The sequence below is a fragment of the Notamacropus eugenii genome, chromosome 1 (assembly GCF_028372415.1).
Source record: "Notamacropus eugenii isolate mMacEug1 chromosome 1, mMacEug1.pri_v2, whole genome shotgun sequence".
NCBI classification, from domain to species: domain Eukaryota; kingdom Metazoa; phylum Chordata; class Mammalia; order Diprotodontia; family Macropodidae; genus Notamacropus; species Notamacropus eugenii.
In genome coordinates, this window is record NC_092872.1 from 385,996,346 (window position 1) to 386,140,524 (window position 144,179).

Genomic DNA, 144,179 nt, shown 5'->3' on the forward strand with positions numbered 1-144,179 from the left:
AATGAATGGGAGAAATCATAAAACAAAACAAAACATAATACAAAAGAAAATGGTCTGCTTCATTCTGTGATCCAATTCCATAGTTTTTTCTTGGGATGTGAAAGGCATTTTGCCTCTAGAGTCCATTGTGAATTTTTTAAGCCCTTGCATTGCAATGAAGTACTAAGTCTACCAGAAAAATTTCTCACACACTGTGGTTGGTGCTGGTACAAAGTTTTCCTGGTTCTGCTCCTTTCACTCATCATTAGTTTATATAAGTCTTTCCAGGCCTCTCTGAAGTCTTCCTGTTCAACATTTCTTGTAGCACAATAGTATTCCATTACATTCATATACCACAATTTATTCAGCCATTCCCCAATTGATGGGCATCCCCTTGATTTCCAGTTTTTGGCCACCACAAAGAGTGCTGCTATAAATATTTTTGTACATGTGGGACCCTTTCCCATTTTATGATCTCTTGGGGATACAGTCCTAGCGGTATTACTGGGTCAAAGGGTATGCACATTTTTGTAGCCCTTTGGGCATAATTCCAAATTTGCTCTCCAGAATGGTTGGATAAGAATTTTGAAGCATTGTTAAGGATTTTTACAAAAAACTGACAGTACCTTAGGAGCAGAGATTATGTTTTAATCTTTGTTGCTGGGGCTTCACCAAAAAACAAGACTGATTTGGGAAGTGAACAGCTACTTAAAAATATGGTATTTGAGAATTTTATCTCTGGGCCACAGCTGGAAAAATAGGAGTGATTGCCTCCTGGTCAGGAATGCAATATACCTAACTAGTGCTGATAAAAACGTCTTTCCCTATCACTGGGTAAGGGATTAGGTGGGAGGGTGGGCAAGTGGGAAGAGAGGAGTGAAGCAGTTAGATTGGAGAGGGGGGGAATGATGTAAAAATAAAAGACATGCTTTTTTTACCCAGACAAAAAGTAAAATAAAATCTAAGTTGATTAATGAGTTTCTTATGTGGGAGAAGAAGTTTTTTTGCCTGGAGTCCTTTAAATATAATTTAAGGAACTTTATGATTAAAAAGAAAAAGAAGGGAGAAAACTGCCTGTATTACCAAACTAGATAGCATAGAGAATACCTACAAGTTGGAAGAAGTAGAAATGTTCCATAATCCCAGAAATAAATTCCAGGAAAGGAGTAGCCAATAACACTCATGACACCAGATGTCTATACACAGATATCAAATAAAGGTAACAAATAAGGTGAACAAATGATCCTAATGACAGGTCAATGTGATCTCATGGATTTCACTGAGATTTAGTGGGATGAGATGAAGGATAGGAAAAAAATTGATGATATAATAAGATGTGTGTCAGGATTGGTTCTGGAAGAGTATACCTTAATCATAGGAAACACACTAGATAAAAGGTGGGAATACAGTAATGTTGCATAGTTTAAAATTAATGTTCTTTAGCCGGGGGACTGGGAATTTTTTTTAATATTTTGAAAATATTTTCAGTTTTTAAATATTGAATTTTATTGAATTTATTGAATTTTTAAATATTGAATTTAAGTATTTAATTTGAATATCTAAATGCTTTGAAATAACTGTTCTTAGATACAATTTTTTTATAATCCTATATATTTTATGTATTTGAAAACGTTATTCTGAGAAGTTTCATAGGCTTCCCCAGATTTCCAAATGGGACCATTACACAAAAAAGGCTAAGAACTCCTGTTTTAAAATACACTCAGGGAGCAAGAAGTTCAGAAGGAGACACAGCCAAGAAGGGCATTGTTGGTGCTACCATGGTAAATTTGATATGTACTTAAAACACATGATACATGGTAGATTCATGACTTCTTAAGCAATCCTATTTTTCTGTCCTTTGTATATGGGAAAAAATAACACTGTCAAGTTCATGATAATATTTTTTTTTTTAAATAAGAAGATAAGTAATGTGAAAAAATCCAGGGACTACAGCTTTGGTTTCATTAGAGCTTTTGGGCAGATACCAATAGAGGCAACAAAAGAAATATATTGTCATCAGAGTATATTGCCTAGATAGAAATAGAAGGTAGAAAAAAGTAAATTCAGGATTTGGCTTAAAAAGCTTGTCCTGGAACAATGGTAGAATAGTAATGCAGGAATTTCAACTATCCTCCTTTTCCTCTGGAGTTCTTGCTCTCCTCCTCAAGGTAAGAAAGTTAATAATTTCTGGACTTCTTATAATGACTTCATTCTTCAAAATATGGAGAAATTAATAATGAAAAGATCTCTTTAGGACTTAGTTTTCATCAAGTTTCCATGTTTGGAAATAGTAGAGGGCTTGGGAGTGTGGAATCACTCCATCTGAGCATCTGTATCACCCAGGTAATATTCATAGCACTGAGGGCAACTCTAAATATGCCAGCATAGTTCTGAATTGCCAAGTATCACAGACTCTCCATATAGAAGGCAGAACAAAAACATTTATTCAGACACCAGAAAGCCAAATCCATCATAGTAGCCAAGAACTCAATACACATTAGCACTGCAGGTGACAAAGCCATTCCACACTCCCCCACTCCTGGGGCCTTTTCACAAGCAAACACTCACAAGCCTAGCTGTGTCTTCCTGCCTGTATCCTCTCTCCTCTGCCCCCAACTGCTCTCACCAATTTCCTCCCAGTTCTTCTTCATCCTTATTGTTCCACCAGTGCAGAAAGTTCCTCACACCCCATGTGACTTAGACTTCTATGTGATTTAAGCATGTCACATGGGCCTATTAATGAATGGGAAAGATCTTCCCATTTAAGTTACCATTGCAAATGGCCCCAAGATCTTTCACATTCATTGCATAGGTTGGTGAGGCAACTGGTATCAACAGAATTGTAACAGTGATAACAGAAAATAAACATATAAAATAATATCTTAGGGTGAGGCTTGAGTACAAGCACCCCATCATTCCCCCCTAAAATGAATGGGGCCTAAAATCTAGTTGTAAGGGGCAAAAGTATCTTCTTATAGCTACTTTCTATTGAAATTGTACATAAAACTGTCCCTGCCCTAAGAGGTCCCATTTGAGAGGTGAGTTCTTTAGCTGGCATCCAGAGCTTGGTGGATACCAGATTCAAGGGTGACACATCACAGCCATGGACAGGGGGTGACACCTGGCCTAAGCAATCAGGTATCTGCAGGTGGAGGGTACTAAGTCCTCAGAAAACAAATCAAGCAAACAAGTTCAACCAACAAAAAGTCAAAAAGAAACAAGGAGACTATAACCAGAAGCAGGGTAGGTGGTCAACCATGCTTCTGAAGTCCATGAACCCACTCTCATAGCCTCATTCATAGTAGAATATATGAGTTAAGGTTACAATTTGATAATCATCTTCTCCTGAACAAATAGCAGTTATGGTATTATCTTTCCCATGTGCTATAATTTCTGCAGCCTTTGGAATATCATCTGGCTTCCATTTTACCCATACTTTAGTTCTCAATTTTATTCTGTCAGTAGAACCCAACCCTTCAATTCTTCTGTTAGTTATGTTGGAAGGAGGGTTCGTTTTCACCAGGGATATTGTTTCACAAGGAATAATAATTACTTGACCTATTCTATCATTTTTACAGAACTGGATGGGTTCTTCACCTAAATTTTGGAATGTCACAATAATTTCTCCTTGATCATTAGAATCTTTTGCTCAAGCCAATACATGCATTCCTCTAGCCACTAATTCTGATTTAAATAATCTCCATCCAAAATTATTTTTAGGGATTTCTCATATATATTCCAGTAGAGATTTTTCTTATTTCTTTTCTATCTAACCAGAAGTCCTCTAAACAATGTAAATTATATCCTGCCATACCAGGTGTCCCTGGATATGGTGCTGGGACATCTGTCCTCACAGTCCAATATACAATATTTGGGATCTTATATATTTGTTGTTTTCTAATTTGCAGTTTTGGGGTCATCATTCTTGCTGGAGGTGTACATCTTCCCAATGGTCTATTATTCAAATTACTTAAAGCAGTGAACAAATTATCTTTTCAATGTTGGTAAGAATTATTAGAACTTAACTTCCTTAACTGTTCTTTCATTAATCTATTCATTCTTTCAATTAACCCAGATGCTCGTGGATATTATAGACTATGATATATCTATTCTATATTGCTCAATAGACATATCTCTTCATTTCATTACCTTTGAAAAGTAAGCCACTGTCATTCTGGATCTTCATTGTGGTTCTATAAAATAGACTTATGATATCTAGGGTTTTACAAGTATTTTTCTGGGTCACATTCTTATAGGAACAAACCACAAGTACACCTGAATAGGTGTCAAAACAAGTACATGTAAATTTGCATCCTTTGTCTTGGGATGGGGTCCAATATAATCTACTTGCCAAATTTGGGCTGATACTTTTCCCTTTGTTGCTAACCAAGGAATATCTCATTCCTTTTCCAATTGACATATATAACATTCCTCTATGACTTAACAATGAATGAGAAATACTAATACCTTGGTCTTGTGTCCACTGGTGTGTGGCCCAGACCAGTAAATGACTGGCTGTTTGATGGACCCATTTTGCTAGTACCAGATCATCAGTTGGTGTTAGAGTAGGGACAATAGGTTGAGTAGCAATCTTTGTTGATCAATCAGCATCTGCACTGTATTCATGTTCTGGCATGGTGAGGGCCATGTGAGCATCTACATAAAAAACTGACAAATTCACAACCAAAGACATGTCCCATGTATCTTCCCATAACTCTTTGCCCCAGACTTGTTTGCCCTGAATTTCCCAATTTTGATTTTTCCACATGGGCATTCATAAAGCTAACCCATTAGCTACCACCCATGAATCAGTGAATATATGACACTGTCCTCCTTGTTCTGTTTTGATAGTTTGATGTACTGCCATAAGTTCAGCATATTTCCTACTTCCACTTATCCCAGTACTTTCCAAAGTCCTCCTAGTACATGAGTTATAGGTTGCCACTTTCCAATGTCTTTTTTGGCCCAAATATTTTGCTCTCCCATCAGTAAACAATGCATGTCTCTTGTTCTTCAGTTAATCCATAATATTCTTCATTCTATTTTACCAAGAACTGTATCAACTGTTGCTTTGGTTCAGGGGGTTCAGGAGGTGTATTATTTCCCTCAGTATCTATGTTTACTATAGATTCATATAAAGCAGAAACTCCACTTTTGCCTATTTTAGATCTATTTAGATCTATTTCCATTTAATTTAATTATTCTAGCCTCCTGTACATGTCCAATTCTGTAAGAAACTGGGGTACTCATTACCCAGGGCATAATCGGGATTATAAGCATTAATGTTACCTCATGGCCTAAAGTCAATTGATCAATCTCTACTAAAGCCCAATCTGCAGCTAACAACTGCTTTTCAAAAGGGGTATATTTAACTCCAGATGAAGAGAGTTTCCTAGACCAAAATCCTAAGGGTATGTTTCAGCTTTGATGTTTTTTCCATAAAATCCATTTTTATTATTCATCCTATACAGTCACTTGTAATTCCACTGGGTTACTTTGCATAGGCCATAAAACTAGAGCCTTTGCTTCTTCAAAAGCTTTACTCCACTCAAGTCCCTAATCAAATTCATATTTTTGCCTAGTAATTTTATATAAGGGTTTCAAAATTTGTCCTAGGTGAGGCATGTAATATTGCCAATATCCAAATAAGCTTATAAATTTGGGGGTCTCTTTCTTATTGGTAAGGATAGGAAAATTCTGAATCTTTTGTCAGGCTTTTAGGAGAATCTCTCTCAGACCCTTATTCCATTGTACATCTCAAAATTTTATAGTTTGACCTGGCTCTTGAATCTCTTTGCAGGGATAATTTCCCACCTTTTGCTTTTCATATGCTCAATTAAAATGGTCAGACTCTTCTACTATTTTTTTCCCTGTATCATAATATTATCTATATAGTGGGTAATCTGTACACCAGGTAGCTCTACTTCATCTAATGTTCAGCCAAAATCCTATGACAAATAGTGGAACTATGAAGATATCCTTGTGGCAAACATATAAAAGTTTATTGTCGGCCCTGTCAAGTGAAAGCAAATTGGTCCCATTGTTTAGAATCTATTGAGAGAGAAAAAAAAAAAACATTGGCTAAATCAATAACTGCATACCAAGTTCCATCATATTTCTATATCCTTTCTATTAAGGTAACGGTATCTAGAACAGCAGCATACAAGGGAGGAGTGATCTTATTCAATTATCTATAATCTACTGTCATCCTTCATGTCCCATTTGATTTTTGTGCTGGCCAGACAGGATTATTCCATCCACTGATTGCAGAGACTAACACTCCTGACTCAATATATTCCTTTATAATATTGGTAATTTCATCTTGCCCACCTGTCACATGATACTGTTTTAAAGTAATTCAGAATGTTCAAGTAAAGTGATTGGGTCCATTTTTATTTTACTCACTAAAACTGTATGAATTCCTATCTTCCTTACTGTAAATTGGTATCTCCCCTCAGGTAAATTTATCATCATCTCTCACTATATCTATTCCAATGATATTTTCAGGAATGGGTACAATTACCATGGCATAGTCTTTGTTATGTAATTGTCCAATTTTCACCTTTAATTTGACTTGTCTGGCTGATAATTCAGCCCTTTCCAGTCCTGTAAAGGTGATAGGGGTTCCATGTTTAAACTTATCATGGTTTCCATATATAAGGGAGGGCTCTGCCCAGTATCTATTAATGCCCTTGTTATAGTATTTGATCCATTTTTCCAATATATTATCAAATTGATATGGGGTCTTGTAATCCCATCTGTGCACTTCTTTAATCTGATCTGGGATTTGGCCAATTTCCTATCCTCCCTAAAGGTGTGACAAACTTAGATACAAGGGTTCAGGAGGATTTATAGAAGCAATTCTTACTTCTCCATTGCATCTAGTATTAAGTCCCTTTTCTTGGTACATTTTATATAGTTCATTAGGTGGAAAACCATCCATGCTTCCAAAATCTACCTCTCCTTTCAATAAAACTGTAAACAATTCTTTTCTTGTCAATCTATTCTGACTTTGAATGTACTAGCTACTTACTCTTCTCTCTTGAGGAAATATATCTTTTCCCCAGTCCCCTAAGTCATTTAACTGTGAAATCTTGTCCCGCATTTCCAAAAGAGAGTTCCCTATTTCCCCAATTATTAGAGTCAAAACTAGGTACTTTTAAATAGAAGGAGTCTTCACTATTATATTTCATTTGGGAAACTGTTAAGGGGATATCATTATATGCATTTGCATTTCTGATCATTACAGCAGTCCACATTACCTCCTCTTTTAACTTTCTTATACAGTCTCCAAGTGAAAGGCAGGGTCTCTCTCCACTAGAACATATAGAATCAGTAGGATACTGCTTACTGTAGCCTTTTGCAACCAAAGCTAACAGATTAGTCATGCTTTTACCTCCTTGCAGACTGTAATCTCTAAAGGCTTGCTGTACAAAAGGATTCTAATACCTATAAATTTCAAGCAATCCACACTATCTGTAGCTACTCCTCTGGCCCCTTCACCACTGATTCTCACTATCCAAGACATTAACAATTCTCCTATCCTTTAGGTGAACAGACTCAAAGTACTTGTGACCTCGAGCTGAGTAAAATCCTTAACTGTCTCCCTAAACACTGTGTTCTCCCCTTGGTTCTCTTGTTTTTGCCTTAATATAGGCATCTGCCTGAGAAGTCTCCCCCTTTAATATTGTTTCATTCCCTTCCCCCACACTCTCCTGGCAATTGTCACTATGGCAACTGGGCTGGGTCTGTACAAAGGTTGTATGCACACTTCTTTTGACAGCCTTCTGCTTCTTCTTAGCTAAACGAACAGCCTTTGCTTCCACCTGAGATCTACCAGTCTGCTCTTTTAAAGGAGAGTCCAAATGCTGAGAATTCCCATGTAAAATAGCTAATTCTTTTTCCATCTGAAATTTTTCCTTCAGCAGCTCATCTCTGCTTTCACACATAATACAGTAACCTGTTAATAAAACCCAACCTCTTCTACACACTCCCACCAATTCTTTTCCTGGTTTTTTTTCAGTATTCCTTGCAAACACCTTTCCAAATCTCTAGGTTTCCCCTCCTGTAACCTCGGTTCCCAATTTTCACAGGTTCCCGTATTTTTAGCCCATTCCCTTGCTGGAGAGGAATAAGGCAAATCCTCCCATCCTGGGATATCTATTTCTTCCTCTAAAGCCTTTCTGCCTCCAAATAGAAATTTTGTACCCTGTGATCTGTTCATGACATTAAATGAATCACAGAACTGTGGGCAACTATGAATATGCCAGCAGAGTTTTGAATTGCAAAGTATCACAGACTCTCCATATAGAAGGCAGAAGAAAAACATTTATTCAGACACCAGAAAGACAAATCCCACCACCAGAAAGCCAAATCCATTAGGGTAACCAAGAAGTCAATACACGTTAGCACTGCAGGGGACAAAACCATTCCCAAGCCTCCCCCACACCTGCTTCACAAAAATAAGCACTCATGAGCCTAAGCTCTGTCTGCCTGCCTGTGTCCTCTCCTCTCTGCCCCCCAACTGTTCTCATCACCTTTCTCCCAGTTCTGCTCCATTCTTCCTGTTCCACCCATTCAGCAAGCTCCTCCTGCCACATGTGACTTAGGCTTCCATGTGATTTAAGCAAGTCACATGGTTTTATTAATGAATGGGAAAGATCCTCTCATTTAAACTACCATTAGAGTATCCATGATGGAGGGAAGGAGAGAAAAGTAGCATATAATCATATATGTATCTTAGATTTGTGGAGGGCAGATCTCCACCAGGCTAGGGAGAGATCAAGAAAGATGTTTTGGACTTAAATTCCATGGAAGAATTCAGCACAAGAAGGATAGAAAGCTGTCAAGAATGAAATTCAGAAGAAAAAAAGAAACAATTACAATAAAGAATAATGATTGAAGCTCCCTCATGAGGCAAACGTGATTGCACAGAGAAATTCCTCAATGAGCTTGGATTTTTAAATGATGTAGCACAGGCCACCATGGCTCTCACTGCCTAGTAGGCCAGGTAGATTAGATTTTCACTTCTTTCCCAGTGTTCTCCAGTACACTTAAAGGGAAAGTGTCAAGGAACTCTGTAAAAGATTCCAGCCCCCATACACGTTCCCTCAAATGGAGAGGGCTTCCTCCTATACCCCATTAACTTTTATGTAAAAATATTTACTTCAAAAGATAAAATCAAAAATACAAATTTATTCCCCTAACATGTGGGGGACATGATTGCCCCCTCTTTGTACCACTTCAGTCTGTGAAGAAGATGGTGACTGGATTCATAGTTTAGCTCAGTTCCCATAAAGCACAGTGCTTGTTTCAAATCCAAAAAGACCACTCAGAGTCAAGTTCTCATCATCCTGGATTTTCAGGGCATCTGTGCTGGGCAGGTAGGTGGCACAGTAGATAGAATGCTAGGCCTGGAGTCAGAAAGACTCATCTTCTTGAGTTCAAATCTGGTCATAGACCCTTACCAACTGTGTGACCCTGAACAAGTCACTTCACCCTGTTTACCTCACTTTCCTCATCTGTAATATGAGCAAGAAAAGGAAATGGCAACCATTCCAGTATCTCAGCCAAGAAAACTCCAAATAAGGGGTCACAAAGAGTCATAATTGAAAAACAACTGCAAAAATGTTGGGCTTACTGATTGTAGGACCTATAATCCTAGCTCCAGAATCACCATGGCTCAGACTTCTGGGTCCTATGAGGATCATCTCCAAAACTTAAAACTGAGGACAAACAACATAGATTAGAAATGAATACCGGGGGGGGGGGGGAGGGGCGGAGCCAAGATGGCGGAGTAGAAAGACATACATATACTAGCTCTTCCCACATAGCCCAGAAAATATCTGTAAAGAAAGACTCTCAACAAATTCTAGAGCAGCAGAAGCCACAGAACAACAGAGTGGAGGAGATTTCCAGCCCAGGGTGACCTGAAAGGCCAATGGGAAATGTCTATTGCACCAGACATGGAGTGGAGCCTAGCCCAGCCTTGGCAGCTTGTCTTGGCTCTGGGAGGAAGACGAGAGCAGGCCTCGGGGGTGGAATCCCCAGTCGCAGTAGCACCGGTTCGCAGATCCCTCAACCCACAGGCCCCAAAGGTCAGTGACAGGGTTTTTTCAGTTGGCTGATAAGGGAGAAGGGCCTTCCCATACTCTAGCCTCAGGCTGTGGCCCCCAGAGGTCCCATCTGGCTCCATCCATTTTTGGAGCGTAAAACCCCTGGGGACACTGAGCAGCTGATTCTTACCTTAGCCCTGTGTAGAGGCCCTGCCCTCACCTAATACTCCTGAGGGATTTGAGCAGCTGATCTTTATCTCACACCAAATGCCAGCCCTGCCCCTGCAGTTTATCTGAATCTCAGCCCCCAGTGCTGGCTTGGCAGAACTGGAGGCAAGGTGGTTGTGAAGACAAAACTCTATTACTCAGATTCTGGGCACAAAAATTTCTGCTTGCTCCCAGACCAGTGTACGCAAAAGAAGAAGAAGCAGAGGAAGAAAGCCCTTCACCTCTCATTGGCTCAGTTCATGGGGCCCATGCTGTGGGTGAACTAAGATCTTCACCCTCTGGACACAGCAGGTAAGAGTAAGTGAAAGAGAGGAAGGGGGAGAGAGAGAAGCAGATAGCTCAGTATCGCTAATTTTAAAGATTCTGGCAGCCAATCAAAGAAGACTGTCTCTATATACATGGTCAGGAGAAAAGGCCTCTAAGTTATGCATTCTGGGCATGTTCCAAAGGTGCTTTCAGGTGCCTACATTCTAGGAGAAATAAAAAATAAGTAACTGAGAATTAGACTTGTACTGCCTGGTCTCAGAGGGAAAAATGAAGTACCATGAATAGAAGTGAAAATGAGAAATATTTGAGTTAAATGTCAAGGGGAAAACTTCCTATCAGAGTTAGTACAAAGCCAAAAAGCCTTCCTCCAGAGGTAGTGAGTTCCCCCTCACTAGTGGTCTTTAAACAAAAGACCACTGACCACTTTTCCAATATCATATTGAGGGGAACCTTATTCAAAGACAGCTAGGTGGTGCAGTAATAGAGCTCTGAATCTGGAGTCAGAAAGACTTGAGTTCAAATTTGACCTCAGGTACTTAGTAGCTGTGTGAACCTGGGCAAGTCATTTAACCTCTCTTTGCCTCAGTTTCCTCACCTGTGCAATGGGGACAAAACTCTCACAGGGTTCTTGTGAGAACCAAATAAGAGAATATGTATAGAACATTCAGCCCAGTACCAGGTGTATAGTAAGTATTTATAAAAATGTTGGCTATTATTATTAGCTATAGGACAGAATCTATGACCTCTGGTTCTACCAGTTCTGATTCTATGAAATATTTTTTTAATTGAACTATATTGAAAGTTTAGATAAATCAATAAGTCCACCTTAAAAGTCTCTTAGGTGACTTGGTTTATACTGTCTCAAAACATTCTTCCGCATCCTCTTCTAAAGAAGAGGAACTTTGAGTGAAAAATTGGCATCAAACTGTCTGAAATAGCAAGCAAGCTTCCTTAAGTACTTACATGAAATCATGCAACTCCAAGGATTTCACTTCCCCTTTTCCTCCTTTCTTGAACTAAAGAATTCTAAAAATATGAATTGAAATAAAGCTACATACCAAAGCAAGGGGGTTGTGTTAAGAGGTTTTTTTTTAACGGTTGAGAAATATCAAGTAAATTAACTGCCCTAAAAGATGAAGTCAAATAAAACTCACTTCCAGTCTCTTCACCAACAGTCTTTGATCATCTGTATAGGTTCCTGAGGTTACACTAGATGAGTTCTTCCCCCAGAATTCTTTTAAAGGGCACTCTATTAGGAAACACACAAATGCATAAAACCAAGAGTCGCTCCTCAGTGGATAAGGAGGCAAAAGATATGAGCAAACAGTTCTAAAAAGAAGAAATTCAAACTATGAAACTTCATATGAAAAGCTGCTCCAAATCACGAATGGTAAGGAAAACTCAAATCAGAAGGTTTTACCTTTTTACATCTAGCAAATTGTCAAAAAGGATAAAGGATGGGAATAAGCAATGTTGGAAAAAATGCTAAAAGAAAAGCACATTAATACACTTATAGTGGGGCTATCCACTCTGGAAAATAACTTGGAATCATGTAAATGAAAGAGACTAAAATGTCCAAAATCTTGGACCCAAGAAGCATTATTTTATACATACATACATACATATATCCCAAGGAGTCCAAAGACAGAAGGAAAGGTCTCATACACATACAATACTAATAGTAACACTTTTCATGGTAGCAAAGGACTAGAGATAAAACATCTGTCCGTCTTTTTTGGTACACGAATGTAATGAAATATTACTGTGCTTTAAGAAATGATGGACATGAATATAAAGAAACATGGAAAGACACAAACTGACTCAGTGAAGATAGGAAAGCTAGAAAAACAATATATACAATGACCATGTCAATGCAAATGGAGAAAAAGACACTCAAAAATGCATGTGAATGTTGCAAAATAATAAAGAACAAGTTCAGCCTCAAAGAACATATGAGAAGCCTTCTCCTGCCCTGACTTCTTTACAGAGGTAGAGAGTCCATGGGTATGGAGCATGGCACATAATATATGATTCCTTGAGGCATTGACTAGTTTTGCAAATTTTTTTTTCTCTTCTTTCTCTTCGTGTTTTTTCTTTTTGAAAAAATATTTGTTATAAGTAATGGCTTAGGAGAGAGGGACATATATAGATACTAGATATATGTCTAGGGGATATAAAAACAAAAAGTATCAACAAAACTATACTTTAAAGCAATAAGATGATGTGAACTGATGCAGAGTGAAGTAAACAGAATCAGGAAAAGACAGATGGGATGATTCCAACAATGGAACAAAATGAAATATTAAAAAGGGAAGTAATGCTAAAAAAATGTAATGACCCAACTTGGCTCCTGGGAAAATATTAGCCAATGCACTTCCCTGTCTTGCTGTCTTGCTTGCAGCGATGAGGAACTCTGCGTGGAGAGTATTTCAATGTCAGACTCCATGGATGTGTTGGTTAGTTTGGCTCAACTGCGTTGTTGTTGTTCTTTCCTCATTCTCCTCTAACCTTTGTGACAAGGGATGGCTTGGGGCAGGGGGAGGCTAGATTTACAAATGAATGTATAAAAACCTAAGATATCAATAATTTTTATCTCCCTCCCTTCACTCAAATGTATCCACAGCACATTTTTAATTTAATTTTTTTGGAGGCAACTGGAGCTGTGACATGCCCAGGGTCGCATCGTCAATAAAGGATATGAAACAAAAAAGGGAAATTCTGAATTTTCTTTAGGTAATGACACTAACTGAATATTTTCTCTTTATTTCCTATTATAATTCATGCAACAACCCTTCTCCTGCCCCTTGCCTTTAGAAGCCATCCCCATGCATAGAATGCATTCCTCCCTTACCTCTACCTCTTAGAATTCTTAATTTACTTCAAGGCTCAGTTTAGAGGCCACATGCTCCATAAAGTCTCCTTCTGCTTATTCACTTAGCAACCAGTACTTCCCTCAGGCCTCCCAAAATTTGGAGGAGTGGGGTTGATACGTGTGCATTGTGCCTCTGATGCAAAATCCTCACATGGAAAGTTCTAGGAAGGCTGGTCCCGGATGAACCATGATATGAAATGGAAATTCCTTGGAGAATTGCATGGGCATTCTGTAATTGGTTCTAGCTGATTGACAATTACATGTTGTCTCTCCCAATAAATATAAGCTCCTTGAGGGCAGGGATCCTTTTTGTTTTTGTCTTTGTATCCCCAACCCTCACTGTAGTGCCTAGCACATAATGGGCATTTACTACTCTATATTTGTTGAGTAATGACTGATTGATTCATGGAAAGAATCTTTTAGTCAGGAAATAAATGAGGTATGGAGCCCAAGATCTCAACTGTCAATGGGCTCCATAGATTTGAATTTATAGTCAGGTAGAGGTGTACTGGAACCAATGTTAAATTTTTGCGTGAACATTTATACCTCAAGAGACTGACCAACGATACAAAGGCCCCATCTGTTTTGGTTGATTTATACAGTCATGGAGAAAATGTTAATAATGCAGATTAAACTTAAAAGCATGAGACAGCTAGGTGGTATAGTGGATAGAGCGCTGGCCCTGGAGTCAGGAGCACCTAGTTCAAATTTGGCCTCAGACACTTATTTTGGGAGGCTTGAGGGAAGTACTGGTAGCTAAGTGACCCTGATGCCTCTTTCTCTGCTGAAGTGAACAACTCTAGCCTGATAGGCTTAAGTTATACCCAAACTCTACAACCAGGTATCAAACTGACATTAATCAGCTTTGCTGGACAGCAAGAATGTCAATGCTGGTGGCCACAAGCTTGGTCTACGACTGGAATTTCAAGCATAAAAGAAATTGTGCAATCACTTAATTTTAAAATATTTTGCAGGATAGTTACTTTCAGAAATTAGTGCAATTACTGTAGTCATGTTGTATGTCTGGGATACAAGTATTGCTATGTATCCATCATGCTAGATCTCCAGGTTAAAGATGATGCAGCTTTAAAGGATTATCCTTTCAGAGATATAGAAGAAACCCAACTCATAAAAAAAGGGTCCTTTCAGCTCCAGGCTTTTGAGAGGATATGTGAGGATTCCCACAACAGTTTTCAGAATTCTCTAAGGACTGAAAGGATGCATTGAGCCACCTTTTTTATCTAGAGATAGGTGATAGTGGAAGGCAATGACACGTAGGTACTTAGTAAATGTGGACTGATTAAATGAATGAAATTTTGACTTCCTGAGAATTCATGGTCCATTGCAGTCTACTTGGCTACATATCTATCCTAAGTGGGTAGAAAGACGCTTATTCCTTGATGGAGTAAAAATTTGTCTGAAGAGGACTTTTTTTTTTAAGTCAAATCCTCATGAATTATTCCATCTTTGATTTACCATTTTGTTGTGGAGCCAGTTTGATGTGATCAAGCCAGTAATGTAGTACTTAATTCCCAGTCTCATTCACTTTGGTTGGGTTACATATAGAGGCTGCTAGGACACAGAAGCATAAGCAAGGAAGAGTCTGTGTGACTGTGCTCACATAGTGACCTCACTTGGAATCAAAACTGAACTTCTGTTGCTAATTTTTTTTAGCAATTAATGGATACATTTTAGAATCTTCCATATTGTGTGGAATTAGAAGCCTTCCCCTCCAAATGCTGTACTTACCACCACTTAAAAATACAACTTGAATATTGAAACCTCAAAAAAAAAATGTATTCTAACTTACCTACAGGTTTCTTACTAACCTTCTGCTAGGTTTCTATACCTGGGACTCAGATATTCTCACATAGTGATATAATATTCTCACCAAACCATTTGGATTGCAGTCTACTTACAGCATAGAGCTTCTCTTTACAATTTCTTCTTAGATCACAGCTTAGTTATAATTGTATTGTGTTCCTTTCACTATCCTTCATTATACTTACATCCATGCATTAAGAGGAGCTCTGGTGAGGGAATATTACAATGTTATGGTTTAACTGTTTAGACTATCCACAAATGAAGTAAACAAGCCACTCTTTCAAAGGAAAACCATTTATTTTTGTTGTATGATCATAATGGGACTCAAATACTCCTTCACAGAATACATTAGAGCACATCATTTTGGAAAATTTTCCAGTCAGGTCTATACCCTTCAGTGAAAGACAAAAGTAGCTCACTTTCAGAGACACTTAACTTTAAAGACAAAGGCCCTTGGGCAGCACAGCCAAGATGGCGGAGTAGAAAGACACACATATGCAGGCTCTCCCCACACAGCCCATAGAGACAAACCCACTGGTAACTCCAAATAATGTCCTGTCTCAAACCAGCTATGGACTTGTGAAATGTCATGAATCTAAATGCCACAATCTACAATTTTCTCTTTTACAAATATTTTTTCAAAAAAGTTTGTTAAATCATGAAACATGTTATTGACTCAAAGAAAAGAATTTTTTTTCCTCTTGGTCCATGGAACAAAAGTAAATTTTAAAGAGGCATTGTTAGAGGTACATATAAGCTAGAGCAGCAAGTCAGCTTCATGTGACCACTGTGGCTGTCATCATCATCACTATCCAACTTGTTGGACATGTAATGTGAACCTACTACTGTGACAGGCTCCATATAAACTTGTGGCCCAAAATAATAAGGATAATGATGATAATACCTTGCATTTGCAGAGTGCTTAATTTTTCAAAGGGTTTTCACAGCTGTTATCCCCACTGATCATCACAATGACACGGAGGTGGTCAGGGTAGTCTTAGCCATTTGAAAACTGAGAATATTGAAGTATATACTAACTTAGGTATGATTATGTATCTAATTAGTGGCATAACTGGGATCTGAGTCCCTCATCCTGTGATCCTTCTGTCAGAACCATTTTTGAATTGGTTACACATTGGCTGTTCTTAGAATCCTAACGTTGGCCCCCTTATTAATGTAGCCGTCATCACCACTGAAATCACTTCCAAAAGTTGCTACAAATTTCCAGTTTAAAATTAGGGCAACCAAGCATTGTAAAACACTATTCAGAATGGAGAGTCATTCTACATTATATTATGAGCATAGGTACTTAGCAAGTAATCTCAGCTTTCAAAATGTTCTAAATACTAGAAAGAAAAAACTGATTCTCATTTGAAACCACTGGTCACAACAGTCATAATAATATCTTCATTGTTTGATTTTTCCTACTGTACAAATTTACCCCAGTGAACCAAAAAGTCTAAGTAACCTTTTGAGGAAGGGGTAGCAAAGTGTCAGTCACTATCACCTGCCCCCAAAAACACACACACACACAACCCTCTGGCCTTTTCCCATTAATTATTACATTTTAAGATCAAATTGGCTAGGGAAACATAGAAAGACATTGTCCATTTAAAGTAGTGATACCTTCAAATAGCAACAGTCTCTATTTCTTTCTAAAAGGCCTTTCCTATTAGACACCTCATTCACTGCAGTTTTTCAAGGTAGTTTTTCCTTCCATGGCTCTGACGTATGTGTCTTCTGTCAGTTTGTGGCAGCAGGGGGCCAAGACAGTTGCAATTTCTCTATCTCAGATTCATGTTCTTAGTTCCAAGCAATATCCACTGCCTATAAATAGAACTTCTTTGCACATGCTGTAGCATAGGCTATGAAAGGCACTCTAGCTTCCTGTAACTATGGAAATGAGCTCTCCAAGTTCCCAGGAAATCAGTTGGCAATAAGCCACATTTGTAAAAGCCAAGAAGGGGAACTGGATCGACCTGTGCTAAAGAAATTGAATTTATGGAGGAGATAAAACCAGCTGCCTCCAAAAGAACTTAAGGAAAAATGTAGCAACTGGAATTTACAAAAACAAAACTACCCATATTTTTTGTTTTATTGGTTGATTGAAAACTGCAGTAATTGTGTGACTCTCCAGAAACCCTAAGTTCTCTATGTTCACACATGACCTAAAATGGCATAGTTTAAGACAACTAATGCCAAATTCAACTCTCATCTTTCTGGCACAATTTGTAGTCTGATAAAGGTGACATTATTTGGCACCAAGTTGGTTGTTTCATCTTCAGAGTCACCATTTATGGTTGCAATTGGTCTGGTCAGGTAGAGATAACACCTAAGAACAGTCCATGAGCTTAAAAGGAGGTGAACATGGAAAAGGTCAGAAGAACTGCCAGTTGAGGATGTTAAGGTCAAACTTTGGAGGGCTGCTGTTTCCCATTGTTTGTTGGTACAACATAGGGATTCTCTTCTTCAATAATGTAGTCATTTTCCTCCTCAACCATGTAGACATTATCTTCAACTGTGTAGACATTGTCCTCTGCACGATTGCCATCTTCAGTGGCAGTCCTTCCAACTTCATTTTTACTACCCGCCAAGAAAGTCAGACTACAGAAACAGAATAGTAAATGATGAGTAGGGATTTGGTGGGACAAGAAGTCATCTAAAGCACAAGCCACCTAAAACCCCAAGTTGAAAATTCCCTTTAAACTCAGAGCACTTAAAGGACACTAAAAGAAACCAGTTGTTAGAAAGCAACCAATGCATTTTTTTTTTTTTGTTCTTCATTATAAGAAATGGATCCCCGGGTAGAGGAAAAGAGAAGAATATATTTGGAAATTAAGATGATATTGCCAAGCAGCTAGCCCCTCAGTGAAAATTCTTTTGACTATGGTAACCCATGAAACAAAGAACTACATAACATTCTGTGTCTGTGTGGCTTCTTCCACATTTTTAGTGATGGTGACAAAAGGGCAGAAAAAAATATGTGAAGGGTCCTAAGAATTTATTGTTAGGCTATGAATTTTAGTTTGATTTTTCGTGCTCTAAATCTGAGATTCTTGGTCAATGATGAATGAGTAAACATACTGTCAGAGGACAGTATACCAATCTTTATATTCTACCTAAAGAGAAAAGCAAAAGTGAAGAAGATGCAGCTAAATATAAGGACTGGTCATAAAAACCCCCTTGAAGAAACAAAGAAAGGAGTTGGCACAGTTGTTATATATTTCAAAAAGCAAAAAGAAACATTTCATGGGATATTTGGTCATTTCATTTTCTAGTCGTGATAAAAAGAACAGACTCAGAAATGAAGGTGATGTAATAAGAAGTGTTATTACATTTTCCAAAAATAACCAATTCAATAGAACATCTATTAAGTACCTAGTGTGGGCATCACCAGGTGGTGCATAAGGTCCTGGGGATAAAAAGGCTATATGAAATCATACCTGCCCTCAAAAAACTTATATGCTATTGGGAGAATGTTCTACCAATAAGAATGTTATGAGTTCATTTTGGGAATAAGGAAGAAATGCAAGATGAACCCAAAAATATGTCCTCAATTCTCCCCCAAATGAATAAAAACAACATTTTAATTACAGAAGCTGAATAGAAACAGAAGCATTGACAGAAATGGAGACTGTACCCCACCCTACCCCCAGCCAAAATTAAGTTAATCTCAAAACAGGAGCAAAAAAAATCTTGATTAACTAGAAGGTACTTAAATTTAGTCTTTTAATTGGAATTTTAATGGCCCTGAAACTTATTTGTATCCACAAGGATGGAGTTTTAGGACACTAAAGCCCTCCAGGTATGAGTAAAATCACCCATATGTACCAATCCAGCACAGAAACCACTCCAAGAAAGCACCATCAAAAATCCACCCAAACAGATCCCTAATCCTCCATTCAGCCAAATGTCTTGAGTTATAGTCACACAGCCAAGCTCATGACTGCTCATTTTGGCTCTATGGAGACCTGGCTCTAGGCCACTCCAATTTGACCAACTATGGAGACCAGAGCATCTAATTCAATTTCTCACCCCATCACCAAGTGGGCTAAGAGATTCAATTATACTCCCTCTAGCAAATAGTAACTGCTTGGTTAATCCTGTGACAGTTCTGACACTGTTCCAGAGAAATGAAGAAGCCAGTGAAAATTAATAAAATAGGGGTGGGTAGGAGAGAAGACATGCAGGGATGAGTTAGACTATTTACTCAGTAAGGAGGGGAGGGGTGCACAGAAAGGAAGAGGAACAAGAAACACGACTAATATCCAATTTTCACTTAAGATAGAATTGTCAAAAATAATTAAGAAGGAAAATGGTCTATTTCACTTCTTCCAGAGGCAACTTTATACTGAGAGATATAAGTATGCAGAACAATGCCTGAGGCTTACCTTAGAGTTGGTGCATTCTTTCTGTTATAGAAATATCCTAAGTAGGAAGACAGTGGGGGAAAAAGGTGTCAAAATCCAAAGAATGGAAAATTGAACATGTCAGCAAAGCATACAAAATAAGAATTCAAGATTAAACCCTCATGATATATATCTTCCTACAATTTCATCAGAAGTCATTTGCATTTTGGACCTGGCTCTGTCACTAATGCCTTGAGTAATCTCTCTAAGCCCCAGTACACACATCTATGAAATGAAAACATTGGATTAGAATGAGGAGTTCTTAACCTGGGGTCTATGAGCTTGCTTTGTTTATGTTGGTTTGTGGATTTGGTTTTAGGTTAATTTTCTATAACTTCATTTCAATGTAACTGACTTCCTTTGTCCTTCTTTGTATTTGTATCTTATTTTCTGAAAAGAATATTCTAAGAAGGGATCGATGGGCTGTAGATTACCAAAGGAGTCTATGGCACCAGAAAGATTCAGAAAGCCTTATATCATTTTTTTCACTTTTTCTATTTTTCTTGCTTTTTGTGTTTTCTTTTGCAAGATTGCTAACATGAAAACGTTTTCATTACTTCACATGTTATGTTGCTGAGTTTGTTCAGTTGTTTCAGTCGTGTCCGACTCTCTGTGCCCCCATTTTGAGACTTTCTTGGCAAAGATATTTGGGTGGTTGACCATTTCCTTCTCCAGACTTCCCATGAATGATGGCTATCATATTACTTGCTTTCTACATGAGTGGGAGAAGGGCTAGAGGAAGGGAGAGAATTTGGAATTCAAAATTTTTAAAAATGAATATTAGAAATCTTTAAAAATGTAATTGGGAAATATTAATTTTTTTTAATTCAAAAGATCATAAGCTTCTTAAGAACAAAAATATGCCTTATCCTCACGGTTCTGTTTGAAAAAGCTGGAATGAGTTGGAACCCCATTGTTAAACTTTCAATATCAGTATTCACAAAATCAGCAAACATTCTAAATAAGTACTTGCTTCATATTTTGCTGACTGTCTAAATGCAAAGTGTCAATAATGCAGAATAAAGGTAAAATGTTTCAATCGGCACTCAAGAGTCTATCAGTTCTCCATCTGGAGGTGGATAATATTTTTCATTATGAATCCTTTGGAATTGTCATGAATCATTGTATTGATCAGAGTGGCTAAGTCTTTCACAGTTGCTTATCATCACAATATTGCTTGTACGGTGTACTTTACTCTTCTGGTTTTGCTACACTTCACTTTGCTTCAGTTCATAGAAGTTTCCCCAGGTTTTTCTCAAGTCATCCCCTTCATCATTTCTTATAGTACAGTAGTATTTCAACACAGTCATATACCATAACTTGTTAAGTCCTTCCCTAATTGTTGAGCATTCCCCCAATTTCCAATTCTTTACTACCACAAATAGAGCTGCTATAAATATTTTTGTACATTTCAGTTCTTTTCCTATTTCTCAAAAAATCTCTAGTAGCAGTATGCCCCTTTGGCATAGTTCCATACTCTTCTCCAGAATAAATGGACTGGTTCATAACTCTCCCAACAGTGCATTAATGTATTTTCCCATATCCACTCGAGTATTTGTCATTTTCCTTTTCTGTCATCTTAGACAATCTGTTAGGTGTGAAGTGGTACTTCAGAGTTGTTTTAATTTGCATTTCTCTAATTATTAGTAACTGAGAGCATTTTTATATGATTATTGATAGTTTTGATTCCTTCTACTGAAAAACTATCTGTTCAAATCATTTAATCATTTAATAATTAGTAATCATTTAATAATTAATGGGAAAATGGCTATTATTTTTATAAATTTGTTTCAGCTCCCTCTATCTTTGAGAAATGAGAACTTTATCGGAGAAATTCCCTGTAATTTTTTCCCCAGTTCCCTGTTTTTCTCCTAATTTTGGTGGTATTGGTTTTGCTTGTTGCAAAAAACTTTTTAATTTAATGTAATCATAATTATCCATTTTACCTCCTATAAACTTCTCTTTCTCTCATTTGGTAATGAACTTTTCCCCTCCCCATATATCTGTCAAGTATTTTTTTCTGTGCCCTCCTAATATGTGTATATCACCCTTTATGTCTAAAGCATGTACTCATTTTGAGTTTATCTCAATATATGGTATGAGATGTTGACCTAAGCCTAGTTTCTACATGATTATTTTCCTGTTTCCTCAGTTTTTGTCAAGTAGTGACCTGAGATCTTTGGGTTTATCAACTACTACATTACCACGCAGACTTGCTTCTATATATTATATATCTAATCTATTCTATTGATCAACCATTCTATTTCCTATCTAGTGTATATTCATCCTTTGTTGCCAAAGAAGACCATGCCATCAGAGAAATAATGACATGACTTGCACTTGACTTCAGTTTTGAGTGAGGTGGGGCTGTGCAGGTCACCAGCCTCACTTCTCCTCCAGAGCTATCTCAATCCAGTGACCACATATTCATCAAGATAACTAGAGATGACCCAGGATGAGGCAATTGGGGTTAAGTGACTTGCCCAAGCTCACACAGCTAATGAGTGTCAAGTGTCTGAGGTGAGATTTGAACTCAGGTCCTCCTGACTCCTGCACTGGTGCTCTATCCCCTGCACCACCTAGCTGTCCCCTCCTATCTAGTACAAAATTGTTTGGTTATTACTATTTTTCTGCATAGTTTCATACCTGGGACTATAGCTAAACCCCCTTCCTTGTATTTTTTTTATTGATTCCCTTGATATTCTTGACCTTTTGTTCTTCCAGATAAATTTTGTTATTTTCTTCTAGTTCTATAAAGTAATTCTTTGGCAATCTGACTGGCATGGCACTGAATAAGTAAATTAATTTAGGTAGTTTTATCATCATTGTTATATTAGACTGACCTACACATAAGCAATTAATATTTTTTCAGTCTTTTAGATCTGTTCTTGTGTGAAAAGTGCTTTGCAATTGTGTTCATATAATTCCTATGTGTATCTTTGCAGGTAAAATCCCAAGTATTTTCTACTCTCTGCAGTTATTTGAAATGGAATTTCTCTTTCTATCTCCTACTTCTGGGTTTTACTGGTAATATATAGAAATGCTGAGTTTATTTTCCATAATATGATAAAGTTAATTGCTTCAGCTATATTTTAATTGACTGTCTAGGCTTCTGAAAGTATAGCTTCATATCATCTGCAAAAGTGATACTTTTGTTTCCTTACAGTTTATACATATTCCTTCAATTTACTATTGCTACAGCTAGCTTATCTAGTACAATACTGAATAATAATAGTGATAATGGAGGTCTTTGCTTTATCCCTAATAATATTTGTAAGGCTTCTAGTTTATCTTCTTTGCAGATGATTCTTGTTTTTAGTTGTAGACAAATATTACTTATCATTTTAACAAAAACTCCATTTATTCCTATTCTAGCATTTTTAATAGGAATGGGCATTGTATTTTGTCAAGTTTATTTCTTCTGCATCTTTTTATATAATCTTGTGGTTTAGGGCATTTTTGTCATTTTCCTCATACTGAACCAGGTATGCATTCCTGGTATAAATCCAACCTGGTCACAGTGCATAACACCTGTGCACTTTTCCTCATTGCTAATGCCACTGGAGCCACAACTCACAGCTGGAGTTGCTTCTGTACTCTCAACTAGCCCCCACCCTGCGATACACAGGTTTCTTTTTCTGTCATCCTAAATTGTGACTTTTTCTTTTCATCCTAAATTGTGCTCAGAATTTTATTTGGCCCTTTTTATGGTCATTTTGTAGAAAAAGTTTTGGGAGAGGTTTAGTAGTTGTGACCTTTCACTCTACCATCCTGATCCTACCCTCACGCAAGAAGTTAATGATAAAATTGAAAACAAATGACAAGTATAAGGTACAGTATTATCACTGTTCTTCAAGTAATTGGGTTGATCTATCCAATTTTCAACAGCAACTCTGACCAGTCTGCAAATTTGATGCCACAACAGTAATTCTATCAGAAGTTTTACACCAGACTTACAAAGGGTCATCTCATGGAAGACACCATGTGGCTTGATATAATCCTTGATATAAACTCAAAATCTTTTCTTCTTCTAATCAGTAGTCCTTTGAGAAATTAAAGGTTTTTCAGAGCACATCATTGTGAAGAATTTGAAAATGACTTACTTTTTAAAACAAAGACAAGTAAAATCAGAATGAGAAGCACCCCAACAAAAACACCGACTCCAATGTATATTCCCTTATTATTATTGGTCACCAACTGGCCATGTAGGAAGACCTGTGAGACACAAAGATATAAAAATAAGGTATTGGTGAAACACCTAGAAAGAAATGCCTAGGATAGTAATTAATTGCTTACTGGAATTATTTAATCTCATGTTTCCAAATCTATAAAACAAATGGGAATAGGGAAGATAAGATTTTTCTCTAAGGTTATTCCAAATCCAAAATTCTAGTTCATAAATTTGAAATTTATAAACCTCATGTCTGCTAAATTATTTCTAAGAAGACATTTGTCAAATTCCAACAAATAGTTATCAAATACATTCTATGGGCAAGGTTGGACACTATGGGTTTAGGGATAATTAACCTAAATTAAGTCTAAATATTCCCAGTCTTCATCTGATATGAATTTGACACCATCCACCATCACTGTGACCTTCCTTTCAACACACTCCAATTTATCAAAGACCTCTTGAAAATGTCACCCCTACATTTGCCAAGGGAGGATCTCAACATCAAGAGTTAAAGTAATGTAAACAAGTGACATTTGCATACAAGGAGACTAGATGGGAATTAGAAACAAAATCAATGTCCTTATTTTTTAATAATGTTTTTGCATGCTAAAGTATTGTTTTTTTCAAGAATTGGACTGACTCACCCTATAACCAAAACTGATTATCACTGCAAAAAATCGCATCAAATTTACCAAAGGTTAGTCCATTTCCTCTCTTGTGATGCCATAGGTATGTGGGATATAGTAAGCAAGCATTTTTTCAAATCTTGCATATTCATTTCTTTAAAGAGCTTACAATCTAGGGTTGCTATTGTTCAGTCATTCAAGTGTGTTCAACTCTTTGTAACCTCATGAATCATAGCATACCAGGTCCTTCTATCTTCCACTATCTCTTCAAGTCTGTCCAAGTTCATGTTCACTGCTTCCATGACACTATCTATCCATCTCCTCCTCTACCATACACTTTTCCTTTGCCTTCAATATTTCCCAATATCAGAGTCTTTTCCAATGAGTCCAGTCTTCTCATTATATGGCCAAAATATCTAAGGTTCAGCTTCAGCACTTGACCTTCCAGGGATTAATTTTTTTAAGTATTAACTGGTTTGATCTCCTCACTATCTCAAAAGTCTTCTCCAGAATCATTTGAAAGTGTCACTTCTGTGGTACTCTCATAGCCATACACTGCTATTGTAAAAATCATAGTTTTGATAATATGAACCTTTGTCAGCAAGTTGATGTCTCTGCTTTTTAGTATGTTTTCCAGATTTACCAGGGCCTTCTTTCCAAGGAGGAAGTATCTTTTAATTTCATGGCTGCGATCTGTCTCATCTCCCTCTATTTGCCAAGAAGTAAAGGGACCAGTTACCAAGATCTTATATGCATAAATAAATAATACTGAGTAGTTGGGGAAAGGGAGAGGATAATAAGCATTGCCTTCTATATGCCAGGGACTATGCTAAATGCTTTACAGTACGTAAGAAAGGTGCAAGCAAAGTATTGTGAAAGTTCAAAAGAGGGAGAGATCACTTCTACCTGTGAGTCAGCTATGATGGGAATCAGGAAAAGCTAACATGGAAGAAATAGTATTTTAACTGCAATTAAAAGGATAGCAAAGATTTCAACTAATGGGAATGTAGTGGGAGCTAAGTAAAAGGGAGATATCCTAGAAACAAAGAATGCCAAGACAAGAACATAGGCATGTATGCCTATGTTCAAAATATTCAAAAGAGGTCTACAAGGCCAGGTTGTCTGGAACATAGGTCACAAGAAGAAAATAGTAGGAGATAAGACTGGAAAGCAGGATCAGATTGTGAAAAGTCTTGGATAAAAAGCTAAGCTACTAATAGTGGAGGAGAAATAAGCCCACACAATGTTGTATGTGCGTGTGCATGTATGTATATGTGTGTGTGTGTGTTTGTATTGCCATTTGTGGCAGTTTTATTATTGAACTGTGAAGGACATTCCATGTTTTCTCTGGAGTGTGCATGGCCCTTTTCTGGAAAATAATACACAATAGCTTTATAAATCATTAATTTCTCAATGCCCAGGGTTTCCACTTAAGTGTGTATCAATTTTGTTTTTCCTAAAATAATTGGTGCATTTTCAAAAAATGAGGGTTTCACACTTGGGGGTTGGGGTTGCCACACAAAGAGGCAAATCTGTTTGCATGTATGACCACAAAGTACTTGATTTCAAGGACTTTGGTAATCTGGAGTTCCATCTGGAAACAGTAAAGAAGTCCATTACGACTCTCCACAGAAAGACAGAGCTGGATGGGATCTCAAGGAGTCTAAATCATTGCTTCCCAGTCAGGGGCTATAGCTTCTCTGCCTATATTCCTACAGCATCCTGGGATTTTTTACTCTTCTTTCTCAATTTCTGACCAAAGAAATGGAGTATAGAACTTATGGTGAGTATCATTAAGAGAAGAGGGGAAGTCTCTTGGCAGAGAGGCAAAGGACAAGTGGTACAGAATAAGACAGATATTTTCAGACACAGCCAACATGGGAATGTCTTTTACGTGATCATAATTGTTTGTTACAAGGGAGGATGCATGAGAGGGTGAGGAGGAATTGTTGGAGAGTGATGTTAATACAAAAAAGAATCCTTAAAAAAAAATAAACAGAAACGAGAAGAAACTTCAGAACAAAACACAAACAAGCAGAATGGTGTTGGAACTACGATGCTGAATTTGAAATACACAAAAAAATACACATAATACACAGACCTCCTGTTCTTTCGTATAGAGGAATGGTGTATTTGTTGATGTTTATCAAGTTTATAATAATTTTAAATATATATTTTTAAGAGAAAGGTCATGACCAATGTGTGCAATTACGTGCGCATACACACTTAAACAGGCATTTGTAGTCACCTGTCAGGCCTTGTGAGGGGCACAGAGTGGTAGAGAGTCAACAAACTGAGAGGTTTCTCCTTTGAGTAAAGTGTATGAGCTTTAATGTAGGGGCTTTATTCACTGCTCTGTGGCTCGTGTTTACCTATTTCTGAGCTCCTGGCTACATCCTGCTAGCTGATACAACTAGATGAGATAATTCTGGGGTCATTAGGACAGAATTCAAATTCTTGTGTGCCTTCAAAAATAAATGTGTCAGAAAGCCAAGAAAGAAAAATCTAAAGAGCTACAACCTGCGAGCATTAAGACAATCAGCTTAATCTTCCAAATTCCCAAGAAAGTCCTCAAAAATAAGTACTTTTTCAGTGAGGCTCATTGTCACTGTGAGCCATGACGGTGTCACAAAATGAGCTGCTTCTTCTGGAGCCATCCTCTGTGCTCAATTTATTTGTAGGGAATCCTTCAGGTTTGGGAGAAACTGGTTGATAATTGCCATTGGGAGGTGGAAGAACTATTTACCTACCGTTTTGTTTTCATACTGGTAGTCTTCTGAAGTCCCTGTCACTGTATCATTCACTCCTAAAAGATAGGAAATATCAATTAGATTAGCTAAGAATGCTGGGCTTTCTACTAACAGACTCCAAGTAACTGAAAAGAAAAGAAAGAAGCATAATTCTCTGTTGATGAATACAGAGTAGAATAGATGACCATAAAATTAGGTCAAATGCTACAGTTACACTTGAGTTAGACACATATATTTAACCTTTAAGATAACCACAATTTTCCCATCAACCAAAAAGTCATCAACAGCCCTCCAAGGGAAACCTGTCAAGAGCATATGCAAAGTACAGAATAACACAACTCAGAATGAATAATGCAGCTTAAATATATCGGTGTGACTAAAAGATGCCCCCAAACTGGACCGCACCTCTTAAATCTCATTGAAAAGAGATAGGTCATATTGTTAAAAGTAGAGCTGCTGACCTTAGACAAGTCACTTAATTCCTACCTTAAATGCACCTTTCTTCTCTATAAAATGAGGGTAATGATAACACTTATCTTACAGAGCTGTTGTAAAAGAATCTATGACCTTAAAAAGTCTTCAGAATGTAAGCTATCTGTACTTTATATGGGGCCTTATTGGATCCCTTTCCTCTGCCTCATTCCATCCAATACTCCATTTTCAAATGAATAATACTCACATTTATGTAACAGTGGTGACTATGGGACAGGAGTCATTTCATTCATTCATTTAAAAGTGACTTTCTTCATAATTTGTTATTCAAATCAAGGAAAAAGATCTCCATTCTATGTAAGATTGTTCCCAGACAATGAAAGAATCACCAAACCAACAATAAAATTAAGCAACAACAATAAAATTATTTAACCAAAACATAAAGCAATGTAAATGGCAGAGGTAAATCAAATAATAAAATAACTCCCAAAGAGAATGAATCTTAATTTCATATTCATCTCCACTAATTCCATCAGAATTGGACGAGAGACATAATCTATTCAGAACTCATGACCCAGATGGTAAAAACTTCAAATTTGGTCCCTTCTTACTCATGAAGCTGATTATCTCTGGGAACAGACTAGAGATCTGTGAAGCCTCTTGCTTTGACTCAAGGTTCATTAGGATCTTGCCAGGGGTCCTGGATTCAGGGATGCCATGTGTTTTTCCTTCTGTCTCTCCACTCCCAACTGCAGCCTACCATTTGTTTCTCCAATCTGCTTGTTCCTGCTTTTCTCACTTCTATTCCATTACCATATGGCTCCCTGCTTGCAGATGCTCAGAATGCCCTAAAACTCCCCTTCTCCGTGCAGTCTCCATCTATTTTCTTTCTTATCCACATTGAAGTGGGCATAAGGTTACCAAAAAAATATGACTTCCTAGAGCTTTGTCCAATGAGCAGAATTTTCCTCCCTTTGTCTCTGTGGGAACCCAAAACTATATGGGAAAAATTTCCATTATGGTAGCCTGCCTTGGTTACACTTTAAAGTTTACAAAGAACTTTCTTCCTAACAACCTTAGGTTTAGATAATGTAGCTATTATTAACCCCATTTTACAAATCAAAAAATTGAAGCTTAGGAAGGGAAAGTTACCTATAAGTTTATCACTAGCTAGCAAGTGTCATAGTTGGGAACAAAACCAAGATCTCCTGACTGTCATGGGAGTTATCTTTCCTCAGTTCTACAGTTTCAGAAAAATAAAGATCTTACACGTTCCAGGAACCACAGCTTCTAAGTTTCCTCCTTCTAGCTCTAAATCTATGATACAGTGATGATAGATGTATAAATCAGATGGTACAATAGGCTTTCACTTTATTTCCAAGGTATTATTTTGGAAAATTCACACTTACAAACTAGTCCATGACCTCAAAATGTAAATCGTACACATCATCCTTAAATGAAGAAGAGGCTTTATGATTCTGTATGCAACCCCAACTTTAGTGGCAGCCTCTCCCATAGAGACTGGATACTGTTACTGTATCTTTAAGAAAGAATGGAATCTTAGATACTCATAAAACCACAATTCTGCAGTTAACCCATCATGGCTAGAGAGAGATACATGAGGTAAAGAGATGAAAAGAATGTTAGAGATTTTGGCTTGCCACCCTAAGGAAGTTGATTGGAGAGACTTTGTTTCCAGAACTGATGTTAGCTATGGTTAAGGTGAGTGCTATCATCTTCCTCAGAGCTGACAGACTGCTAATAATTATTTGTTGTATTACTGTGCTTCACTGTTAACAAACTGTATGAATAGCAAACTTGATGTTCAGGAAAATTAGAGAGGAAATTAGAGTTTGAAAAAAAAAAGATGAGCAAAAACTTATGGGAAAAGAGGTTTCACTAGTTTGTTTAATAAACTCTCTTGGGGGCTCAATGTTAATTGATTAATTTTGGAAATTTATGAAGAAATTTCAGAGCACATCCCTTGATTGCTTGGAAGCTGATATGAGAGAACTAAAAAGGCAACATATCAAATAACAGGTAAAAAGGGATAAAGATCTTCCTTATGTTAAATATGATTCATAGCTGCTAAAACCCCACTAACACATAAAATCCCCTTCTCATGTCTCAAGAATTTGTCTTTTAAATGGTGTTAATACAACCAACTCAGAGGCAAACCATAACCGCTCTTTAAATGAATGGTTGGCCTTCATGAGTTTCAGTGGCCAAAAAAGAAACCATTATTCGGGCCAACATAGTAGAAGATCTGTGCTAGGCTGGTCATTGATGAGAGACTTACTGTCCTTCACTGGGTTCATGCACAAAGTTTTTCCAGTTTCTTAGGATCTGCCAGAGGTTGAACTCGGCTGGCACACACAGCCTTCAAGAACCCAGTGTCACAGCCACATCACAGTGAAGTGTGAAAGGAAGACTTTTGTGGAAGAGTAAATCCCCTAACTATAGGAAATGTGATGTCAATTCGACCGAAACAAAGCTACCAATCAAATCAAAATCCCATTTCAGTTCCTTATGACTATCTCCTAGTCTTAGGTTTCTACCTGTCTTGTACCTAGTGCTTCTCGGAGTCCAATAAAATTCGAATGCTAGAATCCAGTGCTAGTCCTAATTCTGCCATTAACAAGCTCTCTGACTTTCCATCTCTCTGGTCTGTTTCTTCCTGCATGAAGTGAGAGGGTTAGATGATCTCTAAGATCTCTTGTAGTCAATGGTCTTATAGTCAATTGAGGCATAGTTTGGTAAGAACTTGTCCTTGAGCCATTGACTATCACAGTGATTCTAAATACAGTGTCTGTTTTAGAGAAACACCACGGTCCAGTGGAAACAACACTAGTGTGGAAATCAAAAAACCTGGGCTCAGCTCTCAGCTATGACCTTTGTAACTTGAGGCAACCTCTTTGGGTTTTCCTTTCTTCTATAAAATGAAAAGTTGGACTACATGGCCTTTTAGCTTTAAGACCTTATCTTCAGCAAGATTTAACTTTTTTTTTCCTGACAGATTTTAGAGAATAATACTCACCCTTCTCATCCCACATTTGTCCTCCCAACAACATTAAATTCTTTTTTGGGGGGAGGTGGTGTTGGGGACAGGCAATCAGAGTTAAGTGACTTGCCCAGGGTCAACGTTGAATTCTACTGTTGCTTTCTACACTGTTGTTTAGCCAATTTCCACATGACCCTTTTGTACTCATGTCAAGAGGAATTTCCAAAGATTCAAATGTCCAAAACAAAATGCCATTTCAATTTCTTTGGGTGAAAAAAGTTATGTATATTTTTAGTTTAAGGTCCTTTTAATTGAACAGTGACGGGTAGAATGGTGTAGAAGAATTTCAAATCTTAGACACCTAGGTTCATTGCATATGCTAACTGTGTAACTCTAACCTCAACTTAATCTCTCAGTGCTCTCAACAACTCCCTAAACCTATAAGCTACAGAGATTTGTTTTAGTCATTGTTGTTGAGTTTTTTTTATTGTGTCCTACTCAGTGACCCAGTTTAGGGTTTTCTGGGCAAGGATACTGGAGTGGTTTGCCATTTCCTTCTCCAGTTCATTTTACAGATGAAGAAACAGACTCTCTTCATTGAAGACAGGACCAAGACATTAATTCAAACACCAAAAAGCCAAATCCATCATAGTAACAAAAAATTCATCATAGTAACCAGAAGTTTCTATCTACATTATCAGGCCTTCCACAAAACAACTCCCTTAAGCAAAATCTCTCCCTCCCTCTCTCACAACAGCTTTGTTGCTTCCTCTCTTTCTCAGTTCTGTCTGCTCTGTCTCTCTCCCTCTCAGCTCTGCTCCATCCCTTCCTGCTCCAACTCTTGCTGCTCCATGTGACTTAGACTCCTGTCACTCAGGCTTTTATGTGACTTAAGCAGGTCACATAGGCCTATTAATGGATGGCAAATGTCTTTCCATTCCATTAACAATACACAATCTCTATCCTTTTAACTGGGGTAATTTCTCAGAAAGGATAGGATTCTAGGCATATTTGCTAAAATACCACAACGCTTCCTTTCCCTATAAAATTTAGTAATCCTAGCATGCAAGAAGTCTTACACACATGTGGATCATACAGTCACTTCACTTTGTGCAGATGTAGCATAAATGGATGGATGTGCAAATTTAGAATACATAATAAAACTTTCAAGTGTGTTATCTACTTCAGGATAATCCACCAAACTCATGTGAATGAAATCATACTAATCACCCATCAGTATATACCTATATATGAGCATATATATGAGATTGTACCTATGGTTCATCTTATGTGAATACATGGTTCATGTTACATGAATAACATAAAGGGAGAACTCATTACCAATCGGAATATCAGGCTGTGTCCCGTTTTTTCCATCTGATATTTCTGAGGGGCTGGTTGTTGTCACTATGTCCAAAACAGGAGTGGAGGAAACTACCAGAACAAAAAAAAAACAGTCTGTCAGGGAACATTGCTATAGCCCTAGGAATGTCTCCCAAATTTGTCTCCCTTAACTTTTCCATTTTCCCCAAAGTCACTAGTGTCTGCCTCCCCACCCTGTATTCTCCACCACCCAGGAAATTATGATCTTTTAACCACATCTCCCAATCTCCTCTTTCCTAACCTTCACATGTTCTATTAAGTAGCACACACCATTTCTTTTACTTAGGCTACCTCTTTCCTGCCTCTCCTCAAAAAGATCATCCCCTTCTGGGCCCATCCAGGAAGGTCTTCTTCTTTCTTAACATTTTCCTATATCACGCTGAGGTGTGACTTTTCCCTTCTCACATGAACTGCCAGTCTATACTCTCCAAGGTTAAAGAGCAAGGGCTTAGGTCAACATCCTCCTCTTTCTCCACTCCTTTTTAACTCACATACTGACTCTCACCCTCCCTTCCCTCCCATACCCCTTTTCAAATTCAATTTCCCCACCTCCCCTTCTTTCAGAAACTTTTTCAGGTGGCAAATGACAACCACATTTGTGGGCCCAACCTTTCTACCACTCTCAAGAAACTTTCTTTGTTCACCTTGACTCTAGGTTTTCCTTCTTAACACTGCAAAGTAGAAAGGGACCTCAGAGACCACCTAATTCAGCTCCCTCATTTTAGGGATTTGAAAATAGAGGCCCAGATAGGTTAAGTGATTTGCCTAGGAGCACACAGGAAGGCCGAAGTAAGAAATTTGAATCTCAATCCTCTAAGGGAGGGAGGGTATAAATACCTACTATGTGCCAAGCACTGAGTTAAATGCTTTACAGACAGTGTCTCATTAAACCTAAGAAGCAATGTTCTTTGCACTGTCCTGTGTGCCCTTCTCTTCTTCCTCTTTACCCTTGGGAGAATTCAACCTCAGTGAGTTCCTTATGAATCTTTTTTTCCACTCTAGGTATTACTTCCCTTTAAACTTCTCTAATTTGCCTTCTCCACCCCACCCCCAATTATCTTTTTTCTTCTTTATGACTCTCTTTCCTTGCCACCCTTGACATCACTGATTCCTTTCTCTGTAGTCTATCTTGGGCATATCTTGGTTTTCACTTTAATTGGCTCCCTTCCCTCTAAGTTTGATTAATTTCTCTTTCACCATGCAGAAGCATATTAAAAACCTCCTTTTTAGTTCAATTGGAAATATTAAGAAGTAATATTTCTCTGTTCTAAAAGTATTTTCCATACTTTCACCAAAAAAGGTGGGGGAAGAGAGGTGGACTGTTTATAAAGAAATGGAAATGGGTCAAGAAAGGAAACTAAAGTTCCAACAGAGAAGTCTTCTAGTGTGTCTTCTTTTAGTTCAGTCCCTTCCCAGTCCAGGGGGATAGGCCAAGGAAACACCAAAGGAAATTGGCCATTATTCCATTCAAAAGAAAGAGCCCTCTCCTATTGTTCAGAAGTGACATTGATCACAGGGAAGAGACCCTTTGAATCCTTGAAGATAGTGGTCCCAGAAGAAACAGAGAGTGACTACAATTTGGAATGTTAACTAGCTCAATCACATAGTCAACAGGCATTTATTCAACATCTAATGCCAGGAATCCTTTTAAGACCTGAGGATACAAAAGCAAACCAAAAACAAAAAAAAAAAAAAACAGACTTTGCCCAGAAAAGGTCTCAGCCTAAAGGAGGATATAACTGCAATTAGAAGCAAGATAAATACAGGATATATTGGAGATAATTTACAGAGGGAAGACACTAGCAATCAGGGGAATGAGAAAAGGCTTCTTTTAAGTGGAATTTTATGCTGAGACTGAAGGAAGCCAGGGAAGCCAGGGGAGCCAGGAGACAGAGATTTTTAAAACTATTTCAATATATTACAATCTTTTCCTTGTTCAGTATTTCTATAAAATATTAACTGAAATTGTCTTAGAAGATGAGATGTCAGAGGGCATGGGGGAACTCCGCCAGTTTGCACATCTCTCCCTAAGCTAGAAATGGCTTAGATATTAGATTAATATTTTTATTTCTGGAAGGTTTATATTTAAAACAGATAGCAAAGTATTAGTTTTTCTTCTTTGTGTTACTCCCTGAAAGGAAGTCCTAACTACATGACAACTTGTTTCAATTTGAGATGCTCCATCTTGAGGGCCTTCACAACTCTGGTTGCCACTTCTTACTACCCTTTGGATACTCCTTATAGAGAAATCACATTTTTAATCAGTTCCCAACCTACTTCAAATTCCAGTTTCATTAGGCTGTGTATATTGCTCCTGTAAGAAAGTCTTCTTCCTCTCACCAAAAATCTCCTGATTAGAAACACAGGAACATTACCTGAGCTTTGGTCCTCGGTATTTGTCAACATTGGATGAGTAGAAGTGGAGGATGTTAGGGTTGTCAGCATTGGGTGAGTGGAAGCGAAGGTTGTTAGAGCAGTAACAGTACTGGCTAGTGGTAGAATAAACATTAAAGATGAGGATTAATTAAGCCCCAGCCTGCTTCTGCTGCCTTCTTATTGGAAGGCAGTTTTTCCTAGAGCAATGAAAGCTGTTAACACAGCATGTGGCAGTTGACTGGTGTCAATGCCCAATTCATGACTTTGCAAAAGATTTCTTGATCTCTTAGTTCCCTCCCCACTTTATGTCTCAGGGGGTTCTTCTCCCTTCTTTCTTGTGCCTACAACAATCACACATCTGTTTGAGTATTTTCTTCCTCTAACAAATCTCAGCTCCAAGCTCACTTCCTCCAAGAACTCCATCAAAGTTAAGTAAGAGTAAGAGTAAGCTACTTCCTTTTGTGAGACAATTGTTAAAAACATATGGTTGCAGAAGTCCTTATCTTCAAAGAATGACAGTGACTTCTCAAAATTCTACATTAAATTTCCTATAAGATATAAATAAATAGATACCAAGAAGTCTGGTCATCATCATTAGAGAAATCAGCAAATTTTCTATTGTGGTCAGATTCCTGGTTTATAACCACCTTAAAAAAAATGATAATTCATAGTTCTATAAACCAAACTGAAAAGGAAGCATAACATATTGGATTGAAAGTCAGTTTGGATTAAGGGAGATCTGGCTTAAAGTTCTGTCTCTGGCATATAGTGGATATAAATAACCTTGGGCGAGTCACTTTCAGCGTCCCAGGCAATTCTGTGAAAGGAGATCTTGACCATTTTGGTATCACAAACCACACCATGTACACTTTAGCAGTCTGAAGAAGTCTGAGGACACATTAGCAGAATGATGCTTTTAAATGCACAAAATGCCATTTCCTTCTCTAGTTCATTTTACAGATGAGAAACTGAAGCAAATAGGGTTAAGTGATTTGCCCATGGTCACACAGTAAGTGTCTTAAGATCAGATTTGAACCCACAAGGTGAGTCTTCCTGACTGCAGGCCCCACACTGTATCCACTGCGTCACAATTGGCCAAAATTTCAATCAAGGGAACTATATGGGAATAAATATGTATATTTTTCTCATTCAAGTTCACAAACACTCTGAAATCTCTCCACAGACCCCCTTGGAGTTCCATAGACCCTAAAAGAAGAATACTTTCTCTAATATGCAATAGTGCAAAGAAATCATAGATACAGGCCACTATTAAGAAACCAAGACATAGAGAGAACTGACGAACTCTGAGTGCAGATTTAAGCATATTATTTTTACTTTATTTTTCTTGGTTTTCTGTATACGTGTTCTTTTGCCACATGGCTAATATGGAAATGTTTTACATGACTTTATATGTATAACCAATACCATATTGTTTGCCTTCTCAAGGAGTGAGGGAAGGTTGGAAGAGAGAGATAATTTGGAACACAAAATTTTTAAAACAAATGTTAGAAAATGTATTAGTAATTGGGAACATATAAAGAAATAAATAAAAACAAGTTTTTAAAGAAACCAAGACATTACCCAAATTCCTCCTTCTGAATCTCAAAAAAAAATTATCTTGAACTTAAAACACACCAAAAAAAAGAGAACTTCCATATATAAAGAGTAAACCACCAAAAAGTGATATATATACATATATATGTATATATATGAACCATGGATCTCCACTTCATATTGCTTACTTTTTAAAAGTATATAATAAATCTCATATATGATTTCAAAACCATCCTGCTTATCTATGCTTCCTTCAGAAACAAACCTGAGTGTTTTAGGAAGTCTATCTGAGTCAAACTGACACTCAATTGAAAAATGTTTCATTAGATTATAATGGTTAACAATTTGAATCACCTCTGGTCCTCCCAAAATTTTATGGTCTACTCCTAAGTGGTCAAAGGTCTTTTATAAAGGGCTTTGAGATTCATATTAAAAGCCAGACTAAGCAAGATTTTTAATCCTATGTTTTGTCTAAATTGAGACAAGCTATTTCCCCAACAATGAAATGAGACTATCTTCCATCTTACCTTAAATCTAAACTTGCATTATTGGTATGTCTATAAGAGAATTTAGAGTATGAGCCATATGAATGGAATTGCAAAGTAAACAGAGTTCTTAAGCACATTAAGAATTTCCACTTTAGAAAAACAGGAGATAATGTTAAATTTCCCCATATTATGGCCCTCTCATCTTTTTTTATTTTTTATCTTTTTTGGTGGGGGAGGACTAAGCCTCCCCATCTCACCCAGGCTGGAAGTGCAGAGAAAGTTCACTCATGGGCCCAATTCCAATACCGATTATCACAGTAGCTTTAACCTGCTCCATTTTTCCAGCCTGGAATGGTTCAGTAATGGTAAGGGCAGTGCACAAAGAGGAAAGATCATTGAACTCAAAGATAGAATGAAGCCAAATGACAATTCTGGTACTTTCAGAGATGGATAAGTTATATCTCCTGTCTGGGTAACAAGTTCTTCCCCATATCTATGAAATGAGGAGGACATGACTTCCAAGGTACTTTAGTGTGGCCACCAAGGGCAGAACTAGGAGCAAAGGAAGGTATTTGCAGAAGGGCAGATTTATGTAAAGAAAAGCTTCCTTACTAAGTAGGGGGAAAAAATTTTCTTAGAGGCAGCTAGGTGGCCCAGTGGATAGCATGCTAGACCTAAACTTAGGAAGACCTAGTTTCAAATTCAGCCTCAGGAGCTTATTAGCTGTGTGACCCTGGTCAAGTCACTTGACCTCTGTCTACTTCAGTTTCATCATCTATAAAATGGGGATAATAATAATACCTATCTCATAGGCTTACCGTGAAAATCGAATGAAATAGTATTCTTAAAGGACTTTGCAAATCTGAAAGTGCTGAATAAACGCTAGCTACAGACAATTAGAGCTACCTCAAAGTAGAATGGCTTACCTTGGAAGACAATGAGATCTCCCTAACCAGATGTCTTCAAGCAAAGGCTGAATCATTACTTGTCAGGGATGCTGGTGAAGAGATTCCTAATCAGATGTGGTTGGGATTTTAATGGCCACTGGACTCCCTTCCAACTTGAACTTATTTTCCAATTCTAAAATCCTTATGATTCTAAATCTATCTCTTTTTTAGTAAAGGTAAAACCCAGAGTAAGGTTTTATATAAGGTTCACACAAATCTATTTCATGGGTCAGCATCAAGGAACAGTTAATGAGCAAGTAATGGCTTCCTCTGGGCTTATTTATGAGAGAAAAGAAATAACTGTCATCCTTCATTTGCATAGCTTTTTCCAAAGAACTTTGTCTCATTTATACTCAAGAGGTAAGTCAGAGATTATGATACACAGATATAATAGCTAGAACTTAAATATTGCTTTAAGGATTGCAAATCACTTTATAAATATTATCTTATTTGGTCCTCACAACAACCCTGGGAGACAGGTTTTATCTATTGTTTCCATTTTACAGTTAGCAAAGTGAGACAAACAGAGGTTAAATAACTTGCTCAATGACAATAGTAAGTATCTGCGGTCAGATTTGAATTCAGGTCTTCCTGACTCCAGGTCCAGTGCTATGTACTTCACACAGCTAGTAAGTGTGTATGAAATCAAACTTGAATTCAGGTCTGACTTCAAACTCAGTGCTCTATCTCATATGGCAATACCATCTAACTGCCTCACAACCCTGGGAGAGAAACACTATTATTATCCCCATTTTGCAAGTGAGGAAACTGAGGCAGAGGTTGTGACTTGTCTGAGGTCACACAGTTAGCAAGTGCCTGTGACTGGATTTGAATTCAGATCTTCTTGACCCCAGGTCCAGGGCTCTATATTTTTTGTTAACAGTTGGGAAAGCTATGGGTAAAGATTAAAGTATTTTGCCCATGGTAAAAAGCCGGAGTCCTGACTCTGGCAAGATTGTACCAAAGAAAGCTTGAAACCAGAGGAGTAGTTGTTAAACTTTCAAATGTGAGCATTTACAGCTTAGAAATTGGCAAATGCTATAAGTTAGGGCATGAGTTATTATTTTGTTGATTGTCGTAAGAAAGTGATGAAGCAAATGTTAAGAATGAAGATTAAACTTAAAAGTGTGCCCCAGTGCAAAACCATTTTTTAAACTTTTCCCAGCATACCCTGGTCTCCTGACTCTCAGTCCAGTGCTCTCTTTCCACTAGACTTACTTACCTCTTTCTTCTCAAAAGATTCCATGGCATTTCATCAAGTGTATATCAAGTACCTTCTAGATGCAAGCCATTGTGCTTAAACTCTGGATATCCTGATTCCAAACCTTCATAAAAATAAAGTGGGTCACTTGGATGATGAGTAATGGACTTGGAAATGTTTGTCCATGAGGTATCTAATTTCTCTTGGAGAGCAGATGAAAGATACTACCCACCTACCTTCATCTCAGATTTAACTCCAAAGGGTTGAGATAAGAACAATAACTAAAGGAATAAAACCTGAAATAACTCAAAAGCTTTTAAGTTTCTGTCCCAAACAGAAGGAAAATTGGCCTGAGGCCTGGGACAGGCTATGGAAACAAGAAGAGGAGACAGCTGAGGGGATCGCCAAAGGGCAGATGAAGTGAGAATAAGTCTAACAGGGAAAAGAGTATGAGGAAATGAGCAAATGTTTGGAGGGCCAGCAAAATCCATTGGATTTCATTCATGGGCTAAACAGGGGTCTGGCCATCAAAGAATCTGGATTCTAAATCTCAGGTCTGTGATACCCCAGCAACTGTCACTTACCCTCTCCCTGAACCTGGCACACAGTAGGTGTTTAATAAATAGTCATTTCTTTCCTTCACTGTAGTACAACAGGACAGTTGTTTCCACTTGACACCTGGAGCATCTACCCTCTCACACTTTCTTCTAAGCCCACTGGCTCTTGGCATTGCTCCCATTTTCAGACATCTTCCTCAGAGTCAACCATTTGGGGGGACCCAGCTTTGAGTCTTATTTTGAAAGCTCACAATCCAAATTCATTTCCTCCTTAAAAAAAAAATTCAAGAATTGACAAAGGGGTGGAGTTCAGAGTTTGAGGTCTCGCTCTTGTTAGGTTGTGAGTAATGAAGCGTTCCTGTGACTGACTCAGTCCTTCTATAAGTGAAACTGCCCAATGGAGAAGATGACGTCACACACCAAGTAACTTTGGAGAACTATCCAGGAAAAATTAAGCTCTTTGAAGGCAGGGTCAACATATTTATTCTCCCACATCTACCTGTATTTTTTACTTAAGGGGCTTGATAAATGTTTGTTGAACTGCTGAATTACAATGAATCTCTTCAACTCCATTTGGGATACATTGACATTATCTCAGTATGGGAATGAATTGCTTGGTCTGTCTAGCAAAGGCTGAGAGAAGGTCATGGAATTCTTGGTTTAGATCTGGAAAAGAACTTTATCATGGGCATCTCATCTAACATCTTCACTTTGCAGATGAGGAAGTTTAGACCCAGAGATGATTCTAATTATCATTCTAGTTCTGCCACTTGTGGGCCCAAAGTTCCAGGAGTAGCAGAGTCAGGATGAGAGCCCAGGTTCTTTGCAAAATCCATTATCCTTTTTACCATTTATTGCAGCAAGATGTGACAAAGGTGAACCAATTGCAATAAATCTCTTAGCCAAATTCTAGAAGGTAAAGGTGGATCATCTAAACATACCATCTTATAGTCTCTCTAGAGTTATCAGAGCACCATTTCCATGAGGAAATAAAAAATAGAATTGGACAAGGTATCTGAATGCTAGCTTCCATACAGAAGAGAAGATCTAGAATGAAGTTCTTAGAAAATCCAAACAGGAAATTGAGATGAGCAAAACCTAAGAGAAGTTTCTTTGACTCAGTTTCCCTTAGGAAGATTTTTTCAAAGAGGAGGGTAAGGGAATGGGAGAGATTAAGCATTTATGTAACATTTACTATGTGCTAGGCACTGATCTAAGTGTTTTACAAATACAGCTCATTTAAAGAAAAGAGAAAGCCTCACCTTGCTCAACCTGCAGTTTCACTGTGACTTTTTGGTCATTAAACCAACCAGAAATTTCCACCCGGCAGCAATATATCCCAGAATCTGCCTCTGTCAGGTTCATTATCGTCAAAGACACAATCCCTTGAGAAACGTTCTCCTTTAAGTGATATCGGTTAGAATGCTGAAAGGTCATCTTGTGTCCATCTGTCCAGATGATTTCATTTGAGCACCCATTCAGAGGACACCAATCTCGACCCCAACACATGGATGTGACACCATATTTCACTGAATACATGCAGGGCAAAGTGACAGATTGACCCACTATTCCTGTCACAGTCTGAGCAGAAATAGAAGGACCTGCCGGTAAAGAGAAAAGGATGAAGGTTAGAAAACAGACAATTAGGGACTGTAGTGGCTAGAATGCTGGACTTGGAGTCAGGAACAAGACACTAGTTCTGTTTCCCTGGACAAGTCCCCTAGGCTATCTCAGCCTCCATTTCCTTCATCTTGTTAAATGGGCATAATAATAGCATCAACTTCACAGGGTTATGAGAGTCAAATGAGTTAGCTTACGTAAAGCATTTCACAAACCCTAAAGAGCTACATAAATGGTAACAATTTTTTTAAGTGGGAACATATGAGAGTGATGGGAAATAAAGAAGAATAAAGTACTTTGTAGAGTGTAGAAAAAGGACTAAGGATTTCAATTGTGATTTCAATCTGTGATTTCAATTGTATGAGGAAGTCCCAATGAGGAATCTGCCTGTACCATGGTAAGTTAGCACCTTCTGGTCTTAGAGAGTTGCCTAGACAGCAGAGGTATCAACACAAGGCCTACCTCTTCTGCATCCACTGCATTCTGGAGCTGAACAAATCCAGCTTAAAATACAATTGGGAAATATTTAACAAAATAAGTAGAAATGTAATAGAACACAGATAATGTTAATATGTGACTTTCTAATTCAATATTTAGCCCACAAGGATCCTTACATAAAGTCTAGTACATTTTCTTTTTTCTGGAGGCAATTGGGATTAAGTGACTTGTGCAGGGTCACACAGCTAGCAAGGATCTAAGTTTTAACTCTGATCCTTCTGACTCCAGGGCCTGACTGTGCTCCCTAGTTGCCACTAGTATATTTTCTATTGAGTTTGATATCACCAAGAAGTAACGTGACATGACTTGCCCAGAACCATGCAATCAGGGCCATGTCAGAGGCAGGACTAGGTTTTACTTATTCTGAGGCTGATTCTCTATCCATTACATCAAAATGCCTCTCACAAGAAAAAGACATAATAATGATAATAATAATTTCATGTTTAGTTATTTTCAGTCCTGTCTGACTCTTTATGACCCCATTTGAAGGTTTCTTAGCAGAGATACTGTAGATGTTTGCCATTTCCTTCTCTAGCTCATTTTACAGATGAGGAAACTAAAGCAGAGTTAAGTGACTTGCCCAGGGTCACACAGCTAGTATGTTTCTGAGGTCAGATTTGAACTCAGGAAAATGAGTCTTCCTGACCTTAGGCCTGGCATTCTGTGCACCATGGCACCACCTTGCTGTCCTAATAATAATAATTCACATTTCTATTATTGGATATTTGCTTGACAATTTCCAAAGGGCTTTCCTGTAGAATGTAAAGTCCTTGGGGACAGAGATGTTTTCGTTTTCTTTGTATCTCCAGCACCTAATAAGGGTGCATAGTTTTCAATTAATGAATTGAACTGATGTGAGTAACTTCTGAACTAGTGGGTGAAAATATAATTTATCTCCATTTTACAGGAAGAAACTAAAATTAAGAAATTAAGGGACTTGCCAGAGGGTCCCATGGCTAGTTAAGTGTTCTAGTTGTGTTTCAAATCCAAGGTTCCTGATTCCAACCCCCAGGACTCCTACATTATGCTTGAAAAAAATAAATATACATTTAAATTATGTATAACAAAAAAATTGTCTTCACATGAAGCCCTGATAGTCCACTGTTTTCAAGTTGTAATGATTATTGGAGTGAGGACAGAGATGTGTCCTAAAACCTTCAGAAATCAATCAATCATTAAATTAAAAGATGTTTTGCACAAAAAAAACCAATGCAACCAAGATTAGAGGAAAAGCAGCAAACCAGGGAAAAATATTTACATCAGGTGTCTCTGATAAAGGCTTTATTTCTCAAACATATAGAGAACTGAGTCAAATTTGTAAGCATACAAGTCATTCCCCAACTGATAGTCAAAGTATATGAATAGGCAGTTTTCAGATGAAGAAATCAAAGCTATCTATAGTCATATGAAAAATGTTCTAAATCATTGCTGACTTAGAGAAACACAAAATCAGGCAACTCTGAGGTACCACCTCACAGTTATAAAACTGGTTAATATGACAGAAATGGAAAATGATAAATGTTGAAGGGATGTGGGAAAATTGAAACACATTGTTGGTGGAATTATGAATTGATCTAACCATTCTGGGGAGCAATTTCAAATAGTGTCCAAAGCACTCTAAATTTGTGCATACCCTTTGATCCAGCAATATCACTCCTATGTCTGTATCCCAAAGGAAAAAGATCTATTTGTACAAAAATATTTATAGTAGGTCTTTTTATGGCAGCAAAGAATTGCAGTTTGAGAGGATGCCCATCAACTGGGAAATGACTGAACAAGTCGTGGTATATGATTGCAATGGAATACTATAAGATGGAATGTAAAGGATGTAATGGAATGTAAGAATAGACAAGGAGGATGATTACATAAAAATACTAGAAATACTTACATGAACTGCTGCAAAGTAAAGTGAGTGGAACCAGGGGAACACCTTATATAGTAAAACAACTATGAATGACTCACCTCTTCTCAGTAATACAATGACCTAAGACAATTCCAAAAGGTTCATGATAAAAAATACTATCTACTTCCAAAGAAAGAATTGATGGATGATGATCAGGTGATGATCTGAATGCAGATCAAAGTATACTATTTTTCACTTTATTTTAATCTCTGTTTTCTTCCACAACATGACTAACCTGGAAATGTGTTTTGCATGGTTGCACATGTACAACCTGTGTCAAATTGCTTGTCATCTTAGGGAAAGAAAAGAAAGGGAGGGAAAAAAAATTGAAACTCAAAATTTTAAGAAACAAAATGTTAAAAATTATTTTTTGTGTAATTGGGGAAAAATAAAATATTATTTAAAAATAAAAAGAAATCAATTAATAAAAATCAATTATAAGTATAAAGTTTCATCCCAAATAACAAGAAACATACTCTCAGCTGAGAAGACAAAACAAAAATATATAAACAATTAGAGAATAAAATGCTCAATAATACAGGGCTAAATTATATAGTAAAAAAGAACAGCCCCTGGAATAAATGTTTGCTTGTTTGTTTGTTTAATGTATTAAAAAAAGATGGAGAAGGGTAGAACAGTGGAATAGGTTAGGTACTCAAGACAAAGTAGGCAATGACTATAGCAATCCACTGTTTGATAAACCCAAGGACCCCAGCTTCTGGGATAAGAACTCACTGTTTGACAAAAATTGCTGGGAAAACTGGATAACAGTGAGGAAACTAGGCATAGACCAATGCCTGACACCGGACACAAGAATAAAGTACAAATGAGTACAAGATCTAGGTATAAAGATTGATACCATGGACAAACTGGAGGAGCAAGGAATAGTGTATTTATCAGATTTATGGAGAAGGGAAAAATTTTTGACTAAAGAAGAGATAGAATACATTATGAAGTGCAAGACGGATAATTTTGATTACATTAAACTGAAAAGCTTTTGCACAACCAAACCCAATGCAACCAAAATCTGAAGGGATGTAGTATATTGGGAAAAATTTTTTACGGCTAATCTGGGGGTGAAAGGCCTCATTTCTAGAATATATAGAGAACTGAGTCAAATGTACAATAATACAAGTCATTCCCCAATTGACAAATGGTCAAAGGATGTGAACAGGCAATTTTCAGAGGAAGAAATTAAAGATATCTATAATCATATGAAAAAATGCTCTAAATCACTTTTGATTAGAGAGATGCAAATCAAAACAACTCTGAGGTACCACATCACACCTATCAGTTTGGCAAACATGACAGAACAGGAAAATGATAAATATTGGAGAGGATGTGGCAGAGTTGGAACACTAATTCTAACTGGAGCTGTGAGCTCATCCAATCATTCTGGAGAGCGGTTTGGAACTATGCCCAAAGGGCTACAAAAATATGCATACCCTTTGACCCAGTAATACCGCTTCTAGGACTGTATCCCCAAGAAATCATAAAAATGGAAAAAGGGTCCCACATGTACAAAAATATTTATAGCAGCACTCTTTGAAGTGGCCAAGAACTGGAAATCAAGGGGATGCCCATCAACTGGGGAATGGCTGAATAAATTATGATGTATGAATGTAATGGAATACTATTGCGCTATAAGAAATGATAAACAAGAAGACTTCAGAGAGGCCTGGAAAGACTTATATGATCTGATGCTGAGTGAAAGGAGCAGAACCAGGAGAACTTTGTGCACAGCAAGGACCACAGTGTGCAAGAGTTTTTCCTGGTAGACTTGGATCTTCATAGCAATGCAAGGACTTAAAAAAAAAATTCCCAATGGACTCTAGAGGCAAAAATGCCTTCTACATCCAGAGAAAAAACTATGGAATTCAATCACAGAACATAGCAGATCATTTTTGTGTGTGTGTTTAATGTTTTGGTTTGTTATATGATTTCTCCCATTTATTTTAGTTCTTCTACACAGCATGTATTCAATAGGAATGTATGTGTAGATCCTATATAGAATTGTATGCCATCTTGGGGAGGGAGGAGGGTGGTATGTTAGGGGGGAAAAAAATCTGAGTTTTATGGTAGTGATTGTGGAACACTAAAAACAAATAAAATTAATATAAAAAATAAAAAAGGGAAAGAAAAAGATGGGAGTGTCCACATCTCCACGGAATGTTCAGGCTTACCAAAAAAAAGTTTCCTGTGACATAGGGGATGAAAGAATTCCCATTTTCCAGATATGGAAATGAAGTTCAGTTAAGTGGCTTGCCTCAGAAAACAGAGCTATTAAGTGTCAAACTTTACAGGTCCCTCCAGGTTCTAAACTAGGCATCCTGGAGACAGACAGAACAGATTGACAGATAGGCAGAACAGACAGACAGAACAGATAGACAGGATAGAACAGACAGACACAGAACAGACAGACCGGAGAGAGAGACAGGTAGTCAAATAGACAGAACAGATAGACACAGGACAGGAAGATAGACAGAACAGTCATACAGACAAAACATACAGACAGAAGAGACACATCAGACAGACAGGACAGAACAGACAGAAGCAGAACAGACAGACCGACACATCAGATAAACACAGAACAGACGGACACAGGACAGACAGACACAACAGACAGATACAGAACACAGACAGTACAGATAGACACAAAACAGATAGACTGAACAGGTAGACAGAACAGACAGCTAGAACAGTCAGACAGAACACACAGAAGAGACACCAGATAGATAGGACAGGATGGAACAGATAGACACAATAAACAGACACAGAACAAACAGACAGAACAGATAGACACAAAACAGATAGACTGAACAGATAGAACAGAACAGTCAGATGGAATAGACAGAAGAGACACCATTCAGACAGGACAGAACAGACAGACCCAACAGACAGACACAGAACTGACAGACAGATAGAACAGACAGGCATAGAACAGATAGACTGAACAGATAAACAGAACAGGTAGACAGACAAGACAAAACAGACACAACTGACAGACAACTGACAGACACAAAGCAGACTGAACAGACAGACAGAACAGTCAGACAGAACAGACAGAAGAGACACCAGACAGGACAGGACAGACACAACAGACAGACATAAAACTGACAGAGAGGTAGGACAGACAGACACAGAACAGATAGATTGAACAGATAGAACAGACAGAACAGACACATCAGACAGACAGGACAGAACAGACAGACACCGAATAGACAGACATATAGAACAGACAGTCACAGAACAGACAGACTGAACAGATAGATCAAACAGATAGAACAGGCAGACAGACAGGACAGAACAGATAGAACAGACAGACACAGAACAGACAGATAGAACAGACAGACAGAGCACTCAGAATAGATAATAGATAGATAGATAGTCTATACATATATAGATGTAGATATAAATATGTATGTGTGTGTGTGTGTGTGTCCTCTTCTCATTACATCTTGTTAGTCCAAACCAATTCAAGCAGCTTAAAGGTAGGATGTGGATGGCTTACCAATTACATTCAGTATGATGTGTTTTTATTGTACTGTGGCAGTACTCTGACCAATGATACCTGATTTGACAGAAGAGGATCTCATTTCAAATTTCACCTCTGAGACTTACCACCTCTCTGTGATCTTGGGTAAGTCATTTAACTACCCTAGTTCACAGTTTCTCCATCTAGAAAATGAGGAACTACATTCGGTGGCCTCTGAGGTCCCTTCTAGATCTAAATCAGTCATCCTTTGATCATAAATAAACAGCAACTTCCCTCCTCCATTTACAGATGGCATTTGACCTCAGCTTGGTTCCCAGCTGGTCATCCCTCTCCACCCCATTTCCCGTACCCTCTGATATAAACTAGGTCTTGGGTTTGCCAAATCAAACACCCCTGTCCTGTCCTTATTCCACCATCTACAAGTGTCCTCCTTGTAGATCAGAGGTTTTCAAACGAAGTTTCACGTGCTCTTTACACGAAGCTTATCAAGGGAGCAGAGGGGAATAGTTTTTAAATAACTATGTTATCCTATTAAAACATTCCAAAAAGAATTACTGCCATTTATAACAACTTATCTGTCTCTGATCTCATCTTATTAAATCCAAAGTAAGAAGCAACACGGAGGCTGAAAACGATATGTAAATATCTCTTATATGAAACAGAATCAAGAGCCTCACCAATTTATTTGACTGTATTCTAATAAGCATTTAACAACTTTGTGATATTAATAATATTAAGTACCAAATGAAGCTTTCTTCATGAAAAATTAATACTTTCATATTATATTTCTTGTGTGCATATGCCTGGCAAACTAACATTTGTTTTCCTTTAGTATTAAGTGAGAGGTAGGAGATTTACTGAAATCCAAGTAGCATGGGGAACCAAACAAAGCCACAAAGCCCTCCTAAATGTAGATCATGCCACCCACCCCTCACATACCTGCAAGAAGCACCATCAGGATGCAGCTGAACAAGACGGGAAGCCCCATGGCACCAGCTGGAAAAAAAGTCAGACAACAGACTAATTGAGTTTCCCAGGGACAAGAGGTTTTTAGAAAGTTCTGAGTCTTCAATTCTAACTTCCTCTTTCCCCTGACTTGGCAAGTCATATGAGACGTCAAACTTGAGAACCACAAGTCCCCCAGGCACCAGAAAAGCCCATGGTATCTACTGTCTACTTGCCATCTTACCTCTGGGCAGTGGGATCTCTTGCTTTCACCATAACTGGAAAAGGAAACTTAACAAGTTCATTACAATTAACGTGGACAGCCCCAGTTCCCATCACATAAGATCCAACCTAAGCTACCATTTCTGACCCCGCAAAGATGAGGGAAAAGGAAGAGGACTGTATGTTATAACTAAATTAAGGGAGTTCCAGAAAGATATTGGAGTCTCCCAATGCCCACGAGATACCTCTTTCCTTGGGAACACATGCCAAACAGTGCCTCTTTTAGGACCATGGGTTGATTTTTCAGACCTCACTCCTCACCTTGCAGTGCTCCACAAAGTTAATTTTGCTCCTTAACCACAAAGTATACCCATAAGCCTAGTCAAATTGTCTTGAAATGCCTAACTGACATAAAAAAGGCCCTATATATGCTAAAATATTCATTAGCAACACTTTTTTGGTGAGATAACAAGGAGCTAGAAACAAAATAGATGCCTATAAATTGGCAAATGATTAAGAATGTGAAGAATACAGAAACATGACAAGACTTTATAGAATAAAACAAACATTTCTATAACTATAATTTTTTAAAAAGATAATTGCTCATGAAACTACAACTCTTATTGTGTATAACTTGTTATTCCCTTTTAAATATATACTAAAGTTATCATGCAAATTTTCTTTTCCTTTTTTTCTTCCCTTCTCTCCCCACCACCCTACCCCAACTCTAGAGATGGCTACCAATACTTAAAAGGCATTGGCAACAATGGATATAAAGTGTGAGAGTAAAAACTGAGAATGTTAACTTAGATTGCAGTCCTGTGTAAGTGAGAGGATGGTGGTACCTCCAAAAGTAATAGGGAAGCTTGAAAGGAGGATTCGAGGAAAAAGATAATTAGTTTAGTCATTTACTCTCAATTTCCTCATCTGTTAGAATGGGGATAATAATTGAACCTACCTCACAAAAATAATATAAAAATCAAATGAGATAACACATGTGGAGCGCTTCCCAAACCTTACATGCTATCTGTTATTATGAGATGGCTAGGTAGAGGGGTGGTGAAGGCTTTACTTGCAAATTAAAGCAATTTAGAAACAAAGTCGATTAAAATAGACTTTTCCAGATGTGTCATTGCAAAAAAGAGGAAAAAGGAAACAAATGTGTATGATTCATTATAACCTATTCCTTACTCCCAAAAATAATTCAAAACTTCTACCTTAGTGGAGTTTCTTTAGTCATTCAAACACAATTATTGAAATGTCTATAGTACAAGCAGCTCATCAAGGGGCTACACCAACAGAGAGGACTGAATTAATTACCTTTCCTGCCTGGAGAACTGAGGGTCCACAGAATTTTCTGTGACCTCTTACAGTTTTATCCAACTGCCCCTAGTCTTAGCACAAAGTTACATGAAAGCTATCTATTTCTGTCTCTTTTTTTGTAAATAGTATTCAATTTTTTCCAATTACACGTAAAGATAGCTTTCAATATTCATTATAAGACTTTGAGTTCCAAATTTTTTCTCCCTCCTCACTCCCCAAAACGACAAACAATTTGATATAGGCTATATATGTATGACCATATTAAACATTTCCATATTAGTCATGTTGTGAAAGAAGAAACAGAACGAAAGGGAAAAACTATAGGAAAAAAAAGTGAAAATAGTATGCTTTGACGTGCATTCATAATTCATAGTTCTTTCTCTAGATGTGGATAGAATTTTCCATCTTGAGTCTTTTGGAATAGTCTTGATCTATCTCAAAATCTCTTAGAATCTAAACCAGATTTTCTTAACCTAAGACTGGGTTCCAGCCCCAAAGGTGCGACCCAAGTGAATCCCTCCAAATGAGGGTGTTGTGTCAGCATGGGAGGGAGTGAATTCAACTTTACCAGTATGCTATTTTGAGAACTGTGAAGTTGCCTTCCACTTTTCCCCCTCCCTCACCTGGGATACATAAGTACTTTACCAAGGACATTGAATTCCACTTTGGTTCCTCTCCCAGTTTTCACTGCCATCACAGACAAAACTTTGTTATCACCTACCTAGCCTATAACAATAGCCTCCTAATAGCTAGCTGTTATCACCTCTAATCCCCCTCCCACTCCCATACCTTCCCTGCTTCCCCAATACTTTGATCTTTACCCATTTACCCATAACTCCTGTTAGGCAGCTAGATGGTGCAGTGGATAGAGCACCAAGCTTGGAGTCAGGAAGACCTGAGGTGAAATCTTATCTCAGACACTTACAAGCTGTGTGATTCTGGGCAAGTCACTTAATCTTTTTCCCTCAGTTTCTTCATTTGTAAAATGGGGATAATAGTCACAACTATTTGCCAGGGTTGTTGTGAATGAGATAATAACTATAAAACTACAGTACCCGGCACATATTAAGTATATGTAAATATTAGCTCTTATTAACTCTTTTGCCAGCACCCAAAACCCTCCAACAACTGGTCCTATCTTCTGTTTTCAAATGTATCTGTTACATTTTTCCTTCATTCCTTTTATATTCTGGTCAAACTGGATAAGTCTCTGTCAATACACTTGACCAACTCCATACTTTTGTCTCATGCTGCTCTCTCAGCTCTCCTCATTGCCTGTTGAAATCCTATTCATCCTTCAATTCTCACCTGATCACGGGTGGAGAACCTGCAACCTTGAGGCCACATGTTTTTCTAGATTCTTGGGTATGCCCTTTTGACTGAATCCAAATTTTACAGAACAAATATTTATTATGGGAATTTGTTCTGTGAAGTTTAAATTCAGTCAAAAGACTACACTTGAGGACCTACAGGGCCAATGTGACCTTGAAGCTACACGTTTCCCCACCGCACCCCTGGTTGTTCTGATGAATGTTCTGATGGATGTTCTGATCTGTAATATGAGTCACTGGGAGGTGGGCAGTAGGGACTATGTTTTATCTATACATTGAGTACACAGTATTCAGTAGTGCAGTCCCGCTTCTCAAATAAATGAATTTCTCTCCTTCTGTATCTCAGCCAATTGGATACAAGTTCACTGACCCTCTTCCCATGGGTGGGGTGATGAATTTTAAAGTTATAAGACCATAACCCTTTAGTGCTTTGGACTAAGATAAAAGATTACTAATCAGTCTATTCTTAGTCTTTCTGCCCAAGGAGTGGTCACTAAGGCAGTTTAGTCCTTATCATGTACTTGTGAGTTCTGTGACTATCTATAAGCAACTTCTCCACCCTGGGAGCTTTTATTTCTTCCCCAGTAAAATGGATTACAAATCTACCTTATACTCCTGCATATCCATACTTGCTTATCTATCAACTAAATTCGGTACTGTTTGAGTAGGGAAAAGTAACAAATTGAGAAGCAAAACTAATAAAACAGCTAGGTTGCACAGTGGATAGAGAGCCAGGCAGACCTGGGGTCTGGAGGACCTAAGTTCAAATCCAGCGTTGGATGCTTACTACCTATGTGATGCTGGGCAAGTCACTTAACCCCGTTTGCCTCAGTCATAAATCACTCAAATATCTTTGTGAAGAAAACCCCAAAAGGGGTCATGAAAAGTCAGACACAACTAAACAGCAACAAAGCATTTGTATGGTGCTTTAAGGTTTGCAAAGTACTTTACAAATAATATTTTACTCTCATAACCATCCTGTGAGATAGAGGGTATTATTATCCTCATTTTACAGATAAGGAAACTGAGGCAGACAAAGATTAATGACTTGCACGGGGTCATAGAGCTAGTAAGTGTGGAAGACAGGATTTGAACTTGGGTCTTCCTGACTCCAGGTTAGGGTCTCTATATCCACCTTACCCCCCAGCTTTCTCTGAACCTAATGCTTAGAGATTTTCCTTATTGTAAAATGAGTTGGACAGAATAGTTTCTAAGGTCACTTCCCTGTGATCCTTAACTATTTTGCTGTGGGTACAATTTAGTTCTTCTCCCTCTTAAAAAAAAAAAATCCTCCCTGGAAGTCACCTAAGAGTGGCTCAAAGCCCCAAATCATTGCAGAGGAGATTTGGAGTTCTGTTGAAACAACCTTCATAAATTAGTCAACACGCAGAATATAGCTTCATTATTATTGCTTGACTCAGCTAAATCTTCAGACCCAGGATGCCTAAACGATTGACCGTGTGCAACAAACTTTCCTGTGTAATATGACTTTAGAGTCTACAGAAGGTAGAAGATCTTAATCAGCAAATTTTAGTGCAGGGAGAGGTCATCTTTAGTCCAATTATTCCATTTTAGAGATTATGAAACTGAGGTCAGGTATCTCAGGAAGGTCACACAACTAATTCTGTATCTGCCTCTGAGCTGGTGGCAAAGCTACCTACCAAGGCTTCTTAGAGTAGGCCTTCTGACCATACTTATGAAAATACTTATAGCTGCTCTTTTGTTAATGGCAAAGAATTGAAAACTAAGAGGATGTCCATTAATTGGCAAATGACTAGGAATATAATGGAACACTATTGCTCCACAAGACATGATGAAAGGAATGGTTTCAGAGAACTTGGAAAGACATGCATGAACTGAGGCAGAGGGAAGGGAGAAAGGCCAGGGGAACAGTGGATACCATAACAATAACATTGTAAAAGGAAACTGAAAGACTTAGGAGCTCTGATCAGTGCAGTGACCAGACCAACCACTGTTCCAGTGGAGGAATGATGACAACATGCCACCCACCTCCTGACAGAGAGGTGATAAACTGTTAATGCAGAATGACACACACATTTGGGGGCATAGATATTGAGGGAATTTGTTTCTCATGAATATGCAAGCTTGTTACAAGGGTTGGGATTTTTTTTTCCCCAAAAGGTAGAGGTGGGAGAAAATAAATGTTTGTTGATGAAAAATAAAATGCAGTTATGTTTTAAAAAGTGGGGCTCATAGATTCTGTAGTCTCATTCTCATATCTATTTGCCTACTGAAAATCCCTTCTTTCCTTCTCCCTTTCCAGATGTGAGATCCTAAGATATAAAATCACTCAAATAATTACTGATCACTTTTTATGTCTAATGCTGTTTCATTAGATACCATTTGATAATTCTGTCTACCCATTCTAAAGGATTTTAGTCAAGCTTATTTTCCTAGCTGAAAAACAGAAAGAGGCAGGAAAAATAGAACTAGTAGTCTTAAGAATTGGATGCAAAAGCAGGGAGGGATAACAGGCATTCATTTGGAACTTCCTTAGTGGGATCCCTATAGTGGGAAAGAGGAGAAAAGATAGGAAACTCTTCACAACTCTCTTCCTGCCTCAGTGACATTCTAACAACAAAAGACCCACAAACAAATATATCCTAGAGATAAATGGAGTATATTTGAAAGGAAAAACGATTCTCTAAACTCAACCAAGCATCAGAAAATTCACTGACCCTTCCTGTGGGTTCCATTCATCAACCAGAGGAGAGAAACTATCCCTTCCCTCCCTTTCTCATCTTTCCAAAAGGGCATAAAAACTGCCACTTTCAATAAAATCATAAAGTGGATCTGTTGGGGATGAGTTAAGTTCTGTCCTCAGTGAGGAATTTTCCATGTGCTAGCTAGAGACAGCCGCAGCAGACCCCACAAGGGTAATTTGAGCCTTGAGATCCATTTCTATGGACTTTAACACAATTTCTTGCCTCCATGGAAGTTATTCATCAAGGAAACAGAAACTCAAGAGGAAACGGTGAAAAGATAAGAAGCACATTGGAATAACAGACAACAAGAGACATAATCTCTAGATGAGTCTCTGACACTAAGACTGTGTCACCAGAACAGAAAGAATTGGATTGGGACTCAAGAGAACTGGGTTCTAGTCCCTCTCTGCCCCTCACTAGTTGTCTAATATGAAGCAAATGACTTTCCTTTTCTGGGTCTCAGTTTCCTCAAATATAGGTAAAGAGAATTTAGACTGGATTCTTCCAGTGAATGAAAAGGCATTTATTAAGCACCTACTGTGTGCCAGGCACTCTGCTAAGATCTTTACAAATATTATCTCATTTGATCTTCACACTCACACTGGAAGGTAAATGCTATTATTATCCCCATTTACAGATAGCAGTTAAGTAACTTGCCCAGTCACACAGCTAGCCAACAGTCTAATTTCGCTTTTCCTGGTTCCAAGTCCAGTGTTCTATTCACAGTACCACCTAGGAGCTTTAAAATCCTCTCTTTCTCTTTCTCTCTCTCTCTCTCTCTCTCTCTCTCTCTCTCTCTCTCTCTCTCTCTCTCTCTCTCTCTCTCTCCCTCTCTCCCTCCCTCCCTCCCTCTCCCTCTCCCTCTCTCCCTCTCCCTCTCCCTCTCTCCCTCTCCCTCTCTCCCTCTCTCTCCCCCCTCTCTCCCCCTCTCTTTCTCTCTTCCCCTCTGTCCTCTCCTCCCTCTCTCTCATCTCCATCACCTATTATCCACATGTACCTGTTATCTGCTCATCAGTTTCTTCAACAATAAGATTAGAATAAATGACATTTCTCAGAAACTTTCTCAAGTTCTTTCTTCCAAACAACCCCGTGACTTTATCTTGGGATGGTGCTGTGGGAGACAGCACACCTGAGTTTGAATCCAGGTTTTTCTTTGTCTCTCACAGCCCATGGGATCACAGGCAAGTTATTAAAATTCTCTGCTCCTTGGTTTCCACATGTGTAAATGAAAGGGGATTTGACTCAATGACCATGACTTAACTTCCAAGGTTAAATCCATGATAATATATCATTATCCCTATTTTACAGGAGGAAAGAAATTCAGGGATGTTCGTGGACCCACTTCAGAGTGAATCTCAAAGGGTATGGAATGCCCTTCTAATACAAGATGCACTTACCAAAATTAACCCCAGTCAAATTGAGAAAGATGCAAATGTCAGAGCACTTTGAAAAGTCTCTTTTTGCCACACAAAGAAATTTAGAACAAAAATTTTAATGATGCTACATTCTAGTCAAACAAGAAGTGTTAAATATCTATTAAATATCTGACTGAACTGCCTAAGTGGGCCACAACTACTTTTCACCATCATTTGACCCAAAGATTCGAAGCCCCAAGTCACACTAGGCAGAAACAGAGGCAGTCCCTTATCAACCCATCTATTTATATAAAGATAAGGGAAAGGATTCAGCCTAAGGCTATAAAACGGTAAAATTTCCCCTTGGTGTTGTTTTGTTTTCCTAGAGCAACAACAGAGAGAAACAGAGCAGATACAATGCTAAGCATCAGCAATTTTCAAAGGAGAGCAGAGAATATTTCTCTCCGATAGGGCAAAATTAAAATTCTCTTTATCTCTATTGAGCAAGTGCAAGTTAGTACAAGGTCAAATCCAACTCCATGAGACTATTTAAAATTGCTTTAATTGTATTGGAATTTTGTGGCAACAAACATTTCACATAAGGATGATGCTACTTACACTTAGAGCTGGCTTTTAATGGCCACAAAGTGGACATCATTTGATACTCAACAAACAACTCTAAGAGGCAGTTAGTGGATTATCCACATTTAACGAATGAGGATGCAAACTCGGTAAGGTTAAGCAGGTCAGTTGGTAAATTACAGATCTGAGCAATACTCCTGGTTGTCATTTGTCTCCTTACTCAAAGAGGATCAATGACATCACCATATTGGGGTCAAGGTGCAGTGTGTTTGACTATGGCTGATCAGTCCTTGTAGTGAGAAGAGAACTAGATCTGAAAATATTAGACTTGGGTTCAATACGCAGGTCCCAAATTTACTAGCCACGTACTAGTGGTTCTAGTACTTCTTGAAATCAATTTTCTCTCTCTGAGCCTTAGTTTCCACCTCCATAAAATTAGACTAATAATATTTTCAAGACTCTCAATTCAACATACATTTTATTAAGTGCTTCCTGTATGCAAGGTTAGCTACTGAGGATACAAAAATAAAAGTCCTTTTTTTCAATTTTACATTCTACTTCAGAGTTGGGGATGGATGGAAAAGAAAAACCATCTATGAACATTAAAGCTATGTAAGTATTATTCCAATTACATGTTCAATCCCCTTGCCACTAGGCAACACTGACTTAGAAATATTTTAGTTATATTGTAATTGTCGTGGGACTAGACTGGAATAAGATTAGAATAAATTAAGCCCAGAAACCATAGTTCTTCTACTAACAAGACAGAGAGCTGTTGGCTCCAGCCAACAGATCATGCGGCCATGAATAGCATATTTCAGACTTGTCAATTTGAATATAGCTGGTTTCCCCACTCAGCCACCCTTAAAATTCCCCCCTAAAGTTATACCAGGTCATACTTCACAAATTATCAAACTGAACCACACTCACTCCCCCTCCCTACCTAAACCCTCCCATTTCTCATAAACCTTTGAATTAATCAACAGACTTGTGCCAGCCGACCCAAAGAGCTCATTGTAGAGGAAGTAGGAAACACCCTCCCTGGCCCCTAAAAAACTCCCACCCACGATTTCACAACAGGTTTCTGTTTAAAATGAAAGAAAGCTTGTCAACGAACAAGGAGTGAGAGAAGATCAGCCAGGACATCTTACAACTTTTAAATAAGATTTTTCTCTCTCATCATCAATTGCCGCCTTTAAGTTCTTAAAATCAAAGCACTAAAGAAAATGTTTACCCCGAATCTGCCTAAATTAATCAGATCTTCTCTTGGCATTTAACTTTTCTTACAAATTCACTCACCTTTAAGGAAGTGAAGCCTGGTCAGAAGAAATGCTTTGTGATGTGTTTCCTCAGCACTTCTCTTATCTACTTCCCTCTCTTCCTAAATGAAACTTTCTCCCACAATTCCATTCCCTGTCTCTTTGCATAACCACACTTGGAAGTATCTTTGAAAGTCAAACTTCTCCATCCCACCCATCGGCCTTCAGTAATTTTTCCCTGATTGATTTAAACCAATCATTAACACAGACAATAGGCTAGTATTTGGTGGTAAAAGGATTAAAAGACAAACTGGTTCTAGGATAAACAATCTCCTCTCTTCTGGAAGGAACTTCTTTACTACCTTCAACAAAGACCCTGAAACCAGGTGTGTTCTGACTCCTACTAGGAAACAGCACAGAGAATAGTAGGAGTGAACCTGCTACAACCCCAAAAGGTAGAATCACCCAAAAGTATAAATTGCCTTATCAGTCTCAAAATTATTGAGTCTTGGATGGATTGCCTATATTCACAATTTATTTTATTTATTTATTTTGCTGTTGGAGGTACTAAACACAGCAATGGAGATGAATTGGTTTTCCCTTAGGGAGTGTTCATTTCAAGAAGAAGGAATGAAAAATAAACAAAAAACAATGTCTCGCGAAGGATGAGATGTGTCTGTAAGAGCTGAGCTATATCGGTATCATATCAATAAGGGGGCAGCTAGATGGTGAAGTGAATAAATTACCAAGCCTGAAGTCAAAAAGACCCAAGTTTAAATCTGACCTCAAATACTTCCTATCTGTGTGACCCTGGGCAAGTCACATAACTTTTTTGCCTCAGGTTTCTCATCTGTAAAATAAGGTAGAGGAAGAAATACCAAACCACTCCAGTATCTTTGCCAAGAAAACCCCAAATAGGATCATTAAGAATCAGATACCACTAAACAACAGCAACAGCTTATCAATAAAGTTGTGTGGGTTTTTTTTAACCTGTAGAGCAGAAGCTGTATGTCCAAATGAATACAGCCCACTTCAAAGGAGTTCCATGACGTTCAACTGTTTTCAGCCATGTTCAACTCTTCATAATCCCATTTGGGGTTTTCCTTTACAAAGATACTGGAGAAGTTTGCCGTTTCCTTCTGCAGATGAGGAAACTGAGGCAAACAGGATGAAAATGTCTGAGGCCAGATCTGAATACAGGAAGATGGGTCTTCCTGATTCCAAGCCCAGCACTCTAACTACTTTTCCAACTAACTGCCCCCAAAGTAGTACCACTGAGATACAATTAAGTCATTTTAAGTCAACACTTAAATGTCTTAAGGCACAATTGCTAAATTCAAGGATACAAAGACAAATATCCCTGGTCTCAAGGAGTTCACCTTCTCCTGGAGTTTGATAAAGCCTGTACAAAAGCAGATAATACTAGATAATTTGAGAAAGAAGACTAAAGGGGAGGGGGTAAAGACCAGGAAAAATTTCACAGGCAAGTTCATATCAGAGATGCACTTTGAGTGAAGACAAAATTTCTGAAAGTTAGAGATTTGAAGGTAGTGGGAAATGATGTCAAAATTAAAATTGGCTGGAGCAGAGAGATCATAGCTCTCAAAATGAAAGTTTCATCTCACAAATCAGGAGGCAACTAGGTGGCACAGTGAGTAGGTAGAGCACTAGGCAAGGAGTCAGGAAGACCTGAATTCAAATGTGACCTAAATACTTACTAGCTATGTGACCTAGGACAAATCAATTAACCCCTCTGCCTCAGTTTCCCTATTTGTAAAATGAGGGTAATAATAGCACTTATGTCCTAAGGTTATGATGAGAATCAAATGAGATATTTGTAAAGTGTTTTGCATACCTCAAAGCACTAAACAAATGATAGCTGTAATTATTATTGTTGTGATGAAAATGAAACTGCGGTCCCAGGAGGTTAAATGACTTGCTTGATATAACAAGTATTAAACATAATAGGTAAGACTTGAACCCAGGTCCAGGTCCTCCCTAGCCAGGGCTCCTTGCACTGAACCACAGGAGGAACATAGAATAAGGGTGGAGTCAGAGTTAGAAGGTTTTGTCACTTGAGGTTTTTATAGCAAAAGAATCAGTCAAGTCTGTGACTTGGGAAGATTCTTTTTAGAAATCATACACTTTAGCTAGCTAATGGTGCCACAATTTTCCAAAATCTTTCTGGGACTTGTCTTTGGGGAATTGTCTTCAGAGATTTTTGGATATCCTTGACTAGAGCAAGGCCTTTGAGGGAGGATTAAACTTTTGGAAAGAGATGTATGCCTGGCCAGGGAGCCAGATCTGGGTCTCAGTTTCATAACATTGCAGATCTAGAGATGGAAGTAGTCTCATAAAGCATCTAATCCAAATCCCTCACTTTGTAGATGAGAAAACTAAAGCCTAAGAAGGCTCAGCAACTTGCCCAGTATCAATAGATAATAAGCTGTCAGAAATGGGATGGAACCTAGATATTCTGACCCCAGAACCAGCTTTGGTTTTCTAAATCTGTAAAAAAAAGGGAAGTTTGGTTGGGAGACCTCAAAGGTGTGTTGTTGTTTTTTCCAGTTCTGCTATTCTTTGACCAGTGATCTATGATCTGGGTTCAAGTCTAAGTTCTAATCCTATAACATTTAAGGTCCTTTTCATTCCTGATGTCCTTTTAGTCTGTGAGCATCTTAAAATTAAACCATGATCAGTTATTGCTGCTCTAGTGGCTGACAGACAAGGAGCAAGTGTTTCTCATTGAGTTATTAGCCTTGAATCCTTTGAGAGGTCAGATCAACAAGACAAGGGGGCTATGTCTATCCTTCCAAATACCTGCAGAAACCCTTCTGGGATCTCAGTTGTAGACTTAGAAAACTTATTTCAAAGAGGAATTGATGCATTGCCTACCTCCTCGAAGGACAGTTAGATAGAGCACAGGGCATGGAGTCAGCAAGTCCTGAGTTCAAATCTGGTCTCAGACATTTACTAGCTGAGTGATCCTGATCAAATCATTTAACCCTGTTTGTCTCAGTTTCCTCATCTGTAAAATGAGCTGAAGAAGGAAATGCCAAACCACTCCAGGATCTTTGCCAAGAAAACCCTAAATGGGGTCACAGAGTTGGACACAACTGAAAACCACTAAACAACTACCCTCAGCGTCAGTGCCCATTGCCTCTACTTTTTCTGTTCTTCCCATTCCTTTTCTTCTGAGTCATTCACTCCTAAACCCTTTCTTCTTATTCTACCTCCACCAGACTGACTTTCAGTGTGCTCAGTAGCTGCTGAGTGATTTTTGCCTCTCACCAGAACAGAGACAATATACAGCGGTAGAAACAAGATAGTGATTTTGAGGTCCTAGGAGCAAATCCTGGGCTCTACCTCTTACTAACTCTGTGTTCTTGGGCAGGAATTTAACTTGTCTAGGTCTCAGTTTCTAATAAAATGAGAGGTTGGAATAGATGATTTTTAAGGTCTCCTCCTAGGGTTGTTCATTTCAGAGGAGCAGGAAGAGACCATAGAGGTCATCTAATTCAACCTCCTCCCTTCATAGACAAGGAAACTGAGTCTCAAGGTGAAGTGGCTTGCCCAAATCATGGGTAGCAAGCAATAGAGTAACAATTTTAACCTAGATCTTCTGACCCCTAATTGAGAAAGCTCTGAAGCCTATGCTACTTCTGTCCATTTTTGTAAAGCATCCTTTTTGCTATTTCTTCCTTTGCTTTCTGAAAGTGGCTATAAGCTAATAATGTATTTCATGCCACAGGTATGACATTGTGACGTCTGAAAACAAATATGAGATCTGTCTTCATTCTTGGTGGTGTATTCCCTTTCCTCTCATGGTATAATGGCCACTTATCCATGAGGTGATAAGCAGCAAGCATGTCACTGGTACTCAGAGGCCCATGTTGACTCATATTTTACCAGGTTTTGAGAGAAAGGAGGAAAAAAGCAGCAATAGAACGTGAATAATAAGTACAGGAGTATTTGAACTGGAGAGGGGGAGTTCAGAAGTGAACAACTTGGTCTGATTAGCAAACTGATATTGGAGCTTCAGGCTGGTTTTTGGCACTCTGGGATAGAAAGCTGCAACATCAAACTCCGAACTGTTCAGTAGAAAAAGCTTCCAGCAGGGATTTTTTTTTCCTGCTCCCAGACCTTTCAAGGAGGTAGTTGTGACTATTGACAAATGGACCCCTTCAAATGCCTCTGTGCCAATGTCTTCTCTTTAAGACTTTGGTCCCATCTCCAGTGAAATATCCCCATTCAGAACTTTCCAAAAAGAGAGATAGTATAGAAAGAGAGAATATTTCCATAGACGAAATCTCAGGTCAATAATTCATAAGATGGAGTAAGATCTACTTCTTAGTTCTCTGGGAGCTGTTCTGATCTCTCTTTGGGGGTAGTCATCTTGAATTAGGTCTATATATTTGATACTGAGCCACACATTGTGCATTCCAGTGGAAGGAAGGATAGTAGTGATAATAACAACATGTTTGGGTATACTAGAAAGAAGTTGGCATTTAGAGTCAGAAGACTGGGTTTCAAATCCTGGCTCTCTTACATACTATGCCTATAGGATCTTGGGCAAGTCACTTAGCTTCTCTAGGCCTCAGTGTCCTTCACTGTAAAGAAGATGGTCCCAGAGGGGCTTTCCAACTCTAGATCTATGATCTATAGTGCCATAGGTGCCATATGGTGCTCCATGTACATGAGTTTTCCTCAGAATGACCCTGGAAAGTAGGTAGTGTAAATATTATATGGTACTCATTTTTCAAATCAGAAAAATTGAAGGCCAAGGACTGTCAATTGCCCCAGTGTCCAGCCGTTAAATGTAATAATCAGGATTAACCATGTCTTTTATTCTCAGAGATCTTTCCAATATACTGTGACATGTCATAATAATAGAGCACATTCTCATAAAGACTGACAATTTGCAAAGCATTTTACTTACAAGTAACCCTTGAAGTTAGTACCAACCATCTACTTCATTTGAACTTGAGACAAGACTAAAGACCTAAGAGGTGTCTTCAAATATCTGAATGATTCTTATACAGCTTGTTGACTTATAAAGGAAAGGAATTAGATTCATCCTGCTTGATCTCTGAAGGCATAACTAAACGCAAGGGATAGAAATTTCAGATTTCAACTTGATGAGAGGAAAACGTTGCTCAGAATTGGAATTATGCCCAAGTGGAATGGCCAGCTCAGAGAGGTAGTGAGTTCCCCAGTACTTGAGGTCTTAGTACTTCAGCTACATGATCAGTGGGGGAGTAATAGAAAAGGGATTTTTGTCCTTTTTTGTATCATAGACCCCTTTGGCAGTCTGGTGAAGCCAAAGACTTCTCAGAATAATGTCTTTAAATGCATAAAATAAAATACATAGGATTACAGAAGCAGTCAATTATATTGAGAAAGTTACCAAAAGAAATTTTTTTAAAATAAGTACATGGATCCCAGGTTAAGAGCCCCTACTGTAGAAGAATCAGGATCACAGATTTAGAGGTAAAAGCTTCTTTAAGGGTGATCTAACTCAACCCCCTCATTTTACCAAGAAGGAAATTGAAGTCCAGGAAGGCTAAATAATTTACCCCATCCCACACAAGAGCCAAGGCTCTAACCAAGGTCCTCTGGGACCAGATGCAGTGTTCATTTGGGACTTATCCAAGCTTGAAATTCTCTTGAAAGAATTATTAATAGAGAGTGCTGGATTTTCTATATAAAGATGATGCCACTAGCTGAAAATTAAGTGGGATTAAATACTTGGGATTGTTCCAGGCACAGGCTGTGCTTAAATCACTTGCAATCTCCACCAAAGATGACCTAAGAACTAATGGCATGTATACGTGACAAACTTGGCTGATTTGGAAGCTGCATGACCATGAAACAGAGTTTTCCCATTCTTTAAAACTAACATAGCACCAAAGAAAACCTGCAACTACTAATAACAGTAGCTAGCATTTATAAGGCGTGAACATGTGGGAAGGACTTTGCCGAGCATTTCACGATTATTGCCTCATTTTATCTTCCAAAAAACCATGGGAGGTAGGTGCTATTACTATCCCCATTTTACAGATGAAAGGAAAAGCCTTGCCTAGGCTTACACAACTGATAAGTACCTGAGGCCATATTTGAACTCAGGCCTTCCTGACTCCAGGCTCAGTGCTCTGTCTGCTGTGCTATGGAGCTGTTCCTCTGAACCAGTGCTACCCTTCATGAATTCCTTGCTCCAGTCCACCCGGCCACCTAGCTCAACACAGGGCAATGACCTCGCATGCGATTTTCTGTCAGGCCATTCTAATTCCATAAACTGCAGTGCCATGAGTGTGTCATTGTCATTAGCATAGGAACTGACTTTCATATACTAGGTAGGAGCTATAATCTGAGTGGAAAATGTATTGCCAAAGAGTGGGGAATGCCAATATCTAAGAGTTTTTAGATTTAGTAGGAACAATTTTGCTTGTCTCATTACATTGTTTTGTTGTTCTCATTTCTCAGTCCTGTCTGACTCTTCATGACCCCATTTGGGATTTTCTTGGGAAAGATACTAGAGTGGTTTGGCATTTTCTTCTCCAGTTCATTTTACAGATCAGGTAACTGAGGCAAACAGGGTTAAGTGACTTGTTCAGGGTCACTCAGTTAGGAAGTGTCTGAGTTTGGATTTGACCTCAGGAAGATGAGTCTTCTTGACTCCAGGCCTGGCACTCTATCCATAAAGTACTGAAAATGTTACACCTCATTCATGTAAAGCTAAATGCACCTAAAATAAAGAGACTTGGTCCTATAATCCCTCTGTTCTAGCAGACACTGTATTTACTATACACAAGTTTCTCCTCAGATCAATTTTCTGTTTTCATGATGCTCTGATATTACATACTTCCCTGCCAATTCAACTCAATTTTTATAAAATTTATTAAATATCAACTATATACAAGGGACAGTACTATATCTAGAAACACAAAGATAAAAGCAAAACACAAACACAAACAGATCCCTGACCTTAAGGGGCTTCCATTCTGCTAAGGAATATGATGCATGCACAGGTAAATTAAAACAAGATCATTTGAGAAGACAGAAAACACTCATGACTGGGGAACAAGAATAGGAAAAAGTTGGGAGGGAATCAGAGAAAGCTTGAAAGAGAAAGTGACATCTGAGTACAGCCTTGGAGGAAAGGAAGCTCTCTACACATTCCAGGCCCAGAAGATGGATAGCTGATGCACAGATGCAGAGATGGGAGATAGAATGTCAAGTTCAGAACAGCTGGTAGACCAGTTTGACTGAAATGGAGAGTACATGATGGGGAATAATGTGAAATCATTTTGGAAAGGTAGACTGGAGCTTGATTGTGGAGGGCTTAAATTCCAGACTTAAGATTTTGTATTTTAGCCTATATAAAATAGGGACCAATGAAAAATGTTTGAGGAACGAGATGACATGGTCACCTAAGGTTGATCAGTGGGCTTGAAATAAGACAGACAAAGACATCATTGGAGTTATTTCTGGTTTGTAAAGTCATGATGTTCCTCTTGCGTATTCATATTCATCCTCAATTTCATAAATGTTCTCTTCTATGGTGTAGATGTTTTCTTCAGCTTGCAGCCTGTCTGCTGCTATATTTCTTAGGTCTTTAGGGATTGGATTTGACATGGAGATCATACTATGGAAATAGAAAGGTAAATAGATGTCAGTAATGGGGTCCAAGAATATTCATCTTTATATCTAGTATAGAATTAAGGAAACACACTTGAAGAATGAGATACATAAGCTATCAACCTTGATCTGTGCACTATAAGACAAAGAAGTTAAACAGCTCAATATTCTAAGTTTGGGTCTGACCCACAGAACATTCATTCAAATTTTTTCCATTGTAATTGGCATTTTTATGATTTCTTAAAGTACAGAATTATAGCCTTTTAGGGCTGGAAGTGATATTAGAGATAATTTGATTCACTCATTTTGCAGATGTTCTTAATGCAAATGATGAGTATGAATCAAGAGAATACAAGCTCTTGCAGTCTTTGACTTTTCAGTCATGTCTGATGGGTCGTGACCCTATTTGGGGTTTTCTTGGTAAAGATATAGGAGTGCTTAGTCATATCCTTTTCCAGATCATTTTACAGATGAGGAAACTGAGGCAAACAGGATTAAGTGACTCACCCAGGGTCACACAACTAGGAAATGTCTGAGCCTGGATTTGAACTCAGGAAGATGAATCTCCCTGATTCCAGGCCCAGTATTCTATCCACTGAACTCCTTAGCTACCTGATTTTAAATTACACAAATATAAGCATAGGTTAGAATTCAAATGATCGCTTATCCCATCACCATTCACTCATTCTTTGCCAAACCCAAACCAAGGTTACCATTATCATCTACTTTCTCTATTCTTGCTTCCACATGCTGCTGAATGCTCCTGGAATACGTCACACAATTATGGTGACTGGGTAGTTTACACATGTATTTTATCTAATCTGTTGGCCCCTCTTTGCCTTTTTTTTGCGGGACCTTTTTTGGCACAACTCTTTTTGCAAAATTATGGTTGTGATTATTTTGAATATGTTTTAAAAAGTTCAAGGTGTCTTTCTCTAAGCACCTGGAAGACATTCCATCTCTTATCTTAGTGCCTAGATATTATGCATTCTTTCTAACTTCAGCTTTTTAGAATCCTTAACTTCCTTTATCATTCAACCCAGATACAACTGTTATGGAAAGATTTTCCTGATCTGCCCAGGAAGCAGCAGGGTGCAGTACAATGTGGGATTTGGATCTAGTTTGAATTCCTAGTTCTGCAAGTCACTACCTGTGAGACCCTGGGCAAGTAACTTCCCCTCTGTAAGACTCAATTTCCTCACCTGTAAAAATGAATGAGGCGGACCAGTTAACTTCCAATATATCTTTCAGCTATAAATTGATTCAAAATGCTTTGTAAACCATAAAGAAAAAAGGTGAAGCATCATGGACACAGGGATGGAATTGGGAGTCAGGAAGTTCTAGATTCAATGGGTGCACTTCTTTATACTAGCTATGTATAAATCCCTTCACCTTGCTGGCACTCTATTTTATCATCTCTAAAAAGAGTAGGTTGGACTAAGTGACTTCCAAGATCCCTTCAAGTTCTAAATCCACAAACCAATGATTGTAGTCATTAGAGATCTCTTCCTCCTAAAATTTTATGCTATGAACTTAGCTTTATAAATGTGAAATTGTATCATCCCCAGCAAAATGTAGGTTACTGATGGATGAGGGCCTATATTTTTCATTTTGTCTTTATATTCTTAGCACCTGGCACAGTAGTGGAAGGTTAAGAGATTCTTGTTAAATTGAACACTAACTAAGTTCGTTTATGTTTCTAAACATAATAATAATGATAATCCATTAATCCTATCAAACTCTGCCCTGGTCTCACAGCATCTGAACTACAAAGTTCAGTTTTGGGAAGATGTTGACAAGAAGCACATGTTGAAGTAGTGACCAGGTGAGGCAAGACCAGGGCTCTTGCAAATTCGCAGGAACTTGTGCTGACCTTGTGATTGGCAGGGCCAACTTTGGCCAACAAACTAGCCTTTGCCACGTTAATAAATTGGGAAAGTAGAAGCCACATAAGAAAAGAGTACGCATCACAAGGAAAAAATGGGCTAGCTGTGACCAACAGGAGAAGACATAAGAAAAAGGCTTCTGCCATGGGGAGTACATGTCAAGATTCCATGATGAGCAATAGATGATTGAACAGAGAAAAAGAGATTGAGCAGGCACTACTGAAACCCACTAGTACCCTTGACACAGATCTTTCATTCTTGTCTTTGCTTCTCTCCTGAGAGGTTATGTTTCTCAAAATTTTTCTCCGCTTCTAAAAAGCTGGTCAGCCTTGCATTGCTAGCCCATGGATGTGACTACACAAATGTAGTAGAGAGAAATGAGAAGAGAACATCTATATGCAGAAGGATAAATAGATCTAGAACTATGGTGTATTTTGCCAGAACGTGATTTCCTTACTAGTGGCTTAGAGTAACAACAGCAAGAAAAATAGTATTATTCATTCATTTTTGTTGTTGTCTAGTCTTTTCAATTGTGTCTGACTTTCATGACCCCATTTGGGGTTTTCTTGGCAAAAATACTACAGTGGATTGCCATTTCCTTCTCCAGCTCATTTTATAGATGAGGAAACCAGGGTGAAGTGACTTGCCAGGGTTACACAGCTAATACGTGTCTGAGGCCAGATTTGAACTCAGGAACATGAGTCTTACTCCAGGCCTGGTGGTCTATCCACTGTATCACTTAGCTGCCCTAATTCATTTTTATACCTTGTCAAAGTAGGAATCACCAGTCCAGAGTCTTTCAGGGCAGTGGTTGCCAAAATGTGATTCAGTGACCCATTTGGGTCTCTGAGATCCTTTCAGGAGATCCACAAGGTTAAAACTATTTCCATAATAATATTGAGATATTTTAATTTCTAATATGGACCTAGAGAACTAAATAAGTGAAAGTTCTTGGGAGTAGGTTGGGGGAGGGTGTCCTCAGTAATTTTTAAGCACGTGAAGAAATCCGGAGACCAAAAAATTTGAGAACCACAACTCTAGACAATGAATGAATCAACAAGTTGGGTGGAGGAGTCTATGATTAGCTTCCTCCCATTAAAAGGCAATGCCATCACTTTTTTTTTCCTTCCCATTGTTTTCCTCAGTTGAGTTTGATAGGAAAATTCTCTCTCAGAGAGGAGGAACTGGATTAGGAGGAGCAGCTTTCTGCCTATAGAAGAGAAGGGACAAGTAAGAGGGCAGGTCTACCTTGCTCACACCAGCACTGCGGCCCATCATACCACTGTTAGACTTGGATCAATGATTCACAAAAGGGATGTGATAGTCATCTTTAAATATTTAAAGGGTTATCATGTGGAAGATAGATTTGGCTTGTTTTGTTTGATCTCGGAGAGCAGAACTAGGGGCATGCAGAGCTGCAGAGGCAGTTTTCGTTCTATTGGAGGTATGTCAAGCTGCCCCAAAGCAAAATGGACTTTTTGGGGTGATAGGGGGCTTGCTCATCACTAACAGTCCTCAGGTGAAGACTAGAGCATTGCAGATAGAATTTTGGCTCAGATGAAAATTGTATTAGTTCCCGAGGTGATTTTTAGCCCTGAGAGTCTGTGACCCAACCAAAGGAAGAAGCAAAAAACAAAACAAAACCCTCATAGGTTCATTAATACTCCATGAAAAACTGTGAAATTAGTCTAGTCAGTCTCCACTTCTAGGCCTCTATCCCTACATCTACCCTAGTGGTAACTTGCCTTGCCTTGTGATATGTGTTCCCCCAACCTTCCATCAAAACTTATTCTTAAATTCTAAAGTACAGATGAACGATAGCAGCTCAATGATACCCTGTCTAGGGCTTTTGGATTTTAACTTTTGACTCTCCAGACTTTAGGACCATGCTTCAGCTTCTTTACTCCTTACTTCACCTCCATTCAACTTACATTCTACCCTTCAAGTCCCTTCTCTCATTCCTGAGTTCCTCCTAGAATCTCAATTTTGAGGAGGGGTCCAGACCAACCACCTTTTATTCCTTCCCTATCCCCCTTTCTTGACTCTCTATACTTTGCCACCTTGTCCATGCCCTGGCACGGGTACCCTCCTCCTATCCCTTATATTCATCTCCTTTTTATGTGTTGTCTTTCTCCAGTAGAATGTAAGCTTTGTGAGGGTAGAGACAATCTTTCTTCTTGTATTTGTATCTCTAGAACTTAGCTTAGTGCCTGGTAGGTAGTTATCATCTTATAAATGCTTGTTGACTTGACTTCTTAGAAAAGAAGCATTAAGCTAAAGGAATGAAGCTTTATCCAAGGCTTTAATCAAATGAGTGGAGAAGAATTTTTGTAGGGTATAGGCTCTTGTGAAATCTCACCCTATAGATGATTCCACTGGAATGGAAATGACTTCCCTCAGCTGCCTTCCTTCTCAGTGTGGTCATCCTAGGAGTTTAATTTTTTTGTACTAAGGCAGCTAAAATCCAACATTCAGTCCCTGTGTGAGGCACTGATTCATTCAACAGTCATTTTTAAGTGACTACTATGCTACCTTTCTTGGCTATAAAGTCTACTACTGGTCTTGAGGAGCCAGTCAGACAGATCAGTAGAAATTTAGTCTAGTATCTCTTTGTCACATTCATGTGCTATGGTGATGACAAACTAAAACATTTCAGTTCAGGGGTCCCTAATCCATACATAAGGGTCCCTATGGGCCACATGTTGACTTAGTTTTAAAATATGGTATTATCTATGTTTCATTGTACTTTTAGTTATTTTTTTATCTTAGTTTTCCCATTATATTTTATTCTGATTAGGTCAAAGAGGTATATTGTGGGCCATGTGCAATTGGGGCAAATTGTCTGACACTTCTGATGTACATGCTAGTGATTCCACCACTAACTCAATAAGGGGAGTGGTGGGTCAAGAATAGTGGTCTCTTCTAAAGGAAGTCAAGGTCAGACTCCTCAGTAGTTCTGGTCAGAGTGAAGAATTCTGAAAGAACACTGGAGAACTGATAAGGGGAAGATTATAGCATCACAAAACTAGAGCTCAAAGGAACCTCAGAGCCAATCTGGTAAGCTCCTTCATTTTACAAATAAGGAAACTGAGGCCCAGGGAGTTTAAGTGATTGAACTATGGTCACACACCTAGGATGTATCAGAGGCAGGACTTGAACCCAAGTTTTTCTGACACCAAAGCTAATCTTCTATCTACTGTGCTACTCTGTCAGTAGATATGATGGAGCATAACTGAAAAATGCACACAATAGGCCCTGCTTTCCTTCATGACCACTGAAGGTTGAATAGCATGTGGGTAAGGGATGTAGGGGGAGCAGTCTGAGCAAAAGTACAGAGAGAAACACAAACATGACTTGTTCTAGGAACATTAAGAAGACAGATATGACTAGAGCTGAGATTCCATGTTTGGGCGAGTAATGGGAAACAAACTGGGAGGGATAAACTGGATTGCAGAGAGATCTGGAAACCAGGCACAGGAATTTGAACTTGATGCATGCAACAGGCAATAGAGAGACAATTTAAGTTATTTAGCAAGGGAATAACAAAAACATAATTTTAAAATTCACCTGTTAATGCAGTTCAATAATGCAGATGTGATATGAGATGTAAGAGCTTAGAGCAGTAAAAATGGAACTAGAGACATTTTAAAGGGAAAAACAATCTGATTTCTTTGACATTGATAGAAGGGACGAAGAATTAAAATATGGAAGAATTTTAAATAACTCCAAAAGTTTCCTGGCTAGGAGACTGAGAAAACAGTGATTCCCCTGGGGCACATGGGAAGGATTGATATGCATTGGAGAGCATGGAATGGAAGAGGATGAGATCAGTTTTGGACATACTGAGTTTAAGATAAGGATATGAACAAGTATAGATTTTCTGAGGCAGCTAGCCTGTAAGTACAGGGGATAGATAGCCTAAAGTCAGAAAGACTTCATCAGGCCTCAGATAGTTAGCTGCGCGACCCTGGACAAGTCACTTAACCTCTGTCTGCCTCAGTTTACTCAGTTGTAAAATGGAGGTAATAATAGTATCTACTTCCTAGGGTTATAATGAGAATCAAAAAGAGATAATATTTCTAAAGTGTTTAGCATAGTGTCCGACCCATAGTAGAAGGGAAGGAAATACTATGCAGGTGTTTAATAAATTCTTGTTTCCCAACACACACACACACACACACACACACACACGCTCATCACCTTTCTCTGGTACACACTGCTATGCAGTTGGAAATACAGAACTCAAATAAAGTTGAGAGAGATCATGGCTAAATATGTAAGCTTAGGAATAGTGTTATATAGGGTCAATACATGCATAATATTGGACTGAGATTCATTCTACATTTATTTTTATTCTTTCATTCAACAACCACCTATGATGCAACTATCACATACAAAGCATTGTGCTTGGTGATGGAGGAGATACGAAAGTAATAAAAAGATGGTCCCTGCCTTTTTGGGATCTAAGCTCCAGCAAAGGGAGTATGGCATTTACACAAATCTCAACTAACTATCCTTCAGCATGGAAAGTATGAGATCAGGACATGGTACTATACATGTAAAGAAACAAAGACTACTTCTAACCTTGGAGTGAGAGAAGAGAGTGGCGGGTAGGAAAAAAAGATCATTTCCTATAGGAAATAGTACTTAAGCTGGGTCTGGAAGGCAGGGTAAGATTTCAAAAGATAGAACTGAGGGATAGGAAGTTAGGAAGGATATTCCAAGCAAAGGCATGAAAACAGGAGAGAACTAGAAATGTACAGAGGGCAAGGAGGGCAATAAAATTATATTTACCTGGATTTCTGCAACTTGTTTTTGTTATAGGAATGCCCTAAAAAGATTTTTTTGGGGAAAAAAAAGTCAAGTGAGTATGTCAGTAAAAAAAATATGCAATGAGATATAAAATACAGGCTTTAAACTTACTGCCCATGATCTGGATCTACCTTCAAATTGAAATTATATATATATATACTTACTCTGTTCTTTTTGTTTTGTCAATTTGTTGTGTCCAACTCTTTATGACCCCATTTGGAGTTTTCTTGGAAAAGATGCTGGAGGGTTTGCCATTTTCTTCTCCAGCTCATTTTACAGTTGAAGAAACTGAGGCAAACAGAGTTAAATGACTTTCCAGGGCTCATACAGCTAGTAAGTGTCTGAGGGCAGATTTGAATTCAGGTTCTACAGACTCCAGGTTGGCCCTCTATCCACTATATCACCTAGCATTCTATCATTATTTTTGAATTAATGTATCATCATCATCATCATCATCATCATTACTATTTTCTTTAAGAATTCCAGTAAATGAACTGAATTGGACTGGAGTATCATTACAGTGAGAATTGTTGCTCACAACCTTTCAGACATAACATAGATCCATAACAGTTTTGAAGCAATACTCTTAATAGATGTATCCATGCTCAGTATGGACAGCTAGGTGATACAATAGATAGAAGTCTAGTTCTGGAGTAAGAAGAACCTGAGTTCAAATTCAACCTCAGACACCTACTAGCTGAGTGACCCTGGGCAAGTTACTTAACCCTGTTTGCCTCAGTTTCCTCATCTGTAAAATGAGTTGGAGAAGGAAGTATCAAATCACCCCAGTATCTTTGCCAAGAGAAAAACCCCAAAGGAGGTTACAAAGAGTTGGACATGACTGAAATGACTAAACAAAAACAACGCTCAATATTCATAATCTCCAAAATACATGGAAATAAAATTATTCAAAATATATAAAATTGGCAGAAGAAATCGAAACTAACTGGAAACAGTACAAGAACCATGACATCTCTGTTGTCCTGTCTGCTACCAAAGCTGTCTATGAGACACTTTCAGTGAATCTACAGGAGACGAAATTCCATTCCAATACTCTTCTCCAATGACAAAAAGGAATTGTTTTATGCACTTCTGCAATAGTGTGCAGAATATTAATGTGAAAGAACAATAATGGGCTGTCAACTTATCCTCAAGCTACTTCTATCTAAACACTATTTTTTAAGAAGACCAGAATTGGATAAAAATTATAATTATGATAATAATAACAATAGCAATAATTGATTATGGGCAATGATTTTTCTCTATGTCCCCAGAGCAAGTCATTCTGTAACAAAGGCAGTTAAATCAGCACCAACAAGATATACAGCCAATGAGAGACAAGGAAGCTGTCTCCAATACCACTTTTCTATATTCAAGATACCCTGCACAAATGACTTTTGAACTGAACTGCATTCTGGATGAGTAACAGAAGTGGTGTTCTCCCACCTGAGGAGATAAAGAGAGTCCAAGATTCCATCTCTTTTCTCATCCCCTATACAGAGGTAGTACTGGAATGCTGAGAATGCTCTCCCTCTTCAGCTCTTAGCCTCAGAGGTGACTCAGGGCCACCTCCTACAAGAGGACTTCCCAGAGCCTGGAGGGTGGTAGCCTTTTCTGATGTCCAGGAATGAATTTGTATTTATTTTGTGCTGAATTATCTGTATACAACTTGTTTGTCCCACTTCCTACAACCTGAGGACTTTGAATCCTTTAGGAAGGATTGTTTCTTTATATACCCAAAAGAAAGGAAAAAGAGAAGGAAGGAGAAAAGGAAGGAAGAAAAGAAGGAAGGAGGGAAGGAAGGAAGAGAAGAAGGAAGGAGGGAAAGAAGGAAGAAAGGAAAGGAGGGAAGTAAGGAAGAGAGAAAGGAAGGAAGAAAGGGAGAAAGGAAGGAAGGGAGGGAGGAGGGAGGAAGGAATGAAGGGAGGAAGGGAGGGAGAAAGGGAGGGAGAAAGGGAGGAAGGAAGGAAAGATGTACAGAAGGAAGGAAAGAAACAAGCATTTATTAAATGCTTACCATGTGTCAGGTACCATGCTATGCTTTTTACCAATAATATCTCATTTGATCCTCATAATGACTCTAGGAGATTGGTACTATTATTATAGCCATTTTACAGTTGAGGAAACTGAAGCAAACAGAAGTTGTGATTTATCCAGGGTAACAAAACTAATACTGTCAGAGGCTAAATTTGATCTTGCATCTTTCTGACCCACTGTTCTATCTCCTTCACCACCTAGATATCCAGATCCAAAACCCAGCACAGTACCTGACAAAGAGTACAGGTTAATAAATGTCAATTGAATTGAATTGTGATACTATACAAGAGGACCTGGGGGCTATATATACATACTATGAATAGACCTAGATTCTGTGGCAGAGAAATTAATTTCTCTGAAAAACACTTAACTAAATTACATGCCATTAAAAAGAAAATTTTTTAAGTAGGCCACTTAGTACAGTGTTCCCCTCCAGGACTGCAAGAATGAATATCTTTCTTAAGAACACCGATCAATGCATTGACCAATTATGGTTCTAAAGAACAAATAACAAAGCATGATACCCATCTCTTGTTAGAGATGTGATGGACTCAAGATACAGGATGAGACAGACATTTTCAAATGTGGTCAATATGGGAGGGTTTTGTTTCATTGTTGTTTTTGCTCTTTGCTTGACTATGCATATTTGTTATGGCTTTGTTTTGTTTACTAATTTAGGAGTGGGGTGTAAGAAGCAGGCATAGCGTAGACACAAAAAGAAAGAAAGAAGAGAAAAAGAAAAGAGTGTCACTGGAATATTTTTAATGGAGAAAAAGAATCATAGTGAATCAGGCAGCTATAAATAAGAAAGATCCCCATTTTCATGTACAATCATTTTTTTCTGTTCATATATGTGTGTGTGTATATGTGTGTGTGTGTGTATATATATATATATATATATATATATATATATATATATATATATATATATATATGGCCATTTTATTTAGTGTTTATTAAGTTCAAACTGATTGCCAAAGACAGACTTGGACATGAAGTCTTGTACATAGAGCACAGCCCTGAAGGTCTTGAATCAAACAGATTCCATAACCAGAACCAAGAAAAAATTACTAATTTTCTGTGCTGCTTTTTAATAAATTAAACCATTAACTAAAAGCAATTTACTCAAAAGGTGAAAAACACTACCAAACATATAGAGTCCTAAGGTCTATCTAGTGAGCCAGTTCAAACCCAAACCAAGCAATTAAACCCAAACTAAACCGGAACCAAATTGAGGGTACCCAGAAGGTAAAGAACTTTGAGATCATGCAATATAGTCATTGGTCAAAGAAACTAGGGTTATTTAGTCTGAAGAAGTCTTAAGTAAGATCTGATAGACTGTCTTGTAAGGAATGGTTTATTGTATTTTTATTCCAATAAATATCATTCAATTTAGTGTGATTCCACAGGGGGTAGTGATTATTTCTGTCATATTTATCTGTTAATATCCATTCAGTTGGTAGAATCAATTAATATGAATACTAGTATATAATTGCTGTATTAGATAAGGTTAGATAGATTCTTTGCTATAATCAGCTCCAAAACTACAAGCTCTAAGTTACTGACTTGTTCTGAAGTTCACTTGCTTAATCATAGGAAGATAACTAGAGGACCTCCACCCTTTCTTCCTGCTGAGTAGGGGACCAAGCCCAGCATGGCGGAGATGACTCAATGACATGAAAAATCCCTCAGTTATTTTTGTTGCCCCTCCACCCTTCATCATTTCTCTATTGCACAACATAAGGAGCTGGCCATGAGCATTTGGCCCACAAGTGACTCTGATTGCCAAAGACAGACTTGGACATGAAGTCTTGTACATAGAGCCAGTTTGTGGCCACATTGTGTACCAGCCCATCAGCTCATGTGGATGTCTTGACATCATGACTATTTGCCCAGCCCATGGGTCTGCACATTCAATAAAAAGGCCCTCCTGGAAGGTCAAGACAGGTTTGGCAGTCATGGGATTCTGTATTTCCTCTAGACCTTCATGGTCAAAATCTATCAACCAATGAAACTCTGTATTTTACATTGTTTCTTTGTATTGTCCAGGTATCAAGCACTATAAAACTAAGGCCCTGAAGGAAGGTGAGCATCTCAGATAATGAGGAAGGTCTGAGGTTCTATTCATTAAAGTGACCATGTCCCTTTAATAGATGGTTATTGGCACATAACTCTGCCAGGCCTAGAGGCCTGAGGGCTACCCGAGTCTTACCTTACCTATCACAGGTCTTCGGCTGGCCAAACCGGATAAACGTATGAGAGAAGAGACTTTCCGGAGTCGAACAAGGGTTAGGCTTTATTCAGGGTCCTGGTTACATGTGCAGGGGGAACTCTTCCTTAGGAGAGAGAGAGAAATCTCCCAAGGAGGCAAAGATCTTACAGTGAGGGAATGAAAGCAGAAGTGGAAGTGGGGAGAGAGGGGAGAGGGAAGAGCGAAGAGAGGAAAAGGGGCCTTCTGTCCTGTAAGGGCCCCTCAGCGCTAAGAGCGCCTTCAGGCTTTCCTGACCCTAATTAAGCTCTCCAGCCGTGTAGTTTGCACCTGAATACCGTGCCTGTTAGATAACAATAGGTGTGCCCAGACCCGGGCCAATCTCGAGGGCGGGGAGAGCTCTCTCCCATCACGTTTCTCACGGGAAGAGGTGGAAATACACGAGATAGCTCGGTCTCACTCCTCGATTCCCTGCTGTTTTCTGGGGGGCCTCATGAGAACTCTAAGATTTAGAAGTTCTCACCTTTACCCGCCCGAGACTGTCCACATGGAACTGAGCTTACACCCCCAACATAACTCTACCTCAATGGCTATTTTTGCAGATTGAACAACTCTGGACCACAGTCTTCAGGTATTCTAAGGGTTGCCATATTAATTTTTTTTTGACTTGGTCCCAGAGGACAAAAATAGAAGTAATAAGGAGTAGAGATTGAAAAGAGAAATTTGTTCTTGGGATGATATATTCAGAGCTGAAAGGGATCTTAGAAACCATGTAGCCCAACCTCCTGATTCTACAAATAAGAAAACTGAGGCCAAGAGAATTTAAGTGATTGGACCATGGCCACACACCTAGGATGTATCAGAAGCAGGAATTGATCCCAAGTCTTTCTGATTCTAAAGTCAACCCTCTCTCCACTATACCTTATTGCCTCTAGAAATGATGGAGCACAATAAAAAAGTACACACAATTGGCCCTGCCTTCCTTAATGGTCATTGAAGACTGAGTAGGATTTGGATATAGGGAGGCAAGAGAAATAGTCTGAGAGGCAAGTAGAGTGGCACATGGTTTGTGATAGGATCATTAAAAAGACCAATATGAATAGAGAGAGAAGGAGATACATACATACATACATATATATGTATGCTTGGTCAAGAAATGGGAAACAAATTGGGATATATCTGTTGGATTGCAGAGAGATTGAGAAACCAGGCCCTAAAATTTACATCTGACACGTGAAGCCACCAATAGAGACCCAGTTTAGGTTATTGAGCAAGGCAGTAACATAAAAAATAGTCATAATAATTTTATGAAAATTACTCTGGCAAAATTTTTAAGAATAAGAGCCATTTCCCAATTGATAAAAGGTCAAAGGATATAAATAGGCAGCTTTCAGGGTACCTGAAAAAGTTCTAAATCACCAATAATTGATGAAATGCCAATTAAAACAACTCTAAGGTCCCACCTCACCCTCGTTAGATGTTGACATTAGTTGACAAAAACAGAAAATGACAAATATAAGAGGCTATAGAAAATAGGTGCCTTAATATACATTAATTGTGAACTGATCTAGCTATTCCAGAGAGCAATTTGGAACTATGTCCAAAAGACTACCAAGCTGTGAATAAGCTTTGACTCAGCTCCTATACCCAAAAGAGATCCAAGAGGAAAAGGAACCAAACATACAAAAATGTTTATAGTAGCTCTTTTTGTGGCATCAAAGAACTGGAACAGAAAGGGTACATATCACTTAGGAAATAGCTAAACATATGGAATATGAATGTAATAGAATAATATTATGCTATTTTTAAAAAGGATGAAGGGGATGGTTTTGGAGAAATCTGGGAGAACTCATATGAACTAATGCAAAGTGAAATGAGCAGAACCAGGGGAAGAATCTATTCAATAGCAGTAATATTGTAACAAAACTTCAAAAGACTTAGGCACTTTGATCAACATAATTACTAATCCAGAGGCCTCATGATGAAGCATTGCCTCCAGATAGAGAGGCAATGAACTCAGAATGCAGATTGAGGCACATGTGTGTGGGGGTATATGTATGTATATATATGTATATATGTAAATGTGTGTGTACACACACACACAAAGACATACAAATATACTATATATGTATTTTGTTGTTCAGTCATTTTTTTCAGTCATGTCTGACTCTTCATGAACCCATTTGGGGTTTTTTTTTTTGCAAAGATAACTGTTTCATTCTCCAGCTCATTTTACAGATTAGTGTTAAGTGACTTGCCCAAGGTCACACAGCTAGCAAGTGCCTGAGACCAGATCTGAACTCAGAAAAATGAGTACTCCTGATTCCAGAAGTAGTATTCTATCCACTGTACCACTTAACTGCCCATATATACGTATATGTATGTGCATATGTATACATATATTTTCATATATTTATTCATATATACACACACATTTATATACCTCAATAATAATTGTTATATATATATGTATATATATACACATATAAAATCTACTTAATATATCCAATAAGTTAACTTGTTTTCTTGACTATACATATGTGTAACAATTTGTTTTTTCCTTTACTTCCTCAATGGGGATGGAATGGAAAAATAGGAAACTACAAATAAAATAACACTGAAATTAGAAAAAAGAAAAGAAAATTGAATTTAAAATTGTTTAAAGACCCTTACAAAAAAATGAGAAGAATTTCTTGAAATGACTTACTTTGGAGAATTAAGGTACCAAGGACAAGAGCCAAGACTAGTACCATAGAGACACTAACACCAATATATATTCCAATTCCTGTGTAGTCATCAAACTTTTGTAATTCAGTTGGTGAAGTTACTTCCTATGGAAACACAAACAAAATTTTGAGTTGGGAGAAGCAATAATAATAACAATATATTTATGTACTTACCTCAACTCATAACAATTCAGTAATCCATAAATTGTGGTAAAATTGGGCAGGGGAGACTCAAGACCCATATTTATACTCAAGTTGGTCAGTAAAATAGCGATAATAATAGCATTTACCCCACAAGTTTTACAGCTCTGAGATTCTGTGATTATTGTAATAAAATCTACATTAGCTCAGAGAAAAGGGGATACTTCTTAATCTTTCTGGTTAATTGCCAGTTGCACAGAAAACACATTTTGTCTCCAGATCTAATGGGGATTTCCAGGTCATATGAACAGGAAGATGAAGGATTAGACATTTTCTCTGAACCTCATGACCTCTCAAACCTCTTCAAAACAGAAATCATGCACCAAAAATAAAGCAACTTAAGCTGTTCCCATGGTGTAGGTCCAGAGATATCAAACACCTGACTTAGGCCACATGCAGTCCATGACACCCCTGAGTGTCAGAAACAGATTAAAATGTAATTGGGAATATTTAACCAAAAAATAAAAATACAATAAACATAGATAACATTAAAGGAAAAGGGGGATGTCAGAGGATGAAACGGATAGATAATATCATGGAAACAATGAATGTGAACTTGGACAGACTTTGAGAGATAATGGAGGATAAAGAGGTCTGGCATGCTATAGTCCATGGGGTCACAAAGAGTTGGATATGACTGAATGACTGAAAAACAACCACAAAACATTACATTTTAAAGCTAAATCAATATGTAGTCAGAAAAAAATTCAAGGCTTTAAACTTCAAGACTCATAATGGATATATTTGACAGTTTAACCCAGAAACAACAAATTCTACAAGTCAATCAGGAGAAAGACACTCAAATACAAATGAAAGGAAATTGAAATAACATGAGAATATTTTGCTCCCACTGGACAGTTCAAAAGAGAACGGAGTAAAATGATGCATCCAAGGATCACCTACCTTGCAAATCTAAGCTTAGCTAAAAAGGAAAAAAAAATAGGTATTGAATAATAAAGAGGTGTTCGAAACATTTTTAGAAATAAAAATGAACCTGAAGCAAACTCCATAAGACAGTGGCAAAAACTACTTAGAGGGGAGAACACAGATTAGACGCCTCAGAAATTTTGACTCAATAAGAGAAGTAGAAAATACAGAAAGGCTAATTAAGTCTAGAGATCATGAACCAGAGCAGGTGATCTAGAGCCATCAGAAAAAGAGGGTGGATAATGGCAGGCGGAGGGGAGAAGGGAGGAGAAATGCTTCCAGGAAATTAAAAAAAAAACCTAATAAAAAAATTTAGTTGAAAGGGAGGCAAGGAAGGTAGTATCTACTTGACTCAAAGGGGAAAAAAAGAATTAAATAACTAGATAAAAGCAAGAAAGAAAAAGGAAATAGCAAACACAACCCCAAAGGGAAAGGGGTAAAAATGGGAAGGCAGATCAAGGGTAAGAGGAAGAGAGTCTACTGGAATAGCCATCTTAAAGAAAATATGAGATAAGGTAACTGAAGAGACATAGTACTTTGTTTACAAAGAAAAAGTGCAAAAAAATTCATAATAAAAAATACACCAATGTTTGAGACAAATGTAGAAAAATGTAAACCTAACTCATAACTTTAAATGTGAATGGATTAAAAGATACTATAAAATTTAAAAAGTGATAGATAAGAAAATAAAACTCCATAATCTATTACTTATAAGAAACACATTTAAAAATCAAAGACAAACTCAAAGTAAACCTAAGGGTGATGGGGCAGAAGCTATTATTCATCAAGTAAATTCAAAAAAGCAGGACTTACGATTATGCTATCTGGCAAAGCAAAAAACAAACAAACAAAAGACATTAAAAAAATAAAAAAGAATTAAATAAAATACTACATTATGCTGAAAAGAATCATAGACAACAAATATCTGTAAAATATTTATATGCTCCAAATGCCATAGAATCAAAATTCATAAAGGAAATACTAACTAAGTTAGAAGAATACGTAGACAGTAACACAATATAGAGACAAAACTTCAATATCCTTCTTTCAGTTTTGGATAAGTTTAGTAGAAAGATAAACAAGAGAAAATATGAAGCTGAACAAATTGCTAGAGAAACTAGAGCTAAAAGACTTGTGGCATCTTCTAAATGGAACTACAAAAGAATATACGTATTTCTTAGCACTACATGGAACTTTAAAGAAAATTGACCATATGTTAGAGCACAGGGATACTTCAAAAAAATGTAAAAAATCATAAATAGTAAATACATCCTTAATAGACCACAACACAATAAAAATATGCATTGGTTCAGGTACCACAAACAAAAGACACAGACTCAAATAGAGATCTATGAAATCCAAACTAATGAATGGGTCAAAGAAAAAAAATCATAGAAACAATTGAAAGAAAATTATAATGATGAAACAACATACCAAAACTTCTGTGGTGCAGCAAAAGTTATCCTCAGTGGCAAAATCATATCCCTAAAAACATATATTAACAAAATAGAAAAAAATATATTAATTATCTGAATATGTATTTTTTAAAAATAAACCTAAAATAAGCACAGAAGACGAAGTATTAAAAATTAGAAGAGAAATAGATAAATTGGAAACAAAAACCCTAAAGAATCTCTTGTTGATGGAACCAACGTCATCCCAGTTACCCAGGGTATGCAAAGCTCTTTGCAAATGCTACCTCATCAGAGCCTCACAACCATCTTATAACCTCAATACTCTGAATCTTCTCTCTTACTTGCTTCACATATAATCTATTTTAAAGTCCTATCTTTAGGATTACCTCCAAAATCTCTTTCACATTGGCCCCTTCTTTCCATTTCCATTACCACCACCCTAGTTTAGGTCCTCATTTTTTCTCCTTGTATGATAGTAATAAATCCTAAATGATATCCGTCTCTAATCAATGGAATCTGTGATCCATCCTTTGCACCAAAGCCAAAATAATTGTCCTAATGTTTAAAGACCATATCACCTCCTAATGACCAGAATGACTATATCACCTCCCTAACCTAAAAATGTTCCATGTTTTCTCATTGCCTAGCAGGTAAAACACAAACTAATCAGCCTGACGCTTAGTACATTCATAATCTGATTCCCAACTACTTATCCAGCTTCATTTTTGGTATTAATTGTGCATCCTTATATTCCATCTAAAAAGAACCACTTGATGTTTCATGAGCTTGTTGACCTTTCTTGGCCCTTGTGCTTGTACATACTCTCCTTCCTTCATTCCCATTGTCTCCTGTTTTTAATCTATTGGCATATTTCTCCTTGAAGGTCCAGCTGAAATATCCACTTCCTCAGTTATGGATCCCCTAATCTCCTATGCTGAAAATGATTTCCTGGCCACTTGCTCCACCTTGTGCAAATAACTTCCCCTCCTTGGGTCTCAATCTGTTTCCTCATCTGGAATATGAGGAGGTTTGAGGAAGAGAAGTGGGAAAGAGAACCAGCTTTTATTAAGTGCCTACTACATGCCAGGCACTATGCTGGTCACTTTATTTATCTTTCATTTGATCCCCACAACAACACTGTGAAACTGGTGCAATTGTTATCCTCATTTTGTAGTTGAGAAAATTGAGGAAGACAGAGGTTAAATGACTTGCCCAGGGTCACACAATTAGAACGATTTGAGCTTAGCACCTCTTGACTCTAGACCCAGTGTTCTATACACTATACCACCTCTGTACTTTACCCCTCCTCTAAAGATAAAATACAGTTGGGGAAAAAATGGTTAACAGGTTTTTCAAATATTAATATTTAGAGAATGATAATATTGATCCTTTGTTTCTTTTGAATAAGCAGTTTATTTAAGATATCTCTAACTGGTGTGCCACCAAAATGCCATCTTACTTCACAGTTACTCAGATGAAAGTTTTCACAAGGGAAAGAAGCAGGCCAGAGGACAGTCAGAGTACTTAGTCTTGCAGAAGTAGTCTGGAACTAGGAAGTTCATGTACCACTCTGACGTGTGATGGGGTGGTGTGAGAGGGCATAAACATTCACTCAGTCCTAGGAAATCACAGACACTCCAAGTTTGAAGAAATCTCAGAGGTCAACCTCCCTACCTGAATAGGAATCTTCTCTAAGAACATACCCAATGAGTGGCAAACCAGCCTTTGCTTGAAGACGTCTAAGGAAAAAGAACTCACTACCTCCTGAGGCAGCTCATTTTACTTTTGAAACCTAGATGAGCTCAGTTAGTCGGTCAATAAGGATTTATGAATCATCAGCATTAGCTCACAAGTGAAAACAAGCTCTTACTGTTGGGTTATTAGACCATGTATTTCTCGAAGTCTGTTTGGGTTGAAGTCTGAAGGTGGTTGTTTCAGCTGAAAAGAAAGAAGAGAATGTTAAGTTCAAATAGCTAAAAACATGAGGATAATCTGTGACTTTATCAAATAATATGGGAAATTCCTCTATCTAGCCATCTATGATTTAGGAGACAAATCCTTGGGAGCTGCCTGAGGCACACAAAGGTTAAGTAATGGCTTGGGGTGATACAACTAGTGTGAGTCACAAAAAGGACTTGAGCCTAGGCCTTCCTAACTCCAGACTTCTGTTCTGGGTCTCCACCTATCCTATCCTCATTTTAGAAAAGAAAATGAGGTCTAAACAGGTAAAGTATCTTGATCAAGGTCATCTGTAGTGAAGCAACAGACCTGAGATTAGAACTGAGAACCTCTGGTCTCAAAACCAAAATTCTTTTGACATGCTTCTTCTATAGTTTTTGTTCAATCATGTCCAATGCTTTGTGAACCTGTAGATGATAACATGCCAATACCGTTCATGGGGTTTTCTTGGTAAAGATACTGAAGTGGTTTGCTGTTTCCTTCTCCAGTGGATGAAGGCACACAGACGTTAAATGACTTGCCCAGGGTCAAGCTGAGGTTGTTAAGTATCTGAGGCCAAATTTGAACCCAGGGCTTCCTGACTCTAGGTCCAGTGCTCTATCCACTGAGTCATCTAGCTGCCTGGATTATTGCAGTAGCTGCTGGTGGACAGACTCAATAAAATTAAGCCAGGCAACAGGAACATTCTACCCTTTCATGTCTATTAAGCCTGACCTCCGGAAGGCAAATGCAATTAATTTCATCCTTACAAATTTAACCTTTAGGTGACCGCTGTTTTTCACCTGAAAGAAAACCTCCCATGTAGTATGTGAGAAATGTAGACATTTTCTAAGGGTATATGTCAAATATGGGCAGCTGGGTGGCACATTCACTCTCAGGGAGTTGTTCTGTATTCAACATATTGAGTCATTTCAGTTGTATCTGACTCGCAGTGACCCTTTTTGGGCTTTTCTTGGCAAAGATACTGCAGTGAATTCCCATTTTCTTCTCCAACTCATTTTATATATGAGGAAACTGAGGCAAACAGAATTAAGTGACTTGCCCAGGGTCACACAGCTAGGAAGTGTCTGAGGTCGGATTTGAACTCAGGAAGACAGTCTTCCTGACTCCAGACCCAGTCCTCTATGCTATATGGTGATACCTAGCTGCCTCTGATAACCTAATAGCCATTCATGTCAGACTTATCCTTCCTATATCCCTACCATTCTTTCTTACCCTTCTTACCCTTCTTTCTTACCCTTCCATTGTGCCTTCTGGAATTTCTGTTAACTTTTTTTTTTTTTTGTTAACTTTAAGCTAACAAACTGTATTTCACATTAGACTTGTGCCCTCTTTCAAAATCACTCTACATATTTGGTATTTACTTGTATACATGTCCCTCCCTTACACCACTCCCCCCAATGGAACATAGGCTCCTTGAGGACAGGGCTATATTTGAATGTATGCCAGTACCTGGCATATAATTGGCATTTGTTAAATGCATGTCAATTGAATTGATGTGGTTTATATAGCAACTAAATGTGGCTTCACTTAAAAACTGAATTCAAAACCCAGTCCTTCAAGAAATCTCTCTTCATGCATTACTAGATCCTCATGACAACAAAATAAACCAGGTGGAAGTTAAGAAGTAAGCAATTTATAGTGAGGAAATAAAGGCTTTTTGTGATTTTTCTGACCTAGAATCCTACACTCAGACACTCCTTAGGACTCCTACGAAGTTCAAAGGTCTCTCATGTTTATAAAGTGGTTTGAGTTCCCCCTTTAAATGCAGATTTCGCAAAGTCTGCCTTTAATCCTATGGGAGCCTAAACTTCTCCACAGAATGGAACAGTATTTCCCCTACCTTCGGGAGGGGGTTATCGTAGGCTTATCTGAAATCTAAACAAACTTCACTTATCTTGTTATTGTAAAAGGAATTTCAAGTAAGAAAAACACATGATACTATTGTTAAATCAACAGGAATCTTAAACAGAGAATTATTCACTCTGGAAGGAAGAAGCCGAGACTAAAATTGACATCTCCTTTATAACCAATTCTTACTGCCCTGTGATGGCTTCTTTTTCTTGCACCAAATCATTTTGTTATGAAAGGGAATAGTATACCATAATTTAGTCCAAATTTGCCTGCAAAGTCTCCCATGCCATTGATCAAATCGTGTCCTCTCCCCGAACAGGTTCATTAACTTTGAGTTGAAAGGGACCTTAGAGGTCATCCTACCTAAACCTTAATTTTATGGATGAGGAAACTGAGACCTGAGTATTATATTTCCCACCATTTTTGAGATAGTAAATGGAAGAGCCAAGAGCTCAAGCACTCTTATTTCCTCATCCATACCATAATGCATAAATAATTATGCATAGTAGAAACCCAAAATGACATGAGTGATTCATATCGGACCATAGGAAAATAGAATTTAGAGCTCAGAGGAACATTTTTTTGTTGGTGTTCAGCCATTTCTGACTCTTCATGACTCCATTTGGGATTTTCGTGGTAGAGATCCTAGAGTGGTATGCCATTTCGTTCTCCAGCTCATTTTATAGATGGGGAAACTACGACAAACAGAGATAAGTGACTTGTTCAGAGTCGTACAGCTAGCAAGAATCTGAGGCCACATATGAACTCAGGAAAATATTTCTCCTGATTCCAAGAGAGGTAGTCTATCTACTGCGCCACCTAGCTGACTCAAGGTACATTAGAGTTCACCCAATATCATGCATGATCTCCAGTCATCCCTTCACATCTCAACTTTCCCCATTGTGGTGTCAATATATGGTGGGTTGGCATAAAAAACTAAATAGGAATTTGGGGGAAATTTTGCAGAAGCTGCAGATGATACAAGAAGGACAGCAGGATGACATGAAGAAGTTTAGAAACTAAGAAATGCTGTTGCATTTTTAAATATATATATGGTATTGTATAATACATCAACCCAAATTTTATAATAAGGTACTGTAAACACCCCACAAGAGAAAAAGAAAAAAATTCAGATTTCTTTCCTGATATGAAGGGAGGAACAAAAAATTTTATGCAGATTTTCCAGAAGGCATGGGTGATACTCCTAACCCTCTCCACCTTGATGTGAAAAGGATGACTGTATATAGTTCTCTTCCCATACATTTTGAGTACCTTGCAACTCAAGAGCTACATGAAACCTAGTATGATATAACAGAAAGAGAAAGGTCTTTGTGACTTGAGACAACTAGCTTAACTTTCCTGAGAATGAACTTAACTTTCTCCAACTATAAAATTAGTGGTTTAGGATAAATGGACTCTAAGGCGACTTCCAACTCTAAAATTCTGCAATCTTGAAATCTTAGTCCTAACTCAGCCATCAACTAGGACAAGTCACATAAACAGTCCTTGGGCTTTAAGTTTTTTCATCTGTAAAAAGAAGTGGTAGATTAGATCTAGAGGAGATAAGATCTCCTCTACTTCTGACATTGTCTGAAGATAAAAACAAGGGAGAAGTATGTGCCAGATGCTGGATGTGACTGTTGAATAATATTGTATAAATGTCAATCATCCCGTTCTCATAGCCCAGTGTTTGTTCTCTAGGCTTCAGTTTTCTCATCTATACAATGAGGTTCCACAAGAAGATCTCTAAGGGATGTGGTATGGTGCAGTAGGGTATAGGATCTGAAGTCAGATGGGTTCGAATCCACAGGTGTAAATACTGGCTCTGGCCACTTATTTTTATTGTTGTTCAGCTGTGTCAGACTTTTCATGTCCCTGTGGACCATAGTACACCAACACTGTCCTTGGGGTTTTCTTGATAAAGATACTGGTCTTGTTTGACATTTCCTTCTCTGACTCATTTTGCAGATACAGAAACTGGGGCAAACAGGGTTAAAGTGACTTACCCAGGGTCACAAAGCTAGTAAGTATCTGAGACTAGATTTCAGCTCAGTTTTTCCTGATTGTGGTACTCTATGCCACCTAGCTGTCCCTGCCACTTACTATCAGTGTTATATTGGTAAGTGTTTAACAACTAGCTCTCTGGTCTAAAAAAAAATGTATGCTTGACACATTTTAACATTTAATTTCCTTTATCAACATTTTCTCCATCTCTTTTTTAAGTCTAACCAATCATCAAAATGATAAATTACTCCTTGATTTGTAGTCTTTGCCCATTTCTGACGTATAAATGCTCATGCTTGATCATTTAACAACTGACTCTAGTTCAAGCTAGCTCTAGCACACCCATGATTACTATTTATGTGACTATGGACAAAAGTCTCTTGACCTGGTTTTCCTTAACAATGAAATAAGGGGCTTGGACTGGATGCTGCTAAAGATGTCCCATCTCTAAATCTCTGAGTTCCAGATTACTTCTAACATTGCATGATTCCAGGTTTTGCTTTGCCTCCTATTAGCCAGGTGACCTTAAATAAGTTAGTTGTTTTCAGCTCAGTTTTCTTTGCTTATCCATAAAGCTGAAAAAAAAAGAATATCATTTCTGTCTATTTCACAGAGAAAATTACATGATACAATGGCTATGAAAGCATTTTCCAAACTCTAAAGTGGCAAATATACATATACATACATGTATATATTTATATGCATACATATATGTATGTATGTCTATATATCTCCTTAAGAAATACTGGGAACCAATCACAGTAAAAACAAACAAACAAACAGATAAATAAACATACAAATAAATGAAAGAATAAGTAGATAAAGAAATGAATGAAAGAATAAATAAACAAATGAATGAATGAATGAATGAATGAATGAATGAATAGAAAGCAAAGCTCCAGTCTCCAGGAAAAGAAAGTTCACCTTGAAGGAGACAGCGATAAAGTTATCCTCTGCTACTTCTTACCATTGAATCATTTCAGTAATGTCCAATTGTTCATGACTTCATTTGGGCTTTTCTTGGTAAAGATACTGGAGTGTTTTGCCATTTCCTTCTCCAACTCACTTTACAGATGAGGAAACTGAGGCAAAAAAGGTCACACAGCTAGTTAAGTGTCTGAGACTAGATTTGAACTCAAGTCCTCCTGATTCCAGGATTGGCAACGTTCTATCCACTGGGCAAACTAACTGCCCCCTTCGCTACTTAATGCCTATATGTAAGAGACAACTTGGTGTAATGGCTAGCGCACCGAACTTGGAATCAGGAAGACCTGAGTTAAAATTCTGCTTCAGACATTTACTAGGTATGTGACCCTGGGCAAGTCATTTAACATCTGTGGGCCTCAGTTTCCTTATCTAAAAAATGAGAGTGCTAGACTCAGTCTCTAAGGCCCCTTCTAGTTCTAAATCTTTGATTCTATGACCTCAGGCAAGTAATTTGACTTCTCTGAATCTCCAATTTCTCCTGTGTAAAAGGAAGGGCTAGATCTCTAAGATCCTTTCTTACTCTAAATCTCAAGATCCTATGGGATTTGATCTCTTTTGATTCAGCTGAGAGCTCAGGATATAGCAGATCCTACTGAAAATTCCTTCTAGAACTTAAATCTTCCCTTGGTTTTCCCTACTCCCCACATCCCATTCCACAACCACTTCAAAATAGAATGCCTTGTTTGCTTGCTTTGTTAATAAGGAATTGTTGTCACCTAAAGTGTTACCAGAAGTATTCCTCCAATCCAACCGGCTTGGATTCATTCTTGTTACTAGGTCAATCCCTTCTCACATCAAATGCTGCCTTACTTCTCATCTCACGTTTAACAGGAAGAAACATTACCTCTGCTCTCTCCGCCATCCTCTCTCTTTCCCATAAGAAACACTCTAAGCTCAGATAGCAACCAAAGTTTTTCTTCCAAACCCTGTACTTTCCCTAAACTGTGTACCTCATTTCCAAGATACATAAGGCACTGATTCAAATTTATAAGAATGAGAGCCATTCCCTAATTAATAAAAATAATCCAAATACATGAATAGGAAGTTTTGCAAGGAGGAAGCTGAAGTTATAAACAGTCATATGGAAAGCTGCTCCAAATCCTGAATAAATGGGTAAATAAAGATAAGGCAACCCTGAGGTTCACACTCTTACCCCTCAGATTGGTGGTGACCAAAAAAAAAGGTAAATGACAAAAATAGGAAGGGTTAGAGGAAAACAGGCAACTTAATGCACTGTTGGAAGAGCTGTGGATTGGAAAGCAATTAAGAAACCTGTCCCCAAAGTTACCAGACTATGTATTAGACCAATACCAAATGATGTCAAAGAAGGAAGAACCCACATGTAAAAATATTTATAGCAGCTCTTCTTGTTGAAGCAAAGAATTAGGAGCAAGATTTTAAAACCATTAGTTTACAGATGATCATTGACTCCAGTGGATGAGATCACCAAACAAAATAGTGTAAAATTACCCAGGATGAGCTTTGGGGGATCCCTATGATTCACAGGTATGACTTGAATGAAGATGGAGCAAAGGAGACAGAGAAAGAGCAGTCAGACACGTAGGAGGAGAACTAGAAGAGAGCAATGGCAGGAAAAATGAGAGAGAAGAGAGCATCAAGGAGAAGAGGGGTGATTGACAGCCTCAAAGGATGCAGAGATGTAGGCACAGGAAATGAAGTTGGAGAGGATTAGTTTAAGAGGAGCTCTAATTCTATCAAAAATTTTCTGGAATCTTCTTTGTGGGATAAACTCCACAATAAACCCAATTAGAGCTTTCAGTTAATGAAATTTAGTTGCTAGCCCTCATCACTGACTATTTAATGGTTTGTTTCTTTATTATCTGACTGCTTTTAAAAAAATTAGTTTATGGAATAAAGCAAACATTTTCATAATATAGTATAATAAGAAAGTGATTGCACATGTAACTGCAAATCTATTATGTACAACTTGCTATTTCTTTTAAATATATAATAAAGTTATCATGTAAATATCTTTTTTTTCCTTTTTCTCTTCCCTCCTCATCCCCTACCCTAGAGATGGCTACCATTAGACACAAATAGGTAATATATGTAAAATTATTCTACACATACTTCTATTTATCAGTTCTTTCTCTGGATGCAGGTAGCATCTTTTTTTGTATGTCCTTTATAGTTAATTTGGGTATTTATTAAAGTCAAAATGACTTATTTGCTCAAGGTCATTCTTAAAACAATGTTACTGCTATTGTATACAGCATTCTCTTGGTTCTGCTCATTTCTCTCCACTATTTTGTTGGAGTCTTCCTATGTTTTTCTAAGATCATTGAGATCATCATTTCTTATAGCCCAGTAGTATTCCATCACAACCATATGCCACAACTTGTTCAACCTACTGCTTTTTAATGTAACTGAAACATGACCTTCTCTCATGCGGGTAATTGGCATGCCTATTTTTGCCTCAAATGTTTTGCCAGGGTCTAACCAGCTCTAATACTAATCAAGTACCTTAGCTCCTCAAAGGTTGGTGACCATGAAAGGTCACAGTTCAGGGAAGTCAGAGTTTGCAGGGAAGGTTTTGGCTGGTGTCTCAACACAAATACCACCTCTGCCTGCCATACATATATATGATTGTGCTAGAACGTGTCTAAGAAAGGTCTCAGCAGTGAGAGGAAAAATGTATGACCAACACATTTTAAAATTTAATTTGTATTATTAGCATTTTCTGTTTTCTATCTATTGTCTAAACAATCAACAAAACAATAAATCAATCCCTGATTTGTAAGACTTACTGATTTCTGAGGTATAAATGTTCACACTGAAAATTTAAGAAGTGGCTCTCCTGGTCACATTCAAGCTGACATACCCTTGTCTTTCCTGGTCCCCTTCCCATCCCTCCTTACCTCTTTACTCCACACACACTAGTTCCCTTTCTCCCATTTAAAATGTATATCTCTTATATGTATTTGGTTGTTTACCTACTGTCTGGTACCATTAAATATAAGCTCCCTGAGGGCAGGGACCATGTTTTTGCCTTTCTTTGTATCCCTAGGGCTTAGCATAATACCAGTAGTAGGAGCTTAATGAATGCTTGTTGATAATGACCATGATGTTTAGTTGCAAAAAAAAAAAAAAAAATTTAAGGTCAATAAAAGGAAAAAAAAAAACTTTCCTATTAAAGAGCTATTGGTAAGTGGAATGAGCTGCTTTATGGGATGATGCCCCCATCACCATCACCACCACTGCTACTACTGGAAGACTTCAAGAAACAGCTGGGTGACTGATCCTCAGATGTGACTTGCATGGGCTTTTGTATAGATATTGATGGGATAAGATTTCCTCTAAGATTCCTTCCCCCTTTGATGCTTCATGAGGCTGTGAATTTCTGAAAATTCCTTCTTCCTTTGATTTTTCCATAAGAATTTTATAAAGGAGAAAAAGAAAAGACACTTACCTGGTTTGACCACTAATTTGAGAGATGTTTTTTGGTCATTAAATGGGCCTTTAAATTGTATCCTACAGCAATAAGTCCCATTGTCTGTTTCTCTCACATTCTCAATTGTTAGGGACACGTTTCCTTGAAGAAGATTGCCCTTTAATTGGTATCTCTTCATCTTCTGAAATGCCACTCTCTGTCCATCAGTCCTGAGAAATTCTTCATGACATTGATTTAAAGGGCAGGTCCCTCTACCCCAGCACATGGGCACAGTTTCAGTTTTTGGATTAACCACGTAGGAACACGGCAAAAGGACAGTTTGACCTACCACTGCTGTGTAGGTATCTACTGAGGACTCTGCAGGTAGAGATTGAAAAAGAAAAAAATAAAGAATCTAAGGCAATGGAAGGAACAGGGGTAGGCAAGTTTTACTAAAGCAAAGCATATGACAGAAAAATAATTATTCAACTGGTTCACTGAAGTTATTAAATCATTCATCCTGTTTTGAGGTTGACTATCTACCTAGGGGCAGCTAAGTGGTGCAATGGATGGAACACCAGGTCTAGAGTCAGGAAGATCTAAATTCAAATCCAGCCTTAGACACTTACTAGCTGTGTGACTAGCCCACCCTCACTCAAAACAAAGTCAAGTGCAAGTCATGTCATTATTTCTCTAATGGCATGATCTTCTTTGGCAACAAAAGATGAACACGTAAAAAAAGAAAGAAAACCCTGAGCAAGTCGCTTAACCCCTATTTGCCTCAGTTCCTCATCTGAAAAAAGGGGACACCCTGGAAAATGAAATGGCAAATCATTCCAATTTCTTTGCCAAGAAAACACTATGGACATATGGTCACATCGAGTCAGAAACCATTGAACAACAACAACTTGCCATAATAAACCTTGTTATATCTCCAGAGGAAAACTAGAAAAGGAAAACTAGAAAAGGAAAAAATCAACACCTAGGAAAATGGCTAAGCTATCTCTCTCCCATATTTGCAGCTAAGCTACTGGATATCTACACACAGGAGACAAAGAGAGTAGGTAGAACAAAGCCTCCCTCTGCAAACTAACTTACAGTGCTTTTTAAAATAACACTCACATATACCGAATATCCCATCTGCCTCTGCCACACCCTTCTCACAGTAACCTTCTCATGGAGAACCATTTAAATCATCTACTTACCGGTGGACCACAATAGAAGAACAAAAATGAAGAGTTGGAACAACATGGTACCAGTTGAAATCACTAATGGAAAAGTAGGCTTAGTGTAGCCATAGTTTAAACTTCCTAGTTTCACTTCTATTTCCTTGTCTGCTATCTGCTCTTAGAGAACCATATGAAACCCTATGCTTTTCATGGGAACATTCTAGCTTAACATAGCGTCACCTCAGAGCTGGGAGCCTAAAATGAGAGCTGACAATGAAAAGGAAACCTCAGAAACTGTTACTCATCTCCTTGATCACATCTCAGGCTACACAAGCCTATAAAGGCAACAGTTTCACATACCAAAAGCAAAAAGAAAAAGGAACTTCTGACACTTGAAACCTTTGGTCATTATTGACTTCTTTTTCTTACTTCCCTTCTGCCTTGTGCCCAGCACTACAATCCCTCATCAATTCCCCCAGTTCTATTGATTCTGCCTCTGCTCTCCCTTTTCCATCCCCACTAATTCAGGTCTTCATTATCATTCACTTGTATTGTTTCAACAGTCATCCTCCAGATCTCCTTACCTCCATTTTCCTCTACTTCAGTCCTTCCTAATGCACAGGTATAATCACATAACTCCACAGACAAGAAAAGGCAAGGGAAGGCAATTTGGAACTGGAGTTCAAGAGAGCTATTAGGGCTGAATATAAGAATTTTTAAGTCATGCATATAAAGATGATGATCAAACCCATGAAAGATATGACATCAACAAGAAAGGCTAGTATAGAAAATGAAGAGGAAAGTGCCCTGGACAGAGCCTTTGGGCTATGCTTAAAGGATGAAATATGGATCCAGCAAAAACAGACTAAGGAGAGGTGATAAGACAGTTTGGAAGAAAACCAGGAAAAAGGTTGTCACAGATGCCGAGAGTGGAGATGAAAAGGGTGTCCAGGAGGAAGAGGTAGTCAAAATATCAAAAGTTACAGAAATTTAAGGAGAGTGAAGACTGAGAAAATGCCTAACCTTTAGCAGTTAGAACATTGGTAACCTTTAAGAGATGGCTTTTGGTAGAGTGGTGAGCCTGAAAGTCATATTGCAACAGATGAAAAGTAAGTGGGTGGTGAGGAAATGGAAGTACCAAGTATAAAAGACTCTTTCTAGGAGTTGGCAATGAAAAAGAGGAGAAATGCAATATGATAATTTAAGAGGATGGCAGGACCAAGTAAAGTTGCTTGTTTTATTTTTAAAGTTGGAGGAAGTATGGACATATTTCTGGGCTCTAAAACTCATCTTGTTCATCCTCAAAGACTAGAACAAAGGAGGGGAGAAAGGGGAAAGATTTAGAGGGGTTTTGAGATCTCTACAGAAAGTTACTAGTGAAGTTGAGAGTACAACCCTGGTCCCCTCAACCCATTCCAGAGTTCTTTCCCTACAAAGATACTGGAATATCAATCAACTAATTCACAAATATTTATTAAGCATTAACAATTATTGTTACGCTAACACAGCAATAATTGTTATAATAACATCTATGTAATAGAATAACATCTATGTAATAGATGTTATTATGCTAGGCATAATCTACTAGTTGGAGAGGATGCAAAGACAAAGGTGCAACAAATGCCTGCCCACAAGGAGTTCACATTCAGACAGGGGAGAAAGTATGTACTCATGTCAATCAAGACTATGTTACATATATTTTATATATATATATATATGTACATATATATACACACACACACGTGTATGTGTATATGTGTATATATATATATGTGTGTGTGTTGTCATTGTTGAGTTGTTTCAGTTGTGTCCAGCTCCGTGATTCTGTTTGGGGTTTTCTTGGCAAAGACGCTGGAGTGGTTTACCATTTCCTCCTCCAACTCATTTTACAGATGAGGAAACTGAGGCAAATAGGGTTAAGTGACTTGCCCGAGTCACAGAGCTACTAAGTATCTGAGTCTGGATTGGAACTCAGGAAGATGAGTCTTCCTGACTCCAAATCTAGTGCTCTCTCTACTATACCGCCTAGCTGATATATATATATATATATGTAGATATATAGCTATAGATAACTATACACATGTGAATATACATATACACGCACTCATAGTCTTATACAAATTATACAAATAATATATGCATGTATAGTCTTGGTACATATGCACTCATATATATATATACTTAGATATATCTTATATATACATATATTTTATATATAGTCAATAAATATACATAAATGAAGTATATATATTTGTTTCTCTTTTACCCAGGAACCCTGAGGTCCTTCCCCTCCCAGTTTCATTTTTTTTTAATTAAAGGGGCCATCCCTTGGGTAACTACTTAAAGAAGCCTATTCATTGAATGGGTGTATCTCACTCAAAGTGAGAATGTGATAAGACCTTAGCCTGAAAGAGCAAGGGTCTCCCATTGCATCCTGGGCCTTCTCCAGTCATCCTGATGAATATCAGGCCACTGGATCCAGATGACTCTGGAGAAGAAAGTGAGGTCAGTGACCTTGCACAGCCCTCTCTCATTCAAATCAAAGTCAAGTTCAAGTCACATCATCATCTTGATGTCATGGTCCTCTTTGAGAACTAAGGACAAACCCAACAACAATACATATATACACATATAATATGCATGTATATGGTCTTGATAGTATATTTTGTATATATGTATACATGTGCACATATAATATATTTTGTACGTATATGTATATATACATTTGTATATGTACTCATATATATGGAGAGAGAGAGAGAACAAGGTAGATTTGCACTAGCAACTGGGAGCAACCTAGAAAGGAAATGAAAAGGTAAACCTGCTTCAAGAGATGACATCACTAATTCAGATGAAAATTAACCACATACCTACATTCAAACCCCATCTCCCTTAGATCAATGTCATCTGAGGCTACTCTGTCCTTTGCAACTCAATGCTCACTTGCAAAGTCAGTTTTAGTTTAAAAACTGAGGAAATGATGCTGAAACCTGAATCACTATGTGCACCCCATTACTAAGCCTCCACTTTTGTCTGTGGGCTTCACCTCCCTTTCTTATCACACATTTAGCTGTTACTCTAATACCCATCCTCCCCTAACAAACAAGCAGATTGTATCATGGACTTCACACACTTCAGAGTGAAGAGTGGAGAGTCCAATCCTCTGACTTTTAAAGCCCCTCTCAGCCGAGGCCCTTCTTTCCTTTCCAGTCTTCTTACACTTTGCTTCTCTCCAGTACATGGATCATAGGATCCAGCAACAATGGCCTCCTTTTTGTTCCTTTAACATAAAACTCAATTTCTCCATCTTGTGCCTTTTTACAAACTGTGCATTGTAGACTCGGAAAGTTCTCCTTGCTGGTCTTCCTGGCTTCCTTTAGCCCCACCTTCTGCAAGAAGTCTTTCCCTTTCTTCTCACTCCCACTACCTTTCCCCTGAGTTTACCTCCCTTTTACACCAAATAGATCTTAGCTACATGATTGCTTGCATGAAGATTCCCCCATCAATTGTCCTACTGAAAAGTGAGCTCCTTAAAGTAGTATTCTTGGGGTTTTTTTTTTCCTTTCATCGTATTCTCAGAATTTCATATAGTGTCTGGTTCATAGTAAGAATTTAGTAAATGTTTGTTGATTGATCAGAACCAGAACAGGAATTCTCACTTTAATACTTCCTACAGGCTCTGCTTGAGGGCTCCAATGGGTGCAAGAAGGTGAGGAGAAGGCACCATCTAAGAGAATCTATTTCATTTGTGTAGAGAAACATAAGTACTTAAATATAGAACTAGAAGAGACCTCTGAGAACATCTGTTCCAACACTCACATTTTACAAATGAGGAGATTGAGGTTAAGTGACTTGCTCAAGGTCATAAAGTCTCATAGGTATAGTGTCTGAGATGGGATAATGTTTTGAAACATACATATATGTGTATATATGTATACATATACACATGCATACACATGTTTATGTATATATAGAATATATAATTTTTTTTTTACCTTACACACATACCCAGGTTCTAACTCTTAAGTGTTTCTTTGTTTATCTGATATCAGGCCTAAAATGACCACTTCATGCCTTCCACCCATTACTAATTCTATGCTCTGGGGCCAAACAATACAAGTCTACTTCCTCTTCCACAAAACAGTCTGTCAACTGATAGAAGCCAATGATTATCCTTCCTCCTCTTCCCCACCCGCAGTCTTCTCTTCTCCAAGCCATATAATCTCATTTCTTTCAACTTCTCTCCATAGAGCAGAAACCAGAGTCACTTCACTATTTTGTTTGCTCTCTGTATGTTCTCCACCTTCTTTATCAATGTCAGTATATTTTGAAAAAGGTGTCTGGACCTGAGCAAAATATTCTACAGCGAGACACTGGTTTCCTTCAAGAATTAGTTCAAGTACTCGTTGGTGGAGCTGTGAGCTGATCCAACCATTCTGGAGAGCAATTTGGAACTATGCCCAAAGGGCCACAAAAATGTGCATATCTTTGACCCACCAATACCGCATCTAGGACTATATACCAAAGAGATCATAAAAATGGGAAAGGTTTTCACATGTACAAAAATATTTATAGCAGCTCTCTTTGTGGTGGTCAAAAACTAGAAATCAAGGGGATGCCCATCAATTGGGGAATGACTGAACAAGTTGTGGTATATGAATGTAATGGAATACTATTGTGCTATAAGAAATGATGAACAGGAAGACTTCAGAGAGGCCTGGAAGGATTTATATGAACTGATGCTGAGTGAAAGGAGCAGAACCAGGAGAATTTTGTACACAGCAACAACCACAGTGTGTGAGGAATTTTTCTGGTAGACTTGGTCCTTCACAGCAATGCAGGGACGTAAAAAAGTTCCAATGAACTTTTGAGGCAAAATGCCTTCCACATCCAGAGAAAGAACTGTAGAATTGGATTGCAGAATGAAACAGATCATTTTCTTTTGTGTTTTAAAAAAAAGAATTAGTTCAAGTGCCACATTACACAGGAGACTTTTCCTGGTTTCCCCAACTGATTAATACCATCTTGTTCAAGGTCATCTTGTGTCTAATTTTTAATATCTTATAAATATCTATTGTATTTAAATCCCTTTTTTCAGAGGCTGCAAAAGTCAGGAAGTAGACTAGAGGAGGCACAGACATGGGCATTTTGATCTGCAGCTATACCCTCCCTCTTGGTGGCTTTAGCCCTCTCCACCCTGAAAAGGAAGAGGTTGACTTGGGTGGGAACAAGAAGCATGGGGAGAAGTGGGAGCCCCAGGGGCTGAAGAGGGTGAAAGGGAGTGAGGAAGGGGAATAGGGAGAGGCAAAATAAAGTAACTGATAAACTCTAACTTCCTCATCACTAACTTAGCAGCAAAGGGAACCAGAAGCAAAACAAAGAGCAGAATCATAAATGTGTACACTATATATGCAAGGTCCTTGAGGGCATGGGAATACTTTACCTTGTGTTTCCAGCCCCTGGCAGCGGCTGGCCCATAGTATGAATTTATTTTGATTTTTTTTTTTACTTTCTTTTTATTCTTGTATTCAACAAATATTTATTTTCTTTTTTTTTTTCAATTAACAAAAATCAATTCTTCTTTCCCTCTCATTGGGGGAAAAAAGAAAAGCTTGATAATTAACATGCATAGTCAAGCAAAACAAATCTCCACATTGACCATATCCAAAAATGCATGCATCTTTCTGCATCTTGAGACCATCACCTCTCTGTCAAGAAGTGAGTAGCATGCTTCATCCTTGGTTGTCCGGAATTATGTTTGGTCGTTGGGCTAATCAAAGTTCTCAAGTCTTTCAAAGTTGTTTCTCTTTATGATGCAAGTCATACAAGTCTTACCAGATAATAAATGCTTGATTGACCAGAGCCAAGTATAGATCCATCACCTCCTCATTCCTGTAAGTTATGCCTTTCTCAATGCAATTTATGGTTAAACTAACTTCTTGGGAGTGACATCATATTGTTGATTCATGATAAGCTCCATTAAAACCCCCACATTTTTTTCAGACAAATCTAACCATGTCTTCTGCATTTTCTACTTGAGAAGTCTATACCAGAACCCAGATGTAAGGCTTTCTATTTATTTTTATTGTGTCACTTTGTTAGATTCATCCCAATAGTCTAGCCTATCCAGATAATCTTGGATCATGGTTGTCAACCAGCGCTTTAACCTAGAGGCTAATCAGAGACTTGTTTAGTGATGCTTAGGACATAGAGTAGCAGTTTTGATGAAAGAACCACTGCACACTGAGTCCTCAAAAGCCTCTAAAGATTCTAACCCAATGACTTAGCAGTAGGCCTCTTAGCATACTACTTCATTGAGGAGTCAAGAAATCTGGACCATAGCTTGAGATCTGCCACAAACTAGCAGTTAATAATAATAAATAACTCGTATCTCTATAGAACTCTGTAGTTTCTAAGATATTTTCTCAAGAACATTGGATTTGGAGCCAGAAGCTTTGGGTTTCAATCTCATCTGCTAACTTTGGACAATTAACTTAACCTCTCTTACATTTTATTTTTCTGATTTGTAGTATAAGGAGTTTCGGTCAGATTATTTCTAAGTTCCCCTCCAGCTAAAAGTTCTATTATCGTATGAAGCAGATGACACAAATAAGGCAAATATAATTGGCTACATTATAATTAATAACATTTTACAGAAGAGAAAATTGAAACCTAAAGAGAGAAGTAGATTTGTCTAGTGTTTCATTGCTAGTTAGAATCCAAAGACCTAGGTGTGGTCACCCATTCTTTCATAAAGTTCAGTGATTTTTCTCCTATGTCCCACTGCCATAGTTCTGTGGGCCTCAGTTTTCCCACTTGTAAAAGGCAGGGGTAGGGCTTAATGACCTCTAGGATTCCTTTCAGTTTCTAGATCTGAATCTTCAAATATCTTCTTTGAATAATTCTTGACTTTCTTGGAGGGATTTCCCTACCCTGATAGGCAATGGGAAACAGAAGGAAAAAAATAGAACTATTAAACAAATGCTTGATTTTCTTAGCAAGGAGCCATAACTGAGAACTGAAGCCTGATTCAGTCTATTTGGAATTCTGGGCTCAATGGAGACACTTTAAAATGGGAAGCCAAAGAAATTCATTTCAATGCAACTCAACAAGTATTTTTTCCTCTTTTTAATAGTATTTTTTCCAATTACATGTAAAGATAGTTTTCAATATTCTTTTTTTATAATATTTTGAATTCCAAATTTTCCTCCTTTCTTCCTTTCCCTCCCCCCCTCCCCAAGACAGTAAGCAATCTGTTATAGGTTCTACAAGTGCAATCATTCAAAAAGCATTTTATTACGCCGTTAGTATATACTAGGAACTATATTAGGCGCTTGGTACACAAAAACAACAATAAAATAATCTCTACCCTCAAGGAGCTTACATTTTAAACATGGAAACAACATGTACACAAATAAGTAAATACAAATATATAGATACATCTATAGATAAATAAATGTAATATAAATGCAAAGTATTTTAAAATGTCTTTTCCTTTTGTAATGGGGGAAAAACATCACCCTCTAGCCTGGTTCTCTGAACCACAGAGCTTAGCCTGAAAGGTGTTAATGTCTGAGACCAGGAAAATTGCCTTGTTAACCATGACCTTCTGAGACATTCTTCTTTCTTCCCTATTGGTTGGGGAAATTAGTCATCATATCACTGGATCTCCTGTGAAGTAGTCATGTCCTGTTTTCGAAAATAAAGAAGTGTATACAAAAGACATTTCCCAGAGGAACTGTAGATATGCATAACACCCAAATTCTCTAGAAGCAGCACTTTTTGGTTTTATCACCTATTCCTACCTCTAGCTTTTGCTCTGACTCTTTCAGTGCCCAACCCCAAATTTTATTGGCAAAGAGATGAGAGTGCCACTCATTGGTGGGTCTTCCATATTGCAGTTTGCAATGACCCATTTAGGAAATAAGTGTTAAGATGGAGCATGTGGAGAATTAATCAGTGGTTTTGAATGATAACTAAACTGGAGTCGCAGAAAGAGTTTATAAATGTAATTGCACTAACAAATATGTGTTCATCTTTTTAAACTTCATACTGACAGCTTTTGTTTTAATATTACCTTTATTTCCTAATATATCCTATCCCTTTCATTGCCCAGTAATTCATCCATTAAATATAGCCCTAGCCCTAACCCTAACCCATTCAAAAGAAAGAGAAAAAAGCACTTCAGCAAAAGTAACTAAAGCATCAGTTAAGTCAGATAGCATATATAGTATTCTACACCATAGCTTTCCACCTGTTCAAAGAGCAGGAGCACTTACTTTCCTTTTCAATATTAATGGATGACTAAAGACAACAACTGATCATTCAGATGTTTATTAAAGTCAATGATACTTCTTTAAAAGGTTGTCGAAAATGCTCAGAAGTGTTACCAGCTTCATATTGTGAACAATGATGCCCCCAAGCTAATCTAACTTCTCTATATGGTGGCATCCATGGGCCCCCTTCTCTGCTATTCATTTGACTTTCCTTTTTGGAAAGTCACTTGGTGAATATGCATTTATTAAGCATCAGTTATGTGCCGAGAATCATGCTAGGCACAGGGAAGACAGAGAATAGCAAAAGATAGTCCCTGTCCCTGAAGAATTTATAATCTCATGGGTCAGCTCTTACTTCCTGGGAACATGATTGGTCAATGTATGGATTCTCTTTCTGTTCAAATTTGGGGTAAGGGCTGTTGTTTAAAAAAAAAGGCACCCCTGCCTATCTGGAAGGGATAATAAATTTGAAACAGAGGGAAATGTGTAACAGGGACTTTGGAATATGCCCAGATCGTCATGGTAGGTACCCTCATGGGTCTTTGGAGTGTGCCCATATTGGCTAACATGGAGGTATTCTACCATGTGGGTGATGGTTGCCTCCTTTGATTAGCTACCTCTTTGGATTATCTGTCGTCTTTGGAACAGGCAAGACTGAAACAGTCAATCTCTTTCTAGCTCATTTTCTTTCCTGCATAGAATATAGAGATAACATGCACACATACACACACACACACACACACACACACACACACATACACACATGCACAGCAGGTTATAGAGGGGAAGGACTTCCTTCGCTTATTCTCCCTCTCTTTAACCCCAGCTCAGAGAAATAAGCCAGGAGATTTTTGTTTCTATTCTGTCATTTATCTTTCTCAGTTTCAGGTACCAATGTGGTGGTCTCCACCAGAACCTCGAAACTAGGAGTTCAAACCATGATGAGCTTGAAAACAATATTCCAGACCTAGAATTCAGGATCCCTGATTATACAGATTTAAGAATTATCTATGTAGAGGCAGTAGTTGAATTTATTGACCTCCTTGAGGTCAGGGACTATATTTCTTTTTTCATATTTATATATTCAGTGCTTAGTACAGTGGCTGGCACAGAGTGGGGACTTAATAAATATTTATTGATTTATCAATTAAATCCATAGAAGCTATTGAAAGAGAAAAGTGTAGAGAGAGAAGAAGATCCAGACAGAACTTTGTGGGACAGGCAGAAGTAGGAGATAGAGAATGATCCAGTAAAGGAGATAGAGAAGGAGAAGTTAGAAGGTAGGAGGAAAACTAGGAAACAGCAGTGTCTTGAAAGCAAAGGGAGGAGAAAGTAATCCAGAGGAGAAAATGGCTGACTATTAAAAGTTATAAAGAGGAAAAGTAGAATGAGGACTAAGAAAAAGGCACTCAATTTAATAATTACAAAATAATTGGGAGAAACATAGTGGCTTGAGAGATACCTATAGAGTCTAGAAGAACTAGGTTCAAGTTTTAGCTCTGAAATCCCAGATAAGTCATTTACCTCTCAGGGCCAGGCAAATCTCTAAGACTATAAATTGGAAAGAAGTTGCTGTCCTGCATCTGTAGAAGTTTGCTCACTATATCGATATTTGCTTACTATACCAAGAAAACCACAAGTCCAACCCCTTCCCCCATTAAAAAGTCGATGGTACCTTTGGACAATGTATTAGTTACAGTAGAGTGGTAGAGTTAAGTGGAAAGTGATGGAAAGTGTTGGACTGAATTGGAAAGTGATGGAGAGTATTGGACTGGGAAGTGATGAGCTGTAAGTAGCAAGTGTAGACAACTCTTACTAGGAATCTGACTATGAAAGGAATATGAGATACAGACTGATACCTTCAAAGATGGAGAAGAATGAGGCCTATCTATAGGGAGCATGGAAAGGGTCAATAGGCAAGAAGAAAATGAAGATAAGAAAAGAGAAAAGGAATAAACAATGGGGCAAACTCCCAGAGCACATCGGAGAGGATGGGATCAAGGGGCTGGTCTTGACAAAGGGAAGGACCACCTCTTCTTCAAAAGTGGAAGGAAAGGTAAAGAGAGCAGGGCATGATATAGGGGAGCTTTGAGAAAAGAGAGGTCCTATGGTTTCTCCCATTTGTTTTGATTCTTCTATGCAACATGACTAACGTGAAAATGTGGTTAATAAGAATGCATGTGTCAAAACCATATAAGATGCCGTCCCAGGGAGGGGGGGAGGAGGGAGGGAGAGGAAATCTAAGACTTATGGAAGTGATTGTAGAAAACTGAAAACAAATAAATTAATTTTCAAAAAAGAAAGAAAAGAAAAGAGAGGTCCTTGCAGCTTACTTTCTTTCTCATAAAATAGAAGTTAAGATGTGCTTGGATTAGGATTTCTTAACCTGGGATTCTTGCCTTTGGATGAGGGAGAAAATTATATTTTTATCCTTATTTGTATAATTTAAATTTAAGATTTTCTTCACTTTGTTAATATACACGTATGTATGTGTATACATACACATACATACGTGTATATACGTGTGTATTTTATATCCATATCTATGTACATATACATGTGTGTATATATAAATTTACATATATATATATATAATATATATAAATCTGAGAAGGGTTCCGCATACTTCATAAGACTGCCAAAGGAATCTGTGACATACAAAAAATGTTAAGAACCTCTGACCCAGATGGAAAATGATGTAAGAGAATTAGAAAAGAGGTTTTCAACAATTGTTATGGGAACTGGGATAAGGAGTTACTTGGGGAAGAACAAATCACTTCTGGGCATCTGTGAGCACCCAGATTAAACCAAATAATGAATTTTTATTGGACCTAGACCACAGAGTTGTGTGACTGAATTCAGCTGACTTCAGCCACACAAAAGTAGCAGTTGAAAAAGCAGGTAGTGGAGAGTATTCCAGGATTGAAATGTGGGAAGGCAAGAGCAGGAAGGGAACCAAGGAGGGTACAGTATAAAGAAGAAATGGTCAGCTACAGGAGCAGAACTGAGAAGAGAACAAGGGCAGACTAGGTAAAGGAGGTTAGGTTAAGAGAATAGGGAATTTCTGAACTTCCCAACAAAGATGAAACATTGGCTTGGACGGAGTCAGGTAGATGGAAAGATATGTAACCCTAAGCCAAGAACTGACTATGTTAGAGTATAGAGAGACTTTTTTCTCCCAATAATCATACTCTTATTGCAATTACCCCCTAATGGGTCACCCTGCCCTAAGTCTCTTCCCAATCCATCTTTCACAAAGATGCCAAAGAGTTATTCCTGGGAGGGCAGAGAAAAGGGAAGAAGAGATGGAATTTGAAACTCAAAACTTTAGAAAACAACTACACAAATGTTAAAAGTTGTTTTTAGATGTGTAATGATAATTTAAATGGAGAGATCTTTCACATTCATGACCCTGCCTAGGTCACGTGGAAGCTTGAGTCACATGGAGTCTGTGGTGGAAGGAGTTTGCTGAATGGGTAGAATAGGAAGAGGCAGAGCTAGAGCAGAGCTGAGAGGAAATGAGTCATGAGAGCAGTCAGAGCTAGGAAGGATGCAGGCAAGCAGACAGCTGGCTAGCATGAGTGAAAGGACCTGCTTGTGATTAGTTTAATGGAATTGGTTTGTGGGAAACCTAGGAGGGGGAAGGCTTGGGGATGGTGTTATTCTTTGCATTGTTATTGTGGATAGATTTTTGTTGCTATGATGGATTTGACTTTCTGGTGTCTGAAAAATGTTTTGGTTCTGTCTTCCATATGGAGAGTCTGTGGTATTTCATGATTTGGAATTGTACCAGGATACTCATGGCTACAGTAGGTGCTGTTAATATCACATTGGTGCTATAACATGTAATTGGGGGGGGGTGAGGAATATGAATTTTTTGAAATAGAGTTATTCTCAAAGTATAAGGTCGACAATGACATTCCTCTGCTTAATATACTCCAGTAGCAACCTTGAGGATCAAATGCAAACTCCTTTGCTCGGCATTTAAGGCCCTGTACAACCTGTTTTTCCAGTCTTATTAGACATTACTCTCCTTCACATACCCTATGATTCAGTCAAACTGGCCTTCTGGCTGTTCCTCATATACAATGTCCCCTCCCTTATGTCTCTGCCTCTGCCTAGGTTGTCCCTCTACAGCTGTAATGCCAGAGCTCCCCGCTCTTAGAATCCCTAGTTTCCAACTTGAGGTGGTCCAGGATGCCAGGGAAGCTTGGGAACTCAGTTCCCAAATGAAGTCACAAAAAGGCCACACAACTGAAAGGAATGAACATTAGAAGGAAACAGGGGTGGAAAATCTGTGGTTTTCTAGGTCCTGAAGTGTGGTCCTTTGATTCCAAACTTCACATAACAGATTCCCTTAATAAAAGGATTTGTTCTGTAAAACTTGGACACAGTCAAAAGGTCCCACCTAAGGACGTTGAGGGTCATATGTGGTCTCAAGGCCACAGGTTCCCCATCACTGGATTAGGGGACAAAAAGTTTAGAGTTTGTTAACCATAAGGGGAATCCACTACCTTGAAATATAAGATCTTATGATTCTCATGTCATGGTGATGTGGGATGAGGCATGCCCAGAAGTCTTTGGTGGTTTGAGGCCCCAGTAGTGCAGGCCCTCTGCTGTCTCTGGTCCAAGACTTTTCAAGGGAAGCTCAGGTTCTTTAATGGCTCTGAATCTCCAGCAACACAGGACCTCCAATGCCTCTAGTTTTTGTGAGAATAAAATAGGAAAATTATTATTTCAGGATGATTAAAGTCTGGTACCTATCTTCAACCATAAAAATCAATTGGTAATAAAGGAAATTTAAACTTGTGCTTAAAGCACACACTGGAAACTTCTAAGCAATGTCCAAAGGTATCATGGATAGGTATTAGATACAACCAGGGAAGTGAGAGAGGGCCTTTCCTGTCTGGTAGCATTCAAGTGAAGAGGCAAGGACTACTTACTATAAGCCTATGGATAGGGAGGCCTTCTCACCAAAGACCTATTCTCCTTACTTGGAGTGACATGAACCCATGGACATGTGACTCTACCTTTTTTCTTTTCCTCTTTCCTGGTTTAGGTGAAGGAATATTGGAAATAGAATGCATTGGGCTGTAACCTTAATGAGTTTTGAAAGCTCTAGAGAACTGCCACAGGTCCAGGAGCCAGGGTCCATGCCAGAGTTTGCAGTCTACCAAAATAGCCTCAAAGAACATAGTATAGACTAGAAATGGATTGATCCCACAGCCAAGATACCAGATCCTACAAGAAGAAGTCACTTACCATCAGCCATGCTGCCATATTTAGAAATTAACTTGGAGGGGAGAAATGTTTGTTGAAAACTTGTTCATTTTTCAAAGAGGACCAATGACACCATGGGGTGACATCTTGACTTGTACATGAATTAAATTTAAGTGAAGCAGAGTTTCACAAAATTGTTATCCTTACTCTCTCTTCCAGAGTCATGGAAGTTCAGTGGCAAAACAAAAGTCAACATGACTGGTGATGACCCAGGATGCAGTGAATGATGCTGGCAACTTCAATGTCTGACAAAGCTCTAAGCATTCCATAGTGCCTGCTTCAGCCTTCATGGCTATTAGAACAGCTACTTTGAGTCTGAACCCCTTCCTCTTACGGTCCAAGTGGTCTAGGGAAGAGTGTGCCCCTGGCTTAAGGGGGATGTTGGATGCTATATTTTCTTGGTAAATATTTCTTTGTAAAAGCTAATCAAAGACCTGAGCCTGACACGTCAGGCTGTGTGACAACAGACAAATCACTTTTTTTAGGGCCCCCAGTCAACTCTTGAAGAGAGTGAATCTCAGAGGAATTATGGATCAACATCAGAGAAGGGAATTTCCACAGTAGTTAATGCATAAAGCTGAAGTAATCACAGATCCAGAGTAAAAATAAAACAACAAAACAAAATACTTCCCTCACAATGATCCTATGAGGAAGGTTGTGCAACAATGCTTATTACTTACTTTAAGGAGATGAGGAAACTGAAGGTCAAAGTTTCAAATTCGCATCTTCTGATTCCAAGTCTAGGGCTCTTTCCACTGTCCATAGCTTTGTTGGTAAACATTTAACCAGTTTCCTGGTGAAAAGAATACCCTCACAATAAATTTTTAGGTTTAATCTTCAATATTAACATTTTCTCCATCACCTTCTTAAATCTAGGAAATCAAAAAAACAATAAATCATGTCCTGATTTATAAAGTTTACTGATTTCCAAAGTGTAATATGCTCACATTGAAAATTTAACAATTGGTATGAGCTGGCTCCAGAAAACCTCTGACTGTAGAACATTGAAAAAGAATAGAAATCACTGAGAAATGGAATGGAGGAGGGAAAGAGACGAAAGAAAAAGGTGAAGTTTTGGCTCAAAGTTAATTCGGTATCCTGGGTTGTCTACCCAAACAAACAAAATAATCATTCATGGTTAAAGTACATGGTAAATAATTAAGCCTCTACTACTAGCCCAGTTCCTATGGACCAAGGAGCAAGAGATTTGTTAAATGGACCACTTTTAGTTCAAATCAAGTAAAGATACACTTCTGACCAAAAAGTCTGGAATATGGACTGGAAATGCAGCCCTGGTGTAGTAAAAAGAACAAGGAGGACTTGAAATGAGGACCCAGATTTAACTTTATAAGTGTACTAGTTGTATTAGCATATGCAACCTCCCTAAGCCTTAACCTCTTCATCTGCAAAATGGGTATTAAAAAACACGTTTGTTATGCTACCTGACAAAACTTGTAAAGACCAAATTGAGAAAATGTTTGTAAAGTACTTTTTAAACCTTTAAAGTACTTATGTAAATGTCTGCAATCATTGCCTGAAATTCCCAGCAAGTCAATTTTACTTTTATTGATAACTTTTGTTTTAGTATCTCTACTGAGTTGAAGGGAAGGAGACCTATGTGCCTGCAGAAGAATGTGTAGTGTAGCCGCAAACTTCCATCAAAGAAAGGAAAGGAAAAGAGAGAAACAAAAGAGCCAAAACAGCATGACAGATTGGCAAAGACATGGATGGCTGGGCTAAGAGCTTAAACAAACAAAAAGCAGACTTCAAAAATAGCTTCCAGCCTGTCATTTCCTTGAGGGAACAAGAGAAAAGGGAATCCACAGCAGCAGATGCTGGTTTTGCTCTCTTTAAGAAGAAGAAAGCTTTGGCTGAAAGACAGCAACTTATCCCAGAGCTGGTGAAAAATGGAGAAGAGGAAAATCCTCTCTCTTGTGGTCTAGTTGCTGTTTTTAGTGGTGATGATGTAGAACAGAGTAAAAGAACTGAAAGGGAAGAATAAAAACTGACTGATCGGAAGAAAAGGGCTTGCCATTCTGTAGAAGACAATTTCTCAACAAAGATGTTTTAATTAGACATCAACAATTTTCAGACATACATAAGCAAAACCTAGACATCAACAGACAATCTATTAGACTATCTGAGCAAGAACTAGGAGCTTTGAAATTAAGGGAGAAAGAGAGATGAAGTACTGAGATCAAGCAGAAATACAGGAGAAATATGAAATCCCAGAACCTCTGGAACCCATAGAAAGGAAACAGTGAGACTGGCACTATTAACTACAAACAGTCTGCTAAAGATGCAGTTGACCATAGTAATACTTGTAATAAAATACTATATACTATAATATGATGGGAAGGTTCAGATTTGGGTATGGAGTGGCAAGCCTTCAGTGAGGCTCAATTATGAATGAAAGGAGCTGACTTAGAAGCAAAAGGCAGCTCTTACTGTGTGTGGACTGCAGAGTCTTACAATGATGCTATCTTATATACTGCTGGCTGGTGCAGTGGATAAAGCACTGTGTCTAGAGTCAGAAAGAGTCATCTTCCTGAGTTCAAATTCCAGTCTCAGACAAATGTCTGTCTCTAGCTATATGACCCTGACTAAGTCACTAAATCTTGTTTATCTCAGTTTCCTCATTCATAAAATGAAATGGAGAAGGAACTGGCATGATGTTCCACTCTCTTTGCCAAGAAAACCCCAAAAGGGGTCACAAAGAGTGAGAAACACAAACAACAAAGTTGGCAAAGAATTCTATGCTTCTGGAGCAGCCAGTGAATAGAATTCCTCCAGTGAATAGAACACTGGGAGTCAGGAGGGTAGGAGTTCAAATCCAGTCTTAGACACTTGACACTTAATAGTTGTGTGAGCGTTCCTTGCTTTTTCCCCTACCACCCCCCAAAATTCCACACCTGCTGATCTGACTTACAATCTGTATCCTCACTAGTATTACTAGTGCTATTAATGGTTGTAGAACAAACCATTTCATTCCCTTGGGAATCTTTCTTCCACTCCGAAGATTTTCCCATTTGTGGGTTGTGTGGGGAATGGTCTTTCTTTGTGCTGAAGGGATCATGAGCAGATTTGAGGGGACTTCTTGTTATAATTTACTGCATGTTCTGTGTGTAGACTATGTTGTGCTATAATATGCTTCCCTAGCTGGTTATAAATGTTGAGGGGCTAGGTGTTGATACTGACATCTTGTCAATGTTCTCTCATTTTGCCAGAAGCCTTGTGTATATTTGGCATAATATACTTATGAAATGAAAATTTCAAAAACTTCAAAACAAGAGGATAGAAAAGCAGTTCAACAAAATCAACTCACAGGTCACTGACTGACAGTATGTGGTACTGTATTCCACACTTGAAGATTCCCCTATCACTTCAATGAAGGGAGAAAGCTACATTTTCTCCTCTCAGGGGCCAGTCTGAATATGTCTTAAGTACACGGGGGTGGGGGGCGGGGGTGAGGGTGGGGGGAATAAAGATTTCGGCGGATGACCCTGTGACTTCGGGCATGCTACTTATTCTTTCTCTGTCTCATTTGTTAAAACAAGCGGGGATGAATTTAAAAACCTTTGTGATCCCTTCTGTGTCTATGATATATCTGCGGTTCAATCAGTCATCTGGAATTTTATATACGTATATATATATATATATGTATATATATATATATATATATAATATAGCTTTACATAACAACCACTTATAGTTGTTAAAAGCATTTAGCTCCTGTGATTTTTCCTCCTGCTCCCTCAAACCCCAACATTTTGGGAAAATTGGAGGAAGGGGAAAAAGAAAGTACTTAAGTCATAAATTACTGAAAATGTAACTAATGCTGGAAACTGGCTAAATCATACTAGCTGAAAGTACTTCGAGTTCATTTAATGTGAAGCTAGAGCATCTGTTTCAAATCCACTCCCCTCTATATCTGTAAGGCGTCTTACAAAGATCAAAGTTATCTTGGTGTTAGCTAGTATTATGGAGTCTCTGTGTGATCCTGGGCAAGTGGCTTCACCTCCGAGTTTGTTTCCTCCTCTGTAAAGCGGAGATGCTGAGACTTAGCACTGCGAGCTAGGGAGAATGGAGAGGCGAGAGTTTCACGAATCTCGGAGGGTTCTACTGAGCAGTCCACCGCACCGCTCCACTCCCACCCCGGGCAGGGAACCAGACCTTGGGCCAGTGGCATAGGAGTAGGAGGAAGGGGGAGGGAGGTTAGAATTGTTCACCCGGTCCAAGTGCAGTGGCAGATGAGCAAAGAGTGGCCGAGCCTCCGGTGCTTCCACTGGTAAAGGATTGAATCAATTCTCGTGGGGGAAAAAAAATTCACGAGCATCCAGCATATCACACACACACACACACACACGCTCAAATCTCCAATCTATGGCATGCAGAAATATATAATTATATTGTTTATGCAGTAAAAGAAAAAACAAAAGATGAATGAAAAGACACATTGAGAGAATTGACACTGAAGACAGATAATTGTCTGCCGAGGAAACCTCCTATGAGTTCGCTGCGATGGCCGAGTGGTTAAGGCGTTGGACTTGAAATCCAATGGGGTCTCCCCGCGCAGGTTCGAACCCTGCTTGCAGCGTAGTAAAAGGCAGCCTTTTACGTTCCCCATTGTAACCTAGGTAAGCCCCGAAACAAAGCGTTACTTTGCTGTCAGAACCTACTCTCTGTACCGCCCCTTAGATACAGGGGCGATTTTACAAAGACTTGAGCCAGCACCTCCTTCACTCCACGGTTGGAGCACTTGGGTGGCAATTTGGATCGTGTACAATTTCCTTGTGTTGTCAGCTGTGTGACACCCAGAAAATGGGGCCCCTCAGAAGATGCTGCAAACCGGCGAAAGGATATATCCTGTGTTCTCTTTCCTTCTCTTCTGAGTTACAAATAGGAAGTGTGACAAATTTGCAAGAAGTTGAGAATCATCGAAAGCTTGGCTTCCTCAAGAGGATTTACGCAGTAATACACAAAGTCCCTGGGATTTTCTCCAGGATCATGACAGTCTGTGACTCAGACCTAGTAGATAAATCCCAGAAAGTTTGCTTGAGGAACATAAAAGTGATTTGGTCTAGGTCATATAAGCTAGCAAATGTCAAGGGCAGGCTTTGAACTGATGTCTTCCAGACTCAAAGCCCAGTACTCTATTCCTCCACACTAAGATGCCACTCCATGATATATCAAAATTTAAAGCTAATAGTAACAAAAAAAATGTAGGGATGGTCCACAGTTAAACTAGTCTCCTTCATTTGTCTTATAAGTCATTGATACTATAGACACCCTTTGGTAATGACTCAGATTTTTATAACTGAGGGCTCTAAGGTTTACAAATTCATTTCCTCACAAAAACTGAAGTGGTGCAAAGCTCATTATCTCCACTTTACAGATAGCAAAGCAGATTCAAAGAGGTTCAATTCATTTCATGGATTTATTGAGCACATACTATGTGTCAGACACTATGCTAGGCACCAGGGGATACAGACAAAAATTAAACGCCCCTTCACTTCCAACCCCCTTTCAGGAACTTATATTCTACTGGGTGAAAACAGTAAGTAAACATGAAAACTATCTGCAGAATGAAAACAGATACATTTCTGGGGGTGGGAGGATCAGGAAAGGAGAATCTGAACTTCTCTTTGAAGGTAGCTAGGGGCTCTGAGAAGGAGTGTTGAGAAAGGCAGTGTATTCCAGCCCTGGAGGACAAACCAGTCAAAGTCAGGGAAGTTAAAGATGGCAGGTTGAGTGCAGGAGAGAGTTAGTAGGTCAGTGTGGCCTGAACATAGAGTGTGTGAAGAGAAGGAATGTGAAAAAAAAGTCTGGTGAGGCAGGTATAAGCAAGAGTGGAGGGCCTGAAATGCCAGGCTAAGAAATCTGAATTTTATCCTAGAAATAATAGGAAACCAGGAATCTTCTTGAGCAAACAAGTAAATAAGGCCAGAACTGTGGAGCTGTGTAGAGGGTGAATTGGAAATGGGAGACACTGGAAGCAAACAGATGAATTAAAAGGCTATTGCCATAAAACAGCTGAAAAGTAATATGGGCCTGTAGGATCTAGCAACTGTGTGAGTCAAAAGAAAGGGACTTGATGTCAGAGATGTAGAATCAACAAGATTTGGTAACTGATTTGATAAAAGAGCTGGGGTGGTGAGGGGTATGAAAGAGAGGAAAAAAGTCCAAGATACTCAAAGGTCACAAGCTTGGATGAGTGGAGTGGAAGCAAGGTTGGTGCCCTCAACAGAGATAAGGAAATCTGGAAGGAAGGGAAATAGAATGAGTTCTATTTTGGACACACTGACTTTGAAATGCCTATTTATATATCATCCAGGTACAGATATGTCCAATGGGCAGAAGGTATGAGACAGAGTTAAATATATCAATTTGGGAGATTTCTGTACAGAGTTTATACTCAAACTAATGGGAACTGATGAGTTCACCAAGGGAGAGAATATAGAGAGAAGAGAGAAGACCCTGGCATATAAATTGAACACTCCCCAGCACTTAAAAAAATAATATCCTTCCCTACATGCAAAAGAGCCTGAAATACCACCATTGGAAACTCATATCTTTAGGCTGTGTATTACATCGCCAAGCTTCCTCTTTTAAAAGTATACATTCTCTAGGGAAGTAAAAGATTAAACTGTTCATTTAGCAAGAAGTTGCTGAACTCCTGGTTTATAACAAGCTAGGCTAGGTTTGGGGGGAATTAAAAAAAGGTGTATTTCAATTTTTAAAGAAGTATATGAAATTTTAAAAAATCTTTGAATAACTGATTTTTTTTTCATTAATAAGGATTTGTTTTCTCTCCTTCCCATCTCCCCCTTACCTCTCCAAAAAGAAAAAGAAAATCCTTGTAACAAATACATATAGGCAATAAAACAAATTCCTATATTGGCTGTTTCTAAAAATGTGTATCTAATTCTGCATCTTTAGTCTCTCACCTCTCTGTAAGGAAATGAGTAGCATTCTTTGTCATCATTGATCTTGCCCAGTTTCATATTGCCTTTGGATTTTAGTATGACTAGAAATCAAATCTCTTAATTCCCACTCCAGTGTTCTTGTCTGAGAAGATCTCTAGCCTCATTAATACTTTAGTGTGAATTAAGTTCATTTTCTATCTTCAGCATCTAGCAAAGTGTTTTGTATATAGTAAAGACTTAAATATTTGTTGAATTGGAACACAACACCTAGTAGCAGTAATCCTTTGCAGGCTTCAGGCCTTCAACATTTTCCCCTTTATTCTTCCAGTTAGGTACCTGTTGTTGTTTAGTCATTTTTCAGTCATGTCCAACTCTTTGTGTTCCTTTTTTGGAGTTTTCTTGGCAAAGATACTGGAGTGGTGTGCTATTTCCCTCTTTAGCTCATTTTACAGATGAGGAAACTGAGGCAAAGAGGGTTAAGTGACTTGCCCAGGGTCACACAGCTAGTCAGTGTCTCAGTGTCTCAGGTCCAATTTGAACTCAAGTCTTCCTGACTCTAGAACCTGAGAAGAAATGCAGGGGACTGGGAAGTGAATTACCTGGAACTTATCATCTGAAAAAGAAGTTATGTAAGATCTTTTAATGTTCTATCATAGTGGTATATTTAAAATACAAAGAGTTGTCAGCTCAATGGAAAATACTTCAAAAGGCAGAAGAAGAAAACACATCACAGATCTTTAAACTGCATCATGGGCACTGAGTTAGCAGCAGAGCACAGCAGGATGGTAGTTACTCTGCTTCTTAGAAAGGGAACTTCCTCTATCTCATGGGGACTGGAAGCTCCTTAGTTTCTACTTGGACAGCAAGAAGACATGCCAGAGTCCCTTGGGAAGAGACCAAGGTGGCTTCTGACCTTGGAACCTCCAGTGTCAATTCCACTGATCATCTAAGTCCAAGTGTCACTGGAAAATTTGGCCAGAAATCAAAACCAAGGTAAATCACAACTGTCACATGAAATGATTCTCTTCCCAGTTTGTGACTTGGGCCTTAAGGGATGCTGGATAACCCTCCTCTACAAACAGCTTCTGGATGTATCTGTTCCCTTGGTGAAAGTTCAGATGCTTTCTAGAAATGGCTGCCTCTGCCACTCAGGAATTTCAATATTAAAACATGAGCCACCTCTGATTGGTGAGCTTGCCCCCGGAACATCTATTTGAGGAAGTACTGTTGCCAGCCATGATCATTCCAAACCAGGCTCAGGCACTCCAGGTGGGTACTTCCTCCCTCTTTTCAGCTCCCTTGTATGTGTTGAACTCTTCTATTAGAATGTAAACTCCCTGAAGGTAGGAGACTCTTTTTGAGAGCAGTTGTATTCCCAAGCTCAGCACAGTGTCTTATACCTAGTAAGCTCCTAATCAATATTTTATCCATTTATCTAGTCCTTTTGAGTCAAGAAAAGCCAAGGAGATAAAGATCCTGGAGGAAAAGAACATGAGGTGTTTGTTTGTTTGTTTAATTTTTATTTGAAGGACATATTTAATAATATGGACAAGGAACTTAAGCAAAACCGAGGAAAGGTAGGGGATCAGGAAATTCTTGGAAGCCACATCTATGAAGGCACACAGGAACTTAGGCTGGCAGCTATGAGCTTGGATCACCACCTGGTGGTTTGTGAAGAGGTTGCACTCTGAAAAGCTCTGTATTCCAGCCCCTGCCCTCAGGAAGCACATGAGCTTTGACTGTCCTTTCCTACCTTCCTTTCTAGTTCTAGCGATAATGCAGAGCGAGTGTTCCGGTGAAGAGAATGATCACTGTTCCCACAGAAGTTAGAGCTCTTAGAGAACAGAAATGTGGATGAGGGAGGAAAGAGAAGGATAAATGTAGATAAGAGAGTCATGTTGGTTAGGTTATAGGAAAATAGGCACTCTAATAAATTTTTGGTGGTATTCCTGAACTGTGCAAACATTTTGGAGAGCAATATGGGAGTTACAACAAGAATTTTAAAAATTGATCATATGGTTTGACCTAGTAATTCTATTACACATCATAAAAAGGACCACCCCACTTTATGTTTGACATCACTTCTATTTCTTAAAGGTATACTCAATGTAAATTCCACTAGACTTTCCTCTTTCCTATATATGAGTCTATAGTTAGCCATATTATATATATGGTTATTACCTACATAACCAATCATAGATATATGTGTGTGTGTGTGTGTGTGTGTGTGTGTGTGTGTATGTCTCTAGTTAACCAGTTCAACATTACACTATTTCTTGTTGTGGTTTGTCCTTTATTCCTGAAGAGGACCATGACATCAGCAAGCTGATGCCATGACTTGCAAGTCAATTGGATTTAAATGAGGGAGAGCTGCGCAGTCACCAACCTCACTTTCTCCTCTGGAGTCACCTGTGTCCAATAGTCGGATAATGGCCATATCTCATGCTTAGAATATACTCTGTCCTCACCCCTGCCTCTTAGAAATGCCTACTTTCTTCATAACGTAAGCTCAAACAAAACTTTTCCAGATTCCCCCCAACTGCTAGTGATATATTTACATGTTTATATATATATATGTAATATATACATATATATATATATATACTTATATACATACAGAAAGACAGATAAAGAGAGAGGGAGGGAAAGAGGGAGGGGAGAGAGAGAAAGAGAGAGAAAGAGAGAAAGAGAGAGAGAGAGAGAGAGAGAGAGAGAGAGAGAGAGAGAGAGAGAGAGAGAGAGAGAGTTTCATCCTGATAGATCTCATAGAGAGTAGGAATAGTTTTGACTTTTTATTCTAGACCAGGGGTGGGGAACTGCAGCCTTGAGGCCACGAGTCCCTCTCAGCCCTCAAGTGCAACCCTCTGATTGAATCCAAACTTCACAGAACAAATCCTCTTAGGAATTACTTAGTCCATACATGAGGACTGAGAGGGTCACATTTAGCCTCAAGGCTACAGGTTCCCCACCCCTGGTCTAGCACTGGACTCCAGATGACTCTGGAGGAGATCCTGGCTGATGACTTTGTGCAGCTCTGCCTCTCAAATCCCATGAATTTAATGATCATGTCTCTGGATACCTATGATGACTTCCAGTTCTATATATTCAACCCCAGTCTCTCCTGAACTCCAATCCCAGAACACCAATTTCCTATTAGACATTTTGAACTAGATGTCCCACAGGCATTTCAAACTCAACATGTCCAAAGTAGAAGTCATTCTCTTTCCCCCCAAATCCACCCCTTTTCTGAACTTTCTTGTTTTTGTTGAGGATACTATCATCCTTTTAGATTTGTTACCTTGGAACTGTCCAATGATTGGATCAAATGAAGTATTATATTATTATCAATACTATTATTATTATCCTTGATTCCTCATTCTCCATTGCCCTACATAGTCAATCAGTTGCCAAGTCTTGTCAGTTCTGCTTCTATATCCCTTACACGCGTTGCCTTTCTCCACTCAGGCTATCCTCACCCTAGTTTAGGCACTCATTGCCTCTTGCCTAGGATATTTCAATTATATCTTAATTAGTCTTCCTGCTTCAAGTCTCTCCCCAAACCTCACCTCCAACACACATCCAGGTAGCTTTCAAAGAGGTATTCCTAAAGCATGTGGCACTCTCATGCTCAGGAAATTCCACTGATTTTTTATTTCCTCTGTTAGGCATTTATAGCCATTCCATAGTCTGTCTCTTTTCTACCTTTCCACTCATCATATATTACTTCTCTTTACACATTCTGTGGTCCCACCAAATGAATTTGATATTTCCCACACATGACACTCCATCTCCTATTCTACAGGAGATGGAATTCCTTTACATTCCTTTACATAGACTGTCTCCCATGCCTAGGATATACTTCTTTTTTATATCTAGGGGGATAGAGTTCTACAAATGTAATCATTGGATCAAAAGGCACAGTTTTGTAATTCTTATTAAATGTTGTAATACTGTTCTTCAAAATGTTTACACAAGCCATAATTAAATCAAAAATGTGTTAGAGTACCAGTTGTCCCACAGCATAGACAACAATGGGCTTGGTATTTTTAAGTCAGTCCAAGTAATGCTAGTTGGCATCATTTTTGCTGTTGCTGTCTCCGTGTCAGGAAACACTCTGAAAAATTTTTAATATTGGCTTTATATAGAATTTAGCAAAGCAACAAACGTTGCATCAGATAAATGTTAGCACAACTACTGAACATTTCTGTCCATTACAATTAAATACTGAAAGCAATATGTAACTTAAATAAAATATCATCTGCTTTGAGAGATGTTAGTGTGGTGATAAATCAACAGAGATACCTATTATGCATGATTTCAATCAATCAACAAATATTTTTAAAAATAAAGTGTTTTGGATATGTTTTTTTCTATTGCTTAAATTTCCTGCTATATCCCTTCTCCCTTTCCCCCACAGACAGCCATCCCAAATAACACAGAATATTTTCAAAAGAAAAAAGACGAAAAGAGATGGTCAATATAATCAAAAAACCTCTTAAAATATATTCAGTGTTCTATATCTGTGTACCTACTACCTCCTCAGGAGACCACAGGAAGGCCTTTCCTCATATCTCTTCTTTGGGGCCACATGTTCAATGAGTATTTATTAAGTGCTTACTTTGTGCCCAGCACTGGGCTAAGTCCTAATGGCAATAAGAAAACGCCAACTTCTTCATCCTCAAGGAATTTGCATTCTGATGAGGAAGGCCACACACACAGATGTACATATTGCATTAATACAGTTAGCGTTTACATAGCACTTGACGGATTGCAATCATCTCCATTTTACAGATGGGGAAGCTGAGGCCGAGAGGTTCCATGGCTTGCCTGCGGTTACACAGCTAGTGCCTGAGACAGCATTTAAACTCAAGTCCACCATTCTATCTATCCACTGCCCCACCTGACTGCATCAATGTGCAGAGTACATACAAAGCAAACAAAGAAGGAAAGGCACTGACAGCCTCCAGGGAAGGCCTCCTAGAGGTGATTTTTTTGAACCATCTTAAAGCAAGGGAAATTGGAGGTAGAAATGAGGAGGCAGAGAATTCCACGCATAGGGACCACCAGTGAAAAGAAGACAGATGGAAGATGCAACATCATAGGTGAGAGACAGCAAGCAGACCAGTATGTCTGGACCACAGGGCAGATGAAGGAGAGAAATGCGTAAGAAGTCTGGATAAGTAGGAAGAGGTTTTAAATGCCAGACAGAAGAATTTGAGTTTTTGATTCAGGTGAAAATAAGTTTATTGAGCTAGCAATAACCCAGTATCACATGAAAAGTTCATTAAGAGAGTTTTAAAACAAGTGCTGTGCGAGATGGGGGAAAGTTACTGTTGACATTCCAAGCACCAAGGAGAAATTGGGGAAAATCATTGAGATGTTGCTGGTCAGAGAGGCAAGGGGGTAATCCACCTCTGCTAGAGCATACGGTGCATGAAGCGAAGTAACAGGTGAGAGTGAAAAGGGTAGTAGTATAATGTGAAGGGTTTTTAATACTAGAAAGGGGAATTTAAGCTTCACTAGGGAGGAAATAGGGAGTCACTGAAGATTTCTGAGGGGAGTATATGACCAGATTATTCTAGAATTATGAGAGACATTGGAGGGAGAAAGGGTAGAGGTGTGAAAGCCTGACAGGAGGCAAAGGAAGTAGAGCAGCTGGATAATAATGTGGACTTGTGCTTGAGAAGTGGCAGAGGAAATTGGGAGTATGAGACAAATTAGGATATGTTAAAGTTGCAGTGAACTGGACCTGATGACTGATTGGGTATGAGAGGGAAGAGCAGAAAAAAAGCTTGGAAAGCTACCTACTGCCTCCCAAAGCAAACCATCTCACTTGGGGACAACTCTTAATTGTTAAGAATTTTTTTTCTGATATCAAGCCTCAGTTTGTCTCTTTACAAATTATACTCATTACTTCTAGCTCTCTAAGGCCAAATGGAACAATTTAACAACTTTAGAAGATAGATGCCACCACTACCTCCATTTTACAGATGAGGACAGGCAAAGGAAGTGTGTGTATGTATGCATGTGTCTCTAAGAATTAAGGTCCTTTCAGGTGACCTCATCTCCCAGGCTGCACAACTTCTACATGCTAATTAAGCTTTTTATACAGCCCCACAACCTTTTTATAGAGAGCAGATTCCTATTGACCTGCCGCCCTCTCTTGGCACTACTCCAGACACTAGGGCTCAGTGCCTTCAATCTTGTCCCAATCCCATACCTGAGCTGTGTGCTCTGTATTCAGAAAGATGTCTAAGAGAAGGGCATGGTTCCTGAGACCCACTGTCCAGTCATTCGTGTTGGCTTTCATCCTCTACGTTGGCAGCACTTGAGTGGACTACTATAAACACTACTGGAACAAGATAATGCCTGGGTTCCTACAGGGGACATTATTTCTCTCTGGGAATGCAGTGCTTGATTTCGGACTTCAAACCTCATTCTATTCCATCTTACTCAGATAAGGAGTTTGGTGTGGAAGCCCTATCTGGTCCTGACCAGGGGGTGACCAAAATTATTTCAGCTACAAGCCTCTGAGTCACCTCTCATCTACAAATTCCTTCCAAGCTAACATCATCTTACCCCAGTCCTAGATCAGTCCTTCCTTCCCAAGCCATCTCAGTCCTAAATTTGGTCCTAGGTATTGGAGACTCTCTTCCTCCTCCCCATGTGGGACTGTAGGAGTTGAAATAAGAGAAGGGAAGAGCCCTTCTTAATTTTACTTTTTCAGAGCAGTTGAAATGCATCCAGTATCCAGGAGCTAATGTTGCAATTTACAAATTCTTACTTTTCTCCTGGTGTGTCTACTACTTTGTGATTTGACTTTAAGAAAGAAGAGATAAAACTCGATTTCACCACAAAAAAGTAAAAATTAAAACTCAGTTAAAATGTTTCTAGATTACCATCCCAGTCATCCATGAACACATTTGAGACTTAAGTATTCTTTATCATACTAATGGATTTCAGTGGTTTTATATTCACAAAGTAGTATTATAACAGCTATTTCTAGGTTCACAGAGATAACAGAACTCAAAATTCCCTCAAATCATGAATCTGACACACAAAAAAGACTCAAAAGAGGGAAAAGGGGGGGTCTGAATTCAATCCATTCAAGTTTTTTTTATTTCTTGGGAAAGTTATTCCAAATTGTGCACTTTTAAAATAAATATGTTTTATGATACTTTAATGATTAGATTTTACAAACTAAAATAACTTGAAAAAACTTTACTCAGATTATGATTAAACTCATTGTTAAATTATTTAAATGTTAAACTCTAATGCTATGGGACATTTTCTGCAGCTCAAAATATAACCTCATTTGTGCAGGACCAAGAAAAACAAACTAAAGATGAAATGAAATTAAGAAAACTGTTTGCAACCCAACTTAGATGTATTTAGTTCCCTTCAGCAAAGTGCCAACTGTACTCTCTTTTTAAAAAGGGGTGAATCTGTGGATTCAGCTGAAGCCGTCAGGGCAACACTTCACCTGTTTCATTCACCTGTAATTAAGAACTTCTGTTAAAAAAAAAAACTTCCACCTTGCATAACACGTCATGATCAAGCAAATTTATATTTCTATACAAGTTTCAACAGTATCAAGCAAGGCAAAGTCATACAGTTTTTGGCTACGTAACCCCATCCCATCCCCCAAAAGTTTGTACAACAAATTTTTAAAAGACTTTACGGCCTTTCATTCATTTCATCAATTAAGATACACAAAGCAGCATCTTTCTCTATAATCTGGTCTCTTCTTTGACCAGAATTTTCTCGCTGTTCATTTTGTCCAGTACAATTTTTGCTGTCATCAACATCCATTGGCTCAGTTTTTACCCTCATTCCTCCTTCTGTATGGGGCAAATCATCAGGTAAAGAAGCCAGGCAATTCTGGATCATTTCAATAACTCTTTCCAAGTGCTTTTGAAACCTTTCAGCTGTTTCAAGGCGCTGTCTTTTCTGTACCTCCATCATGACTCTCAGGGTCTCCCTTGCTTGATGGGGTCGATATTCATTTATAAGATGATGCACATGGACAAAAAGTAGCTTCAGGTCTTCCAGTTTTTCCTCTCGTTTTATGCTTCCAGGACTCCTAATCAAGATATCTAGAAGATCTAAAAAGTTAATAAGGATAGACATATTGAGTTTTCTTAGTTCTTTCTTATGATCAAATTGCATAGGGTGAAGTCGTTCAATGCCCTGACTTTCTAAAGGGCGAATGATAAGGTCATCACACTGGAACTGATTGCCAAACATCATATAACTGTCCTTTATTGGAGGTGGAGGCTTAGGAGCTAGACCTTTCCGGATGTTTTCATCTGTATATTCCTTGATGTATTGCATCGGTGGTGGAGGGAGTGCACTCACTTGCTGAGGTTCACCCATTCTGAAAGATCCAAGTACCTGCAGATATATAACAAATATCACATTAGAGTCACAAACTACTTAACTGTCTCAACAGAGAAGAATAAAATGTGACATTTAGAGATAATTAGTTCAAATAATTTATTTTGGCCTTTTTTTTTTTTTGGAACTATGGGGATCATACTTCATTCTTAGCAGATTTTCCTTGTACACAAAGGGAAAGGAGTGATCAAAAAAGGAGATTTCTTCCTGGGTTCCTTTTTTAAACCACCATTTTATCAATGCTCAATACTCCACTGCCCTAACAGTCCAATAAACTCAAACGGCTAGGATGAATTCAATTTGAAGCAGAATGACAAGCAAACTTAGCACACTGACACAATCTTCTCCTTGATTTTTCCAAAGGATTCCTTAATCAGAATGCTCCAAAGCCACAACATAAGGAGGTATTATATAAGTGAAAGAGTTCAGCAAGAGTCCCAATTAGGATTTATTCATTAAACACATATTGAGCCCTTTATTCTGTACAAGACAGACCTTCCCTAATATGCATTCATTAATATGTATTGTATATCAGAAACATTGCTTGGTGTTAGGGATACAGAGATATCATCTCTGCCCTGGAAGGGTTTATTTACACTCTAACAGACAAACATAAAGTATATATAATTTAGGGATAGGTAAGAGGAGGGAAAAAGGTACTACTAGTTGTAGATACCAGGAAAGGTCTCATGTAGAAGATGGTGAACAAACCAAAGTGATGGAAACTAGGGATTCTAGAAGTAGAGTGAAAAGGGCATACACAGTATGTATGGAGGCACAGGATGAAGATGAAATAGAAAGTAGGCCAGTGTAGCTGGACTATAAAGTGTGTGAACAGAGGTAATAAGTTCAGAAAGGTAGGCTGGATACAGATTGCCAAAAGCTTTAAAGTCCAAAGAGAGAAGTTTGTATTTGATCCTAGAGGCAATAAGGGACCAAATGAAGCTTAAGCAGATGACTATCATTGCTCCTTTAAGAATATCTCTTTGATAGCTGTGTGGAGAATGGATTGGAAAGGGGGAAGACATCTGAGGCAAGAAAACTAATTAGGAAGCAATTGTAATCATACAGTTAAGAGAGAATGAATAGCTGAACTACATGATAGAGCAGGGGGAAAAAAAAGGATCTGAGAGATGTGGAAAAAGGAAAAAACAAAACAACTGACTAGATGGGAAAAGCAACTCAGAATCATAGAATCATGCATCTAGAGCCCTAAGAGATTTCTGAGGCCATCTTCAGAGCCAATCCTCTTATTTTGGAGATAATAAACTCAAGAAAGTGAAGTGATTTATCCAAAAGCATAAAGAGGCAATGAAGTGTTTCTTGAGGATAACTAAGAGGCTGTAAACTAGGGACTAAAGGACTGGGGGTACCCTCAACAAAAATAGGAAAGCAAGTTAAGTTTGGGGAAAGATAAAGAATTATGTATTGGAAATGTTTAGTGTGAAGTGCCTTTATTTGGATTATTCAAGTCAGACATATCCAATAACCAACTGGCAATTCTAGACCAGAGAATTTTAAGCTCCCTAACAGCAAAGAGTTTTAATTATTTATATATATAATACTATATACTGTATATAATTATATATATAATATATAATATAGATGTGTGTGTATATATGTGTGTGTGTGTATACGTATATATAAAACACCAGCATCTGGCGACTAGTTCAGTGCTTTGAACATGAAAAGGCTCTTAACGACTACTTATGGGACTTCCTTCTGAGGAATCGGTTGGACTAGATGGCCACTGAGGGTGAGGTCCCTCCAAAGTTGAAGTTTTCTTGAATCAAAATCAAATAAAAATACTAGCAATATGTGAATTCACATATGAAAAGGAAATAAAAGAAGTCCAACATTCTTTATTTTTTGGGATGGGAAAGGGTTGAAGGTGTCTTTGAAAAAGGGTACAGAGGCAGTGGACACCACTGGAATACACAGGTTCAAGGTCTCAGATGGCACTTATTTATGTGATCTTAGCCAAAGTCTTCCCTCACCAATGCTCCTTATAACTACAAGGTGATGGGCCTGAAAGCATCCGCAACTGGTATGGTAAATTTCCTCACTGTCCCAAAAATAACATACTCTTTTCCCCCTCACCTGGAACTGCCTGTCTCCTTACCAGTTAGCCAAAGAAATCCTATCTAGATAAAGTCCTACCTCTAAGCTACAAGGCCATAATGGTAAAAACCACTACACCTTGCAAATTAAAAAACAAAAACACTGCTAGACTCTTAATTCCCGCTCTACCTGTGTGATCTTGAAAACATTGCTTTAAACACCACCAAGCTAAAGTTTAATCAGTAAAGGGGTTTTAGTCAAGTGAATTAAAAATATCCCTTTATATCCTATAACCATTGCTTTTTTCAAAGATTGTCCTCATGCAGAGTCTCTTCTCACCTCCTTAAATTAAACACCACCTTCCAGCTGCTGGTGCGCCCCTTACGTCCCGTGCAGTTAGACCTAAGTTTGTAGGAAACGATTTTGTTTCGTCTCTGAATCCCCAAGTTCTCATGAAGTAAATGCTTGTGGATTCATTTGAGCCACTCACTACCAAAATAACCCCGTGTAAATCACTTAACCTCTCAGAGCTCCTTTTTCCTTTGTAAAATAGGTATATAAACGTCTGCTTCGCTGAGCTGTTTTTAACCAAACGGGACCACTAACGTACAAGGTTGGGAAACATTAAAGAACCAGCATCAATACCGATTTTTTGGGCTATGACGACCACCTCTACACTCTAAAATGAGTTTCATTCAGTTCTGACAAAACGGCGGCAAAAGTCAACAGCGATCCTATGCCAAGGTGTGCGCTAAGTACGGGAACACCAAGAATGTTTTCCCTCCAGGAGCATTCGATGAGGGGTTGGGGGGGCACACGAACACCTCCGTATAAACAAGAGTTGGGGGGCACACGAACACCTCCGTATAAACAAGAGTTGGGGGGGCACACGAACACCTCCGTATAAACAAGAGTTGGGGGGGCACACGAACACCTTTATATAAACAAGAGTTGGGGGGGCACACAAACACCTCTGTACAAACAAGAGATGGGGGGGTGCCGAGACACAGAGGGAAAATGTTCGCACTAAAGGTACGAGTTAAGGCTGGCGGGTCTTAGAGGAGAGTCGGGGGGTGCCAGGACGTGAGGAGGAGGAGGAGGAGGGGGAGGGGGAGGGGGAGGGGGGGGAGGGGGAGGGGGAGGGGGAGGGGGAGGAGGAGGAGGAGGAGGAGGAGGAGGAGGAGGAGGAGGAGGAGGAGGAGGAGGAGGAGGAGGAGGAGGAGGAGGAGGAGGAGGAGGAGGAACACCGCAGGCACCGGGAGGGAAAATGCACAGTCCCCAAACCTTCCAAGTCTCACTTTCCTCCGGGGGCCCGCAGGGACGAGCCTCTCGGCAGGGGGTCCAGGGGGCCGCCCGACTGGGGCGGGGGGGGGGGGCCCAGCTCCCACACCCACAGGCCTTCCACGGGGAGGGGCCGCGACCCCCGCCGTAGCCGGGGCGCCGCGAGGGGGCGGGTAAATCGGGGGGGAGGGGGCGGGGATGTTTACAGAAAAGGGCAGGGGCGAGCACGCCGAGCGCCCTCCCCACAGCCGGGAGCCTGCAGCTCCGCTGGCCCTTTCCCTGCCGAGAAATCCCCCGGGAGAAAAAAACCCAAACCGCGCCGAGATCCCACGTCCCCAGCTGACATCGCCACTCACCTCCCACTACTTCACGCAGTTTCTAGAGCGTCGCGGATAAACCGCGTCTATGGCCGCCGACTTCCGGCCGCCTTAGTCAGGAAGAAGAGCCTCCCCTCCCCGTCTCCCCCATGGAGCGCCTTCTGATTGGCTCCCGGAGCCGTCCGTTAAGGCACTAACCCTCCCCCCACACGGTCTGTTTAGGGGCTGGCGCGGCTCCCACGCCTGCGCATGCTCCCTGGGACTTTTGCGGGACTGAAAGTTCTTGGGGGGAATTTTTCCAGAGAGGCAAATCAAGGGAACCTTTTGTCGAAAGTCACGGCTGATACGGCCGCTAGTATTTAAAATCGGAAAGAAAAATAGTGGGGGAAAAATCATGGAAAGGAGATACTTTGAAAAATACTTTAAAATGTAAAAATTCAGTAATTTAAAAAACTTTAAAAAAACAGTAATTGTTCTTCTAGCTCTGAAGTTTGGTACACACTAGACACACTTTTGTTAAACTCCTTTGAATTCCGTTGAGACCCCATGAGAGGCGGGTCCCCGCAGTCGGCATTCTCCCCATTTTATGGAGGAGAAAACAAATCACGTGACCTGCCTGTGTTCACACCTTTAGGGTCGAAGGCAGCCTCAGACCCTGAAATTCACCAGTCCTTTCCATTACAGGTAGGCGCAGCTGTCGCAGTGTGCAACATAAAATAGGTGCTCCTAGAGCTGTGGATCCCAATTCCTCCCATGGGTGGTCTCTGCCTTCAAGGCAGAGGTAGAAATCAGGCTTGGAGTCAGCAAAGCCTGAGTGCCAGTGTGGCTTCATGCGCTAACTGGGCAAGGGTGGGCAAGCCCCTCAACCTCTACCTCAGTTTCCTCGTCTATAAAGTGAAGTTGTCTCCCAGGGTGGCTGTGAGGATCCAGTGGGAGGACTGTAAGGTGCTTAGCAAATACTACACAAATGTTAGCTATCATTATACAACCCAGTAGGCACCGTTCAAAACCTCTAGGTGGTCCAGTGGGTAGTGTATTAAATTATCCTAGGGGTTCACAACACATTTCTTTTTTGTTGTTCCTGGTGAAAAGGATTCTCAGGACAAACAAACAAAAATTGGCAACTACTTCTGTAGTGAAAGATGACCACCAATATAAAATGCAATCCAAGTGGGGGAATCCAAAAAGATATCCCAGAGGCTGGAAAAGCAGGGAAATCTAGTAGGGGATAAAAATGTAGTACCCCAGGGGGAGTCAGTCAATAAAAGTGAGAGAAATCATTGTTAATAATCAATGATTTGGGGCCATTCCCCCCTTTTTTCTTAAGTCCTGATTTTAAAAGTTCAGTCTCTCAAGGAGTGTTATTGATAATGAGACTGAACTTTCTTGTTCAGACCCTATGTGGTTGGAGAAGTTATTTTGCACTGGGTGAGGAATCAGTTCTTTGAATAGATTGCCCAAGGCAGTAATTTAGGAAGGAAGTGACATAATCAAAGTTCCTGGATGAGCCCCCTCCTTGAAATCCACATAATCTCACTGTTAGCTAATCAGAATTGATGGCTACCCTTGTAAACATTCCTCTTCCAATGGGCATACAAGCTTGAGCCGCAACCAAGATAATCTTTGGTCCAAGAGAAATAGGTAAATGACCATCTTTTACTAATAAACATGCTGGCATTATTAATAAAATGATTAATTACCCGGAAATTACATCTATGAGGCTGAGTGATAGGAACTATGCTAAGCATTTGTGTTCATCCTTCATTGCCGAAGAAGACCATGCTGTCAGAGAAATGATGATATGACTGCATTTGACTTTGTTTTGACTGAGGGAGGGTGGTGCAGGTCACCAGCCTATCTTCTCCGGAGCCATCTGAATCCAGTGACCAGATATTCATCAGGGTGACTGGAGATAACCCAAGATGCACTGGGAGATCTTGGCCCCTTTAGGCCAAAGTCTATGCAGGTACCCACTTAGGATGAGCACTGGGCATACAAAGAAAGACCAAAACCCAGTCCCTGCCCTTCAGGAGAGGTTGGCTACCACAGAATTTCAAGGTATAGGGAAGACCTGAATTCCTAAGACTATGGCCCACAAACCCTCAATGATGTATTTACTTTCAATAGTCACCCAGAGTATATGATAAGCTCAAAGCAAAAACATTGCTGAAATATAATTTTAAAAAAAGTAGCAGCTAAACATTTCCATAAATGAACAGTTCAAACTTTCCCACTAATAACCGACGTCAATGGGAAGAGTTAACACAAACAGAGATCACAAATAGGAAAGCTCATATAGGAAACACATGTGAGACCAAGGCACTCATAGGGAAGGGAAGCCAGAAAGGGATATTTACCTCTCCAAAAGCCTGCAGATCTGTTCGTTTTGGTGCTGCTTCTACTGCTCTTGGTGGTGAAGTTTTGACTGGATGCTGTTGGACTTTCCTGGATTCTTCTTGTCTGTGCCTTGTCCCACTGGTCACTACTGGACACTGCTTAACTGCAGCTTGCACCTTCTCCAGCCCCTGAATCAAATAAGTCAATATATAAGGAGGTACTTTGCAAATCTTAAATTGTTAGGCTAGTGCTATTGTTATTTTTGTTCTGGGCAGGAACCTTGGCCTGAGGACCAGCAGAAGGAATCCCCCATGCTGCTCCCTCAGAAACCCAGGTCTGAGGCCAGCTGTGTCCTGAGTAAGAGATCCTTAACTCCACATGCCAAGAACAAAGAACACAGGAAGCAAATGCTAAGGGTTAGTATTTTTTGCCCAAATTTTTACTGCCACCACATTTAGTCATTATTATGCTTATTAATAGGCTGATAATACACTAATATCATCAACCCCTCTAGGAACAAGCCAGCAACCTGATTCCTAAAGGTCTTAAGTCTCATCCCAGTGCTCATGGAAAGTTTCCTTCCTTCCTTTGCTCCTGAGGAGGTGGCTTTCTGGTGAGTCTCCATAACTGGCACTTTGCACTGTTCTTGAGAGAATGTTCAGAAGCCTGCCTTAGTTGAAACACAAGAGCAGGGTGAAGGCTTGGGTCTCTAGTGCTGCGGGCTTTTATGGTTCTGGTGAAGGGAGTTCCCAAGTTATGTCTATGTTCTGACTGGTGATTAGTTACCTAAGCTACTGATGAAATTATCCATTACAGAACTACCAATCAAAGTTTTAGTTTCCTAATGTCATTACTAAACGTTGGGACTTTTGGAAGATTTGGGACAACATACTTGATGCAATTTGCAGGTACTTAACTGTTACTTACCAGATTTGGGGAATAGTCATTAGTGATTACTTGCTGCTCTTTGTCCTTTTCTAGAAGATAACAATGACTTCAGGAAGATGATGCCATGACTTGAAAGTGAACTGGATTTAAGTGAGGGAGGGATGTGCAAAGTCACCAGCCTCACTATTTTCCTCTGAAGCCATCTGGGTCCAGTGGCATGATATAGATGGCCCCTGGAGATGGCCCCCAATCATTTAACAGATTTGTGGGCCAAACTATACCACTCAAGTGCTTATCTTATTACAGGGAGAACAAAATAGCTTATATATGGACTATTTAGTCATAAAATGGAGGTTGAAAACCAAATGGAGTTGCTCAGCCTAATATATTTATTCCTAATACATCAATATACTTTCAAATATGTTCTCAGTGAATTAGGTTATAAATCAGGTAATGGTTATTATTTGTGTGAAAGTCATTAAATCATTAAATATTTATTAAGCACTTAATGTGCCAGTCACAGTGCTAAGTTCTAGGGCAACAAAAAGAGACAAAAGACAGCCTGCCTTCAAGGAGCTTACAATCTATTGGAAGAGGTAATATGAATACGAATGTGTACAAAGGAAGTTATATATATGCAGAATAAATAGGAAATAATTAACAGAGAAAAGGCACTAGAATTAAAAGATTTTAGGAAAGGCTTCCAATAAAATAAAGGACTTAAAGGAAGATAGGGACGTCAATAGTTAAAGCTGAGGAGGAAGAAGTAGTTCTAGGGAAGACCAGAAAAAGTTGAAGTCATACAAAGTCTAAAAGTCAAAGTCATGCCCCACCCTAGAAATTGTAGGTGTGTGAATTCCTCAATTTAATTGGAAGAGGCCTCTCCAAAACAATGAGTGGGCCTTAGGCTACTTTCACTTTTATCCTTATCTACTCGGCTACCTAAGACTCCCTAAGGTATAGGCCAGAGGATGACTGAAATGAAGCTAATCATAAGGCTAAAGGAGGAGGGAGAAGGGACTTTTAAGTGAGGAAAAATTTGATAAAAATAATAAGATTTGGTGCCCTGACTGGAAGAACTCAGTAGACGTCCAAGGGTCTTCATGTCCTGCATCCAGACATTCTGCTCCCTTTTAGTTCCTTTTTGTGTGTTTTCTTCCCCCATCAGCTGGTGAGCTCCTTTCCTTTTCCTTTTTTTGTATCCTCCTCCATGCACATACTTAGCATAGTGCCTACCACATAGTAGTTCTTTAATAAATGTTTATTGGCTAACTGACAATGAGGAGGCATCTTACTCTACTGGATGTAGTTCACAATACCACATCCGTATTGCCAGCCATTTCTTCACAGTCATCAGTACTCCTAGTCCCTCAGGGTACAAGCAGTAGCCTCAAGAGGGAGAATTTATCATCTCTTGAACTCTATACCTCTTATCTTCTTTGTAGAATTCTCTGTGTACTATTTATAGTCATGAACACACATGAATACACACAAAGATTCATGAATACATACATTGTTTTGAAAACATGCATTGCTGTGCATCCTGAGATTGTTTTGCCTCATAGGTAGGTTAGAGTTTCAAAGGATTTTTTTCTTTTAATTGTTGCCCTTTTTAATGAAGAGCAGGGATTAGGAAGTGAAGATTCATAATGTGGTTTTTTTTAAAAAGGCCATTGAAATATGGTCTGAAATGCACAACAGAGAACAGAAGGAAGTTCAGAGGAATCTAAAAAGTAGGAGAGTTTGGGAATTAGTGTGTAATTTGTTGTATACCTTTTATAATTTGAAATGCATGCAATATGAAATGGGGATTCATAATATCATGCAATCCTCTTTTTTTGTCCTGTTATGTATATGGAAACGCTCTTTTTTTGGTGTTTGTGTTCAGAATTTTAAATTTTTAATTTAATTTTTAAAAAGATTAAAGCCCTTGGGACATTCAAAAGGAGAAGGCATGAGTTTACCTGTATTTCCACAGTCCCTTCAACATTGACTGCTTCTACTTTTTGTCATCGTTGGGCAGATCTTTCAGAGAATAGACACGTTGGCTCTGCATCCCAGGGTAAGCAGAAGTGTGTGAGTGTGTGTGTGTGTGTGTGTGTGTGTGTGTGTGTGTGTGTGTGTGTGTGAAATGCATTAACTTTATATCCCCTACTATGTGCTAGGAATTACATGAGACACCAGGAATACAAATATAAATTACATGTACTTCAGAGACATCTCTAGTGGACAGGAATTATAATGCAGGAGCACATAACTTACCCCAAGTCTGTGTCTCTGGAGTCCTAGGGAGGCCCTGTGCCTAACAGGTCCTCCAAATGGTGCTCTAAGTTGAGTCCTGGATGCTGCATGATGTAAAAGAAAGATCAGTAACCTTAGAATCAGAAAACATGGGGTTCAAGTTTTGACTCTTCCACCTACTTAAAGGAATTAGAACAGTAAGAGGTAGAGGGAATGGAGAGAACCACACCGACTTCATCTTGTGACTCAATTCTGGAACTAGCTATGTTCCCTTTCTCTTCAATTATGGGTCTAGTTCAATTTCTGTCTTGTGAGAAAACTTTATTCAGTTGTGGGAATTGGGAGAAAAACTTATTGCATTGTTTGAACCTAGCCCTGCGTGATTGGGAAGCTGGACCACCTCTACCTGCTACTTAGAGACTCAACGAAGGACCTAGGTTATGCTGACAGGGCCCTCTCTAGTCGTCCTAATTTATATCTGGCCACTGGTCCCAGATGGCTCTGGAGGAGAAACTAAGACTGGTGACTTTGCATAGCCTGCCCTCACTGAAATCTGATTCACTTACATGTCATGGCATCACCTCCCTGATGTTCTGGTCCTCTTTGAGAACAAAGGACAAATATCAACAAGGTTATGCTGACCAGAAACTTATTCAGATCCAAAGACTGATGCAAGGAATTTTCTCAGTTATACATTTCAAGAAGTTTACATGTCTTAAAAACTGGCCCTGTAGTGGTCAATCAATTACTATTTCCGTGTTCCTTTGATTGAATACAGACACCTCTTTATCTGATTTCAGGGAATTGTACCTGTTCCTTCTTCCCCTCTCAACTTGGAAAGTCTCTAATCTTTCCTCCAATTAGAAATCATATTACCTAGTATTGTATCTTGGTTAATTGTTTTGTTTTAATTAATTGGTCTTATTTGATTGTTTTTAATGAATAAAAATCTGTCTCCCCCTATATTCGGCATCTAGTACCAAGGGTGAGGGACCTGGTCCCAATTGGTTGTGCAGTTGGCATGCATTGCTTAGTAAATCTATATGCTCAGAAGCTCAAACCTTTGTTTCCTCGGTCATTTCATCTGTGATTTGTCATACTTCTATCTGTGGGACTTTGGCCTGGTTCCTTTTGCCTTCCTGGGTTTCTTTTCTCATCTGTAAATGAGTGGAGTGACTGATTAGTTTACTTTTTTTTCAAAAAAAAGATTGTATTTTTTGTTTTTATATCACCCAAATTCCCCCATGTATCTTTGCCTTTTTTTTCAGAGTTATCCCTTATGACAAAGGTCCTTCCCAACCTTGATATTCTGTGACTCCATATATAAAATAATGCAAATTAGAAAACTTTGATGAAAATTAGAATACAGGAACAGTTATGTTACATTTTCATTAAGCCAAGCAGTCCTTAGGAATCCTAGAGAAAAGGAAAAAGTGTTACAGTAGCTGTGAGCAATAATCTTTGTAACAAAAAGTGGTGTTTCAGGAGAAGGCAAGTAATAATGACAGCTACTATTTGTGGAGTGCTGCAGAATTAGCACAGCATGTAACATACAGGATGTCATCTGACCCTGACAACAATCCTGTGGGGTAAGTTCTTCAGGTATGATTATCCCTATGTTACAGATAAGGAAACAGGTATCAGGAAGGTTAAGTGATTTGACCAGGGTCTTTCAGATGGTAACGTCAGAGGTGGGACTGGAATTCAGATCTTCCTCATTCCAAATCTAACCTCACACTATATCTGTTATTTCTCATTGATCAACACAAATATATTTGAAACAAACATATTCTACTTCTTGTTTCCTGTTCTTTGTTTTTCATCTCATACTTGAATTAGCTCATTAATACCTTAGACAGCATACTTTCATTACAAGGCCAGGGACATAGTGTGGAATTTGTTTCCCATTTTCAGTCACCCCCTCTTTTAATGCTTAATCAATATTAATGACATCACTAAGAACAGCAATCCAGGTGAGAGTGAAAGAAAGGCTATAGGAAATCATCTGTGCTTTTGGTTTTATTTGCTCGATTTCTCCTCAACAGTAGAGGGCAGCAGTGATCCTTTTTCCCCCTTTTCCTGGAATGAGTTCTCTCTAGCCCTGCTTCAATTCAATTCCATAAGAATTTACTAAATTCCTAATCTGTGCCACTCTTCTAGGCTTCTGGAAATACAAAGTCAGCAATCAAACAACAACAAACCCACCTTCCTGGAACTTATATTTTTTTGAGGAGATAGGTGCATACGTAAGAAAAAATTATATTTTAAAATTGGGGCTAATCTTGTAATTTCATCAGTGCACATATGTTTCCATGGTGAAATGTAGATTTCCACCAATGTAGATTTGCAGCTCACCTGTAATTTTCAGTTTTAGAGTAATTGGAGCATATACAACATGCCTAGATTTGTGCAGCCGGATTTGTTAGAGGAGAGACTTGAATCCGGATGTCCTGATTCTAAAGTCAGTTAGCATATATTATGCTAGTATTGTTTTAAATATAAAATATTTAAAGTTTATTTTCATTTGTGGCTAGAAGTGACATAGAACTTTTTTAAAAATATACTAAATATATCATTGGGATATCAAAGGGTATGGGAGAAAGCTCTGGAATAAAAGGCTCTCAGTTTAAATCTCATTTCTGATAGTTCCTTTGTGACCCTGGCCAAGTCACCTAATTTCTCTAGGCATCAATTTTTACAGCTTTAAAATGAAAGGGTTGGACTAGATGCCCTTCTTCTAGTTGTAAATCTATGATCATGACATTCCATGAATTCACTAGGATCAGGAGAATCTTGATGTTAAAAAAAATCAACTTTTTTGTTAGGGAGCGACTTGGAAATCAATGAAAGTCCTGCACAAATTCCCAAATGTTATCTAGCCCACTCTTTTCTCCAATTTTATTCTCAGGACGGTTCATTGTTCATCTGTAGTGCTTCAGAAAGCAACACAGCCTTTTCCAGACAATTTTATATAGCAGATTTTATCTTCAACCATACAACTGACTGAGAGTTGTAAAGAATTCGAATTTTTAATTGTGCTTATTGTTTGCTGATTACAAGTGTTCTCTGCTTTTCTGGTAGCCCCATTTCCGGTTGCCAGTGGGCTGCTAGCTGCCTTTTTGTGCATTTCTTAGGAGGAAGAAGTCATGTACGGTAGGTTCTCATAGGCTTTTTTATTTGATGTGTTTCAGATTTTAGAGTTTTGCTGGAGGAGGCGTGAAGAAGCTGGACAACTTTCTTTCATTCTTTCAGACAATCTGGCTGAAAGTCTCCAACTAAATATCCTAACTACACTTCTGAGAGATTTAAAGAACAAGAGGAATTTCTTTAAAAATATATATATAACTTACTTATTTTTCAGTTCTTAACATTCACTTCCACAAGAATTTGAAATCAAAATTTTCTCCCCATCTCTCTCCACCCCCCACCCCAGGACAGCATGTACCCCATTCACCCCTTCCTCCAGTCTACTATTACTCCTCCTTTTCCAATGCTCTTCCCCTCTATTTTATTGTAGGGCAAAATAGATTTCTATGTCCCATTGTCTGTACATCTTATTTTCCAGTTGTATGCTAAAACAATTTTTAACATTCATTAATAAAGCTTTGAGTTCCATATTCTGTCCCTTCCCCCCTCCTCACTCACTCTCATTGAGAAAACAAGCAATTCAATATAGGTCATACATGTGCAGCCATGCAAAACACTTCCATAATAGTTATGTTGCGAAAGACTAACCACATTTCCCTCTGTCCTATCCTGTCCTCCATTTATTCCACTCTCTCCCTTGACCTGTCCTCCCACAATAATAGAACAAGAGGAATTTCTACAAAAGGCATTATAGCAGTAGGCACTCTAATAGTGTTCAGAGGAATCCAGTCTAGTGGGAGCAGACTTTAGTTGGGGAGAGGAGGACCTCAGACCCTATTGTCCCACAGGAAGGCAAATCCTTGCTTCCATATGAGAGGGCAGCAAGATGTGAGAAAGGGTGGGAGAGGTTGAAATCAGAAGTATAACGCCTTCCACTTATATTGACTGTGTTATTGGAGTGACCGGAATAATAAAATAGCCATAATATAGCTGGAAGCCTGTGTGTATGTTCGTCCTTTGTTGCCGAAGAAGACCATGCCATCAGAGAACTAATGACATGACTTGCACTTGACTTTGTTTTGAGTGAGGGAAGGCTGTGCACATCACCAGCCTCACTTCTCCTCCAGAGCCATCTGAGTCCAGTGGCCAGATATTTATCAGGATGACTGGAGATGACCCAGGATGAGGCAACTGGGGTTAAGTGACTTGCCCAAGGTCACACAGCTAGTGAGTGTCAAGTGTCTGAGGTGAGATTTGAACTCAGGTCCTCCTGACTCCTGAACTGGTGCTCTATCCACTGCACCACCTAGCTGCCCCTAGCTGGAAGCAAAGAAAGGAACAATGAAAACAAACAGATAAATAGTGAAATTGGATACAGAAGTATAGACACACAAGAGAAGAAGCAATTTCAGGAAGTGTGACTCCTCATAATGGAGAAAATGCTAGCTATAGACGTTAGAAAGGCACTAGTAGAGTACTATATCTGAGGTGGTTGTTTGTCCTTTGTTATTGAGGAGGACCATGACATCAAGGAAGTAATGTCCTGACATGCAACTAAATTGGATTTAAGTGAGGGAGATCTGTGCTGTTCTCCTCTGGAGCCATCTGGATCCACTGGCAAGATATTGATCAAGATGACTTAGAGATGGCCCTGGATGTGGTGGGAAACCTTGGCCTTTTTAAGCTATGGCCTTTATCAGGTTTCAGTTTAACTGAGGCAATGCCTAAGGAGAACTTCATGGGAACTCCAAAATGGAAGAAAGAGACTCCCAGTGCCTCCTTGCCACACATGTTCCTGAATGTGTGTCTTGTTACTTTTGTACTTTAAATCTGAGCCCAGTCTCTCTGGGGGACTTATGTATTCAGGGGGAAAGTGAGTCTATGGTTTTCAGGAGAGGAGATTGTTTTTATGCCAACTGTTCTTACTATACCATCTTTGTTAAAAGTACGCTGAGACGAATAGCTGACTATCAGTGAGAAACCTACTGAAACCTCCAGGGGGCAGGGGGAATGAGACCTCTCATCATGACCCTCTAATCCTAAGAGAAAGTCAGCAGTTCTGTGGAGACCCAAGCTGTGAGTGTGAGTTCCTATTTGGGGAATAGTGGTCCCAATAATGGTGCAATACATTCAATTGTAGAGATAATTACATTCAATAGTTTTCCGAGTATCAGTTGTCAGACTATGCACCAAGTAGATATGCTTATCAAAAATTGTTTTCATTCTCATGGAAATATCTTGTATAGCATAAAGAGGTAGCAAGGTATAGTAGAAAAATGGCCCAATCCTAGCTGACACATACTATTGTGTGACTGGACAGATCACTTATATTTCAGAACCCCAAGCAGTTCACTAAGGCACTAAGTTACAGAACAGTTGTTGAAATGCACGAGTTAGTTTCTTACACCAATGAAATGATAGGTCTGGACCCCACAAAGCCACTCAGTACAGAGTCAAAATGTATTAGGGATTCCCTGTAGACCTTGACACTCTCCACACTTTCTGTGGTTAACATTGTGCTGATTATGTGCCTAGGACAAGGCAGGACCTCTTCCGATAAATGGACATTCAAAAGAATCATCCTAGTTGTCTACTCTAGAAAAACTAAATGGATAATAATAACAATAACAGCTAACATTTACATAACACCTACTATATGCCAAGCACTATGTTTAACGCTTTACAAATAACTCCTTTTATCTTTTCTGTTAGGCACTGTTATTATTTTAATTTTACAGTTGAAAAAAAAAAAGGCAAATAAAACTAGTACATCTCTAAGGCTGGATTTGAACTCAGGATTTCTTGATTCCAGGCCCAGCATTCTATCTAGTGAGTTCTAGATGAAGAATATATATATATGTATTGTCCAGGTTTATATTGTACATTTGGATGAGCAGAGAAATGGGTTAGTCTGTTAGTTCATATCTACTTCATAAGATATTTTTATTTATCTCATATGCTCCCAACTAAATAATAATTGACTTGGGAGGATGGAACATGTCATTTTCCATCTTTAGGGATCTAGCAAGGGATCTAGCACTGACCACATTACACATAGTAGATATTTTAGAAATGTTTATTGATTTTTAATCAATTCATCTTGCGTTTACATTCATAGCTAAAGGTCTACTGGAAAACAAAACTGACCATGTCCCTAGTTTGGTTCAAAAAAAATGTGATTGGTTAGAAGAAGAAAAATATCCTTTATTAAAAGTGTGTGTCTCTGTGTGAATGTGGAAATCCCCTTCTGGCAATAGCACTACCTTATCCTCTATGGCTTTCTTATCATTCATGACTGCCTTTTTGTTCCCATCCTTCCTTTGACATCATTTCCTTTGCCACAAACATGCTTATTTTGGGTCTTTTTCCTGGAAGGCTAAAATTCAGGAAGATATATCTTGATTAATTCTCCTCCGCAGCAGGGCATTGAAAGCAACAGTCTAAGGCAGATTCTGTGAGTACAATGTAGGCAATTTTACAATATATTGGAAAGCTTAGGGTATTGTCAGAGTTCTATGGTCTCTAACTAGGAAGGTCCTTCATCTTCTTGGGCCATGCCCATAAGATCAAGAAAGACTGTTCTGTTTTTATCTTTGTATTCCCAGGATCTAGCAATCTGCTTTGTACATATTAGGTGCTTAATAAATGCTTTCAGTTGATCACCTCATAAGGTGTTATCTGCAATGAAGATATTGCTGCCTCTTAGCACAGCATTATTGTTGCCGAAACTCTTTGATACGCATTGTACCTTAAGACCTTGAGCAGCTCATAGTTGAATTCCCTGCGTTGAACAGGCAGTCCCTAGAGACATGGTTGTTGGTGGTCATCATTTTTCTCGAAAAGGACCAAAAAGACATCACTATGTAGGGGTCAAGGTACCATGTGTACGACTGTGGCTGATCCAAGATTGAAAGTCTCTACTACAGGTCAGGTACAAATAGCTTACATGAACATTTGGAATGGAGATGTCACTCAATTTGTACATCTCACATCTCTTTTGAGATAGACTAGAATCTAGAGCAGGGGTGGGGCAGCCTGTGGCCTCAAGGACACAGGTATGAAGTTTGGATTCAGTCAAAGGGCCTCACTTAAGGACTTAGAGGGCCACATGTGGCCTCATGGCCACAGGTTCCCCACCTCTGACCTAGAGACATACATATAATGTAGAGGCACATAGATGTCAACAAAAAGAGAAAGATCCCGGGTAACTAGACTTCCCAGAGTTGCCAAGTCCAGGTACATTGAGGTTTCACTTAGCTCCCCTTTTTGACAATCAGCTTTGCAATTATGAGGACCAGTTTAGAAACACAGAAAGCCCAGAAGGGTGTCCTAGTTCTGCATTCATACGACAGTTTCATCTCAGTGGGAGCTACGATGCCAGTGCTCTCATCAGGTTTATTGGCAAAAACTATGCCCCTTAAAACCCAGTCTTTCTTTGCTACTGTGAGAAGATTTGTGTGATTTGGCCTCCTTCCATGTATCAGGGTGAGAATCGATTTATATCAAATATGGGTCTAGACATCCTTCCTCTATCCTTTAGCATATTACATGGTTGCCAAGGTTTTTACAGCCAGTAGTTCTTGGTTGGCCATCTTCCCTAGAGGCGACTATTTCCTGTGACTAAGGACCACATATCTCAGCATATATACAGCAGTCTATTCTATTGCTTTTCTCTGGAAGGTCTGGTTTAATACTAATGGTACCCTATTTCCTCCCTCCCTTTCATATTTTAAAGGCTCAGCAAGAAGGATGAGTCTGTATCTTGCTTGCCCGAAACAAGAACTTGCACTTATAAAAGCTCTGTCAGCCTAGGCCTCCTTTCCTCTGTTATAAAAAAGATCTCTTTTAAAGTTAGAAAAGACCTTGACAATCATACGGTTGAATATCATTTTACCCATGAGGAAACTAAGGCTAAAGAGGTTAAGTGACTTGCCCAAGATCACACAGATAGTAAATGGCAAAGCTGGACATTGAACCCAGGTCCTCTGATTCCAAATTCATTCTTCTTTCCTCTGAACCCTACTGTCTTCGGAGTCACGTAGACTGTCCTCCTTGCTGGGCAATTAATTCTCTCATAGTTCCAACAATTATAGAGATCCTTGTGAAATAATAGTAAGAATGTTGGACTTGGTGTAAGGAGAGGTCTGGGTTCAAATCTCACCTTTCCAACTGCATGATTAAAACTTTCTTAGCCTCAGTTTTCTTATCTGTAATATTGGAATGATAATTCCTGCAATTCCCACTTCACAAAGTTGTTATGAGGATTAAATGAGATAATGTATGCAAAGTAGTGTTGTGTAACACTAAGCGTTATCACTATTATTTGGAAGGATCCGATAATTTGTCCTTGCGAGTCAGATTTAGGGAAGGCTCAACTTGTGCTTGAATTAAGGCAACTGTGGTCCAAATACTTGTCCTTGGGGTGACTGTTCAACTCTCCCTCAAAACACCTGCTCTGAGTGATTCTCTGATCAAGGAATCACTCCCTGATATATTGACTCTCCTCCTAGAGAAGATACTTTGAAATACTCATTCTGCAGACAGGCACATCTGACTACTTCAATAAACTGTGGGCAAGATACCCTTCTGAGGTAATATAGCCCACCACCTTTACTCCTTCGGTATAAGTAATCTCTCTTGTTCTGATGTGAAATATCTCATTCATTACTTTTATTTATATTATAAATGAGGATCATGGGATAGTAAGATCACATACTGAGAACTGGAAGATATCTTAAAGAGTGAGCCCATTCCCTATATTTTATGACACTGAAGACTTGTGTTATAGTTAATTGAGTATTTGCCTTAATATTTCTTCTCCTCCTCTTGTTCACACCAGAAGCAAGCTTCGTGAGGACTGGGATGCAAGCTTGTTTGATTTTTGAATTACCAGTCCCTAATAAAGTGACCCACACATCATAGACAAACAATAAATGCTTGTTAAATTGTAAGATCTTTGAGGGCAAGGGACTATCTTTTACTTTTTTTTTTTGTATTCCCAGTACTTAGCCCAGTGCTTAGCACATAGTAGTAGGCCCTTAATAAATGTTTACCAATTGGTTGTTGAATTGAATGAAATGAATGATTCTCCAAAGCACCATTGAAGTCCAAATGGATGTCATCCATATTGTGTCTGTGGTGTGCTTTATACCTCCTAGACAAATGTAGGCCATGAGCCAAGTGTATAACCAATCCATCAGACTGTTGTGCTTGGGCCAGAACTGTTGCCATGGTGATGAAATCTGTTGTAACAAATATTGACTGCAACCTGATAGGACCTTCCCATCAGATGTCTCAGTTGATAGCCCAGAGGAAGAGGCAGCTGCTTGATGGAGCATCGGTGGTACTTATGCCTTCATCTCTTGATGAATAATCAAGATAGAAAAGGAAATGCAGAGAAAGTACATATCAGAGTTGGTCCTGTGCAGTTGGCATTTTCCATCTGCCACCTCCCTTGGTGACACTGTGTCTGTTATACAGGATGCCAAGCTGCTTAGCAAGCACCTCTTATTGAATAAGTAGAATGTATGGTTAAAAAAAACCAAATAAAATATGCTTCATTGGAGGAGAAAAAAATGGGGGAAGAGGGAGTACCTTTCAAGATTTTGAAATGTTACCATTTTGGAATAAGAAATGAGTAAACGAATGACTAGCACAATGATAAATTTGGGGTCTCCAAAGTTGGGCAACTCCTGCTATATGTACTTCTTCCAATTGGTCCCTTCCCTCCCAGTTCACTAGCTAATAACTCAGATTCCCAGATAGTCCCTCGGCTCATATCCCCTTAACCGCCATCTCAATCCCTCTCTGACTTGTTTCCTCACCACCCCCACACTCTACCCAAGTGTCTCCTCACCCAGCTTTGCCCACTACCTCAAGAGCCCAATCCACTCTCCTCACCCCATCCCCCTTGCCCTACAGAAACCACAAGATAGAGTTCTGCAACTACCCACCAGAGTCACTTCAGATTGTCCCCACCCTCCTCCTCAACATCCTCATCTTCCCCTTGCCCTCCCTTCCAGATACCTCCACCCTTCTCTACAACAACCTGTTTTATCATCAAAGTAGTTAGGCAGTATATTTAAGTTCTCCTTCCCACCTTGGCTCCTCTCCTCTATTAGAATGTAAGCTCCATGATGGCAGGAACTCATTTTTTTCTTTTATTTATATCCCCAGGCTTAGCACGATACTTAATAAATGCTTGTTGACTGAACTCAGTGACCTAGGCAGCTCTTTGAGACTACAAGTTGAAGAATAGATGTTGATTGGCACTATTTGAAGGAATTCCTTTACCAAGTCCTGGTTTTGTTTTGTTTTTTTGGTTTGTTTTTGTTTTGTTTTTAAGTACAGAAGCAAAAGCTTATGATAGAAAACTTAGAGATCTGGTCCTCGACTTCACGGAGTATATAAGACACACACATGCATGTGCACACACACAGACATGCACACACACCATTATAGAGCTAGGGTTTGGACCTGTGATTTCACTGATGTGAGGAGAACTTTACTAATACAGAGGCAGCCTTAGAGAGCTGCCTAGACTATTGAGAAGTTAAGTCACTTGCCCAGGGTCACATGACTACTGTGTGTTAGAGACTGGAGTTGAACTTAGTCTTCCCGGCTCTGAGATCAGCTCTTGTTTTTTTCACTACTCTACACTATCTGTGTATCCCACGAAAGAATCACAAAACAAAGAGCTACATACAGTTGAAGGTTGTTACTAATATTGGTTTGACATGGAAGCAGTTCGGGTGAGCTTTGAAGAGGTTGTATTTTAGATGGATAAACTCTTTGAGTTATGAAAGGGAAATATGAATACATGTGTATATGAAAAATATGAGTATTTGAAAGAGAATAATAAGAGATAAAGTTGGAAAGGTAGGTTACCACCCTATTGTGGAAAATCTTGAAAACTAGGGAAGGTGAGCATTATTCAGTGAAGAGTCATTGAAAACTTCTGAGTAGGAGAGTTATATGACTAGATCCAGGTAATATGATCATGGCAACAGTATGGAAAGGAGAGAGATTGGGTAGGAAGACATATTATAAAGCTTCTTCAATAAGTTGGTAGTGATTAAGGGACCTCAGAGACTGCATGACACATGATTCTGCAATAACAGATATGTATTTTCCGAAAGAAAAATGAAATAGTGGCGATATTTGTTATTCAGTTGTTTCAGTCATGTCTGATGCTGTGATCTCATTTGGGGTTTTCTTGACAGAGGTGCTGGAGTGGTTTGCCATTTCCTTCTACAGATCACTTTACAGATGAGGAAACTGAGACAAACAGGGTTAAGTGACATGCCCAGGGTCGCACTGCTAGTAAGTATCTGAGGCCAGATTTGATCTCAGGAAGAGGAGTCTTCCTGACTCCAGACCCTGCAATCTATCCACTGCACCACCAAGCTGCTCATCCCTCTTAGCCCCCTATATTAATCCAGTTTCTAATCATGATGATCGTAATACTTGACATTTTTATAGCTCTTTAATGTTTACAAAATGTGTTTTATATGTAACATTCTTTTTGGCTCATTCTCCCTACCACTAACAGGTCAGTTCTCCAGAGAGGTTGACATTACTGCTTCTAGAGTTCTGTGAATTGCTATTGCCAACTCTTGCTCTCAAACCCCTTAGAACAAGGAAAACAGTTAAGCAAAACTAAGCGAGATAGTGACCATGTCTGATAAGTTAACCAAGATTCCATATCCAGAGGACCCATCTGTCTACAAGGAGGAAGTTTATTTCCTCAGCTCTTCCTCTGGTCCAAGATAAGTCACTACAAATTATACAGAATTCAGTTTTGTTTTAGCACTCTTTTTATTTACATTATTATGGTCATTTTGTATATTGTTTTCCCGGTTCAGCTTATGTCGCTGCATATCATTTCATATAAGTTTTCCCATGTTTTCCTGAATTCCCTCATATTTGTTGTTTCTTACAGCACAATTACATTACATTCATATGACATGATTTTTTAGTAATTCTTCCATCAATGTTTATAGTTTTTCAAGCTACCAAAAAGGTGTTGCTATGCATATTTTGTTATATACAACATTCTTCTTTCTATCTCTTTCCTCCTTGTGTCATATACTCAGCAGTGGTGACTAATTTTGGGGAAAACATACCAGATACGTGATCAAGTTGATATCTTTAAAAGAATCATCTTTATCTATTGAGATTATCTCAAGAACCCAGAGGGGAGACACATAGCAACCGTCCTTTGAGGACTTAATTTGACAGTTGAACATGTAGGTTGGGAGAATAAATCCAAAGTCTAACTACCTATCCTTTGACTGCTAGAGGTGGATTGCTTTGTCATTCAGTCATGTCCAACTCTTTGTGACCCCATTTGGGGTTTTCTTGGCAAAGATACTGAAATGACTTTTTATTTCTTTCTTCAGCACTTTTTACAGATGAGTAAACTAAAGCAAGTAGAGTTGACTTACTTGTCCAGGGTCGTTGCAGTTTGTCCTTCATTCTCAAAAAGGACCACATCAGGGGAGTGATGCCATAATATCCAAATGAATTGGATTTAAGTGAGGGAGGGCAGGGCAAGGTCATCAGTTTCACTTTCTTTTCCAGAGTCCTCTGGGTCCAGTGGCTAGATGTAGATCAGGATAGCTGGAGATAGCCCAGGATGCATCAGGAGACCCTGGGCTTTTCAAGCTAAGGTCTTCAACAGGTCTCAGTTGAATGATGCCCAGAGTCATACAGGTAGTAATTGTCTGAGGTCATATTTAAATTCGGGTCTTTCTGACTCCAGAGCCAGAACTCCATCTACTGTGCCACCTTGCTGCCCAAGTTTGCTATGGCTCAATTCCAGGGCCAGGAGAAGCTTACAGGCTAAGAGAATGGATTTTTTTTTTTCTAATGAGAATTAAACCAATGAGAAGTCCACAGTTTGAGATACAGTTTGCAATTTTCAGGGTATTCATTGTAACCTCTAACCTTAAATTTCCTTTGAGACTCAGGATATAATTTAGTGATCCTTAAGATATTTGGTATAAATGAAAAAATTGTGTTTTGCTCATTTTGTGGAAAAAATAAAAACAACCCATGTTGTTCAAATTTGTTAATTCTATATATAGAAGTGATGTTACACAAGAGAGTGTACTAGGTTTGTCACCCAAGGACCTCATTTTGCACTCTACTTTTGGCATTGAGTGCTCTTGGGTCAGTCATTAACCTCTTTGAACAGAAGCGCCCTCAGGAGGCCTTAGACTAGATGACATCTGCAATCTATTCTTATTCTAAATCTATGATTCTATGATAATCCTATGTCCAATCTTAGCATTTTTCACTCTTCCTTACTCCCTGTTTTTCACATGCTGCTCACCAGGAGGCTAACCACTCAATAAATGCTTGTAGATTAATTAATCAGCTTATAATCATGTGGTTGGATTTTGGGGTAATAAAAGTGAATTCCTGATTGATTGACTGAATGAATGAAAGAAATGAAGAAATGGTTTAGGTATCTGATTCTCACTTGTCCCTATTTGCCATCTTTGTTTAATCTTTGGGTAGAGAAGAGGGAGCTCTCAATGTAGGGTTTCAATTGGATCTGAAGTAATATTCCTGACTTTGCTTAAGAGGATGCTCCTGCTTCCAAAACTCCTGAATCTTTTAATGCCTTAAATGATTCTGATTTTCTCAATGTGGACAAGCTCTATAGTGATACAGAGTGGACCTTATGCACACTTTCTCATCCTGTGTTATTCTTGTCCATGCTGTTCCATAAATTCTTCATAGAGAATTTGCCCAATAAAAGGGATAGAGGTCTTTTCTCTAGTTTTTTTTTTTAATATTTTGTGGATTCCAATACAAACTGCATTATCTTGTTGTCTTTTACCTGTGAGGAGCAGCTAAGTAGCACAGTAGATAGAGCACTAGGCCAGGAGTCAGGAAAATCCAAGTTCAAATCTAATCTCTGATACTTCCCAGCTATGTGATCCTGTGCAAGCCACTGGACTGCTATCTGCCTCAGTTTCCTCATCTGTAAAATGGGGATAATAATGGTATCTACCTCCTAGGCTTGTTGTAAGGATCAGATGAGATAATAATTGTAAAGTGCTTAGCACATTACCTGGCACATTATAAGCATTATATACGTTAGCTATTATCATTATTATTAAAAAGTTCTTTGTAAACTTTAAAGTGCTATCTATCTAAATGCTATTATTATTGTTATTATTATCCCTCAGTTTTACTATACGCCTAATCTACCTCCATTTTGCTCAAACATGTGATGCCATTTCTTAAATCTTAAATCATTAAATGATAAAACACTATGGTTTCAATAGAATCAAAATGTAGCTGAGCCAAAGGGCAATGGAAAGCCACACAGTGGATCCAAGTCAGCTACTGCATTTCCACAGATCAGATTTATTGCTGATGCTAAAATGTTTAATAAGAATACTAAGCCTTTTATTCATTCATTCATTCATTCATTCATTCATTCATCTATCTATTTATTTATTACTTTGGGGACAA

The 144,179-nt window shown here is 38.7% G+C and overlaps 3 protein-coding genes, 1 long non-coding RNA gene and 1 other non-coding gene across 6 annotated transcripts; 2 read left to right on the forward strand and 3 right to left on the reverse strand.

The window, feature by feature from the left end:
• Positions 1-15,503: 15,503 nt before the first annotated feature.
• LOC140518556 (hepatitis A virus cellular receptor 1 homolog) lies at positions 15,504-56,869 on the reverse strand. 2 transcript variants are annotated; one of them, XM_072630838.1, is made up of 8 exons: positions 56,424-56,869; positions 47,580-47,636; positions 40,386-40,724; positions 31,959-32,051; positions 27,185-27,240; positions 23,738-23,849; positions 19,617-19,653; positions 15,504-17,829 (listed from the first exon to the last, which is right to left on the reverse strand). In XM_072630838.1, exons 2-8 carry the CDS (start codon positions 47,626-47,628, stop codon positions 17,634-17,636), a joined length of 882 nt encoding a protein of 293 aa, XP_072486939.1. In that variant the 5' UTR covers positions 47,629-47,636; positions 56,424-56,869; the 3' UTR covers positions 15,504-17,633. The 2 variants fall into 2 exon arrangements, with proteins under 2 accessions (XP_072486939.1, XP_072486938.1); XM_072630837.1 differs by lacking the exon at positions 56,424-56,869 and having other exon boundaries at positions 47,580-47,802.
• A 6,393-nt stretch (positions 56,870-63,262) lies between these two features.
• On the reverse strand, positions 63,263-91,875 carry LOC140518557 (hepatitis A virus cellular receptor 2 homolog). The gene is made up of 7 exons (XM_072630839.1): positions 91,635-91,875; positions 90,469-90,807; positions 82,105-82,172; positions 80,254-80,304; positions 77,673-77,796; positions 70,702-70,738; positions 63,263-64,028 (listed from the first exon to the last, which is right to left on the reverse strand). The coding sequence occupies exons 1-7, from the start codon at positions 91,678-91,680 to the stop codon at positions 63,884-63,886; spliced, it is 810 nt and encodes a 269-aa protein (XP_072486940.1). The 5' UTR covers positions 91,681-91,875; the 3' UTR covers positions 63,263-63,883.
• A 17,794-nt stretch (positions 91,876-109,669) lies between these two features.
• Positions 109,670-109,751, forward strand: TRNAS-UGA (transfer RNA serine (anticodon UGA)). The gene has a single exon. It is a non-coding gene; the product is annotated as a tRNA-Ser (tRNA).
• Positions 109,752-119,628: 9,877 nt separating this feature from the next.
• MED7 (mediator complex subunit 7) lies at positions 119,629-124,310 on the reverse strand. Its single transcript, XM_072630840.1, has 2 exons — positions 124,176-124,310; positions 119,629-120,474 (listed from the first exon to the last, which is right to left on the reverse strand). Exon 2 carries the CDS (start codon positions 120,454-120,456, stop codon positions 119,758-119,760), a length of 699 nt encoding a protein of 232 aa, XP_072486941.1. The 5' UTR covers positions 120,457-120,474; positions 124,176-124,310; the 3' UTR covers positions 119,629-119,757.
• Positions 124,311-124,414: 104 nt separating this feature from the next.
• Positions 124,415-133,685, forward strand: LOC140518561 (uncharacterized). Its single transcript, XR_011971954.1, has 4 exons — positions 124,415-124,820; positions 126,749-126,889; positions 126,988-127,086; positions 132,794-133,685. It is a non-coding gene; the product is annotated as an uncharacterized lncRNA (long non-coding RNA).
• The last annotated feature ends 10,494 nt before the right edge of the window (positions 133,686-144,179 follow it).

Bases quoted from the DNA above. Each gene is read 5' to 3' on its own strand.
- LOC140518556 (XM_072630837.1), bottom strand. From the start codon at position 47,748: ATGACTTGCCAAGTCAGGGGAAAGAGGAAGTTAGAATTGAAGACTCAG. The intron at 40,725-47,579 runs GTATGTGAGGGG...CTTTACCGGCAG, and splicing joins CCTGATGGTGCTTCTTGCAG to GTCCTTCTATTTCTGCTCAG. The intron at 32,052-40,385 runs GTGAGGCTTTCT...TTGTTCTGGTAG, and splicing joins GAAACTGCAGGTTGAGCAAG to TTTCCTCCACTCCTGTTTTG.
- LOC140518557 (XM_072630839.1), bottom strand. From the start codon at position 91,680: ATGTTGTTCCAACTCTTCATTTTTGTTCTTCTATTGTGGTCCACCG. The intron at 70,739-77,672 runs GTAAGTCATTTC...AAATCTTTTTAG, and splicing joins TGGTACCTTAATTCTCCAAA to GGCATTCCTATAACAAAAAC. The intron at 64,029-70,701 runs GTAAATATAATT...CTATTTCCATAG, and splicing joins AACAAGTTGCAGAAATCCAG to TATGATCTCCATGTCAAATC.
- MED7 (XM_072630840.1), bottom strand. From the start codon at position 120,456: ATGGGTGAACCTCAGCAAGTGAGTGCACTCCCTCCACCACCGATGCAA.